Source organism: Oryctolagus cuniculus, chromosome 15 (genome assembly GCF_964237555.1).
Source record: "Oryctolagus cuniculus chromosome 15, mOryCun1.1, whole genome shotgun sequence".
Classification (NCBI taxonomy): Eukaryota; Metazoa; Chordata; class Mammalia; order Lagomorpha; family Leporidae; genus Oryctolagus; species Oryctolagus cuniculus.
In genome coordinates this window covers 41,139,367-41,283,545 of record NC_091446.1, presented here as the reverse complement: position 1 = coordinate 41,283,545, position 144,179 = coordinate 41,139,367, and the positions used below count along the sequence as shown (strand labels likewise).

General features: G+C 43.8%; 4 protein-coding genes, 2 long non-coding RNA genes and 1 pseudogene across 7 annotated transcripts; 5 read left to right on the top strand and 2 right to left on the bottom strand.

The window, feature by feature from the left end:
• The first annotated feature begins 31,584 nt into the window (after positions 1 to 31,584).
• On the top strand, positions 31,585 to 40,187 carry LOC100342069 (interferon-induced protein with tetratricopeptide repeats 1B). The gene is made up of 2 exons (XM_008270167.4): positions 31,585 to 31,822; positions 36,965 to 40,187. Exons 1-2 carry the CDS (start codon positions 31,677 to 31,679, stop codon positions 38,382 to 38,384), a joined length of 1,566 nt encoding a protein of 521 aa, XP_008268389.3. The 5' UTR covers positions 31,585 to 31,676; the 3' UTR covers positions 38,385 to 40,187.
• On the bottom strand, positions 38,404 to 45,800 carry LOC138845348 (uncharacterized). The gene is made up of 2 exons (XR_011382378.1): positions 45,672 to 45,800; positions 38,404 to 43,952 (listed from the first exon to the last, which is right to left on the bottom strand). It is a non-coding gene; the product is annotated as an uncharacterized lncRNA (long non-coding RNA).
• LOC127484271 (interferon-induced protein with tetratricopeptide repeats 1) lies at positions 42,916 to 47,745 on the top strand. The gene is made up of 2 exons (XM_051824378.2): positions 42,916 to 43,050; positions 45,699 to 47,745. The coding sequence occupies exons 1-2, from the start codon at positions 42,956 to 42,958 to the stop codon at positions 47,128 to 47,130; spliced, it is 1,527 nt and encodes a 508-aa protein (XP_051680338.2). The 5' UTR covers positions 42,916 to 42,955; the 3' UTR covers positions 47,131 to 47,745.
• Positions 47,746 to 50,879: 3,134 nt separating this feature from the next.
• LOC108178445 (interferon-induced protein with tetratricopeptide repeats 1B) lies at positions 50,880 to 71,688 on the top strand. 2 transcript variants are annotated; one of them, XM_070057638.1, is made up of 3 exons: positions 50,880 to 50,978; positions 60,989 to 62,417; positions 71,554 to 71,688. In XM_070057638.1, the coding sequence occupies exons 1-2, from the start codon at positions 50,884 to 50,886 to the stop codon at positions 62,388 to 62,390; spliced, it is 1,497 nt and encodes a 498-aa protein (XP_069913739.1). In that variant the 5' UTR covers positions 50,880 to 50,883; the 3' UTR covers positions 62,391 to 62,417; positions 71,554 to 71,688. The 2 variants fall into 2 exon arrangements, with proteins under 2 accessions (XP_069913739.1, XP_051679319.2); XM_051823359.2 differs by lacking the exon at positions 71,554 to 71,688 and having other exon boundaries at positions 60,989 to 63,823.
• A 1,204-nt stretch (positions 71,689 to 72,892) lies between these two features.
• On the top strand, positions 72,893 to 104,841 carry LOC100342321 (interferon-induced protein with tetratricopeptide repeats 1B). Its single transcript, XM_070057640.1, is given in 3 exon segments — positions 72,893 to 73,033; positions 101,998 to 102,614; positions 102,617 to 104,841. Coding segments are annotated over 3 exon segments (1,404 nt in total). The 5' UTR covers positions 72,893 to 73,028; the 3' UTR covers positions 103,399 to 104,841.
• LOC138845349 (uncharacterized) lies at positions 72,950 to 91,368 on the bottom strand. The gene is made up of 2 exons (XR_011382379.1): positions 86,641 to 91,368; positions 72,950 to 84,918 (listed from the first exon to the last, which is right to left on the bottom strand). It is a non-coding gene; the product is annotated as an uncharacterized lncRNA (long non-coding RNA).
• LOC100345918 (interferon-induced protein with tetratricopeptide repeats 1B-like) lies at positions 91,403 to 137,047 on the top strand (annotated as a pseudogene).
• Positions 137,048 to 144,179: the final 7,132 nt, after the last annotated feature.

Genomic DNA, 144,179 nt, shown 5'->3' with positions numbered 1-144,179 from the left:
CTAGAACCTGGTGTGCCGGCGCCGCAAGGCGGAGGATTAGCCTAGTGAGCCGCGGCGCCGGCCCTTTTTTTTTTTTTTTTTTTTTGACAGGCAGAGTGGATAGTGAGAGAGAGAGACAGAGAGAAAGGTCTTCCTTTTGCCATTGGTTCACCCTCCAATGGCCGCCATGGCTGGTGCACTGCAGCCTGCGCACCGCGTTGATCTGAAGGCAGGAGCCAGGTGCTTCTTCTGGTCTCCCATGGGGTGCAGGGCCCAAGCACTTGGGCCATCCTCCACTGCCTTCCCTGGCCACAGCAGAGAGCTGGCCTGGAAGAGGAGCAACCTGGAAAGAATCCGGCGCCCCGACTGGGACTAGAACCCAGTGTGCAGGTGCCGCTAGGTGGAGGATTAGCCTATTGAGCCGCGGCGCCGGCCAGTGTTCTGATATTTCTTCAATTTCTTGTTCTATGTAGGATGTTACTTTTTCTCATTCTCTGTGCCCACATAAATTTTTCCCAATAATTGGCTTCTCTTTACTTTGGGGGGAGTTCTTGCTGAATCATGCCATGGGCATTTAGCTGTCATGAAATGGGAAGCTCCCAGGGAACCCATGGGAGTTCAAGACTTGATCCATCAGAAAGAAAGTCCTTGATTTGGATCTCAGGGCTCTGTAACTTCTTACTATGATTATGTAATGCAAATAACTATACATCACATTTTTGGTACTCTTAGTTGCCAGAGATCAGAGAAACCATGGTATTTGTCTTTTTGGGGGACTGCTTATTTTACTAGGTACAATGGTTTCCAGTTACATCCATTTTCTTATAAAAGATAGGATTTGATTCTTTTTTTACAGCTGGATAATATCCCGTAGTGTTTATATACCACATTTTCTCTATCCAGTCATCAGTTAATGGTCATCTGACTTGATTCCATCTCTTATCCACTGTGAATTGAACTTCAATAAACATGGGTATATACCAAGGGAAATATAATCAGTAAACAAAAGAGCTATCTGCACCTCTATGTTTATTGCAGCTCAATGCATAACAGCTAAGACATGGAATTGACCTAAATGACCATCAACCGAAGACTGGATAAAGATGTTATAAAATATGTGCACTATGGTATACTACACATCAGTAAAAAAAATGAAATCCGGTCATTTGCAACAAAATGGACCAATCTGGAAAACTTGATACTTGGTGGAATAAACCAATCCAAAGGGACAAATACCATATGGTCTTCCTTATCTGTGAGAATTAATAGCGTACCTAAAATGAAAGCTGTAGAAGTGAAATTGACACTTAGAAAAACAATGACTTGAACAGCCCTTTCTTGACTGTCAAGGAACAGTTTGTTCATTTTTTTATTTAAATACTATATGTTGAATTCCTTACTTAACATAGAGTTAATCATATATATATCATATATATAATATATATATTCATATATAATCATATATATATATAAAGTCAAATGAAAATAGATCTCAGTAAAAAATAAGAGGGAGAATAAGAGAGGAGGAAGTTTCAAACTATAAAGCTGTAAAATGTCATCTTAATTGTTAAAGTGATCATATTAAGTGTTAAAGTGAACCTATAGATAGGATCAAGTGTTAAAGGGACCAAATGAATAGCGTCAAGTGCCTGGTAATAACAATAGACAGAATTAAAAAGGAAGGAATGTCCAACACAGGAAGCAGTCCACACAGCAGACTCATAAAGCAATTGTTTTAAGTAACACTCTGACCTCAGAATTGGCCCTTAAGGCATTCAGATGTGGCTGAAAAGCCCATGAGAGCAATGCAGGCATGGAAAGCCAAGACACTATGGCAAAAATTTCCTACATGAAGGATCTCTGTGGATGAGACCCCAGTGGAAAGAAGGGGCCATCAATGAAGAATGTACTTTGCTCTGAAGGGAGGTGGGAACTTCCACTTTGCTTATGGCCTTTTCTAAATATCGATGACGTTTCTGGTCACAAAAAGCTTCCATAGCATTGGCAGCTCATGGTAAGAGCTTCTGGTGATCACTGAGGTCATACATAAGAGTGTTAATTTTTAAATTAACAACAGAAGTCATTGTGCACTTGTTCCCCTGTGGGACCTCTGCCTTTATTGAGTTGTACTATCAGAATTAATTGCAAAACTTGTTCTCAAACAGTACTTTTTACATGGTGTGTATGTATGTGCGCAAACTGTTGAAATATTTACTTAGCATAGAGTTGGTTTTCTGTATATAAAAGTAATTAAAAATGAATCTTATAGAATAATGGGATGGGAGAGGGAGTAGGAGGTGGGATGGGAGTGGAGGAGAGGGGATGGGTATGGAGGGGAAACCCCAAATCAATCTTTTATATGCTGGTTTCATTTAATTTAGGTAAATTCCTAGGAATGGCATAACTGGGTCATATGACAAGTCTATTTTCAGATTTCTAAGGAATCTCCATTCTGTCTTCCAAAATGACTATACTAGTATATGTTCTACCAACAGTGGATTAAGGTACATTTTCCCCCCACATCCTCACTGGCATTTATTATTTGTTTGTTTCTGTATGAAAGGCATTCTAACTTGGGTGAGGTGAAACATCATTGTGGTTTTCATTTGCATTTCCCTGATGGCTAGTGATCCTATGCATTTTCATGTCTGTTGGCCATTTGAAATTCTTCTTTTGAAAAATGCCTGTTCAAGTCCTTTGCCTATTTCTTAACTGGATTGTTAACATAAAAAACTGATTGTTTCTTATGTTGTTGAGCTTCTTGAGCTCTTTATAGATTCTGGATATTGATTGTTTTTCAGATTCATAGTTTGCAAATATGTTTTTCTCATGCTGCAGGTGGCCTCTTCACTTTGCTGATCATTCTCTTTGCAGTGCAGGAGCGTCTTAGCTTGGTATAATTCTAATTGTCTATTTTGGCTTTGATTGCTTGTGTTTCTGGGGTCTTTTCCAAGAAGTCTTTTCCTATGCTAATGTCTAGCAGAGTTTCCCCAGTATTCTCTACTATTTTGATGACACTGGGTTTAGATTTAGGTCCTTGATCCATTTTGAATGGGTTTTTGTGTAAGTTGGGGTCTTATTGAATACTTCTGTCTGTGGCAATCAAATTTTCCCAGAACCATTTGTTGAAGAGTCTGTCCTTTCTCCAGGGGATGATTTTTTTACCTCCTTCCTTTGTCAAAGTCTACCTGTCTATCTTTGTGCCAGTACCAGGCTGTTATGCTTATAACTGTCCTGTACTATGTCTGGTATTGGGATGTCTCTGGCTTGAGTCACCTTTAACCCTGATGTTTATAACAGCTCAATTCATAATACTTAAGATATGGGATCAACCCAGATGTCTATTAGCTCATGACTTGATAAATAAAATGTATATATGCATGATGGAATAATACTAGCCATAAAAAGAATTAATTCTTGGGGCTGGCACTGTGGTACAGCAGGTTAAAGCCCCAGCCTGCAGTGCTGGCCTCCCATGTGGGAATCAGTTTGAGTCCCAGCTTGTATACTTCTTATCTAGCTCCCTGCTAATGTACCTGGGAAAGCAATGGAAGATGGTCCTGATCCTTGAGCCCCTGTGCCCACATGGGAGATGCGGAAGAAGCTCCTGGATTCAGGCTTTGGATTGGCTCAGTTCCAGCTGTTGTTGCCATTTGGGGAGTGAACCTCCCTCTGTAACTGTCTTTCAAATACCATTTAAAAAAAAATCTTTTGCAACAAAATGGATGCAACTGGGGACCATTATGCTTAGTGAAATAAGCCAGACCCTAAAAGATAAATCTTGGATTTTCTCCATTATGTGGTAGCTAATATACAGAGTACAGAAAACCCACAACATATAGAAATGAAATTGACACTTTGGGATTTGATTGTTTATAGCCCGTATCTATACTCTTGCAGGACAGTGGTATTCCTACTTGGTTCTTATGAATTCTTATACTTATTGGAGATTTAAACCAGTTAATATAAAGAAGATTGGAGGTATATTGTCCCAAAAACTAAGATGGAGGGGTGGAGGGAAGTATCATTATGTCCTTGCAATCTTACCTATGAAGTATATGAAATCTATACCCTTCATATAAATAATAACATTAAAAAGGCAGCATTACAGAAAGGAGCAAGAGAACGATGTCTGGTATGTTGGATTACTACCCAAATGCTGCATGACCAGGGCTGGGCCAGGCAGAAGCTGGGAGCTTGGAACTCCATCTGGGTCTCCTATGTGGATGTCAGGGACCCAAATACTTGGGTCACCTTCTGCTTTCCCAGGTACATTGTCAGGGATCTCATGTCTATAGGGGATGCCAGTGTTGCAAGTGGCGGCTTAACCCACTGTACCACAATACTGGCCACATTCTTTACTTTTTGAGCAACCTACTGTTTTCCTCAATGAGTGTGCTAACTTAGGTACCCACCAGCAGTGTACAAGGGTCCTTTTTCTCCATCTTTACCAACATTTATCTTTTTTTTTTTTTAATAATGGCCATTCTAACAAGGTGAAATGGTATCTAATTGTGTTTTTAACTTCCATTCCCAGGATGAGTTTTTGACTTAATGCTTACATCTCCTATCAGAGTGCTTGGGTTTGAATCTTGGCTCTACTTAGATATCACCTTCCTGTTAATGTGCTCCCAGGGAAGCAACCGGTGATGCTCAAGTAGTTGGGTCCCTGCCACCCATGTGGGAGACCCAGATTACTGGCTTCTGGCTTTGGCCTGGCCCAGCCCTGGCTGTTGTGGACATTTGTGGAGTGGACTAACAGATGGGAGCTCTCTCTCTGTATGTCTCTAATATAAATTTTTTAAAATGTGTGTTTCCATGACTAGAGATGTGGGGCATTTTATCATATACTTGGCGGTCATTTGTATGTCTTTTAATAAATGTTCAGGTGTTTTACCCAGTTTTTAATCTGATGATATGTTTTCTTGTAGAGTTGTTTGAGTTCCTTACATATTTTGGCTATTAGTCTCATAGATGTGTGGTTTGCAAATATTTCATCTCATCTCCTAGATTCTTTTTACTCTGTTGGTTGTTTCCTGTGTTTTGTAGGAATGTTTTAATTTGATGGAGTCTCATTCATCTATTTTTGCTTTTGTTGCCTGTGTATCAGCATCCATTCCAAGACATCTTTGGCCAATCAGTGTCATGGAACTTTCTTCCTATATTAATAGTTTCAGTTTCTGGATTTTGGTTTGTATCTTTTTAAAAGAGGTTTTATCTTCTGTCTGCTGATTCACTCCCCAAATGGCTTTCTCTGCTGGGTTGGCCAGGCTGAGGCCAGGAGTCTGGAACTCCATCTGCATCTCCCATGCGGATGCCAGGGCCCAACGACTTGAGCCATCTCCCGTTGCTTTCTCTGGTACATATGTAGGGAGCTGGATTGGAAGCAGAGCAGCCAGGACTCCAATCCACACTCTGAGATGGGATGTTGGCCTCACAGGCGTTGGCTTAACTCCCTGGTGCCACTGCCTACTGCACTGGCCCCAGGTTTATGTCCTTGACCCATTTTTTGAATAAATTTGTGTATATGGTATGAGAATAACAGTCTACTTTCATTCTTCTACAGGGGACTATTAAGTTTCCCCAACACCATTCATGGGAGAGACGGTCTTTTCTTTACTGAAGTCTCGGGATAATTTGTAGAAAAATGACTGCAAATACATGAATTTCTCTGGGTTCCCTGTTCTGTTCCATTGGTCTGTGTGTCTGCTTTTATGCAGTACCATGCTGTTTTGATTATCACAGCTTTGTATTATGTTTTGGAGTAAATTGGTGGGTTACTTTACACTTTGTTCTTTTTCATCAAATTACTTTGGCTAATTGGGGCTGGATTTTTGGTAGCTCCATACAAATTTGAGGATTGCTTTTGAATTTTCATGGAAAACATCACTGGAATTTTCAGAGATCACATTGAAATTGTAGATCTCTATGGACAGAATATGTTAAAATTTTTAATTTGAAAGTCAGAAAGATGCATCTCCCATCTATGCATTCAGAGCTCAAATGGGCCTTGGCCAGCAGAAGACAAGAGCCCAGAACTCAATCCAGGTCTCCCATGTGGGTCGCAGGGACTCATGTACTTGGGCTACCACCACTGCTTCCCAGGGTGGGTATTAGCAGGGAACCGGAGTTTAAAGCACAGCTAAGACATGAACCCAGTCACCCAAAGCAGAGCCTTAACAGCTGTACCAAATACCCACCTCCTTTATTGATGTTTCATTGATTTTTATGTCCTGCAACTTTCTGAATTCATTTTAGTCCAAACAGTTTTTAGGTGGCATCTTTAGCATTTCCTGTGTGATATATGTGTGTGTGTGTGTGTGTGTAGTCATCTACAAAAGGGACAATTCAGTTTCTTCCTTTCCAAATTGGATGACTTTTATTTCTCTTCTAATTTCTTTGGCTTGAACTTCTAATACTGTGTTGAATAGAAGTGGCAAGGTGGGTGTTTGGAGTCTCTTTATGAAGAGTAGGCAGTAAGGATAGGGTGACTAGTTTAAATTTCCATATTCTGCATCTGGCTATCCAGTTTCCCCAGTATCATTTACTGAAGAGGCTACCTTAAGAGTCTGTCTGTGGGGGCCAACACTGAGCATAGCAGTTTGTAAAGCTGCTGCCTGTGATGCCAGTACCCCATTTAGGAATGTGTGTAGGTCCCAGTTGCTCCACATCTGATCCAGCTCCCTGCTAATGCACCTGGGAAAGCAGTGAAAGATGGCACAATAGCTTGGTCCCCTACACCCATGTGGGTGGACCCAAAAGAGGCTCCTGGCTCCTGGCTCCTGGCTTCGGATTGGCCTGGCTCCAGCCATTATGGCCATTAGGGAGTGAACCAGTGGATGAAAAATATATCTTTCTGTGTAACTCTTCCTTTCACATAAATAAATCTTTAAAAAAGAAACCCTCCTGGGGCTAGCGCTCTGATGTAGGTGAACTCTTGCCCTTCAAATAATTTTAAATGGACCCCCTGTGAGGCTCATGCATGAGTGGTGTTAAAAACTCCCTAGTGGATTATATTACACAGCCAAGGTTGAAACCACTGTGGTGGGGGCCTGTGCTGTGACTTAGCAGGCAAATCTGCTACCTGCAGTGCCAGCATCCCATATGGGTGCTGGTTCAAGCCCTGGTTGCTCCACTTCTGATCCAGCTCTTTGCTATGGCCTGGGAAGGCAATACAAGATGGCCCAAGTCCTTGGGCCCCTGCATCTGTGTGGGAGACCTTAGGAGAATCTCCTGGCTTCAGATCGGTGCAACTCTGGCCATTGCGGCCATCAGGGAGTGAACCAGCAGATGGAAGACCTCTTTCTCTCTCTGCCTCAGCCTCTCTGTAACTCTGCCTTTCAAATAAAATAAATGAAAGATGGTCATTTAAAAAAAAGAGTTATCTTATAGATGGTTTCAGGTTGGTTTGTGAGGAATCAGTTGGTAGTACACATGTGGACTCATTTGGGGGATCATCGTTTTATTCCATCAGTCTGTGTGTCTGTTATGCCAGTACCATACTGTTTTGGTAACAAGAGCTTCATAGTCTGTCTTGAAATCGGGTATAGTGATGCCTTCAAGTTGATTCTTTCTGTTTAAGATTGTTCTGGCTCTGTGGGGTCTTTTGTGCTTCCATATTACTGTGGTTTGAATGTGATTTGGGTTCCAAAAATCGCAAGATGTTAAACACCAGAGCCCTAAGTTAATAGTATTAAGTGGGTGGAAACAATCCAGTTTTGGGACTTAGGAGGTGGGCTGAGTAGGAGACCTTAGGCCGTAGGGCACATCCTCAGTGCTTCTCAGGAGTGTTGCTTATAAAAGCCCAAGACAGGCCCAGTCTCTCTCTGAGCTTCCTGATGACCACGCTATTCTTCTCAGCACACACTCGGCCGGCGCTATGCTGGGCCCTCAGGAGAGGCCAAACCACGGGGCCTGTCCAGTAAGGGACTGTCAACTGTGAGCCGAAATAATTCTCTGCTTTGTAAGCAGCTTGCCTGTAGTGTTTCATTGGAACAAAAAGCTCAACGATATGTAAGAATTTTAAGTTTGGATTTGCTGCTCACATGAAGGATGTCATGTGGATTTTGAGGGGATTCCATGGAATCTGTAAGTTGTATCGGTGAGTATGGATAGTTTAATATTCTGTCGAGGACCACGATGGGCTTTTGCTTTTTTGTGCATATGTATCTTCTACTTCCTTCATTAGTGTCTTGCAATTATCATTGAAGAGATCTTTAACATTCTGGGTCACATTTATTCCAAAGTGTTTATATAGTGAGATTGCCCTTTAACTTTCTTGTTGAGTTTGTTATTGGTATGTGAGAATGCTACTGATCTTCTAAATTTCTATTTGTGATACACAGTGAGAAAGAGTGAGGCCAATATCCCATTAACTGATTGACTTCCCAAATGTCTGTGATGACTACAGATTGACAGAGACTGAAACTGGGAACCAGGAACGCATGCCAAGTTCCCCGCTGTGTGTTGCAGAAACTCAGTTACTTAGCATCATTACTGCCATCTAGGGTCTGTATTAGCAGGAAACTGGGGTCAGATGCCAGAAATGGGTACCAACTTGGGCACTCCGATATGGGACACTGATAGATGTCTTAGCTGGCATCTTAACTGCTAAACCAAACACCTGCCCACTACTGATTGTGGGTGTGTGTGTATGTGTGTGTGAACTGATTTTTATTTTCTACAATCTTAATGAATTTATTAGTTCAAAATAGGCATTTGATAGAATCTTTAGGTTTTCTATATAGCATAACATCATATACAACCAGAGATAGATTAACTTCATCCATTCCTATTTCTATGTCTTTTATTTATTTCTCTTTCCTAATTTCTCTAGCTAAAACTTCCAGCACTGTGTTGAATAAGAGGATTAAGAGAGCACATCCTATCTGGCTCCAGATCTTAAAGGAAATACTTCCAGCTTTTTTTCCCATTCCATATGATGTTGGCTGTGGGTTTGACATATATAGTCTTTTTTTCTTAAAGCTTTTATTTAATGAATACAAATTTCATAGGTACAGCTTTAGGAACATAGTGGTTCTTCTCCCCATACCTGCCTTCCCATCCCCACTCCCGCCCCACCTCCTACTCCCTCTCCCACCTCATTCTTCATTAAGATTCATTTTTAATTATCATTATATACAGAAGACCAATGCTATATAAGTAAAAATTTTAACAGTTTGCACACACACACACACACACACAAAGTATAAAGTACTGTTTGAGAACAAGTTTTACGGTTGATTCTCATAGTACAACTCATTAAGGACAGAGGCCCTACATGAGGAGTAAGTGCACAGTGACTCCTGTTGTTGATTTAACAAATAACACTCTTATTCATGATGTCAGTGATCACCTGAGGCTCTTGACATGAGCTGCCAAGGCTATGGAAGCCTTTTGAGTCCATGAACTCAATCAGTATTTAGACAGGGTCGTAAGCAAAGTGGAAGTTCTCTCCTTCCTTCAGAGAATAATAATTCCTTCTTTGATGGTCCCTTCTTTACCCTGGAGTCTCAGTAACAGAGATCCTTCATGTAGCACTTTTTCTTGCCATAGTGTCTTGGTTTTCCATGCCTGAAATGCTCTCATGGGCTTTTCAGCCAGATCTGAAAGCCTTAAGGGATGCAGAGTGCTGTTTAGATCATTTGTCATTCTATTAGTCTGTTGTGTGGATTGCTTCCCATGTTGGAACATTCTCTCATTTTTAATTTTGTCTATTATTATTATCAGACACTTAGTCTTATTTATGTAATCTCTTTGACACTTAATCCTAACTATATGGTCAATTACACACTTAATATGATCACTTTAACAGGTAAGGCGAGCTTGATGGAATTTGGAGTCCCATGGCAAGTTTTTAGCTTTACCCTTAGGGATAAGTCCATGGAAATATGTGTATAACTGCACAACTCTTCCCTCTCTTATTCCCATTCTTATTTTTTACTGGGATCTATTTTCAATTGACTCCATACACCTGTGATTAATTTTATGTTAAGTAAAGAGTTCGACCAATGGTATTAAGTAGAAACAAAATAATAAAAAAAAATAACAAACTGTTCCTCGACAGTCAATACAAGGGCTGTTCAAGTCATTGCTTCTCATAGTGTCAATTTGACTTCTACATATTTCCTTTTAGTTGCTCTGTCAGTTATCACAGATCACATATGGTATTTGTCCCTTTGGACTGGCTTATTTCACTAAGTATGCCTTTCTTCAGATTCATCCATTTTGTTGCAAATTACCGGATTTGATTTTTTTTAACCACTGTGTAGTATTCCGTACAGTACATATCTTATAATCTCTTTATCCAGTCTTCTGTTGATGGGCATTTAGGTTGATTCTATGTCTTAGCTATTGTGACTTGAGTTGCAATAAACATAGAGGTGCAGATAACTCTTTTATTTGCTGATTTCATTTCCCTTTGTAAATTCCCAGGCGTGGGATGGCTGGGTTGTATGGTAGGACTATATTCAGATTTCTGAATTACTCCAAACTGTCTTCCATAGTTGTTTTATCAGTTTCCACTCCCAACAACAGTGGATTAGGTTACATTTTCCCCCCACATCCTTGTCCTAACCAGCATTTGTTGTTTGTTGATTTCTGTATGAAAGCCATTCTAACTGGAGTGAGGTGAAACCTCATTGCGGTTTTGATTTGCATTTCCCTGACAGCTAGTGATCCTGAGCATTTTTTCGTGTCTGGCCATTTGGATTTCTTCTTTAGAAAAATGTCTGTTAAAGTCCTTTGCCCATTTCTTGACTAGGTTGTTTGTTTTTTTGGTTGTAGATGCTTGGATTGATTTCTGGTGTTTCTATTCTGTTCCATTGGTCTATCCATCTGTGTTTTTTACTAGTGCTAGGCTGTTTTGATTATAACTGCCTTGAAGGTCTTGAAATCTAGTATTGTGATGCCCCTGGCTTTATTTTTGTTGTATACAATTTGTTTAGCTATTTGATGTTTCCTGTATTTCGAAATGAATATCAGCATCATTTTTTTCTAGATCTGAGAAGGATGTCTTTGGTATTTTGATTGATATTGCGTTGAATCTGTAAATTATTTTCAGAATAATGGACATTTTGATGATATTCTTCCAGTCCATAAATGTGGAAATTTCTTCCATTTTTTGGTGTCTTCTATTATTTCTTTAAAGTTTAATTTTCATCATAGAGCTCTTTGACATCCTTGGTTATTTTTATTCCAAAGTATTGATTTTTTTTTGTAGCTACTGTAAATGGGATTGATCTTAGAAGTTCTTTCAAGCTGTGCCATTGTCTGTGTATACAAAGGCTATTTTTTGTGTGTTGGTTTTTATATCCTGCTATTTTACCAAACTCTTCTATGAGTTTCAGTAGCCTCTTTGTGGAGTCTTTTGGGTCCCCTATATATAGAATCATATCATCTGCAAATAGGGATAGTTTGACTTCATCTTTATTGATTTGAATCCCTTTGATTTCTTTTTCTTGCCTAATGGCTCTGGCTAAAACTTCTAAGACTATATTGAATAGCAATAGTGGGCATCCTTGTCTGGTTCTGGATCTCATGGGGAATGCTTCCAACTTTTCAGTAGGATGCTGGCCATGGGATTGTCATAAATTGCCTTGATTGTGTTGAGGAATGTTCCTTCTAAACCCAGTTTTCTTAGAGTTTTCATCATGAAAGGGTGTTGTATTTTGTCAAATGCTTTTTCTGCATCTATTTAGATAATCATATGGTTTTTGTTCAATTTGTTAATGTGACGTATCACATTAACTTGCAAATGTTGAACCATCACTGCATACCACGTATAAATCCCCCTTGGTTCAGGTGAACGATCTTTCTGATGTATTGTTGGATTCGATTGGGCAGAATTTTGTTGAGGATTTTTGCATCTATGTTCATCAGGGAAATTGGTCTATAGTTCTCTCTCTGTTGCATCTTTTCCAGGTTTAGGAATTAAGCTGATGCTGGCTTCATAGAAAGAATTTGGGAGGATTATTTCCCTTTCAATTATTTTGAATAACCTGAGAAGAATTGGAGTAATTAGTTCTTTAAATGTCTGGTAGAATTCAGCAATGAAGCTGTCCAGTCCTGGGCTTTTCTTTGTTGGGAGGGTCTTTATTACTGATTCAGTTTCTGTCTTGGTTATGGGACTATTTAGGTTTTCCATGTCTTCATGACTCAATTTGGTAGGTTGTATATGTCTAGGAATCTATCCATTTCTTCCAGGTTTCCCCTTTTGTTGGCGTACAGCTCTTTGCAGTAATTCTGATGATTCTTTTATTTCTGTGGTGTCTGTTATATTTCCTTTTTCATCTCTAATTTTATTGATTTTGGTCTTCTCTCTCATTTTTTTGGTTAGTTGGGGCAATGGTGTGTCAATTTTGTTTATTTTTTCAAAAATACAGCTTTTTGTTTTGCTGATCTTTTTCATTGTTTTTTGGTTTCAATTTTGTTGATTTCTTCTCTAATTTTAATTCTTTTTTTCTCCTACTGGTTTTGGGTTTGGTTTTCTGTTTTTCTAGATCCTTGAGGTACATAGATATTTCATTTATTTGGTGCCTTTCCAGTTTCTTGATGTAGGCACCAATTGCTATAAATTTTCCTGTTAACACTGCTTTTGTTGTATCCCACAAGTTTTGGTATGTTGTATTGTCTTCATTTGTTTTCAGAAATTTTTTTATTTCTCTTTTGATTTCTTATATGACCCACTGTTCATTCATGAATATGTTTTTCATTCTCTATGTATTTGTATGATGTATGTATTTGTATTTGTATGATGTAGGGATTCCTGAGTTTTGATTTCCAGCTTCATTATTATATTGCATCATGGTCCAAGAAGATGAATGGTATGATTTCAATTTTTTTTTTTTTTTTACTTTGCTGAGACTTGTTTTATGACCTAGCATGTGGTCAATCCTAGAGAAAGTTCCATGTACTGGAGAGAAAAATGTGTACTCTGTGGCTGTAGGGTGGAAGGCTCTGTAGATATCTGTTAGGTCTATTTGTTCTATGGTGTCAATTAACTCTGTTGTTTCCTGGTTCATTTTCTGTCTCATTGATTTGTCCATTGCTGAAAGTGGGTATTGAAGTCTCCCATTTGTATTGTATTTGAGTCTATATCTCCCTTTAAATCCCTTAACAATGACCTCTCTCTCCCATAGTAACCCATCTTTCTGTGAACCTGTCCCCTATCTCTCACTCTGTGGCACTCGCCTATCTCTCTCTTCAGTCTCACTGTAACCTTGTCCCCTATTTCTCTCTCCTTCTGTGACCTGTGTACTCTCCCCTTGTCTCCCTGTCCCCTAGCCTCATTTCTCTCTGTGTCTCTGTCTTTCCATCTAATCCTTATCTCTCTCTGTCCCCTCTCTCTCTGTCCCATTGCTTCCTATCTTTCTCTCCCTCTGTGGCCTGAAATCCTCACCTGTCCACTGTCTCTGTCCCCATCTCCTATCTCTCTGTTCTCAGGCCCCCTGTTGTTCTCCATTTCTGTATCTCTATGTCCCCTGTCCTCACTATGTCACCCTGTCCACCCCCTCTGTACCCCTATCCCCTGTCTTGGTCTTACTCTGTGGCCTGTCTCTTTCTCATTTGTCTGCTGTCTCTCTGACTTCCTGTCTCTATCTCACTATTTGCCCTGATGCAGTCTCCCTGTGGCCTGGTTCAGATGGGGCCTCTCTCTCCCGGCTTCCCTGTCTCTTTTGCCCCACGCCCACCCCCAGTCTCTATTCCCAGTCTCCTGTGTCTCTCTACCTCTGTGGCCTCCCTTGCCCTCTGTCCCCAGTCTATATGCTCCACTGTGTCTGCTTCTATGTCCTATCTCCCTTTTCTCCCCCAATGTCCTCCTCCCTGTCTTCTCCATCTTCTGTCTCTCCCTGCTTGTCCCTGTCTGTCTCCCCACCAGCCAACTGTCTTTGTCCCACGGCTCCATCTTTCACTGAACCCTGTCTCGCTATTCCTCTGTCCCTGACTCTCTTCTCCCCTTCATGGCTATCTCGCTGTCCCCCTCTATCTTTTCTATGTATCTCTGTGGTCTATCTCTCTCCACCCATCCCCTATCTCTTGCTGTATGGCCTGTCTCTCCCCTTGCTCCCTGTCTTTGTCACTCTCTCCATTATCTCTTTGGCTTCCTCCCTCCAGTCTCTGTCACATTGTCCCCTGACTCTCTCCCTCAATTGCCTGTCTCTTCTACTATCAGTTTCTCTCTCTTGTTCTGTGGCCTGTTTGTTTCTCTTCTTCCCAGTTTGTCCCCTATCCCCATCTCTCTGTTGCTGGGCTGTCTCTTCCTAGATCCCCTGTTTCTCTATCCAGCTGCCCCCCACCTTGGACTCTGCTCTGTCACCCTCTCCTCCTCTGCTGTTTGTCTCCTGCTGTCCCTTATCTTTGTATGACCAGCCTCTCCAACTATCCCTTGTATCTCTGTGCCTCTGTGCACTGTTACTGTCTCCCTCTGTGGTCTGACCTCCATTCACACTATGCCCTGCCTCTCCCTCCCCTCTGCCCTGCATCTGTGTGCCATTGTCCTTGGTGTCTGTTTTACCATGTGTCTTGTCTCTATCTCCCCTTCCCTTGTCTTTCTCTGCCCCTGTTCTCTGTCAGCCTGTCCCCTGTATCTCTCCCTCTGTGACCTGTACCTCTCCCAACCTGTCTCTTTCTCAATGCCCCCTGTTTTCTGTTACCCTGCACTCTATGGCCTCTCTCTCCCACTGTCCCCTGTACCTTAGTCCAGCTATCCCTGATATCTCTTTACACCTGTTGCCTGTCTCTCTCATCCCCTTTCCTGTCTCTTTATGCTTTTGTGGTCTGTCTCTCTGCCACTATCTCATGTCTCTGTCCCCCTGTCTAATGTGTGTCTGTCCCCTCTCTGTTTCTCTCTCTTACTGTCACCTTTCTCTTGTCTCTATGGCTGTCTCTCTGTTCCGCTTTCACTTTTCTCTCTGATTTTCTCTGGCCTCTCTCTCCTACTATTCCTTGTCTTCTGTCACTTGTTCCATGCCACTCCTTCCCTCTGTGGCCTGTCTGTCCTCCTGTCCCTAGTCTATCCCACTTTGTGGCCTCTCACTCCGAGTATCCCCTGTCTCTTTCCCTCTATGGCCTGACTGACTTGCCCTGTCCCCTGTTTCTCTCTCCCTGGCCCCTATCTCTGTTTCCTCTCTGCTATCTGTCACCCTCTCTCATGCATTTCTCCCTATCTGTAGCCTCTCACCCTGTGCCCTGTTAATCTTTCCCATGTCCCATTTCACACTCTCTCTCTGGCTTGTCTCTATCTCCCTGTCTCCCCCATCCCTATGTCCCACTGTTCCTTGTCTGTCCCACTGTCTCTTGTGTCTCTCTCTGGCCTGTCTCTGTCTCTCTCTCCCCATCTTCTTTCTCTCCAGGTCACCCCTGTCTATCTATTACATTGTTCCCTGTTTTTCCCTGTGGCTTTCTAACCATATGGCTGTCTCTCCCCCACTTCAGCCTGTCTTTCTGTAACCCTGCCCCCTCTCTCTGTCTTCGATCTGTGCCCTGTGTATCTTTTTTCGTCTCCTCTCTGTCTATCCCCTATGTAGCAACCTGTTTCCTGTCTGTCCCACAGAATTCATCTCTATATGTCCCCTGCCTCTCCGTCTACCTGACACTGACTGTCTCCTGTGGCATTTGTCCCCTTTACCTGTCTCTATATCCCTCATCTCCTGCTGCTCTCATCCTCTGTTGCTTGTCTCTGTATGTCCAGTGTCTGTCTCTAAATATGTCCCCTGACTGAATCTTGTGTGGATTGTCTCTCTCTCCTGTCCTCTCAACCCTGTCTCCCCCTGTGTGGCTTCTTTCTCTCCCCCATCCCCTGTCTTTAGTACAACTCTCAGTTCTCTCGTGTTCTGTGGACTGTCTCCCCTCTCCTGTGCCCTGGTCTCTCTATCACCTATGCATTCCTGTCTCCGTGGCCTCTCTGTAACCTGTGCGATGTCTCTCTCTGTTGCCTGTCTCTCTGATGTTGCACCATCCCCTCTGTCTCCGTCTGTTGTGTGTCTCCTGCCCTTCCCCCTGCCTGGGTGTCCTCTGTCCCCTGTCTCCTTCTCTGCATTTGATCCATCTCTGTCCACTGTAACCTGACTCTGTCCCCCATCCCTTTATCTCTTTCTTCTATGGCTTCTTCCTCCTCTCTCCTGTACCCCAGTCTGCTGTCTGTCTCCTGTCTGTTGCCTCTCACTCTCTCTTTGGCCTCTCCCTCTATTTTCCTGTCCCCCTGTCTCAAGTCTATCTGTCTCTCCCCCCACAACCCCCTCATTCCCTTATCTGTCTGTCTTGCTCTATGGTCTGTCTCTCACCCTCCCCTGCCACCCCATACCCTTATCTGTCCCTTGTCTGTATCTCACTCTAAAGCCAGACCCCCTTCTCCTCTCCACCCCCCCATCCTCCTCTCCCTGTCTACCCCCAGTATCACTATGTCCCTCTCTGCTGTCTGTCTCTTCTCTTGTGGTCAGTCTCTCTCCCACTGTCCCCTGTGTCTCTGTATATCTGTCACCTGTTTTTCCTGGTGTCTGTGGCCTATGTTTCTCCCCTGAACCTCTCTCTCTGTACGCCTCTCCCCTGTCTCTCTCTCTCTCCCTGTGGCCTGTTTCTCTGTCCCGCTTCTCTATCTCTCTGTCCCCATCTCCTGTCTGTCCTGTGGCCAGTCTTACTCTTCCGCTCTGCCCTTTTGCTCTGTCTCACTCTCCCCAGTCTCCCCAATCTCTTCTTCTGTGGTTTGTGTATCTTTTATTTTATTTTATTTATTTATTTATTTTTTGACAGGCAGAGTGGACAGTGAGAGAGAGAAACAGAGAGAAAGGTCTTCCTTTTGCCGTTGGTTCACCCTCCAATGGCCGCCGCGGCTGGCGCGCTGCAGCCGGCACACCGTGCTGATCCGATGGCAGGAGCCAGGTGCTTCTCCTGGTCTCCCACATGGGTGCAGGACCCAAGGACTTAGGCCATCCTCCACTGCACTCCCTGGCCACAGCAGAGAGCTGGCCTGGAAGAGGGGCAACCGGGACAGAATCCGGCGCCCCGACCGGGACTAGAACCTGGTGTGCCGGCGCCGCAAGGCGGAGGATTAGCCTAGTGGGCCGCGACGCCGGCATGTATCTTTTCCTATCCCCTGTATCTCTGTCTCCCTGTCTCTGGGTCCCCTTTTCCCACATCTCTAATTCTATTGCCTGTCTCTCTCTCCCTTGTCTACAGCCTCTGTTCACCAAATTTGGCTGTCTCTCTCTGTGATCTGTTGCTCTCTCTCCTTGACCTATTTCTCTCTGTCCTCTGTCGCCCACTCTGTGGCCCGTCTCTCTCCTTGTCCCCAGTTTCTCTGTCACCAAGTGCCCTATATTTCTATCCCCATTGCCTCTACCTCTCTCCCTTTGTTGCCCCTCTCTCCCTGTCCCCTTTCTCTCTCTCTACATGGCCCCCGATTCTCTCTTACACCGTGTGGCCTCTCTTCCTGTGGTCTGTCTGTCTCGCCTCCTGTGACTGTCTTGCTGTCCTTTGTCTCTCACTCTGTGGCCACTTTCTCTTTCCTTGTCCCCTATCTGTTACACCATTTGCTGGCTTTCCTTCCCATGTCCTGTCTCTTCCCTGTAGCCTGTCACTGTCCCCCATGACCTATCTCTTTCTAAATCTATGGCCGGTCTCTCTATTCTTCCTGGTCTGTCTGTCCCACTGTCCCCTTTCTCTGTGTCCCCCTGTTTACAGTCTGTTTCAAAATTGACCTCTCCCTTTTTTTTAAAGATCAATTTATTTTATTTGAAAGTCAGAGTTAGAGAGAGAGAGAGAGAGAGAGAGAGAGAGATCTTCCATCGCTGGTTCACTCCCCAGTTGGCCGCAATGGCTGGAGCTGTGCCAATCTGGAGCCAGAAGCTTCTTCCAGGTCTCCCACATGGGTGCAGGGGTGCACTGCCTTCCCAGACCATAGCAGAGAGCTGGATCAGAAATGCAGCAACCAGGTCTTGAAACAATGCCAATATAGGATGCTGGCACTGCAGGCGGTGGCTTTACCCATGAAGCCACAGCACTGGCCCTGACCTGTCCCCAATTTCTGTTCCCCTCTCCTGTCACTCTGTCTGTAGCCTTTCTCTCCCTCTGTCCTGGTACTGTATGCTATTATAGCCTGTTTCTCTCTTCCCTGAACCTGTGTCCCCCATTCCATTTTTTTATCTCCCCCTGTGCCCTGAATCTCTATCAGCTCTACCTACCACTGACTCCCTGTCCTCTTTCCTTTTCCCGTTTCTGTGGCCTGTCACTCTCTCCAACTTCTCTGTTCCCCTCCCTCATCTCTTGACCCCTGCCAGCTGTCCCTCTCTCCCTCCATGGCCAGTCTGTTCCTGAAGTCCACCATCTATGCCCTGCCCAGTCTCTCTCTTCACCTGTCCTTCTCTGTCTCACTGTCCATTTTATTCTCTGTCAGTGACTTCTCTTCCACTGTCCCCGTCACTCTTTCAACTTCCCTGTGTCTCTCTCCACCACTTTAGCCTCTTTCTCTCTCCTGTTGCCCTTTTTCCTCTGCCCCTTTGTCCTTTACCTGTTTCACACAGTGGTATGTCTCTCTCTAAATGTCCCCTCTCTTTTGTACCTTTGCCCATTGTCTCTATTTCTCAGTGCCCTGTTTCTTGGTCACCCTCTGGCCTATTGCTCTCCTGCTGTAACCTGTCTCTCTCCCAGTCCGTCCCCCTCAGTCTCTGTCGCCTTGTCCACTGTCTGTCTATTCCATAGTTTCATGTTTCTCTCTCCCTCTGTGGTCTCTGTATCCATCTCACTGTTGTCTTTCTATCCCTCTGTATATCTTCTCTGTCTGTGGCCTATCGCTTGCTCCAAATGTCCCCTGTCTCTCTCCCTCTGTGGTATTTCTCTCCCATTCAGCACTCTCTCTCTGTCCCTTGCATCTCCCACTCTTTGCGGTCTGTTTCTCTCTGCAACTGTCCCTTGTCTGCCCTCTCTCTCCTGCTGTGGCCTCTCATTCCACTGTCCACTGTCTGTTTCTACTGCTGTCTGTCCAACTGTCCAAAGTCTATCTGTCCTCTGTCTCTGGTGTCCCCTGACACCATGTCCCCTGTCCCGTTATGTGGCTCATCTCTCCATTTATCTCCTGTCCCTCTGTCCCCCTGTCCTGTCTCTCTACCTGCAACCTGTTGTCCCTCCCCTAAGTGTTGTTTGTCAGCCTTTGTCCCCTGACTTTGTCTTGCCATGTGTGCTCTCTTCCCCCACTGTGGCCAGTCACCTTCTTCTCTTGTGGCTTTTTCTTTTGCCACCCATGGCCTGTCTGTCTCTACCTCTGACTGTCTCTCTCACTCCTGTCCCTTTCTCTCTCTCCCCTGTTTTCTGTATATCTGGCCCCTGCCTGCTGTCTATCTGTTAGCTTCCTCATTCTCTTTGTCCCAGTGATCATTTCTACCCCTCATTCAGTGGCTAGCCAACTCCCCCTGTCCCCTGTCACTCTGTCCCCTACCCTGTGTCTCTTCCCCTGTGGCCTGCCTCTCATCCTCACCCCTGTCTCTTGGCCCCCTGTCCCTTCTCTCTCCCACTGTGGGCTATAGATATAGACTCTACACTGCCCCCTGTCTCCCTGTCCTGTGCTGCTCTCTCCATCTATAGTGTAACTCTCTTTCCCTCATCACCTGGTTTTTGTCCCCCCTCTCCATTTCACTCTCCCATGGTGGACTGTCTGTCTCTCCCCTAACCCCAGCCTTGCTGGCACCTGCCTTTAAGTGGTCTGTCTCTCTCCACCTCTCCCGTTTCCTGTGCTCTTTCTCCATCTGCCTCTGTAGCCTATCTTTTCATCCATCTCTTCCCATCTCCATCTCCCACTGTGGCCTTCTCTCTCTCTCTCTCCCCCACCATGTTTCTGTCTCCTGTGTCCTGTCCCTCTGAAGCCTGTCTCTCCCCTTCCCCATACCCTTCTCTCTCTGTCTTCCCCAGTCTATTCTCTTTGCCCCCCCCCATCACTTGGTGGCCTCTTTCCCCTGCCCCCAGCTCTGTCACCCTGTCCCAATGTCTCTCCTTCTGTCCGCCTGTCCCCATCTGTGTCTTCCTGTTGTCTTTCTCTCCAGTTCATCTCTCTCTGTCCCCTGTACCTTCCTTTCTACCTCTCTGACCTGTCTCACTCTTCAGTTGCCCCCTGTCTGTCCATACCTGCTCCCCTCTCTCCTGCTCTCCTGTCTGTGTCCCATTGTCACCTGCCTGTCTCTCTGTCCCTGTCTCCCTGTGCCTTATCCCTCCACATGTCCTTCGTCCCCATCACTTGTTTTTCTTGCCCTCTATGTGGTCTGTGTCTTCCCCTGTCCCCAGGCTCTGTGTCCCTTGCCTCTCCACCTGTCCATAGTTATCTCTCACACTATGTCAGGCTCTCCTGTCCTGTCTTTCTCTCCCCCAGTACCCTGTCTCTCTGTGCTCTGACGTCTGTTCTGTCACCATGTCTCCTGCCTCTCCCTCTCTGTCTCTCTCCACCAGTCCCTTGAGTCTTTTCCCTTATTCCCCATCCCTCTGTCCACCTCTCTCTGTTTATCTGTTAGGCTTCTCTCTCTCTCCCTCTTGCCCCAGCCTCTGTTCCCCGTCACTTGTCTGTGTGTTCACTTGGCCCCTGACCCTTATGTGGCCCGTCTCTCTCTCCCTCTCCCACTGTGGCTTCTTTCTGTCTTTCCCAGTGGCTGTTTCACCATTTGTGGCTTTTTTTTCTGTCTTTGGCTGGCTGTCTCATTCCCTTTAGTATCCTGTCCCTGTCTCTTTGTGCACCATTCTCCTGTCTCTCTTTGTGTTGCCTGTCTCTCTCCCCTTTGTTGCTATCTCTCTGTCTACTTGTCTGAATTTTGTGTGGCCTGTCCCTTAATTGTCCACTATGACTCTGCCCCTTGTCCCTCTCTCCTCCTGCCCTGTCTCTGGGTCCCACTGTCACCTGTCTATCCAAATGAGGCCTGTCTCTCCCTACCCCTACTCAGCCTCACTTGCTCTATCCCAGGTCTGTTGCCCTGTCCCTTGTCTCACTGTCTGCCTGTTAATGTGTCTCCTGTCTGTCTTCCCAACTGTTCCCTGTTCGTTCTCTTGTAACCTGTCTGTCCCCCACCCCCTGTCCCATCCCCTGCTGCCTATCTGTTGTCGCCCCAATCCTGTTTGTCAGTGTGCCCCTCCTTTCTCTGTGGCCTCTCTCCACACTTGTCCTCTGTTCCCTAGTCACCTCTCTGTCCCCTGTAACTGCTGCTATGCCCCTTTGTCTCTCCCTGTGCCCAGTCTGTCACCCTTTACACTGTTGGTCTTTGCCCATGTAGTTTCCATCTCTTCCCCTGTCCCCTGACTCTCTGTCCCACTATCCCTTGTCTCTTTCTCTTGCCTGTGGCCTATTGCTTTCACCCTATAGCCTCTCTCTCCAGTCCACTTGTTCTCTCACTCCATGGCCTGTTTTTCCCCCTGTCTTTTGTCTGTCTCCCTCTGTGCCTGTCTTTCTCTCCACTTGTCCACAGTCTGAGTCTCTTTCCCTCTGACCTGTCTTTCCACTGACCCCTGTCTCTGAGACACTATCACATGAACCCCTGTTTCTCCCCTCACTGGTATTTGTCTGTCCCACTGCCCCTTTTCACTCTTTGATCTGCTCCCCGCTCCAAGCATCTGCTGTCTGTCTGTCCCTGCCCCTGACTCTGTGCCACTGTCCTCTCTCTCTCTCTGGCCTGTCTCTCATTCCCCTGTCTTTGTATTACACTGTCACCTGTCTCCCCTGTCCCCTGCCTCTGTCATCATGTCCCCCTTTTTTCTCTCTGGGCTGTCTCCCTCTGTTACTTGCCCCTTGGGCCCCTGTTCTTTGTGTCCCCCATCCTAACTCTCTCCCCGTCCCTAGTCTGTCTCCCTCTCCCCATTCTCTGCCTCCCTGTGTTGTCTTTCTCTCCGCTCTGTCACTGTATCTCTGTCCCCTGCCTTTTCTCCATTTCCTGTTTCTCTCCCACTGTCCCAGTCACTCTGCTCACTGACCTGTGTCTTTCGCCGCTCTAATGCCTGCTTCTCTCTCCCATTGCCCTACCTCTCAGCCTCCCTTTCCCATTTCTCTCTCACACCATGGCTCTTGTTTTTCCCCAGCTGTCCCCTGTCCTTCTGTACCCCTGTCCACACTCTCACTCTCTCCCTGTCCCTGAGTGTCCCCTTCTGTGGCCTCTCTGCCCCTGTCATGTAGCTCTTTTCCCTGGACTCCCTCTCGCTGTCTGGGCTGTCTCTCTCTGTGGCTTGTCCATCCCTTGCCCGATAGGGGTTTATCTTGCCACTTGATGCTTGTCTCTGTCTCTATCTTTGTCTATTTGGCTCTCTGTGACCTTTCACTCTCCCCACCTCTTCCCTGTCTGTCTCTCCCCATCCCCTGTCTCTCTGTGTGCCTGTGTCCTGTCTCCCCAAGTTGTAGGACTCTTGCCTCCATTGCCATCTCTGTTCCCCTTTCCATTTTATGTGACCTATCTCACCTTCCCATTGTCCTCTGTCACTTTTGTCCCCATCCTGTGTCTCTCTTGCACTCTGGCCTGTCTCTCCAACTGTCCTCTCTCTCTTTCTGTGGCCAGTCTCTTACTCCCCATCCACTGCCTCTGTGTCCCACTCTCCCATGCTATCTCTTTCCCTGTGAGCTATTTCTCTTGCTTGTAATTTCTCTGTCCCCTGTCTCTCTCATTCTGGCCTCTCATTCCTTGTCCACTGTCAGTTGGTCACCCTATACCCTGTTTCTGCCCCCCATCCACAATCTCTCCTTCTGATCCCCATCTATCTCACCCTGACCCCAGTTTGTATGCCCCATGTCTCTGTCTGCCTGTCTGCTATCTCTATGCCCTGTCCCAGTCTGTGTTCCCCATCTCTACTCTGGCCTATCTCCATCTCCCCACTTGTCCCTTGTCTTTGTCTCCCAGTCCCTAGTCTGTCACCCCATCCAGTGTCTCCCACTCCCTCATTGGCCTCTCTCTTCCCACCGTCCTCTCTGTCCCTGTGGGAAGAGCTCCTCTGTGCTCCTGCCCCCTTTTCTCTCTCTCTCCTGGGGTTTCCTGTGTATCTCTCCCCTTTGTCACTATCTCTCTGTGCCTCCATCACTTTTTTCTTTCTGTGACTTGTCTCTCTGCCTGTCCCTTGTGATTCTGTTTCTGTCCTGTGTCTCTCCCCACTGTGGCCTGTCTGCATTACCCTGTTAGTGTGTTGCCCTTATCTCACTCTGTGAACTGTTTCCAAATGTCCCCTCTCTGTACCAATGCCCACTGTCTCTGTCCCACTGTGGGCTGTCCATCATTGACCCTGTCCCCTCTCTGTCTCTTTTTCATCCCCTGCCTCTGTGTCCCACTTTATCCTGTCTCTCTTGCTGTGGCCTATTTCTCTTCCCCAAAACTGGTCTCTCAGTGCCCCTTCAACCCTCTCCTTCCCAACTTTTCTATGCCCTGCCTCCTCTCTGTCCCCTGTGGCTTTGCTCCCTCTCCTGCTGTGCCATCTCTCTTCACCTGTCCCCTGTCTCTCTCTCCTTTTTTGGCCTGTCAGAGTCCCTGTGTCCATCTGTCCCCTGTTTCTCCTCCTGTGGCCTGTCTGTTCTATCCCCAGCCTCTGTGTCCCCAGTCTCTTGTCCCTGAGTTGCTTATCTCATTGTCATACACTGTCTCCTGCCCCTGTGTCCCATATTCCCTTGTCTCTCCTCAGTGGCCTAGATCTCTCCCCATATAGCCCGTCTTTGTCCCCAGTCTCTTTCCGTCTATGGCCTGTCTTCTGTCACTTGTCTGTCCGCTTGTATCCTGTGTCTCAGATCTCTGTCCACTGTCTCAATCTCTTTACCATGTCTCTCCCTGACTCCATGACCTGTCTCTTACTTCCCTGTGCCCTGTGTCTGTCACACATTCTGCTGTCTCTGTCTTCCTCTGCAATCGGAGTCTCCACCTCGCCCCTATCTCACTGTCCCCCTGTCCCTAATCTCTGGGGCCTGTCTCTCCTTCTGTGGCCTGCTTCCCTGTATCCCTTGTTTGTCCCTCCCCCCGTCCCTTGTCTCTCCTCCAGTTCCCTGCCTCTGTGTCCTATTGTCCCCTTCTCCCTCTCCTCTATGGGTTGTCTACATCCTCCCCCCCCCGCCACCTTCCTCTGTGTCCTGTCACTCTTCCCCATCCCACCTCTGTCCCCATTCTCTTTTGCCCTCTATGGGCTGTCTAACCCTGGGCCTGGTCTCTCACTCTGTCCCATCTAATCCCCTATGGGCTGTCTCTACCCCTTTAACCAGATACCTGTTCCCTGTCTCTCCCATGGCCTCTCTCTCCTCCTGTCTCCTGTCTTTGTAGCATGTCTCTTTTCCATCTGCCTCAGTCTCTCTATATCCCTGTCTGCTGTCTCTCCCTCTGTGGCCTGTCTCTCTTCAACTGTCCCATCTCTGTGTGTCCTGTCCCTCTTTCTCTGTCCCTGTTTTCTTTCTCCATTGTGGCATGCATATACCTCCAACTCTTACCTATCTGTCCACCTGCCCTCTGTCTCTTTCCCTCACCTCCCCTTGTACCCCCCTCCCTCATCCCCCCTCTCCCTCTTCCCCCCTCTCCCTTGTCCCCTCTCTCCCTCGTACCCCCTCTCCCTCTTCCCCCCTCTCCCTTGTCCCCCCTCCCTCATCCTTCCTCTCCCTCATCCCCCATTGCTTGCACTCATTCTTTCACTCTCGTCCCCCATCGCTCATGCTCGTTCTCTCCCACTCTCTCCCTCTCTCCCTTTCTCTCTCCCTCTCTCACCCTCTCTCCCTATGGCCTGCTCTGTCCCCCTCTGTCCTCCTCTCTCCCCTCCTCTGCCCCTTCTCCCCCGTCTTGCTCCCCATCCTATTTTTATACACCTGTTGCCTATCCCTGTCTCCGTCTCTGCTGTGTGTCTCATTTTCCTGTCCGCTGTCCATCTCTCCCCCTTCCCTGTTTCTCTGTGTCCCAATCCCCTACCTCTGTCTTCTCTAGCTTGTCCTTTTCTCCCCCTGTATCGTCTCTGTCCCTCTCCTCTGTTTCAGGTTCTGTGTCCTGTCTCTGTCTTCACTGGTCCACTGACTCTCTCTCACTACGTATGCAGTCTCTCTGTCCCTGTCTGCTCTCCTGTCTCCTGTTCTGGTGTGTCTCCACCTCCCCCTGTCCGCTGTCTGTGCCCCTGGTCCTCTGTCCCTCTATAGGATGTCTTCCTCTCTACCCATCCCTGCCTTCCTTTTCTCTGTCACAAATCCCCCCGCCTCTCCTCTGTTGTAGCCTATCTGTCCCCTTTATCTCTCCATCCCCCTCTCCTCTGTCTCTCTCCCTTTGTGGCCTTTCTCTCCCTGTCCCCAGTCTGTCTCCTTCTAACCTCTCTGTCCTCAAGATCCCTCTAAGGCCTCTTTGCCTTGTACCCTCTCTGTATAATCACAAGTCCCCTGAGTCTCTCACTGTGCTCTGTCGCTGTGCCACTCTCTTCTGTATCTCTCAGCCTCTGTGTACTGCCTTTCTCTTCCCCATCTCTTCTCTCTCTACCTGAGGCTGTGTCACTCACACCCCGAAGTTTGTCCCTCTCTCCTACTGTCTGTTTCCCCCATCCCCTAACCTATCCACACTTGTCCCTTGGCCCTGCTCACCACGTGCCTGTCTCCCTCCCCACTGTCCCCTGCTTCTCTCCACTTGTTTCCCGACTGACTCTGTGACTGTGTGGCCTCTCTGACTTCTGTTCCCTGTCTCTCTCTCCCTGTAGCTCATCTCTATCTTGCTCTGTACTATGTTTCTGTGTCTCATTGTCCCCAGCCTTGCTCTCTCCCTCTGTGGCCTTCTGTCTCCCACACTGTCTTGCTGTTGTGCTGTCCCCTGTGTCTCTCTCCTCTTGTCTTCTGACACTTTCTCTCACCCTGTAGCATGTCTCACTCTTCCCCAGTTGTCACTCTGACCCCTGTGGCTTGTCTCTAACTCCATCCCTTGTCTCTCTCACCATCTGTGGACTTGGTCATCTCCACCTGCCCCCTGTCTTCTTCCATGACCTGTCTCCCTCCCCTCCCATCCTGTCTCTGTATCTCTCTCCCTTTTCTCCCACTTCCTCTGTGACATCTCTCCCCTTGATCCTCTGTCTTTCTATCCCCATCTCTCCTTCTGTCCTGTCTTTATTCTCCCTCTTTCCTGTCTCTCTCTCTCACTGTCCCCTGTCTCCCCTCCCCCCATCTTTACCTATCCTCCTGTCTTCTTGTCTCTATGGCCTCTCTCTCCCATTGCCCTCTGTCCCTGTCATCCTGTCCCTGCCTCTCTTCCTCTCTTCCCCATCGCTGTCCCTACCTGTCTCTGGTCTCTATGTCCTATCACCTATCTCCCCACCTGTACCTTGACTCTCTCCCACTCTGAGGCCTGTCTCTCCCTAGTCCCTAGTTTCACTGTTAGCCATCTCCTGTCTGTTTCCTTTGACCCTGGGCCCTATCACTGTCCCCTCTGCAGACTGTCTTTCTCCCCTCCTTTACTCTGTCTCTCAATCCACCTGGCCCCTGTCTCTCTCTCCCTCTATGGAATGCTTCCCTCTCCCACTGTCCTCTGTCCCACGGTCTCCATGTGCCTTGTCTCTACCTCTGTGTGCTGTTTCTCCCCTGGCCCCAGTCTTTCCCCCCATTCCCCAACTTTCTCACTCTCTCCACTGTGTCTCTAGCCCTCTCTGACCCATCTCTCTCACAATGAGTCCCCTGTTTCTGTCCCAATGTCCCCTGTCTCCCTCTAGATTCGTTGTCTGTGACCCATCTCTCTGCTCTGTTGTTCTCTCCCTGACTGGCCTGCCCCTCTCTCCCCCTCCCCACCCTGGTTCCCTGTGTGTCTCATCTCTGGCCTATTTCTCTCCCTCAACTCCAGTTTATCTGTCGCCCTTTCCCCGTCTCTCTGTTCCCATCCGTGGTCGCGCTCTCACTCTGACCTGTATCTCTCACACCATGTCCCCTCTCTGTTCCCCTAACCCTGTCTCTCCCCATCACCCCTGTCTTCTCACTCTGTGTCCTATCTCTCCCCCGACCTGTCCCCTGTACCTTGGTCCCCATGTCCCCTGTCTCTGTTCCCTGTACTCAGTCTCTCTCCTCTTCTTTCTTCTGTCACTCCCTCTGTGACCTGTCTTGTTCTCCAGTCCTGTCTCTCTCTTGTTCTCTTAGATCCTGTGGCCAGTGTCTCCCTCCTACCTTGGTTGCCTCCCTCGCCCTCTATGGCCTGTCTCTCCCTCTGTCCCCTGTCTTTCTGTTGCCATGTCATCTTTCTCTCTTTCCATCTTTCTCCCGACCATCTGTCCCCTGCAGCTATCTCCCTCTGGCCTCTCTCAATCTTCCCCTGATGGCTGTCTCTCTCAACCTTGGTCTTCTGTCTGTCTGTCCCCCTGTTCCCAGTTTCTCTGTCCCCTTGTCAGCTGTGTCTCTGTGACTGCATGGCCTGTCTCCCCCTCTGTGCCCTGTCTCTCCCTCTGAGGCCTGACATTCTATGCCCTGTTCCTTGTCTCTCTCTGTCCTCCTGTTCCCTGTCTCTTACGCCCTCTGTCCTAATTCTGTAGCCTGTCCTCTGTCTCTATCACTTGTCACTCTCCCTTTGTGGCCTTTCTCCTCCCTTTCACCAGTCTCTGTTCCAGTGTCCACTGTTTTGTCTCGTTGTGGCTTGTGTCTCTCTGCCCCTTGCTACTCTCTCTCCCTGTCCTTTTCTCTCTCTTTCTATAGGCTATCTCTCTCTCCTTCTCCCCAACTATCTCCTGTCTCTTCCATCTCTCTGTCCTCTCCCATCTCCTATTTTTTCTCCCTCTGTAGCCTGCCTCTCCCTCTCTTCCCTGTCTCTCTCCTGCCCCCCTCTCTCTCTCCCCACTTCCCTGTCTCTCTCCCATCCCTTGTCTGCCTGTCTCTCCCCCACCTCTTGTCTCTCTCTCTCTCTCTCTCTCTCTCTCTCTCTCTCTCTCCTTGTCTCTCTGCCCCATTGTACCCTGTCTTTCATTTGTAGAATTTCTCTTCTATGGCCTCTCTCTCATTGTCCCCAGTCTTTCACTCCATCCTCAATCTCTCTGTCCCTTGATTTTTCTCCCCCTCTGAGGCCTGTCACTTTCATGCCCCCATCTGTGTGTCTCTTTTCTGTCCCCAGTGCCCTCCCTCTGTGTCTCCCTGTTTCCTGTCTCTCTGAACCAGTGGCCTATCTTTCTCTCCCCCAATCCTGTCTCTGTTTCTCCTGTCCCTTACCTCTTACCTCTGTGGCCTGTCTCTGTCACATGTCCCCAGTCTCTCAGTCCGCCCCTCCTGTGTCTCTGTTGCTCCTGTCCCCTATAGCTCTCTTGCTGTGTGGTCTGTATCTCCTCATTGCTGGCTCCTTGTCCCCCTGTCCTTTTGCCCTTTTTGTGGCCCCTCTCTCTTTTGCTGACTGGCTCTTGTCTTTTTATGCTGTATCTGTTGTCTCTTCACGTTGTCACCTGCTATGCCACAGTGTTGGCTCCTTAAGAAAGCTTAAAGATGTGGCAAAGGCAGACAAGCTTGTTGGAATTGAAAATCTATACCCCTCTTAAAGGAGAGACAAAAACAAGTTCAAGGATCCCCTATACCCAAGAGGCCTCCTTCAGCCTTTTTCTTGTTATGTTCTGAGTATCGTCCAAAAATCAAAGGAGAACATGCTGGCCTATCCGTTGGCGATGTTGTGAAGAAACTGAGAGAGATGTGGAAGAACACTGCCACAGATGACAAGCAGGCTGATGGAACATGACTGCTAAGCTGAAGGAAAAATATGAAAAGGATATTGCCACATACTCAGCAAGGGAAAGCCCAATACAGCAAAAAAGGGGGTTGTCAAGGTGAAAAGAGCAAGAAAAAGAAGATTATGGAAGACGAACGACAAAGATGAGGATGAAGATGAAGAAGATGATGATAAAAAATAACGCCAGGGGCCAGTGCCGTGGCATAGTAGGCTAAGGCTCTGCATGCAATGCCGGCGTCCTTTATGTGGACTGGTTCGAGTCCCAGCTGCTCCTCCTCAGATCCAGCTCTCTGCTTATGGCCTGGGAAAGCAGCAGAGGATGGCCCAAGTGCTTGGACCCATGTACCTGCATGGAAGACCTGGAAGAAGCTCCTGGGTCTTGGCTTTGGCCGTGGTGACCATTTACAGAGTGAACCAGTGAATGGAAGATTTTTGTAACTCTGTCTCTCAGATAAATAAATAGAATTGTTTATAATCTTCACTGTTTGTGTGTGTGTATGTGTGTGTGTTAGCACATTACTGAATGTGTCTTTAAAATCCCTGTCCTGGTGGTATTTTTAATAGCCATTAACCTTTAATACCCATTAACCTTGCCTGGTAAGAGTATAGAAATTGTAAAGTAGCATGGAAATTAAAAGTAGCTTCTTGTTGGTGCACAGCACAAATTAGGGATCTGTGGCATGGTGTTTTTTTCATCTTCAGTTATCTCTGATGCAGCTCAAACAAAATAATGTTGTTAACTGAATTCCACTGTACAATTGCAAAAAAAAAAGTCACAGCTGTTTTGTTGCCATTTTGAATGCTTCTAAGTAAATACATGTGTTTGTTAAAAAAGAGTTCCAGAGAATTTTCTAATTTGCAAGCAAAGTTGTAAACCACTGTTTAAGGCCAACCATTTTATCCAGTAGATGAGGCAGAGTTTCAGTGAAATCAAGTTCACCCAGCTTGTCAGTCAAACATAGAGCTGATCCTGGAATCCTGATAGCAGGCTCATAATTCTCAGCTTAAATTTCATTTCTACTAGTGGGAGTCCTATTGGAAATGAGTTTCCCTCACAAGTTTCTACATTGCTCTTTCCTGTGTGTACACACACACACACACACACACTGTTGGCTGTTTCCTCTCCTTAATGCTGCTCCATCCTGTGTAGTTTAATGAGCTTGTTTATACCAAGGACATAGCAGGCAAGTCTGAATACCTAATCAGCTGAGCCAGAGATGCACAGAACCAGGCTTGCTGCCAAATTCAGTGTGACCATGTGATAGACACCTGCTGTTTCCCTGATACGCTGTTAGTAAGCATATATTTTATGCACAAAAATTCCACTCTCAGCATAAGCAGCAGCTCTCCTAACATTCATTTTGGCATTTACTTATGTTTCCATCCCATTTTTCAAAACAGATTATGGCTAATGCCCTGCAGAAAATGTTTATACCTGAAAACTCAGCTTACTATGAACCTCCCATCTGACTCAAAACTGGAGGGAGAGAACTGAGCGAAAACAATCCCTCTTTGATCTTTTCCTCTCCTCTACCATGAAGGGGCTGGATGCCAGCTGCACATGAGCTGGGGCCAGGCTCTGCACTTGGGCATGACCAGGGATCCCTGACCTGAGCTCTAAGATGGGAATATCTAGATTGCCCTGGCCTGCAACTCAGAACAAAAAGCCCTTCTCTTTGGAGCTGCATGGTTGGAGACATACCATGAGACACATCTCCCTTCGTGGGGAAGGACTCTGGCTGATGGTCAACCCAGAACACAGGGGTGAAGGGATTTGTTCTCCATTGTTAAAGCAACACTTGCAATTAAACTCTTAAATGAGACATGCTTTCCAGGTAGTACCCCATTTCATCTCACCTAAGAGGATTTTATAAGTAAGTACATGTAGCTTAGAATGCCATCCAGGTCTCCCATGTGGGTGGCAGGAACCTAACTGTGTGGGTCATGACCATCATCTCCCTGGGTCTACAGTGGCAGGAAATTGAAGTCAGGAGCTGGAGCTGGAAATCAAATCCAGGCACTCTAGGGTGGGACATAGGGATCTTAGCCCAATGCTAAATGCCTGCTCTGTTGACTCCACCATCTTTAATATGCTGCTTTCAGATATTCCCACAAAAGGGGAAAAACATGGAAGGCCCTGAATGACTATTTTTATGGGTTAGGTTTGGAAGTGACACGGTAACATTTGCTCAGTTTCCATTAAACTTGAGTACATGATCAAATCTTACCCCCAAGTGAGCCTGGGAAATACGATCCTGATGCAACAGCACAGTCAAGCCACAGCGTCACTTGACAATTAAGAGTAGGCTATAATGAAACTGATAATCCTGTCTTAAACACACTCAAAGGAAAATTGCTCTCAGCTTTTGCCCCCTTTCACTTATCTTGGTGCATTGCCCCCCTTATAACCAGGATACAGAGACTGAAAAGATCATTCAGTAACACTTCACAAGAGTTCCATTCTCTGGCTCTGCACACGTTTTTCTCCCAATCAGTTCAATCATGTTTGTTCTGAATTACTCATGAGGATCAGTAAAGATCATCAAAACAACCAACAGGCTTGACAGTAATATAAATGCTGCTAAAGGTTGTAAACAACACAAGACTTTTATTTCAGACCAACATCTCAAAACCTAGAAGGAGTCATTTTGCAGAACACACAGCCTCATGGAAGATGTAACCATTTGCGACCTTATTTTTCTACAAGTGGGCAATAGCTTTTTACAGAATTCCTCTAGGCATAAACTTCTGACCCAGGTCCAAAGAGCTATCCCACTGTCCCTGGAAACACCTGGCTAGGTACAAGTAACAGTAACAAATTTGACAGCTGAGTCTGACATTTTCTATAAAGATACACATCCCTGTCCTCCACTGGGTTGCCTTTCTGCAACACTGAATGTCCTCAGAAGATTCAGTTACTCTCTTATCTCCAAGGCCACCTTGACACCCACAGAGATTCTACACATCAAAACTGCTTCATTCACACATCATCTAGGGTGCCAAAACAGAGTTATTTCTCTCAAGGTTTCATTTTCACCAATATGGAAACTGCCAATTTCATTGGGCCTTGAGAGCATGCAAAGTTGCTTGGAGACACCTTCCATATATAAGCACCATGGTTGTCTGAGAAGCCCTAGACCTCTGTGGACAAACCTTGGAGGAGCAGCCTCCCAGACTGACTTAAGCCCTGAAAAGCACCTGTTGCCTTGCAGCACCATGAGGTAAAGATTTTCTCCTTATTTCTGTGCACTTTGATATTTCAAATCTCTCCTTAGGAATCAGTTCTTGGGTAGGTCTCCACCTAAGGGAGCTGTTGTATTCATGGTTCTAATGCTGACAGGCCTCCTCATCCTGGTAACTTGGGAAATTTAAGGAGGCTATTTAAGATTATGTGGACAAGGTTCAGGGAAACCAGCAGGAGGAAGTGCTGGAAGATGATGGTGACCAACAATGGGAGTAATGTGGCAGGCCTAGCATTACAGGGGCAAGAGGAGGGAGCAGTCACCAGACCTAGGGAGACTCTGAGCTGTAGCTGTAGGGAACAGCCTCAGCAAGAGGCCTTTTTGTGGACAACTCAACACCTGACAACCTAAGCCAAGCACAGTACATTCCTTACACACTCTAATTTGACTGCTGCCTCCCAGTGGCCAAACAGAAGAGAAAGTAAAAAATCAAACAGGTGCAGTTGAAGTCAACTTCTCCAAGCAGATGGCATGGTAAAGAATGGAGGTAAGTAAGTCCAGATGGGGCAAGATGAGAATGTGTGTACAGAGGTTTCCTAACTGTCCCATTACACAGCTTAGCCAGTAAGAGCAGCAGAGGTCTTCAGGGAGTTAATGAGGTAGCCTTCTAAATTCCAAGGGAGATGGCATTTGGGTAGAAGTTTTCAATGAAGCAACACTTTCCCAGGGGACGTATACAGACTTCAAGGGAGAACAGAGGTCTGAGCCTGGAAGAGAGACAGGCAAGGGACCAGTTCAGGCAAGAACATTGAGATCCTTTTGAGCATCCAGCTGAGCAAGAGAGGAAGCTATTTTTCATCTGATAATTTGTTTAAAGCCAGGTGGGGAGAAGAAACTATTTTCAAAGATGTCTACTTTTTTATTGATACCAAGTTAAAGTTTTGTGAATGCCATGAAACTAGATATTGTGATAACCGTGGAATTTTCTGTTCACTAAATCACCTCTTCTTGAAGTGTGCTCCCCTGACTAGCAGCATTATCATGACCTGGGAACTTGTTAGAAACACAGATTCTCAGGCTGCACCTCAGTCTGCTGACTCAGAAACTCCGGGGTGGGCCCATCTGTCTCTAGGTTTGGAGTCTTCCAGCTGTTCATGTCACAGGTTAACATTTGAAAGACTAGATGTTAGAAAATAAGAACTCTTACAGGAGTTGTGATGTATTTATTCCAGGAAAAAGATAGTCCTTGATTTACAGGTTTGTTTAGTACTAAATTGCAGGAAAATATTTTCTGCTCAAAAGCAGTCTGATGTGTTCCCACACATGATGTTGCAGACAGTAGGGGACAAACAGCTTATACTAAACAGGTCCCTCCTCCAGGATCCTTTTCCAGAAAACATCTATACCTGTCTCTTTTTTTCTATTTCTTTTTAAACTGACATGTAGTATGTGCACATCTTAATGAGGAACAGGGTTATAATATGTAGTGATCAAATCAGGCTAATTAACATTTCAATTTCCTCAAATATTGTCATTTCTATGTGTTGGGAATCTTTGAAATGTATAATTGTTGTAGACTCTCCAATTACCCTACTGGCTATACAACACTAGAACTGCTTCCATTCAACTGTATTTGAATATCTGTCCTGAGAAGAAATTGAACTTGAATGATTGTAAAGGAATTCACCACAAGAGTATACTAGACAAGAATTTTTTGATTTAGTTTGTTTCTTAGAAAGACAGAGAGGTGGACAGAGCCCCCACAGCTGGTTCACTCCCAAATGTCCATGTCATCCTGGGCTGGACCAGGCCAAATCCAGGAACTAGGAACCCTATCTAGTCTCCCACGAACTCTTGATCCAATGCCGTCTGCCTCCCAGGGTGCATTAGCAAGCAGCTAGAATGGGAAGCAGAGCTGGGTCTGCATCTGTGAATTGACAGAAAACAAGCCCTCTCTCTCCCCCCCAGTCCTGGAGGTTAGCCTAAGTGAGAGGTTTTGTAATGACCTATTGCTTATGTTTCTGGAACCCCTGCTGTGAGATGGTCAAATGGGGCTCTGGACTATCCTAGACTGGATAAAGACTACATCAAAATATTCCTGATCCTAGTGGTACTGGCACAGAGAAGCAAATTGAGTGCCTCCCTACATTCAAGTTCACTGATGAAAATACCCTAAGGAGAAAAAATCCAGGTGCCAGGTGAATTCTAGACAACTTGTGATGACAAATTCCCATCTTCCACATGCACAGAGAAATTAGGTCACCACCCAGGAACATATTCGCAATGTGATACTACTATAGATACTACCAATAACAGTATTCTCAGTGTACTCACTGAGTAACAGGCAGCCTTTAGGTTCTTAGCATTCCTATTTTAGAAATTGAGAACATCTCCACGCTGATATATTTTACACTATGGTCTTTCCAGAGCCCAGGCCCAGAAGAAAAAATTATACTTATCTACAAATAACTTCCCATAAGAAAGAACCCTAATTTCTTAAAGCTCTTCAAGTTGTCCTAGTTGCATACTAGTTCTGCAATCTTGGTGAGGGCTGAAACCTGCATACTTTCCACTTATCAATGCAGGCCACTCTGGACCTGATTACATCACTCAGAAAAATAAGTCTATTTCTACTCACAAACAAGCTAGCTGAGCCAGCAGCCAAGGTGCATGAGATTAGGGTACATGCTTAGAGAGCAGGAAATGACTCATCCCCAATTATATATTCCAGACAACAAGAGTAAAGGCAGTCTGCGTGAAGGATTGTCCCTGGATTTTCCTCATCACACCAAGGACTACAGTGGGCAAAAATGGAGCATTTGGGTCAAAAGCTCCTCCAGGTTCCATCTCCCTTAGGAGAGGTGACTATTTTCAGTGCATTCTTGGGTCAATATCGACCTTACTCTCTTCTAATCTCCCCCATGACCCCAACACCACCAGCAACACACACACGTACACAGGTTTCAGTGACTGATATTTCTTGCCCATGCTTGGTTGGTAAAGAGCCAAGTTTCTGAAGCTTCTCCCCTCAGCAGTTGTTACACAGGCCTGTCATAAAGCAGGAACAGACTCTGTGTCACTTATGTCATCTTTCATAGACGCATGTCTACCGTTGAGGCTGTGGCTTGGCAGTGGGGCAAAAATTCACTCAAGGAAAAAAAATCTATGCATTGTGGGTAGCTTTTGAAGTGGAGACGTTGTGGTTGAAATGAGAAAGCCACATAGAGCTACCAGCTGTACTTGCAGAGGCAAGAGCAAACCTGAATATTGGCTGCCTACCTGGGTAATGTAATACATCATTTGTGAATGAGTACTTCATAGTCTAGTTTTTTGGAATTAGATTATGGTTAGATATTAAGAATGATGATGGTGAGGCCAGCGCTGCGGCTCAGTAGGCTAATCCTCTGCCTGCGGCGCTGGCACACCGGGTTCTAGTCCCGGTCGGGGCGCCGGATTCTGTCCCGGTTACCCCTCTTCCAGGCCAGCTCTCTGCTGTGGCCAGGGAGTGCAGCGGAGGATGGCCCAAGTCCTTGGGCCCTGCACCCCATAGGAGACCAGGATAAGCACCTGGCTCCTGCCATCGGATCAGCGCAGTGCGCCAGCTGCAGCTCGCCGGCCGCAGCGGCCATTGGAGGGTGAACCAATGGCAAAGGAAGACCTTTCTCTCTGTCTCTCTCTCTCACTGTTCACTCTGCCTGTCAAAAAAAAAAAAAAGAGTGATGACAGTGGGGCTTATATGAAAATGGTGGTTTTTGCTAAATATTGCCAAACATAGGCTTAAAAGAAAATTTAAAAAGGGTTCCTTCTGAGATCTTTTTTTGGACCTAAAGGGTAGAAAATGTGTCAAGTATAAGATGTAAGATAATTAGTTCAGAACAGAGAGCCAAACACACTTATGTAGAACACAAGGATCACTTTTTCAACTATTAGAAACAAATTTCTTTTTCTTCCTTCAAGTTGTAGGGGGAATGGGACTTCATGTTCACTTCATAGGAGGGAGAAATATTGGAAAGAAAACTTCTAGTCCCATTGACCTCTTATTATTCACTCTTCCCTTTGAGTAGCCAATGGATTTCTCTAATTTTAGAGATTTGGGATATATATCCTTCACTGGGCTATATGATTACATGGCATCACTGTTCCCAATTTACAGAAGTGGGACTTACATATGACTTTATGCAATGTTCTCTCATCCACTGAACCCATATGGTAAGTCTGACATTGTGAAATGATTCCACCAATTTCTCAACCTCTCAATAACTTTTTCTGAAGATTGGATAACTTTATACTGCCCAATAAGGCAGAATACCCTACCATATTCTCTAACCTAACTTAAGTGTTTGTAAAATCAATGATTGGAAACCACAGTTGGCTCTCATGTATATTCATAACCCTTCCTAGGAGGAGACAGAACAAAGACATGTGTAGGTGTTGGAAACATGGGGGCAAATGAGTTTGGAATCCACCCTTCTGTGCCTCTTCTCTCTATGTTTGTTCTGGAAGTCTTAGAGCAGACCACAATGTTGTAGAGAGGCAGAAGATGGAGAACGGTTTTGTTCTCCAGTATTGATGGTGACCTTGAAATTGATCTGATGCTGGCAGAATTAGTCTCTTTTGGGTTGACTTTCACACTACACATAACCCACCTGTTGGCACTATAAAATCATTAGAGATTCCTGAGGCTTTCTTAAAGATTTATTTATTTATTTGAATGGCAGAGTTGCAGAGAGAAGGATAGAGACAGACATAGACAGAGAGAGATCTTCCATCCACTGGTTCACTCCCTCAAATGGCCACAATGGCAAGGGCGGGGTCGAGCGGAAGCCAGGGGATTCTTCCAGTTTTCCCACATGGGTGACAGCGCTGCAACCACTTTGGCCATCTTTTGCTGCTTTCCCAGGCCTGTTGCAGGGAGCTGGATCAGAAGTGGAGCAGCCAGGACATGAACTGAACCCATAAGAGATGCAGACATGACAAGTGGTGATTTAACCTGCTACATCACAACATCTACCCCCATTTTGAGGTTTTCTATGTCAACCTCCACAGAATATAGAGAAAACACATAATGTAGGCAGGTGTACTAGTTAGGGGTTTGTTGTTGGGACTATTCAGGTGAAGTGCTAGCTTCATTTCCAGTAGAGTAAATACCCCTAACATTTTTTGAACTATTTTTTTTTTCAGTGAGAAATCCCATGGATATCAGATTAATGATAGACTGGTTCAGGTGAGATGCCATTTTACATGGGAGTTGTTAATTGAAGACATTGAAATGCCGGATTTAGAAAACAGGATCTGGGAAGAGATTCAATTTCTAGACACTGAACACAAGGTAGGATACAACCTGCTGGCCTATGTGAAACACCTGCAAGGCAAGCATGAGGATGCCCTGGAGAACCTGAAAGAAGCAGAAGAGGTGGTTCAGGGAGACCAGGCTGACCACTCAGATGTGAGGAGTCTGGTGACCTGGGGCAACTACGCCTGGGTGTACTACCACATGGGCAGGCTGGCAGATGCGCAGACGTACCTGGACAAGGTGGAGAACACGTGCCAGAAGTCTGCAGACCCCTCCCGCTATAGAATGGAGTGTCCTGAGATGGACTGTGAGGAAGGCTGGGCTTTGCTGAAGTGTGGAAGAAAAAATTATGAGCGGGCCAAGGCCTGCTTTGAGAAGGCTCTGGAAGCAGACCCTGAGAACCCCGAATTCAACACAGGGTATGCAATCACTGTCTACCGCCTGGATTACCCTGCCAAAAGACCATACGATGTCAGTGATGCGTTTTCTCTGCAGCCCTTAAGGAAGGCCATCAGGCTCAATCCACAAGATGCATACCTTAAAGCTCTGCTAGCTCTGAAGCTGCAGGATTTAGGAGAGGAGGCCGAAGGAAGAGAGTGCATGGAGGAAGCTCTGGCTCACACGTCCTCCCAGACCTATGTCTTTCGATACGCAGCCAAGTTTTTCCGCAGACAAGGCCGTGTGGATGAAGCTCTGGAGTACCTAAAAAGGGCCTTGAAGGCAACACCCAGATCTGTCTTTCTTCATCACCAGATAGGCCTCTGCTACAGGGAACAAATGATCCAAATAAAGAATGCTACCCACATGCCGCCTAGAGGACGGGATAGGGAGAATGTGGACAGATTGCTTCAATTAGCCATAAATGAATTTCAAAAGGCTTCAGTTCTAAAGCCCACATTTGAATTGGCTCATGTTCACCTGGCTGAGATGTATGCAGAAATACGCCAGTACAAAGAGGCTGAGGAACATTTTCAGAAAGCATTATGCATCCCGAACAGTGATGATCACATCCAACAGGAAATTCATTACAGCTACGGTAATTTCTTAGCATATCACTGGAAATCTGAAGACAAAGCCATCACTCAGTATCTAAAAGGTCTAAAAATAGAAAAAATATCCCATGCCAGGGAAAAACTGCTCAAGGCTTTAGAGAGATTGGCAGAAAGACGTGTGAACCGGAATGTCCAAGTTGTGGAAAGTACCGCCCTCCTTGGGCTCATCCACAAATTGAGAGGGGAAGTGAGCAAAGCCCTGCTGTGTTATGAGAAGGCTCTAAGGCTGGCTGCTGACCTCAACTCCATGTTCTGAAATGGAGATCACCGTTATCCAAGTAAGGTACTCAAAACGAAATATAACATCATCTTTCCCAAGCACTACCTTCAAACATATAAAACCTGTGAGGATACAAATCAATTTCCGTTGCCTGCCCTGCTGTTTTCACTTTTCCCCTTCCCTCCAAATGCCTATGACAAGAACATCCATTCTTCTACATCACATCCCTATACACATACACCACAGATGCTTAATACCATTTGGGGCAAGCAGGGCATGCTGGGCCAAGCAGATTCATTTTGCTTCTGATTTTGCCTTTGGAAGAAACAGTTTCAATCGTCAGACTAGCTGTTGTCCCAAACAGAGGAGACTTCTTCATGCAACCAGGGCTTTGACCTGGCACAAAATAACAGTAAAACAAGTGAGCAATGATGAGACTTACCATGAAAGAGAAGACTTTAGTAGTCACTCCAGCATTCCATACCTAGATTTCCATCTCCCAAGGCCCTCCTGAAACCAAAAACATGGGGTCCATGAGCCAAGCCTTATAATAAACTCGGGCTTCTGTTTGTATCAGTCTAGCTACTAGCAATCAAAAGGATGGACATGATCCAAACACATTGTTGGACTTTATGTCACAGCTAAGAATATTACCTATGCTTCGGGAAACTCTTTTTGGAGTGCCCAAGCTGAAAATGACATGGCTCATAGCTTAGTGCAGTTTTTAAGTACTACAAACATGTAGTGTAGAGGCAGCATAGGAACACTGTAGACAGATTGGTTCAATTAGCCATATTTAATTGTGAATATGCTGTGAAACTACTACCCACATTTGAGATTGCTTATGTACAATGATTGGCATGTATGTAATTGCAGGTGATCAGAAAAAAAAAAAAACTGACATTTCCCAAAGAAAGGAGATCATCCAACAAAACATACTAAGATACACATCCCTACTTTGATCGCATAAAGCAATTTCAAAAAAAACTGAAGATGATGCATTTTGCCATCATTTAAAGGCAGTTAAAATAGGAAAGGACTCATACGCCAGGGGTAAAAGTATCAATGCCTTGGAAAATTGGCTTCAAGGAAACTAAAGAGAAACCAATTAGACCTGGAAAGCTTGAGCCTCACGAGATTGGGCCAAAGCTGAAAGGAGAATTCAATGAAGCCCTGGAGTGCTCTGAGCAGCCCCTGAGACTAGTTGCTGACGAGGGAACCAGGTGGGGAGTAACCACTAGGTGCTCAAGTACCAACCACTTTCAATTGCATTTGATTTAGGTTAACAAGTGGTAAACTTCTCTCCTACTTGCTGGCTTTAGAAAGATTTTGCATAATTCATGATAATGATGCAGTTTTTAAAACGGATAAAATTAGCTGCAATAAGCAAATAGGATAAATAGCTGCAAGCATGGCCTACTGCCTTGATTGTCAGGATACCCACATCCAACCTTGAAGTTCCCTGGGGTTTGACTCTCATTCCAGCTTCTGCTCCAGCTCCCTGCAATGTGGTCTCTGGGAGGCAGCAGTGGTGGTTCAAGAAGTTGGGTTCCTGTCATCCATTTGGGAGACCTGGATTGTGCCTCCAGAACCCAGCTTGGGCCCTCAGCATTGTATGGGCAACTGAGGAGTGAAACAGCAGGGGGAGCACCTGCCTCTGTTCCTTCATCCCCCTTGACCTCTGCCTCTGGAAGAAAGAAGAAACTTGTGAAACAGCCCGTGTGTGTGTGTGTGTGTGTGTGTATAAAGAGAAAACATCTGTGTCTATGACATAAGGTAGAAAAACAGTTTGTCAACTAGCCTTATCACAAATAAACTGTGGTTGTATTCACACGGAAACATTTTATTCATTTATTTTACTAACAAACAGCTTGCAGAGATAGATACCTAAACTACCATGATGAGCAATGTCTCCCGAACATTGCATAGAAACAAGCTACTGAGAGAGGCAGACAAAAGTGGGTACAAAGTCAGTTAAAGGTCAGCTTCCACAGTGAGGATGTTTGCATTTTCATTCACTGTTGGCTTGTTCCATGGAGACTGAGAGGTTCATTGCCCATTGTGTACATGGGGTATACGGCACAGAGTTATAAAGACCCTGGAACCTGCAATCCAAGGAAAGGTATCCAGGGAAGAAGTCCCAGACAGCTTATCAGAGGATTTCAGACGTGCAGAAGACAGCAGACACCACCATGTGCCGAGGTCCAGCCCAGCCGTCCATGCAGAGGCCTGTCCTTGGGATGCAGAGACTGCATGTGCATCTGGCCTTGGGCAGCTTGGCCTGGGATGCAGTCTAGTTGGTACTGTGTTTAGAACTTCCCTGGAGGATTCTAAAGTGCAGGGAGGACTGGGATCCGCTAATCCATACAAAATCTCTTGTTTTATCATCTGAATAAACTTGAGATTGCCTGTCACAACCGAGAACCCCAACATGCCAGAAACCGGAAAGCTGACAGCAAACGTGGTCTGGCAAAAATTGCACCCCAGGGATACTAGATGGCAGGCCCCGCCCCACCCACCAGGATCACACAGCAAAGCATGGTCTTGCAGTCACTGCACCAGAGGCAGGGAGGGCGTGGCAACACCAAGCCCCACCTGACAGGAACCAGACAAAGAAATGAAGTCTTGCAGAGACTGCAGCCCAGCCAAGCAGAGGTAGACTAGAGATGGGTAGCCGACCGTTGGATCCAACATGGCGTCCAGAGACGCTGTTACCTGACCTTCAGCCTCGTTGCATCCATTGCAATATATTAGCACAGTGCACATATCACTCCTTCTCTTGTTGTGATAACTTCCAATTGTCATGACCAATTGTAATGTGTCCTGTAGAAGTCACCGTTTTTGGACAGAAGAGAGGAGGACTCCTGGTTCCTGGGAATTACAACTTTACAAACCAAAGGGAATATGCAGCCCACATATTAACACATATTTATCAATGCACACACAGCTGCCTCCACTTTGCTTAATGGCACTCTTTCCTGTGTCACTCTGGGTCCATTTATTTCCAGCAAATACTAGGCAGGATTCTGAATAATGAATCCGCCTGAGTGACACACCTAGAACTAGGAGTGCTGTGTAATTCAGAGCAATGGCTGGATAAACGTATTGTTCCCTTCTCTACATGATACCTGATGCACTGGGAAATGGAAACCCAACTGATCATCGAGAAGCATCCAAAGGAACTGTGCTCTCAGAAAACAGACCATTTCTAATACTTTTTTTCTTTGCCTGCTAAACGTTTTATTCAAACGTTAAGCCTTTTTCCTTTAACATAAATTTAAACTATTTTATCTCAAAAATGAGAAAAAGAAAGGGTGAGGAAGGCTGGGAGTGAGAGAAGGGGAGAAATGGAGTTGGGGGGAGGAGGAGTATCAATATAGTCTTAGACTTGTATCTATGAACTACATTGAATCTGTTGAAAACTAATTAAACACTCTAAAAGAATAAACTGTATTTCAATTAAAAAAAAGAGCCAACCTCTACCCAGGATCCAAAGCTCAACAAGGCTCTTTCCAACCTCTAATGGCCGAAGAAAGTAACAGGTGGCTGGTAGGGTAGATCCAATCTAGGGTGCCAGAGCACCAGGGGACTGGACATAGCTATGACAGTCCTGCAGAGCCACGATACTCGTATCTGGGAGTTAGATCAACTTACACAGCTACACAAAGCTCTACTCAATGAGAATGAGAAATGCATTTTCTTAAGGCCAAAATTGTTCTGATTGAAGACTCAACATGCTGACACAGACATGCACCCTGTTCCTATAACTAATAAGGAGTAAAATCACTGTTAGCAGGGTATGCATAGTTATAGTAGAATCAATAATATGTCATCTCTCAGAATGGCAGCAAATGAGAGTTAAGACTTCCATTTAGGAGCCAGCACTGTGGTGTAGCTTGGGAAGCCACTGCCAGCAGTGCCGGCATCCCATTTTGGCACCTGCACGAATCCTGGCTGCTCCAGTTCCAATCCAGCTCTCTGCTATGGCCTGGGAAAACAGTAGAAGGTGGCCCAAAACCTGGGGTCCCTGACCCGCATGAGAGAACTGGAAGAAACGCCTTGTTCCTGGTTTCAGTTCAGCGCAGCTCCAGACATTGCTGACATCTTGGGTGTCAATTAGCGCATGGAAGATCCCTCTCTCTCTTGCTCTGCTCTCAATAACTCTGTCTTCAAAATACATAAAAAAAATCACAAAAAACTTCCATTGAGAATTTTGTGAACTCTTGTGCTGTGAAATGAGAACTGCTTGCTTCCAGTAAGCAAACAGGTACACAGATTGGGGGCAGCTTTCCCAAGGTCACCCCATGGTTATCACGGTCCCCTGCTCTAGGCTCCCAGGCCTCTGCCCTAACCTGCATCTGCCAGCTCCAGTTCTCTGCAAGGACAGGAAAGAGGCAATGGTACACGAGTACAACGTTCTCATCAGTCTCCTCTCAGTTTTCAAAAGAGGACAGAGAAAGCACTCAACATTTAAGTTTCTTTTTCAGAAACAGGAAATCGACCTGTTGCAGTTTCATTTCTGTTCTCAGTTCCAATGTTGATTGGTAAGGATACGCCTACAGCTAAAACATTTTCTGCTGATACACCCCTTTTGCAGTGCTCAGTTTATGTGGAATCCACAACGCACACGGGCCAGGTCTCAGAGGGCACAGTCCGGCTCAGGAAACCTGCAGACTTCTGCCTCCTTCTCAGCAACCATGAGGTAAGGAGTTCTCAGCCTCTCTGCGCTATGCCTATAGAGATTTTGAGCAGATGTTCGTCACCACTGTCTCAACAGGTGTGGACACGTTTGCTCATGACTCTATTTGAGTGGCTGTGTATGGACTGGAGTGTGTTGGAAAGTGGACATGTGCCTGTGCGTGTAGAAGACTGTGGAGATGCATATTCATAACCACACACAGAAAGGATTTTCCACCCATGTGTTTTTGTTTCTTTTCGTTAATCAAAGGAACCTTTTCAAATACTCTACCCGCAGAGTGGAGGGAAGAGAGACAGAGTTTTTCAGGAAGGGAGAAATGACTCCGATCTCCAGAGTCTCTTCTACCAGCTGCACTTGTCCAGTCTGGGCAGGGCTGGGCAGCTTGTTCATGCAGACAGCGTTTTCTGCAGGCTGCTCACCACGGAGGACGTGCAGGGCCGAGAGGCTGTGTCAGCTGCAGTCCCGAGGCCTCGCATTTGCTTTGTGGGTCATGTTGTGGGGATGTGGCATGAGAAGTTCATGGCTTTGCCCTGCAGTCTTCTGCTCTCGCTCTCTGTCCAGCCGGGCTCCTGTGTCAGTTGGACTGCATCTTAGATTAGCAGTTACTTCTTCCTGGGGGAACGCAGGCCATCCGCAGATCATTGTCGTCCTCCTGGCCGTGAGTCTTGGCCTGAGTCCCTGCTTGGGAACATGCACGCAAACATGTACATACGCTTGACCCTAAGAATGTCTATACGTTGCCAACTGAATCTTCATCACTAGAACTCATATTATTACTTTGATTTCCTGTTTCAATATTTCTTAGTATACTAATTAGCTATTACATTGGGAGTCATCACAAGGAGTGCTCACGAGGAGCAGATTGTCTGGCACCTTCATCTGTGATTTCTCTTCTCTCCATAATTCTAAAAAAAGACATTGTTAAACCAGTCAGTCTGTGGAATTTTGTTATTTTTCTAGGGCTCACAAATAAAACTCTATAATCAAGGGTTGATTTCTAGGCTCCCTGTTCTAGTCCCTGGTTTATACCTTCTGTCTTTATACCAAGAACATGATATTTTGATTCCTGCAGGAAAACAGGAAGTATGGGATATCAAATGTGTATTCCATCTTCAAGATACTTTTGGCTTTGGCATTTCACAGATAGAATTAGAATGAGTTTTCCAATTCTGAGAAAATAGTGTTGGGGTTTTGATGGGACATTAATGAAATCTGTAGACTGCTTTGGATAGTAAAGATAGCTTAACAATATTAAATTTTCCTACTGGATCAAGGGATGTCCTCCCAATTGTTTTTGTCTCTAATTCTTTCAGCATACAATTATCTTGCCTCTTTTTAAGTTTATTCCTTAATATTTTATTCTTTTTCATAAGATTATAAGTGATTTTCTTGTATTTTTTCAGGTTGTTCATTGCTAGTGTGTACAGTGATTTTTGAATGTTGGTTTTATATTCTGAAGCTCGGTTAAATTTTTAAAATTAGTTCTAACAGTTTATGCATGGAATCATCAAAATATGCTACATGTAAGGTCTATATTCAATAGAAGTGGTGGAAGAGGCATCCTTCCCTGTGTTCCTGACCTTAGAAGATGATTTCAACCTTCTAGCATTGAATAGGATGCTAGCTGTGGGATTTTCCATATGTGGCCTTGATTGTGTTGAGGTAGCTTCCTTCTATTACCTGTGCGTTGAGTATTTGTATCATGGGAGAATGTTAAGTTTTGTCAAATGCCTTTTCTGCATTAAGAGAGTCATGGTTTTCTGATACATCCTGTTTTGTGATGTCTTACACTGATTGCTATTTGCATGCTCCACGACATTCTGCCTTCAAAGAATGTTCCTGAAATAGCAGTATTAGAGAGATGAAAGTCAAAGAGTAGTTCCAAAAGACCAGGGGTGCTTGGGAGTATGGTGAAGCAATCACAGGTTGATTCTAAAGGGTTATCCTAAGGGGACTGTTGCAGTGATGGGATGCCTTTCTGTGTTACTTGAGGTGGTGACTCCACAGTTTATTCACATGAGAAAAACCACGGAACAACATACCTACACTGTTGTGCCAGTGTCAATTCCTGATCCTGCTATTGGATGTTAACTGCTTAAGATAGGATCATTGAGAGAAACAGAGTGGAAGAAACACAGGATCACTGCACTGCCTTAGTCATTTCATGAGAATCTATACTTATTTCAAGTAAGCAGTGAAAAAAAACTGGGTAAATAGAACTTCTTTTTCTTGGTCTATATTTGTTGCCATATATGGAGACTAAGATACTAAAATCAATAACAGTTCCTGGGATTTTGCAATTCTGATGGGTCTCAGTCCAAAATATATTAGCAAAATAGGCAAGTTTCATATAGCATGTGCCTACTCTAGACTTATTAATCCTCCTCAAGCCCAGTGTGAGAAGTGCTATTGTAGTCCACCTTTATAAAAAAGGACCCAGAATCAAACAATGGTTGTTTAACTGAAACGTACTGGAACCCCTAGACAGACAACTGTGTGACATTCACAGTCATGAGTGTCTTAAAAATACAGGCACTCGAAAGGAAGTCTAAGTGTGAGGCCTCAAAACTAGACTAAAATGGCTCAAGGTGCTACAGTTCTCTGTTTGCTGTTAGAGTCCTCACCTAACAAACTCTGCTGTTGTTTCACAGTGAGTGTGCTGAGGAGCATCCGCTGAAGGACAGGCTGCAGAAGCTGAGATGTCACTTCACATGGGGGCTGCTCATCGAAGACACTGGGTTGCCTGACCTAGAAGACAGAATCCTGGAAGAGATTCAATTTCTAGACACTGAAAACAAGGTAGGATACAACCTGCTGGCCTATGTGAAACACCTGCAAGGCAAGCATGAGGATGCCCTAGAGAACCTGAAAGAAGCAGAAGAGGTGGTTCAGGGAGACCAGGCTGACCACTCAGATGTGAGGAGTCTGGTGACCTGGGGCAACTACGCCTGGGTGTACTATCATATGGGCAGGCTGGCAGATGCACAGACATACCTGGACAAGGTGGAGAATACGTGCCAGAAGTCTGCAGACCCCACCCGTTATAGTACGCAGTGTCCTGAGATGGACTGTGAGGAAGGCTGGGCTTTGCTGAAGTGTGGAGGAAAGAACTATGAGCGGGCCAAGGCCTGCTTTGAGAAGGCTCTGGAAGCAGACCCTGAGAACCCCGAATTCAACACAGGGTATGCAATCACTGTCTATCGCCTGGATTACCCTGCCAAAAGACCATGCGATGTCAGTGATGCGTTTTCTCTGCAGCCCCTAAGGAAGGCCATCAGGCTCAATCCACAAGATGCATACCTTAAAGCTCTGCTTGCTCTGAAGCTGCAGGATGTAGGACAGGAGGCCGAAGGAAGAGAGTGCTTGGAGGAAGCTCTGGCTCACACGTCCTCCCAGACCTATGTCTTTCGATACGCAGCCAAGTTTTTCCGCAGACAAGGCCGTGTGGATGAAGCTCTGAAGTACTTAAAAATGGCCTTGAAGGCAACACCCAGCTCTGCCTTTCTTCACCAGCAGATAGGCCTCTGCTACAAGAAAAAAACAAACCAAATAATGAATGCTACCCACATGCAGCCTACAAGGCAGGATAGGGAGAATGTGGACAGATTGATTCAATTAGCCATATTTCACTTTGAATATGCTGTCAAACAAAAGCCCACGTTTGAAGTGGCTTATGTGGACCTGGCCCGCATGTACGTAACCGCAGGCGATCATGAAAAAGCTGAAGACACTTTCCAAAAAGTGCTGTGCATGACACCACTCCAGGAACACATACAGCAAAATATACATTTCTCCTATGGTCAATTTCAACAATTTCAAAAAAAATCTGAAGTTGATGCCATTACCCATTATTTACAGGCAGTTACAATAAGAAAGGACTCATATGCCAGGGATAAAAGTATCAAATCCTTGGAGCAACTGGTTTCAAGGAAACTAAAGAGAAACCCATTGGACCAGGAGGCCTTGAGCCTCCGGGAGGTGCTCCACAGGTTGGTAGGAGGAAGGGATGAAGCCCTGGAGTGCTCTGAGCAGGACCTCAGACTAGCTGCTGACAGTGGGAACTGGGTGGGGAGTAGCCTCTAGGTGCTCAAGTATCAACCGTGTTCATATTGCATTTGATTTAGGTTAACAGGTAGTAAATGTCTCTCCTACTTGCTGGCTTTAGAAACATATTACATGATTCATGATGATGATGCAATTTTTAAAACGGATAAAATTAACTGCAATAAGCAAATAGGATAAATAGCTGCAAGCATGGCCTACTGCCTTGATTGTCAGGATACCCACATCCAACCTTGAAGTTCCCTGGGGTTTGACTCTCATTCCAGCTTCTGCTCCAGCTCCCTGCAATGTGGTCTCTGGGAGGCAGCAGTGGTGGTTCAAGAAGTTGGGTTCCTGTCATCCATTTGGGAGACCTGGATTGTGCCTCCAGAACCCAGCTTGGGCCCTCAGCATTGTATGGGCAACTGAGGAGTGAAACAGCAGGGGGAGCACCTGCCTCTGTTCCTTCATCCCCCTTGACCTCTGCCTCTGGAAGAAAGAAGAAACTTGTGAAATAGCCCGTGTGTGTGTGTGTGTGTGTGTGTCTGTGTGTGTGTGGGTATAATGAGAAAACATCTGTGTCTATGACATAAGGTAGAAAAACAGTTTGTCAACTAGCCTTATCACAAATAAACTGTGGTTGTATTCACACGGAAACATTTTATTCATTTATTTTACTAACAAACAGCTTGCAGAGATAGATACCTAAACTACCATGATGAGCAATGTCTCCCGAACATTGCATAGAAACAAGCTACTGAGAGAGGCAGACAAAAGTGGGTACAAAGTCAGTTAAAGGTCAGCTTCCACAGTGAGGATGTTTGCATTTTCATTCACTGTTGGCTTGTTCCATGGAGACTGAGAGGTTCATTGCCCATTGTGTACATGGGGTACACGGCACAGAGTTATAAAGACCCTGGAACCTGCAATCCAAGGAAAGGTGTCCAGGGAAGAAGTCCCAGACAGCTTATCACAGGATTTCAGATGTGCAGAAGACAGCAGACACCACCCTGTGCCGAGGTCCAGCCCAGCCGTCCATGCAGAGGCCTGTCCTTGGGATGCAGAGACTGCATGTGCATCTGGCCTTGGGCAGCTTGGCCTGGGATGCAGTCTAGTTGGTACTGTGTTTAGAACTTCCCTGGAGGATTCTAAAGTGCAGGGAGGACTGGGATCCGCTAATCCATACAAAATCTCTTGTTTTATCATCTGAATAAACTTGAGATTGCCTGTCACAACCGAGAACCCCAACATGCCAGAAACCGGAAAGCTGACAGCAAACGTGGTCTGGCAAAAATTGCACCCCAGGGATACTAGATGGCAGGCCCCGCCCCACCCACCAGGATCACACAGCAAAGCATGGTCTTGCAGTCACTGCACCAGAGGCAGGGAGGGCGTGGCAACACCAAGCCCCACCTGACAGGAACCAGACAAAGAAATGAAGTCTTGCAGAGACTGCAGCCCAGCCAAGCAGAGGTAGACTAGAGATGGGTAGCCGACCATTGGATCCAGCATGGCGTCCCCAGTCACTGTTACCTGACCTTCAGCCTTGTTGTATCCATTGCAATATATTAGCACAGTGCACATATCACTCCTTCTCTTGTTGTGATAACTTCCAATTGTCATGACACCTGCAGAAGTAACCATCTACAGATTGAAGAGAGCTGGACTCCTGGTCTCCGGGAATCACAGTCCCTTTTGGGGAAATACAGGGAATATGTAGCCCACATATTAACATATATTTATCAATGCACAGGAAAGAGGAATTGAAATAACCCATAGGGCCATGGCAGGAGTCACCTGATCTGATCACATTAACAAAAGTCTCTTGCTTTCACAGTGCTGGTTTGGGACATTTTCTGACTTCCGCTGAAGCCAAGAGTCCACACTGAGGCTAAGATGTCCCCACGAGACACTATGGTGTCCTGTATCATCCTCGGCTCAGCAGGGAACCGAGCTCACAGAGGTGAGAGGCTCAGCCACTCAAAGAGTTGTTTCTAGACTCCTAGGATGGGACCCAGAGTCCAGGGCTGATTCTCTTCCTTAGATTCGATTTCTCTAAATCCAATTTCTTCCCCATCCGTGAACCCTAATGTGTGTGTCGCATGTCGCATGCAAACACACACCCACACACACACACACACACAGCTGCCTCCACTTTGCTTAATGGCACTCTTTCCTGTGTCACTCTGGGTCCATTTATTTCCAGCAAATACTAGGCAGGATTCTGAATGATGAATCCGCCTGTGCGACACACCTAGAACTAGGAGTGCTGTGTAATTCAGAGCAATGACTGGATAAATGTATTGTTCCCTTCTCTACGTGATACCTGATGCACTGGGAAATGGAAACCCAACTGATCATCGAGAAGCATCCAAAGGCATTGTGCTCTCAGGAAACAGAGCTTTTCTATTTCTTTTTGTTTCTTGCCTGCTAAACGTTTTATTCAGTGAAACATTAAGCCTTTTTCCTGTAACATAAATTTAAAATATTTTATCTCAAAAAATGAGAAAAAGAAAGGGTAGGGAGGCTGAGAATGAGAGAAGGGCAGGAGTGGAGGGAGTGAGGAAGGGAGTTATTATATTCTTAGTCTTGTATTTATGAACTACATTGAATCTGTTGAAAACTCATTAAGCACTCTAAAAGAATGAAGTATATTTCACGGGAAAAAAAGAACCAACCTCTACCCAGGATCCCATTCTCAGCACAGCCTCTTTTCAACCTCTTATGGCCACAGGAGGTGACAGGTGCCTGGTAGAGGTAGACCCAGCTAGGGTACTGGGGCCCCAAGGACTGAGCACAGCTATGGTAGTCATGCAGATAGAGTTACATCAACCTACACAGCTACACGAAGCTCTACTCAATGAGAATGAGAAATGCATTTTCTTAAGGCCAAAATTGTTCTGATTGAAGACTCAACATTGCTGACACAGACATGCACTCTGTTCCTATGACTAATAAGGAGTAAAATCACTGTTAGCAGGGTATGCATAGTTATAGTAGACTCAATAATATGTCATCTCTCAGAATGGCAGCAAATGAGAGTTAAGACTTCCATTTAGGAGCCAGCACTGTGGTGTAGCTTGGGAAGCCACTGCCAGCAGTGCCGGCATCCCATTTTGGCACCTGTACGAATCCTGGCTGCTCCAGTTCCAATCCAGCTCTCTGCTATGGCCTGGGAAAACAGTAGAAGGTGGCCCAAAACCTGGGGTCCCTGACCCGCGTGAGAGAACTGGGAGAAACGCCTTGTTCCTGGTTTCAGTTCAGCGCAGCTCCAGACATTGCTGACATCTTGGGTGTCAATTAGCGCATGGAAGATCCCTCTTCTCTGCCTCTGTCTCTCAGTAACTCTATCTTCAAAACACACAAAAAATTATTAAAAACAAAAAGACTTCATGAGAATTTTGTGAACTCTTGTGCTGTGAAATGAGAACTGCTTGCTTCCAGTAAGCAAACAGGTACACAGATTGGGGGCAGCTTTCCCAAGGTCACCCCATGGTTATCACGGTCCCCTGCTCTAGGCTCCCAGGCCTCTGCCCTAACCTGCATCTGCCAGCTCCAGTTCTCTGCAAGGACAGGAAAGAGGCAATGGTACACGAGTACAACGTTCTCATCAGTCTCCTCTCAGTTTTCAAAAGAGGACAGAGAAAGCACTCAACATTTAAGTTTCTTTTTCAGAAACAGGAAATCGACCTGTTGCAGTTTCATTTCTGTTCTCAGTTCCAATGTTGATTGGTAAGGATACGCCTACAGCTAAAACATTTTCTGCTGATACACCCCTTTTGCAGTGCTCAGTTTATGTGGAATCCACAACGCACACGGGCCAGGTCTCAGAGGGCACAGTCCGGCTCAGGAAACCTGCAGACTTCTGCCTCCTTCTCAGCAACCATGAGGTAAGGAGTTCTCAGCCTCTCTGCGCTATGCCTATAGAGATTTTGAGCAGATGTTCGTCACCACTGTCTCAACAGGTGTGGACACGTTTGCTCATGACTCTATTTGAGTGGCTGTGTATGGACTGGAGTGTGTTGGAAAGTGGACATGTGCCTGTGCGTGTAGAAGACTGTGGAGATGCATATTCATAACCACACACAGAAAGGATTTTCCACCCATGTGTTTTTGTTTCTTTTCGTTAATCAAAGGAACCTTTTCAAATACTCTACCCGCAGAGTGGAGGGAAGAGAGACAGAGTTTTTCAGGAAGGGAGAAATGACTCCGATCTCCAGAGTCTCTTCTACCAGCTGCACTTGTCCAGTCTGGGCAGGGCTGGGCAGCTTGTTCATGCAGACAGCGTTTTCTGCAGGCTGCTCACCACGGAGGACGTGCAGGGCCGAGGGGCTGTGTCAGCTGCAGTCCCGAGGCCTCGCATTTGCTTTGTGGGTCATGTTGTGGGGATGTGGCATGAGAAGCTCATGGCCTTGCCCTGCAGTCTTCTGCTGTCACTCTTTGCCCAGCCGGGCTCCTGTGTCAGTCGGACTGCATCTTAGATTAGCAGTTACTTCTTCCTGGGGGAACGCAGGCCATCCGCAGATCATTGTCGTCCTCCTGGCCGTGAGTCTTGGCTGGAGTCCCTGCTTGGGAACATGCATGCAAACATGTACATACGCTTGACCCTAAGAATGTCTATACGTTGCCAACTGAATCTTCATCACTAGAACTCATATTATTACTTTGATTTCTTGTTTCAATATTTCTTAGTAAACTAATTAGCTTGTTTGAATGATCTTTACGTTTATTTCAACCTATACTGGATAATAAAACTATACAAAAAGTAACTCTGGTGTCTACAGAATTAAAGATTTTTAGTGACTTACATGATTCCCATTACTTCAATGGGAAAATCTTGGAACAAATGTTCCAGAAAATGCACAATTACTGAATTATCTTCAACCCTTATCCGTAAATAGGGTTGTCAGTGATAATTCTAGCAATTAAATACAAAATAATGTTATAAAAATAACGATCAGCGACTGAATGCTTGTAACTTGCCAGTCTGACTTCTTCAAGTATTATTCACATTAATACAATTAATCCTCAGGGTAAACATGTGAGTAGCTTCTTAAACTATCTTAATTTTGCAATGAGAAACCTTCAACTTTGACATGGTAAAATCACACAGGGAAGAATTGTATAGCTGACATATGAAGAAAATCTAAATTCAATAACAGTTTATTAGATACGTAAAACAATGTTTATTGGGATCGGTGCTCTGGTATAGTAGGTTAAGCCTCCACCTGCAGCACCAGCGTTCCTCATGGGTCCCAGTTTAATACCTGGCAGCCCCACTTCTGATCCAGCTATCTGCTAATGTCATGGGAAAGCAGTGGAAGATGGCCTAAGTGCTTAGGACCTTGCACCCATGTGAGAGAACCAGAATAAGCTACTGGCTATGCATTGGCCTAGCTCTGTCCATTGTGGCCATTTTGGGAGTGAAATAGCAGACAGATAATATTCTCTACACTTCTCTGCATCTCTGTCGTTAACTCTGACTCTGAAATAAATAAATAAATCTTTAAAAAAAAAGAAACCCACACACACAATGATTGTCAAGATATTCTCCTCAGGACCAGGAGATCATTTCAGTTGGGAGAGATTTCAAGATGGCCGATTAGAGAACAATGTGCTGGGCTAAGCTAGGGATAAACAGTAAAACACACACACACACAAACACACACACACAACCTGTGGAATTAAACAGAAAGCCACATGGGAAATCCAGAAAAGGAACACTGTGGACCTGTGCAGGAGGTGGGTGCAGAAGTGCAGCACAAACATGGGCACAACATGTGTCTGCAGCAGCCAAGAGCAGAGAGGGCAGCAGCTGGGAGACGAGGGTGACAGCAAACTGCAGCAACCAGTGGTGAAGCAACTGGAGGGAGAGCCTGGCGTGTGCCAGACTGGACCCCTTGGGACCAGATAATACGGATGGTTAACTGCTAGCCCAGTGGAAGTAAAAGGGGGCACATTTATCTCACCTAATCTTCCCCACAATGGCAGCCACTGCCCAGCTGAGAATGGGCAGCCATCAATTTGGGCCTGGGCAGCAGCTGCAGAAGCCTTTGTGGGCACGCACAGCGACTGGCTGAGACAGGACACCATCTTCTCAGCAGTACTAATGGCGGTGACAGGGAGCAGGGTATATCTGGCCAGTGGTTCTTGTATATGTGTGTGATCCAGACATTCTAGCAGAGGGAAATATCTGAAGTCCCTACTGCCTTTGAGCTTGGCTGGCAGGATTGACAGGTGGCTGGGCACTCACATAGGACTGTGAGGCATCCCTAGTCTCCACACATATCAGAGCTCAAGCTGCCAAAGTGGAACTTGCTCAGGGAATATCTACCTCTCTGTTGATTGGACAGGCTAGCTGGATAGAGCCGAGCCTCTGCTTACAGTGACGGTGGGAGCCTTTTGTGCTGAGACCGTGGGGACTAGGTGGCTATGTGAGAGGGTGCAGGATGTAGCTGGGCATGTGAGCAATCATTGGGTGTGAATCCACATGCTCAGGGCTCCTTCGTTGCCTGGGGCAGGTCTTGCAGCTGGAACTGTGGTCAAGGTGAGGACTCTGAAGATCATTTAATCCATTCATATGGCATCCTGGATGAGTGTTGAAGCAACTGGGGCTAACACCAGGCATTCCTCAGCTTGGAGGAGAGGAGATGAGGAAGTGATCACACCAACAGAGGGAACCATTCCCACTTCTTTGTGTTAACAAGAGGAGACCTACCAAGCCCAACTTGGGTTTTACCCTGGATACTTGCCCCACCCTAATGCACTGACCAGAGGTCCCTGGCCACACCCAGCACACACCTCTTGGTATTCACTCAAAGTGCAGACATTTCACTAAGGCACAGAGGCAAAGGTCAAAGATAATGGCTATCAGAGGAAAAGACCAACAAGTAACTAACTCCAAGTTAGTTAACAAGTAACTAAAAATAAACACAGAAATTCAAGACACGGGAATAAGGAAGACACCATGACCCAACTCCAAAGGAACACAACAACATTTCAATATTAGAATGTGAAGAGGAAGAGACTGATGAAATGCCAGAAAAGGAGTTCATAAAATTGATCATAGGATTACTAAAAGGAAATCAGAAGCAAATCCACGAACTAAAGAAAACCATGTGACATGAGTGAAAATTTCTCTCATGAAATTGAGAATATAAAGAGAAATCAAAATGAAATATTAGAAATAAAGAATGCAATAGATCAAATAAAGATGTGGTTGAAAGCCTTAACAACACACTTAATGGGGAAGAAGAAAGAATATTCGAGCTAGAAGACAAAACTGTGGAAATCAATCAATCAGTCAGGCGAAGAAGAAGAAGAAGAAGAGGAGGAGGAGGGAGAGGAGGAAGAAGAGGAAGAAGAGGAAAAGGGGGAAGAGGAAGAGGAGGAAGAGAAAAAGAAGAAGAGGAAGAGAAGGAAGAGGAAGAGCAAATTGGTAAACATAAAACAGTATTGCAGATATAAAAGGATAATTTCAAATGACCCACCATACTGGTCTTAGGAGTTCCTGAAGGTGTGGAAAGAGAGAATGGATTAGAAGGCCTAATTAGTGAAATAATTCTAGAAAACTTTCCCAATTTAGATAAAGAAAGGGACATCCAAATACAGAAAGCACATAGAACTCCTAATAGACATGACCAGAAAAGATATTCACCATAACACATTGTAGTCAAACTACTACAGTAAAGCACAATGAATAAATTCTACATTGTACATGAGAGAAATGCCAAATTACTTTGAGAGGATCTCCAATTAGACTCAGAGCTGACTTCTCATCAGAAACACTACAGGCTAGAAGGGAATGGCAAGACATAGTCCAAGTCTTAAGAGAAAAAAAAACTGTCCACCCAGAATACTTTACCCTGAAAAGATTTCATTTCTGAATGAAAATGAAATAAAGACCTTGGGCACCTACAGCTATTTGGGAAACCAGTAAGAAGCTGCTAGCTCCTGGCATTGGATTGGCACAGCTCTGACCATTATGGCCATTTGAGAAGTGAACCAGCAGAAGGGAGACATTGCAGATTTTACGTTATATAGTGTGCTGATTTTTAGCACAGTCATTATGTTGTGCAACCTGTTACTAATGCAAGAACCAGTAGAGAGAGAAAGCCTATACCCATTGTCACTCCCTACTCACCCTTCACCCCAGGCCCCAAAAACCATTTATCTGCTTTCTGTCTCATGGATTGGCCTCATACAGACTTTTCATGTAAACAGACACACACACCATGTCGCTATACCAAGTTCTTAACATTCTATCTTGCCTCAGAATCCCTTTTCAAGGTAGCTGGACTTCCTCACACCACCAGCAGAGCTACCTCAGGCTTGACATTGTCTACAGCTCTCAGATTCCTCCCAATTCCTCAGTGTGCTTCATTCAAATCTGCTTCATGCAGTCACTTCCTGGGAACCACCTGGCCTATGGACAGCTGGACACAAAATTTCCTTGATTCAGCTGAAAGACCCCCCAACAGCCTGCAGGGTCTGGGAACTTAGGCCAAAGTGACAATATCTTAGTGAGATCATGACCACATAAAACTTACAACCATTTGCTCCAAAGCCAGCACTTAGAACACTATAGGAAACCCAACTGGGTAATGCTGTGATTCCTAATCCTAATAGGAATAGATTAGACAAGATCAAACAAGGGCCACAGTGATGTCTGCATTTAAACAAGTGTTTATACCATGAGAAGGACACTGGGTCATGGGTGAGATATAGGCATTAGGCCATGCACCAGGATAAAGAGGTATATATAAGGGAAGACCCATGTAACCATCCAGACCAAATGTATTTGAGCAGGGCTAGACGTCTGGCAGGGCTAGTCTTCATAGTCATGCTCAAGACAGAGACCTCAAGACCACATTAGCAGATAACACCGCCATTTTGTAATGACTTCTTTTTGGGGTGTTGTAGCATCTATAGGTACTTCATTCTTTTTCATAAATGTGTAATATTCCCCATTACAGACATTCTGCATTGTGCTTATCATTGGATCATTGATGTACATCTTTTGGCTGCTGAGAATTGTGCTGCAATGAACATCCGTGCACACATTTTTCATGAACACCTACTTTTACTTAATTGCAGCATGCCCTCACATGTGGAATATGCCCAGAAGTAGATTAAACAATACCTCTATAGATAACTATTAAGAGTCCAAATAGCTTATTTTCCACAGCAGCTGTACACCATTTGTCATTCCCACCAGCAATGTCAGCATTTCAATTGATTCAATCAATTGCTAATACTTATTCATTTATTACCTCGTTCTTTTTCCTTTTCATTATATCTGGGTTAGTTATATGCTAGTTTTCCCATTCTGAGAAGCTATATCTGAGTGTGATTTTGATTCACACTTTGCTAATGACTAATGGTGTTAAATACATTTTCTGGTGCTTGCTGGTCCTCTGGGATTCTTTTTTGGAGAAATGTCTACTCCAGGCCTTTGCACATCTGTAAATTGAGTGCTATGTCCTTTTGTTGCTGCCTTGTAAGAGATCTTTGTATCCACTGAACAATAATCTCTTATCAGATACCTGCTTCCCAAATATTTTCTCTTGTTTCTTGAGTTGTTTTTTCACTTGTTGCTAGTATCCTCTGATGCACAAAGGTTTCTAATTTCCCGGAAGTCCAACTTATCCATTTTGACTGTTTTGCCCAAGATTTTAGTATCACCACCAAGATTACACAGTCAAAGCCAATTCCTGAGGTTTTGATTTCTGTTTTTCATCTTCCTTTCCTTTCCTCTCCTCTCCTCTCCCCTCCTCTCTTCTCCTCCCCTAACCCTCCCCTCCCCTCCCCTTTCCTCTCCTCTCCTCTCCTTTCCTTTCCTCTTTTCTTTCTTCCTTTCTAAGTCTTATAGCCTTGGGTCATACATTTAGGTAATTAATCTATTGTAAGTTAATATTTGTATGTGGAATCCCATAAGGGTCTATCTTTATTCTCTTGAGTCTGGTTATCTAGGTTTCTCATGCCTTTTCTTGAAAAGAATCTTTTTCCGGGGCCAGTGCTGTGGTGCAGCGGGCTGATGCACTGGCCTGAGGCGTTGTCATCCCATGTGGGCGCCGGTTTGGGGCCTGGCTGCTCCACTTCTGATCCAGCTCTCTGCTAAAACAGTGGAAGATGGCCCAGGTCCTTGGGTCCCTGCATCCACATGGGAGACCCAATCAGCTTCGGATCCACAGCCAGTTGGGGAGTGAACCATCGGATGGAAGACCTCTTTCTCTCTCTCTCTCTCTCTCTCTCTCTCTGCCTCTCCTTCTCTCTCTGTGTGACACTGACTTTCACATGAATAGATAAATCTTTAAAAAAAAAGAATCTTTTTCCAAAATAAATGGCTTTAACATTCATATCAAAAGCTGTTTTACAGTAAATATACACAGTATTGTGTACTGCCACTCATGCAAAAATATATGGTGACTCTTTAAGTACTATTTGGCAGTATTTGGAGCTGGGTTCTAACAGGAAGGATAAAGGTGAAGTCTAAGTGCAAGACTTTAACCTGGCAAGGCTGGTGTTTTCTTACTGAAAGAGGAAGGGACAGCAGTTTTCTTTCTCCTTGTGGGCCAATGCAGACAGGCCATGTGGGGAGGCAGCAAGGAGGCAGCCACCACAAACCCAGAGGAGTTCTCACCAGCAACAGGACTGTCTGGCACCTTCATCTGAGATTTCTCTTTTCCATAACTATAAGAAAACACATTTTTAAGCCATTCAGTCTGTGGTATTTTGTTATGTCAGCCTGGGCTGACTAATAAAACTCTGTAATCGGGCATTGGTTTATATCTTCTGTTTTTATGCCAAGAACATAATATTTTGATTCCTGTAGCTTTGCAATATGTTTTTAAAACAGGAAGTGTGGATGTCAAATTGGTAGTCCCTTTTCAAGGTTCTTTTGGCTATCTGGAACTTCACAAATATGAATTAGAATTAGTTTTCCCATTCTGAGAAAATATTGTTCGGGTTTTGATAAGAGATGAATTAAATCTGTAGATTGCTGTGGAGAGTATTGGCATCTTAACAATATTAGGTTTTCCCACTGGATCAAGGGATGTCTTCCCATTGTGTCTCTTTTTAATTCTTTAAGCATACAATTATCTTGCCTCTTTTTAAAGTTTATTCCTTAATATTCTTCTTCATAATAGTATATAAGTGATTTTTTCTTTACTTTTTTTCAGACTGTTTATTGCTAGTGTATACAAACAGTGATTTTTTTGCACGTTGGTTTTATATCCAGAAGTTTGTTGAATTTTTAAAATTAGTTCTAACACTTTATGCATGGAATCATCAGAATATTCTACATGTAAGGTCTATGTTGAATAGAAGTAGCGGGAGAGGCATCCTTGCTTGTGTTCCTGATCTTAGAGGACAATTTCAACCTTCTAGCATGGATTAGTATGCTAGCTGTGGGATTTTCCATATGTGGCCTTTATTGTGTTGAAGTAGTTTCCTTCTATTACATGTGGGTTGAGTATTTGTATCATGAGAGAAGGCTAAATTTTGTCAAAAGTTTTTTCTGCATTGATGAGTCATGATTTTCCAACACATTCTCTTAATGTGTTATATTCCATTGATGGATGTTACTATACTGTAGGACCATCTCCATTTGTAGGACATTCTTGAAATAGTAGTATCAGAGAGATGAAAGTCAAATTAGTAGTTCCAAAAGCAGGGATGCTTGGGAGTATAGGTAAAGAATCACATGTTGGGGGGCCGGCGCTGTGGTGCAGCAGGTTAACACCCAGACCCGAAGTGCTGGCATCCCAAATGGGTGCCAGTTCTAGTCTTGGCTGCTCCTCTTCTGATCCAGCTCTCTGCTATGGCCTGGGATAGCAGTAGAAGATGGCCCAAGTGCTTGAGCCCCTGCTTCCATGTGGGAGACCTGGGAGAAGCTCGCAGCTCCTGCCTTTGGATCAGCGTGGCTCTGGCTGTTGCAGCCATCTGGAGAGTGAACCAGTGGATGGAAGACCTCTCTCTCTGTCTCTACCTCTCTCTGTAACTCTGTCTTTCAAATAAATAAAATAAATCTTAAACAAAAAAGTCACATGTTGAAATGAACACGAGAAACGGTGACTTGATCAGCCCTCACCCTGACTGTTGATGAGCAACTTAATATGTTATCCCTCTTAGTATTTTTGTTTGTTTGTTCTACTTAATACTTTTGGTTGAATACTGTAATCAATACACAATTCTTCTTAAGTGCTGAAACTTAACTGAAAAGTGATCACTGTTAAATATAAGAGTGGGAATAAGAGAGGGAAGAGATGTGCAATTCGGGACATGCTCAAGCTGACTTACCTCAAACGGTAGAGTTAGAAACATACCACGGGATTCCAATTCAATCCCATCAAGGTGGCATGTACCAATGCCATCTCACTAGTCCCAGTGATCAATTTCTGTTCACAACTGATCATAATTATAGGACTAAGAGCGAAAGGGATCATATAAACAAGAATAGTGTCTGCAAATACTAGCTGATAGAATAAAAAAGGGAAAGAACGATCCAACATGGGAAGTGAGATACACAGCAGACCCATAGAATGGCAGATGTCCTAAACAGCGCTCTGGCCTCAGAATCAGCCCTTAAGGCATGCGGATCCGGCTGAAATGCCCATGAGAGTATTTCAGGCATGGAAAGCCAAGACACTCTGGGGGAAAAAAAAAAAACCTAAATGAAAGATCTCTGCAAGTGAGAGTCCAGTGGAAAGAACGGGTCATCAAAGAAGGAGGTACCTTTCTCTGAAGGGAGGAGAGAACTTCCACTTTGACCATGGCCTTGTCTAAATATGATCAGAGTCAGTGAACTCAGGGGGCTTCCATAGCCTTGGCAGCTCATGACAAGAGCCTAGGGTGATTCCTGATGCCATAAACAAGAGTGTCAATTTGTAAAGTCAACAACAGGAGTCACTGTGCACTTACTCCTCATGTAGGATCTCTGTCCTTAATGTGCTGTACATTGAGGCTTAATGCTATAACGAGTACTCAAACAGTATATTTCACTTTGTGTTTCTATGGGGGTGCAAACTGTTGAAATCTTTACTTAATGTATACTAAACTGATCTTCTGTTAAAAAAAAAAAAGAAGAAATTAGCAATTCCCAACTTGACTCTCACTGGGATTAAACATGACAATAGGTCTGATCTGATTTCATCATCAGTTAAAAAATCATCTATTATTTTTCACTTTATATTTCTGTGTGAGAGCAAACTGTTGAAATCTTTACTTAATGTATGCTAAACTGATCTTCTGTATATAAAGAGAAGTGAAAATGAATCCTCATGTGAATGGAAGGGGAGAGGGAATGGGAAAGGGGAGGGTTGCGGGTGGGAGGGACGTTATGGGGGGGAAGCCATTGTAATCCATAAGCCGTACTTTGGAAATGTATATTCATTAAATAAAAGTTAAAAAAAATAAATATGATCCGAGTCAGTGAACTCAGGGGGCTTCCATAGCCTTGGCAGCTCATGACAAGAGCCTAGGGTGATTCCTGATGTCATAAACAAGAGTGTCAATTTGTTAAGTCAACAACAGGAGTCACTGTGCACTTACTCCTCATGTAGGATCTTTGTCCTTAGTGTGCTGTACATTGAGATTTAATGCTATAACTAGTACTCAAACAGTATTTTTCACTTTATGTTTCTGTGTGGGAGCAAACTGTTGAAATCTTTACTTAATGTATGCTAAACCGATCTTCAGTATATAAAGAGAATTGAAAATGAATCTTGATGTGAATGGAAGGGGAGAGGGAGTGGTAAAGGGGAGGGTAGCGGGTGGGAGGGACACTATGGGGGGAAGCCATTGTAATCCATAAGCTGCACTTTGGAAATTTATATTCATTAAATAAAAAAAGTTAGTTCTCCCTCAACTACAAGTACATTCTGCTGTTGTTTCACAGTGAGTGTGCTGAGGAGCATCCGCTGAAGGACAGGCTGCAGAAGCTGAGATGTCACTTCACATGGGGGCTGCTCATCGAAGACACTGGGTTGCCTGACCTAGAAGACAGAATCCTGGAAGAGATTCAATTTCTAGACACTGAACACAAGGTAGGAATATACAACCTGCTGGCCTATGTGAAACACCTGCAAGGCAAGCATGAGGATGCCCTGGAGAACCTGAAAGAAGCAGAAGAGGTGGTTCAGGGAGACCAGGCTGACCACTCAGATGTGAGGAGTCTGGTGACCTGGGGCAACTACGCCTGGGTGTACTACCACATGGGCAGGCTGGCAGATGCACAGACATACCTGGACAAGGTGGAGAACACGTGCCAGAAGTCTGCAGACCCCTCCCGCTATAGAATGGAGTGTCCTGAGATGGACTGTGAGGAAGGCTGGGCTTTACTGAAGTGTGGAAGAAAGAACTATGAGCGGGCCAAGGCCTGCTTTGAGAAGGCTCTGGAAGCAGACCCTGAGAACCCTGAATTCAACACAGGGTATGCAATCACTGTCTATCGCCTGGATTACTCTAGCAGAACACCCAATGATAATAGAAAGGTGTGTTCTCTGCAGCCCCTAAGGAAGGCCGTCAGGCTCAATCCACAAGATGCATACCTTAAAGCTTTGCTTGCTCTGAAGCTGCAGGATGTAGGACAGGAGGCCGAAGGAAGAGAGTGCTTGGAGGAAGCTCTGGCCCAACAGTCCTCCCAGACCTACGTCTTTCGATACGCAGCCAAGTTTTTCCGCAGACAAGGCCATATATATAAAGATCTGAAGTACTTGAAAATGGCCTTGGAGGCAACGCCCACATCGGCCTTCCTGCATCACCAGCTGGGACTTTGCTACCGGGCACAAATGAGGAAAGTTAGAAGGCAAGATAGAGAAAATGTGGACAGACTGATACAATTGGCTATAGGTGAGTTTCAAGAAACTTTGAAATTAAAGCCCACATTTGAATTGGCTCATGTGAACCTAGCAGAAATGTATGTGGAAAAAGAGCAGTACAGGGAGGCTGAGGAACATTTTCAGGAAGCATTACGCATCGAGGACATTGACGATCACATCCAGCAAGAAATTCATTACCGCTTTGGCCAATTCTATGAGCTTCGTGGACGTTCTGAAGAAGACAAAGCCATCACTCAGTATCTAAAAGGTCTAAAAATAGAAAAAGTGTCCCATGCCAGGGAAAAACTGCTCAAGGCTTTAGAGATTTTGTCAAAAAGACGTGTGAACCAGAATGTCCGAGATGTGGAAAGTACTGCCCTCCTTGGGCTCATCCATAAATTGAGAGGGGAAGTGAGCGAAGCCCTGCTGTGTTATGAGAAGGCTCTAAGGCTGGCTGCTGACCTAAACTCCATGTTCTGAAATGGAGATCGCCGTTATCCAAGTAAGGTACTCAAAACGAAATATAACATCATCTTTCCCCAAGCACTAACTTGAAAAGAGTAACTAGGAGGGGCGTTTGCTATAGCACTTTAAATGGCCCTTAGGATGCCTGCATGCTATATCAGGTCTGTGTTTGAATCCCAGCTCCACGCTTGATACCAGCTTCTTGCTAAGCACAGCCTGAGAGCCAGAGCTGATACTGCAAGTACTTGCATCTCCGCCGCCTGAATTTAATTCCTTGCTTCTGGCTTCAGCCTGGCCCAGTCCTGGCTGTTGCAGGCATTTGTGGCATGAAGCAGTGGAGATAATTCTCTCTCTCTCTCCCTCTCTCCTCTACTTCTACCTCACCCTCTCCTTCTCCCTCCTAAGTAATGCTTTTAAAAAAATGTGTACTTCCTGCAGAGATTGCTCTTTACAGCATCCATGCACTTCTTGTTGACAAAACAAACAAACAAACAATCCCTAATGCTAATTGGGGCACCAATCATCTGTAGGGCCAATGAGAACATGCTCTGCCTGATTCTGCCCTTGGAATGAAGAGCTTCCACCCTCACATTAGCTGATAACCCACACAGAGAAGACTTAAAGAAGCAATGTTTCTTTTTCACGTGACCTGGAACATTGATCTGCAACAGGGTCAGTGCAAAGGGTAAAACCATTGAGCAAAGGTTAAAGGTACAGACAAGGAGAGGATTCTGGAGTCCGCTACAGCACCTTAGCCTAGAGTTCCACTTCCCAAGGACCCACTGAAGCTACCACCTGCGGATCAGTGAGTCAGTCAAGCCAATAACATTACCCTTTGTCAGTTCAGCTACTGGCAGTCACAAGGGTTCTTCACGATCCAAATATGTTCCTGAGCATTTACTCACATCTCTGTTTCTCCAGTTTAATGAGGGAAACATGTAATGGAAAACCTTCTGGATGTGTAAGCTGAAGACGATATTCACAACTGGATGCATGTTTCCAGTGCTGCTGGGTGGTGTGAGATAGAATCTGTTTTGCACCTACACAAAAATATTCAGCAAAATTTCCTAAGATCACAAATTTCTTGAGTGATTCCTTTGTCAATGAGATTTAAAAAAAAAAATGTGTACTCTATGTTTTTGTGGAAATAGCAAAATCAAAATCATCAACATACGCAGTGCTAGAAGGCCTGAAACAGAGCAATCCTTGGGATTATAAAGCATGGCTAGAATTTTAAAAAATACTTGGAAAGTAATTATTTCTACAGGCCTTGGAAGATTGACTCTTGTCACCTTGATCCCTGAGAGCTGGAATTGACCAATGGTGGGGAACAGAGTAGGGACAGAGTGCATCATTCAGACCATCCCTGGGGAACATACAAGAACCACTCCGTTCAATTCTATTGATACTAAAGGAAAAGAGTTAATAAATTTGATCAGAGAGAAATACTAAGGTAATAATATTCCTTTTTCCTGGGAAAAATGTGTGATTTGGCTTTACCTGCCTCTCCTTGAATACCTTCTATATCCCTATAGAAGAGCCCACTGTGGAGAAATATTTGCCACCGTTCATGGTAGAAATGAGAAATTTGAAGACACATCTCTTCTGCTTGGAAAACACACAACATTCTTCCAGTCCTCACACCCCACAGCTCTAAGCTTTCAATTTGGCTCAGTACTGTAACTGTTGCTAAAATGAAAGCTATTGCTATTTAGCCAGAGATCAGCCTTGGCAAAAACAATTATTGGAAGATTCATAAAACTCCTGACTGAATTCAGGACAAATATTAGAAAGTCACTGACATAAGCACTAAATTGTCAGAAAGTTTGGGTTCATTGCAACAAAAGATTCATTAATATTAAAACATTTCTAGTACTTCAGGTACTAGAATCAAAATATGCTTTTCTCCTATCAGATCTACTTCATAGAGTGTGTGACCTTCTGTGAGGATGTGTGTGTGTGTGTGTGCATGTGTCTCCATGTGTGAGTCTATATCTGTGAGTGAGTGTAAAGTAAGTTCTAAACAAGTAATTTTAACAACATCAACTCCCTTCACCCTGGAAACTCAAGGACTGAAGTCACCCAAACTGGCTGGTGAATGTACTTATCCTTTCGGTACCAAATGGACCACAAAGGAACAGAGGGAAAGCAGAAGGTACATAAAAATACGTATTTATCTATTCAGTTTAAAATGACAACAATGGAAAGATAAATGAAAGATTCTAATGCTAGCTTCTGGGAAATGATGGGGCAAAGGGAGGGAAAGCCACAGAAGCTGGATCCTCCTTATTTGTATTTGGCACCATGTAAGTATTTTACCTAACTCTAAAGCCAAACATGACACCATATGCATCCTATAAAGTGTTGGCTGTTTTATGTAATGATTAAAAAAAATTAATTGGAGGCAGTGCAGTGGCATAGCGGGTAAGGCCACCACCTGCAGTGCCAGCATCCCATATAGGCGCCAGTTCGGGTCCTGGCTGCTCCACTTCCAATCCAGCTCTCTGCCATGGCCTTGGAAAGTAGTAGAGGATGGCACAAGTCCTTGGACCCCTGCACCCGTGTGGCAGACCCGGAGGAGGTTCCTGGCTCCTAGCTTCAGACCAGCACAGTTCCGGCCATTGCGGGCAATTGGGGAGTGAACCAGTGGATGGAAGACCTCTCTCTCTCTCTCTCTCTGCCTCTCCTTCTCTCTGTGTGTAATAAATAAATAAAAAATCTTTAACAATTTTTAAAAAATAAATTGATGGATGGATACAAAACAAAATGGAAGGGCCAACACTGTGCCATAGTAGGCTAATCCTCTGCCTGCAGCACCAATTTGAGTTGCCACTGCTCCACTTTTGATCCTGTCCTTAGTAATGTGCCTGGGAAAGTGGAAGATGACCCAAGTGCTTGGGCCCCTGCACCCATGTGGGAGACCTGGAAGAAGCTCCTGGCTTCGGACTGGCCTAGCTCTGGCTGTTGCTGCCATTTGGGGAGTAAATCAGCAGATGGATGATCTCTCCCTCTGTCTCGACCTCTCTCTGTAACTCTACCTCTCAAATAAAGAAACCTGAAAAAAGGAAAAGAAAAGGAAACTGAATGGATGAATGGATAGATACGTGGTTGAGTGCATATAGTGAAATGTGAACTACAGGACCTGCATACATGAGTATTCTTGTAAAGTTCTCCCATCTGTCCTCTCTGGAAATACACATCAGAAATTAGATACTTAAAAGAGAAAATAGAAACATTTTAAAAAACTAATGCAAACTGGACAAAATGGGATATTGTATTCATGGGATGGAAGATGAAAGCACATAGAGAACACAAATTTCAGGACTTTTGAATACACTAACTGGATCCTACATTTTTGGTAGGACACATTGCAAAAGGTAAAGGGAAAACATTCATGAAATCTACTCAGCAAACATTCTGGAGTTGTCCTGTTGCACTCTCATTACTCTGAGACCGTTGTAGTGTAATTTAGGAAACACCTCATAATAACCAACTGGTATTACTTTAGAAAGAAGAGGTTCAGTTTGGAAGCCAACATATATATATATATATATATTTAAGTTTGATTCATATATATATATATATATATTTAAGTTTGATTCACCTAAATCAATCACATGCAGCTGAATTAATAAGATGCACTTATGACATCTTATCCACAAAATTCACAGAGTAATAATTTCATTTTAAAGCTTTTTACAATTATACTAGTGTGATATGAGATGTTACCAATGGGGAATTCAGGTGAAAGGTACACAGGACCCTTACCACAGCTTCCTATGAGTCTATAATTGTTTCAAAGTAATTCTGAAATGTAAAAACATGAAATCATGAAAATGCTTTCATACCTGAATATGTTGCAGTAAACTAAAGTGTGAGTCAATGGGGGCAGAGTGGTCCCTGGAAGACCCAGGAGAAGGTGTTAAAATCATCAAACCATTTGCACAATGGGGTTCTGGTAGCTGAGCCCTTTCTCGGTAGATCTGATTGGAAGTCCTATAATCTCAAAAGCCAAGACCACAGTTTTCATACAGTGGTCAAAGCACTGAGAATTACAATCTTGAAATAGGCTGTTACCGAGCACAACTTTATGATTGAGTAAATTAGGAAATAATATAATGTGTAATGAACAGAGAGATGGTCTCACCATTTCATGGGAGATTATAAGGAGAAATACTCATCAACTTGACTTTTATAATGACTTGAAACCTCTAAGGAAACCAGTGTCCATGGATAGACGACTTCCGTCCAACCATTGCTTTTTAAGAGGAGAGCATCCTGTACATCTGCCCCCCGTAACTTCAATGCTCTCATTTAGCTGTGATTACCAACCAAAACATCCTAACAATCTCCCCAGTACATTCTCATGGGAGGAGGATACTGGGAAGATAGAAATGCCAGACTGTGGAAAGTAGCGCCATCTATGGGCTGAATTTGTTTCTAACAAGAAACCAGTTCGTCAATAGACCTTATTCCATATGGCCTGTAGCAAATTGTGAACTGGTTGAGACTACACACAACAGCCATGGAAAAGAGGGCAATCCTGTATGGCACACATTCCTTTAAAAACTGTGAATGGATACCTGAGAAACTTCAGTAGAAATGGCTTAATCTCCTACAGTTGGAATCACAAAAAAAAAAAAAAGAGCAAACTAGAATTCTTTCCTATGACATCCTGTGACTCTAGAATAGACTGAGAAGTTCATTGTCCATGGTGTACATGATGCTGCAAGGCACAGAGAGATGCAGACCCTAAAAGTGGGCCTCAAAGAAATACACCCAAGGATTAAGTCCCAGACTCTCTATCAGAGGATTTCAGACATGTAGAGGATAGCAGGCACCATCAAGGCCCTGGGTCCAGCCTGACATACATCCAGATACTCTTCCTTGCGATGTTGAGGCTGGGTGCCCACTCCTGGACACGAGTGGATTGGTCAGAGATGGGGTCTAGTTGGTATTTTGTTTAAAAATTCCCTCGTTGATTTTAATGTGCAGTGAGGATTAAGACCTGCTAATTCTTCTAAAATCTCTACTTTATCATGTAATGAAATTTGAGATTACATGTCACAGCCACCAGTCCTGACCTGCCAGGAACCAGACAACAAGCAAGGTCTTGCAAAAATGTACCACCAGGATATAGTACGTGGAAGGCCCTGCAAGAATCAGAGACAAAGAATGTCCTACAAAGAGTGCAGAATGGCAGAGGCAGACCAGAGCCTGGTTTAAGCTGGTTAGATCCAACATGCTGTGCAGATGAATACCCAACCGCCAGCCTCATTACAGTCACACTGTAACGAATTAGCATAGTAAAAATCATTCCCCCTCATACCATAACAGTTTACATTTGCTATGACAACCTGCAGAGGTAACTCTATAAGGAACAAAGGGAGGTGGATCCCTGTTTCTTGGGAAACAGAGTCCTTTACCAGAAATAGGAGGAATATTCAGCCCAAATAACATAAAATTTTTCAAAACCCATAAAATTGAACTGAAACAGCCTGCAGGGGCTGTCCTTTCTAGGAAGTGGATGGCCCTTTGCTGCTTTCATTAATAAAACTCTCTTGCTTTCACTTTGCTAATTCATGACTCACTTCTACCCACCTTGAAGCTGAGGTGAGCCACATAAGACTCCCACGTGTCCTATATCACCTGCTATCCAGCATTGAACTGACTTCACAGAGGTGAAGTGGCTTTTCAAAACTGGCCAGTCATGCAAAGAGTTGTTCCTGTACTCCTAGGATTGGACCCAGAGTCCAGGGATGAAATTTGCTTTCCCAGATTTTTTCTAGTTTTCAATTTCTTCCCCATCTGTGAACACTTGCACATGAGCGTGCGCACCTGTGTGCACGTGCGCACATGCACACACACACACACACACACACTTGTTAGATATTTCTACTTTTCACTTTCTTTAATGTCACTTATTCCTGTGTCACTCTGGATCTGTTAGATCCAAGAGACATTAGACAGGATTCTGAATGACGAATCAGCCCAAGCCAAACCCAGAGAATCAGGCTTGCTGGCTAATTCAGAACAAAGACCGGATAAACACATTGTTCCCTTCTCTACAAGGTATCGGATGCATTGGGAAATGGAAAGCCCAGTTGTTTTTCCACATGTATTCCAAAGACATTGTGCTCTCAGAAAACAGAACTTCTCTAATTCATTTGTCTCAGCATTGGCTTGTAGACTGACTATTCATCTGAAAATGTAACAAAACCCGTCTTACTAACTCTGAAGCTGCTCTTTGTGCAGAACTTTCTGAAGAGCTCAGAATTTCTCGGTGGAAGCTTACGGCTTTGGTTCGGGCTAAGGGGAGAGAGGGGCTGGGCAGAGGGTTAAAAGGACCTGTGTAGGCCTGGCAATATGATCAATTAACTGTTTCTAAGTGGAAAATATTCTTGCAGATGCTCCTCTTCTGTTTTGCATTTGTAGGGACAAAGTGAGCTGTGTTTTTTACAAGCAGGCATCACACTGAAGTTGCAACCTGCTTCTACATGCCATGGGGGCTATTCTTAACCATGACACCTCTTGCCACAGTGCTCAGGGCATGGAGGGCTATTTTGGCGTTTCACTTCTTGCCTTTATAGAAAAGCTTTGAATGTTCATTTTTCCCTCTGGATTTTTAGTATAATTTAGTATATGAAATAAACTGAAAACAGACTAACTGGGAAAAATATAGGCTGATTAAGGTGCTGAAACATGGGAAACACAGCTAACTGTACCGGTCTCAAAGAAAGGCCACAGAGGTACAATTTGAATAATCTCTTTAAAAGGGAGGAGGAAGCAGAAGGGAGAGTTGCACAGGGTCTCAGAGGGATAAGAAGTGATTACCAGGGTGAATCAACGGAGCTGCTACACAGAAACTAGCCTTGGAGTGATGCCCTGTGGTCCCTGAATGAGGAGAGGGACAGACACGATGTGTGTGATCACAGGCATGATGTTGAGGTCCTTACTCATCTTTTTTCTTTTTTTTTTTTTCATTTTCGATTCTCTTTATTTACAGAAGATCAGTTTAGCATACATTAAGTAAAGATTTCAACAGTTTGCTCCCACACAGAAACATAAAGTGAAAAATACTGTTTGAGTACTAGTTATAGCATTAAATCTCAATGTACAGCACATTAAGGACAGAGATCCTACATGAGGAGTAAGTGCACAGTGACTCCTGTTGTTGACTTAACAAATTGACACTCTTGTTTATGGCATCAGGAATCACCCGAGGCTCTTGTCATGAGCTGCCAAGGCTATGGAAGCCCCCTGGGTTCACTGACTCTGATCATTTTTAGACAAGGCCATGGTCAAAGTGGAAGTTCTCTCCTCCCTTCAGAGAAAGGTACCTCCTTCTTTGACGTCCCATTCTTTCCACTGGGATCTCACTCGTGGAGAGCTTTTAGGTTTTTTTTTCCCCCAGAGTGTCTTGGCTTTCCATGCCTGAAATACTCTCATGGGCATTTCAGCCGGATCCGCATGCCTTAAGGGCTGATTCTGAGGCCAGAGCGCTGTTTAGGACATCTGCCATTCTATGGGTCTGCTGTGTATCTCACTTCCCATGTTGGATCGTTCTCTCCCTTTTTTATTCTATCAGCTAGTATTTGCAGACACTGTTCTTGTTTATGTGATCCCTTTGGTTCTTAGTCCTATCATATCATGATGATCAATTGTGAACAGAAATTGATCACTGGGACTAGTGAGATGGCATTGGTACATGCCACTTTGATGGGATTGAATTCGAATCCCCTGGTATGTTTCTAACTCTACTGTTTGAGGTAAGTCAGCTTGAACATGTCCCGAATTGCACATCTCTTCCCTCTCTTATTCCCACTCTTATATTTAACAGTGATCACTTTTCAGTTAAGTTTCAGCACTTAAGAAGAATTGTGTATTGATTACAGTATTCAACCAAAAGTATTCTGTAGAACAAACAAAAAAAAAATACTAAGAGGGATAACATATTAAGCTGCTCATCAACAGTCAGGGTGAGGGCTCATCAAGTCACCGTTTCTCATAGTGTTCATTTCACTTTGGCAGGTTTCCTTTTTGGTGCTCAGTTAGTTGTCACCTATCAAGGAGAACAAGTGGTGTTTGTCCCTTTGGGATTGGCTTATTTCACTCAACATAATGTTTTCCAAATTCCTAACAGGGATCACTTTTCAGTTAAAATTTAAACACCTAAGAATAATTGTGTGTTAATTACAGAGTTCAACCAATGGTACTAGAACAAAAAAAAATACTAAAATGGATAAAGTATTACATTGTACATCAACCGTCAGGACAAGAGCTGATCAAGTCACTGTTTCTCACAGTGTCCATTTCACTTCAACAAGTTTCCTCTTTGGTGCTCAGTTAGTTGTCGCCAATCAGGGAGAACATATGATATTTGTCCCTTTGGGACTGGCTTAATTCACTCAGCATGATGTTTTCCAAATTCCTCCATCTTGTTGCAAATGATAATGGGTGAGATGGAAGGCTACTGGCTTCACTTTTTTAGGCCTGGCCTTGATGCAAGGAGGGGATCCCAGAGAGAGACCTCTTCCCAGCATTTGTGTAAGACAAACAAGGCAAGGTTGAGGCAGCCAATAAAGCTCTTAGCAGGTCAAAGTGCCAATTCTGGGATTACCCTTTTCTGTGACCCAACACCCTCTTTCCTAAACCAGGTTGATGGTTTATTTCTGTCAAGCTGAAACCAATAGTAACACCTAAAATCCTTGTTATTTAATTCAGAGTAGATATTTATATATTATAGCAGATTCCTTCTGCATATAAAAAGCCAAGAGAAAATAAGACTGATTCCTTCATGACCCCCTCTTCTGTAGCCATCCAGAATCCAGCCACTGTCTTCTGGGGAAGGCAACAATGGGCTAATGCCCCTTTTCAGAGTAGGAGGTACATATGGTTCCAAATGCAGGATGCTCCCTGGGATTCTGCAGCACTAGCCACACCTATGGCCCCAGGCCCACAGCCAGTGATGATCTTGGTTTGCACTGCTCAGCCCACACCTGAAAACCCCACATGACCCTGCACGTGGCCTTGGCCTTTGACTTGATGAACAGCTGTGGAGAAAAGGCACTTGCACAGCTTTGTAGCTTCTATCTCTGTCTGGTTCTCTATTTCTCTCCACTCAAGTATATGAGAACCTTTTTTGTGAATTAACTTTTATTGATTTTCTTAACTTCAGGCCACAGAGAAAAACCTCTTGGACAATGGCATCAAATATGGATGTGATGGGATCAACAGCTCCAGATACAGCTTTCTAGGGAAACAAGTCTGGGCATCTCCTCCCCATCAAGGGCTTTCCCATGACTAATTCACTGTCCTTCAGGTAAGTTTGCTCTGAATAAACAGCTGCAGGATCATCACATTGCCACATGTATCATGACAGGGGGTAGTTTCTAGCACCAACAAGAGAAAAGTGGAGCTCTGGTAGACACCACCAATAAGAAGCAAACCTCTACCCCGAATCCGAATCTCAGCACAGGCTTATTCTTCCCAGTCTATTATGAACACAGAAGATGATGTGGGGCAAGTTGTTGTAGGCCACGCCAGCATGTCAGGGCCCCCAGAGGACTGGGCACAGCTATTGTAACCATACATACCCAAGATACTTATCTCTGGGGAATCAGATCAGCTTACACAGCTCCAAGGGCCTTTATTCACCAAGAATGAGAAATAGATTGTCATTAAAGCCTAGTATGCTTTGACTAAAGACTCAGTATGCTGACACATACATACACTCTGTTTCTATGACTTCTAAGACCTAAAAACACCTATTGCAAAGTAATGCAACATTCCAGTATAATCAATATTACTTGGTATCTCAGAGAATGGCGGTAAATGTAGGCTAAGGCTTCCATTTAGAGATGTGCAGACTCTTGTACCATGAAAAGAAAAATTCTTTATTCCAGTAAGCAAACAGAGGTGCAGGCAAGGGCAGACTTCTGCAGGTTCACACAGCCACATGCCTGGGCTTCCCTGCCGGCCTGCTCCACAGCCTCCTTACTAAGCTCCATCTGCCAGTGCCAATTCTGTCCAAGGATGGAAACAGAAAATGACACATCAGCACAACTGTTTTCCCCAGTCTCTTATCAACCGGTTTTCTTTATTTTCTGTTGTTGACTATTTCCATAGTTTACTTCATATGTCAAGATATCCCATTGTCGTATTTTAATTAAAGCTATTTTTAATGAATGCATATTTCATAGGTACAACTTTAGGAATATAGTGGTTCTTTGCCCCATACCCCCCCTACCACCCCCACTCCTGTCCCACCTTCTACTCCCTCTCCCATCCCATTCTTCATTATTATGTTCATTTTTAGTTCAACTTTATATACAGAAGACCAACTCTATGCTAAGAACAGATTTCAAGAGTTTGCACCCACCCCTACACACAACATCTAAAGTACAGTTTGAGAAAGAGAGCAAAGCAGTCTCTAGGTTTCCTTTTCCAGGGAAAAGTTTCAGTTTCATTTTCCACTTTCGGTTTCCAGCTTTCAAATGCAGGGATACACCCTCAACTGACAACATTTCCTGCTGTTACCTCCCTTATATATTCCGAGGTATCTGAAAATCTACAAGGCAGACTGGCCAGATCACCAAGGACCCCATCCAGCTAAAGGAAACCCTACAGAACTTTGGACTCCTCACAGCCACCATGAGGTAAGAGGCTCTCAGCTTCTTTGCACTGTGTCTGTAGAGATTCTGAGAAACTTTTCATCAATATTATTTCAACAGGTTTGGTCTCAGTAAGGTCAAGTTTCCCAATGACTCTATGTAACTAGCTGTATTTGGACTAGTATGTTGGAGTGTCAGTGTGTGTGCATGTATGTTTGTGTGTGTCCAAGACTATGGGGATACACATTCCTAAACACAGGTAAAGGACTTCTTTCATGCAGGCATTTTTAGTTTTGTTAACTTTGACCTAAGCAATATTTCCTCATATTATATTCTAAAGAGGAGAGGGAAAATGGAAAAGAGTTTTGCAGGAAGGGAGAAATTGATCCAAATCTCAAGAGTCTGTTCTACCAAATGCACTTGTCCTGTGTGTGGAGGACTGGGCAGCTTATTCATGCAGACGGCATTTTTTTGCTGACTCCTCACCAGGGAGGAAACACAGGGTCCATGGGGCTGGGTCAGCTGCAGTCAGGAGGCCTCTGAGACGCTCTGCTGAAAATATTGTGGGGAAGTGGCAAGAGCAGCTCATGGCCCTACCCTGCAGGCTTCTGCTTTGACTTTCTGCCCAGCGGGGCTCCTGTGTCAGTCTGGCTGCATTTTAGAGCAGCAGATACTTCTTCCCAGGGGAACTCCGGCCGTCCACAGAACCCTGATACCTGCCTTGCCGTGAGTCTTGGCTGGAGTTCTGTGCTTGGAAGCAGGAATATCTCCCTTGCCTACAGGGCCTTGTCTGAGAATTTCTGTATGGCCTCAACTGAATCTTGATTCAAAGAACTCTTATTAGTTTGCTTTCATGCTTTACTGCATGACCCCAGTCATTTCTTCCAAACCTGCCAATTCGAACACTGCAGGAAACCCATGTAGATAATGCTCTGGACGCTAATAAAGACTTGGGCCCACAGGTACATCTCTCTTCTCCCCACCCTGTGGTAGAACATGCATGTTCCCAGTGGTTCTCCCATTCCCATCAGCCCTGCATGGTGCTTGCACTCTTCTCTCTGGGACCTGTAAAGATTTAGCTGCTCTGTTAGTTGATGTGTTTCTTTGAGTTGTCTCCTCTTTAGCTCACCTGATCCTAACTTCCTTTCAGGTCAGGGCTCTCCCAGAGAGGGCCTATCCTGACAGCAATGGCTTGGACAATGTCAGACCAGGGCCACAGTGGTGATTGCCAGTAGGAACGAGTGTCCTATGAGAGGGACACCTGATTAGGGACCAGACATTTAGCATCAGGCCATGAACCAAAATAAAGAGGTAGCCATTGAGAGACACATGTAAACACCCTGGGTTGGGGCTAGTCTTCATAGTCACTCTCATGACTGACACCTCAAATCAAATGGGGAGAAAAATAACTGACCTTTGGAATTGGCTTCTTATAATAAGCATGTGCAGCTGCCTTATTTGTTTCTACGTTTGAATAATACTACCTTTCTAGCTATTCTATGTTGTGCTTATCTGTTCATCAGGTAATGAGCATTTGGATTGTTTCCATTCTTGGGCTGTTGAGAGTATTGCTGCAGTGAACAACTGTGTACAAATGTTCCTTATTTCCTTCTAATTATTTTGAGCATACACGGAGGTTTGGGATATAGCCAGGAATATATACCCTGGAGTGGGCTCTATGCTAATCTACGAATTACTTGTTGAGAGTCAAATAGCTACTTTCCACAGCAACTGTACCATTTTTCATTCCTGCCAGCAATGTCTGAGGATTTCTATTTTCCCACATCATTGCTGATGCTTCCTCACTGTTTTTTTCTTTTCCAATTTAGCTGACTTAGTGAGAAGTGATTTGGATTTACATTTTGCTAATGACTAATGATGTTGACTATGCTTTCATGTGCTTGCTGGTCTTCTGTGACTTTTTTGGAGAAATGTCTACTCAAGTCCTTTGCACATCTGTAAAGAGTTCTTCGTCCTTTTGTTGCTGATTTGTAGGAGATTTTGGTATACACGGGATAGTAATCTCTTACCAGATGCATGCTTTCAAAGTATTTTCTCTTGTTCTGCAAGTTTTCTTATCACTTGTTGCTAGTGTCCTTTGATATACACAAATTTTTAATGTCCATGAAGTCCAATTTATCCATTTTGTCTGTTTTTCCCTAGGGTTTTAGTATCACGATCAAAAAACCACTGTCAAATCATGTCCTGAGGGTTTTTTTTTTTTAATGTTTCCTTCTAAGAGTTGTATAGCTTTAGGTTATACATTTTTTTTATTCTCTTTTAAGTTAATATTTTTATGTGGAATAACATGAGACTAGCTTTATTCTTTTGTGTGGTTATTCAAAAGACTCTTTTTCCCAAAGTAAAACACTTTTGTCAAAAACTATTTCACCATAAGAATGAACTTCAGGGCCGACACTGTGGCACAGTGTGTAAAGCCACTGCCTGCAGTGCCAGCATCCCATATGGGTGCCTGTTTGAGTCCTAGCTGTTCCACTTCCAATTCAGCTTTCTGCTATGGCCTGGGATAGCAGTGAAAGATAGCCCAAGTCCCTGGGCCCCTGCACCTGCGTGCACATGGCTCCTGGCTTCCAATAGGTGCGGCTTGGGCTGTTGTGGCCATCCAGGGAGTGAACCAGCAGATAGATCTCTTTCTCTTTCTCTCTTTCTCCTTTCTCTTTCTCACTTTCGCTATCTCTCTCTGCCTCTGCCTTTCTATAATTCTCCCTTTCATATGAATAAATAAATCTTAAAAAAAAAAAAAGAATGAACTTCATTGTGTACCGCCACACAAACTTGTTATTGAATCTCTAAGTCCTATTGAGACTCTATCTGGAGATAGTGTTGAATAGGAAGGAATAACGGTGAGGTCATAGTGCAGGACTTTAATCTGGTAAGGCTGGTATCCTCATAAAAAGATGAAGAGACCCAAGTGTGTTTTCTCCTCGTGGACCAATGCAGACAGGCCATGTGAGGAGGCAGCAAGAAGGCAGCCACTGCAAATCCAGAGGAGTCCTCAGCAGGATCCAGATTTTTTGGTACCTTCATCTGGGATTTCTAGCTTCCAGAACTCCTGAAAAAAAAATCTTTTAAGCCATCCAGTCTGTGATATTTTGTTATTTTAGCCTGAGCTGATGAATACAACCCTTATTCAACAGTTTATTTCTGGGCTCTCTATTGTACTCCATTCGTCTATATAGTTTGTTTTTATGCCAGGAACACAGTATTTTGATCCTTTTTTTAGTATGTTTTAAAATATGACATGTGAGCTGTCCAACTTTGTAATATTTCTCAAGATTGTAATGGCTAATCGGGATCTTTTGAGATCCTAAATATAATTAGGATGAGAATTCTAATTCTGAAAAAGAAAAAGCTGTTGGGATTTTGACAGGGGATGAATTAAATCTGTATATTTCTTTGAGTAGTGTTGTCTTCTTTACAATATTAAGTCTTCTGATCCATGAACACAGGATGTCTTTCCACTTATTTGTGTCTTTCTTCAATTCATTCAGCAATGTTTTACAGATTTAGATATACAAATCTTTTACCTTTTGGTTAAGTTTATTCCTAAGTATATCATTGTCATGGTATTAAATATGAGATTTGTGCTTTCTTAATTTCCTTTTTAGATTGTTCATAGTATACAGAAACACAAGGGATTTTTTCGTGTTGATTTTTTTATCCTGCAACTTTGCTGAATTTATTTATTAGTTGAAACAGTTTCTGCATGGAATCATCAAGATTTTCTATATATAAGATCTATATTTTTAGATTTTTTCTATATATGATTCTATGCTAAATAGAATTTGTGGAAGCAAGCATCCTTGTCTGTTCCTGATCTTGAAAGATGAGATTTCATCTTCTAGCATTGAGTGTGATGCTCACTGTGGGTTTTTTATATGTGGCTTTTATTGTGTTGGGGGTAGTTTCCTTCTATTACTTGTTCATTGAGTGTTTGTATCTGTTAGCATGTTAATTTTGCCAAATGCTTTTTCTGTGGTGAGAGTCATTATTTTTCCCCTTAATTCTATTAATTTGGTATATTACATTGGTTGCTATTTGCATAGTGTATAACATTCTCCATTTATAGCACATATTTTTAAATGAAAACATCAGAGATGAAAATCAAATTAGTAACTCCAAAAGGCCAGGATGTTTGGGAGGCTAGGTCAAGAAGGGACATGTTGATTATAAAGGGTTATCCTAAGAGAAATGTTTCAGTGATGGGATAGTTTTGAATATTAATTGAGGTGGTAGTTCCAAGTTCATTAATGGGAAGAAAAAAATCACAGAACTACATACATACATTATTGTACCAATGTCAATGCCTGATGTTGATATTGGATTATAATTACATAAGATGTGATCACTGAGAAAAGTGAATGAAGGAAACCCTGAATCTCTGCTCTACCTTTGTGTGAAATTAGAGGTATGTTGAGTGGAGGGAAAAAACCCTTGGTAAAACAGTATGTCTTTTGGTTGCTCTGAATATCTTGCATTATATGGAGACTAAGATATTCAAATGCATAACATTTAATAAGCATCTGTATTACTAACTGGTCTGTGTCCCAATTATATTAGCAGCAAAATAAAAAACCTTTGATATAGCTTATAATATATCTAAGTGCTATAGATCTCTAGGCTTATTAAGCTTCCCTAAGCCCAGTATGAGAAGTTTTATTGTTATCCTCACTTACAAAAACGATCCTAAGAGTAGTTGGTTAGCCAGAAAGTACTAGAGCCAGAAGATAGTCGACTGAAAGACATTCACAGCCCATATCTTAAAAATATGGTGCTCTGTAAGAAATACAAGCGGTACACTTTTAAGAAGAGAGACTAAAATTGGACATGTGGTTTCTTGGGTCTTTTTGCTTTGGCATTCCTTCATCAGCTACATGAATTCTGCTGTTGTTTCACAGTGAGTGTGCTGAGGAGCATCCGCTGAAGGACAGGCTGCAGAAGCTGAGATGTCACTTCACATGGGGGCTGCTCATCGAAGACACTGAAGTTTCTGACTTACAAGATAGGATTTTGGAAGAGATTCAATGTCTAGACACTGAACACAAGGTAGGATACAACCTGCTGGCCTATGTGAAACACCTGCAAGGCAAGCATGAGGATGCCCTGGAGAACCTGAAAGAAGCAGAAGAGGTGGTTCAGGGAGACCAGGCTGACCACTCAGATGTGAGGAGTCTGGTGACCTGGGGCAACTATGCCTGGGTGTACTACCACATGGGCAGGCTGGCAGATGCACAGACGTACCTGGACAAGGTGGAGAACACGTGCCAGAAGTCTGCAGACCCCTCCCGTTATAGTACGCAGTGTCCTGAGATGGACTGTGAGGAAGGCTGGGCTTTGCTGAAGTGTGGAGGAAAGAACTATGAGCGGGCCAAGGCCTGCTTTGAGAAGGCTCTGGAAGCAGACCCTGAGAACCCTGAATTCAACACAGGGTATGCAATCACTGTCTATCGCCTGGATTACCCAGCCAAAAGACCATGCAATGTCAGTGATGCGTTTTCTCTGCAGCCCTTAAGGAAGGCCATCAGGCTCAATCCACAAGATGCATACCTTAAAGCTCTGCTTGCTCTGAAGCTGCAGGATGTAGGACAGGAGGCCGAAGGAAGAGAGTGCATGGAGGAAGCTCTGGCTCACACGTCCTCCCAGACCTATGTCTTTCGATACGCAGCCAAATTTTTCCGAAGACAAGGCCGTGTGGATGAAGCTCTGGAGTACCTAAAAAGGGCCTTGAAGGCAACACCCAGATCTGTCTTTCTTCATCACCAGATAGGCCTCTGCTACAGGGAACAAATGATCCAAATAAAGAATGCTACCCACATGCAGCCTAGAGGACGGGATAGGGAGAATGTGGACAGATTGGTTCAATTAGCCATAAATGAATTTCAAAGGGCTTCAGTTCTAAAGCCGACATTTGAATTGGCTCATGTTCACCTGGCTGAGATGTATGCAGAAATACGCCAGTACAAAGAGGCTGAGGAACATTTTCAGAAAGCATTATGCATCCCGAACAGTGATGATCACATCCAACAAGAAATTCATTACAGCTACGGTAATTTCTTAGCATATCACTGGAAATCTGAAGACAAAGCCATCACTCAGTATCTAAAAGGTCTAAAAATAGAAAAAGTGTCTTATGCCAGGGAAAAACTGCTCAAGGCTTTAGAGAGATTGGCAGAAAGACGTGTGAACCGGAATGTCCAAGTTGTGGAAAGTACCGCCCTCCTTGGGCTCATCCACAAATTGAGAGGGGAAGTGAGCAAAGCCCTGCTGTGTTATGAGAAGGCTCTAAGGCTGGCTGCTGACCTCAACTCCATGTTCTGAAATGGAGATCACCGTTATCCAAGTAAGGTACTCAAAACGAAATATAACATCATCTTTCCCAAGCACTACCTTCAAACATATAAAACCTGTGAGGATACAAATCAATTTCCGTTGCCTGCCCTGCTGTTTTCACTTTTCCCCTTCCCTCCAAATGCCTATGACAAGAACATCCATTCTTCTACATCACATCCCTATACACATACACCACAGATGCTTAATACCATTTGGGGCAAGCAGGGCATGCTGGGCCAAGCAGATTCATTTTGCTTCTGATTTTGCCTTTGGAAGAAACAGTTTCAATCGTCAGACTAGCTGTTGTCCCAAACAGAGGAGACTTCTTCATGCAACCAGGGCTTTGACCTGGCACAAAATAACAGTAAAACAAGTGAGCAATGATGAGACTTACCATGAAAGAGAAGACTTTAGTAGTCACTCCAGCATTCCATACCTAGATTTCCATCTCCCAAGGCCCTCCTGAAACCAAAAACATGGGGTCCATGAGCCAAGCCTTATAATAAACTCGGGCTTCTGTTTGTATCAGTCTAGCTACTAGCAATCAAAAGGATGGACATGATCCAAACACATTGTTGGACTTTATGTCACAGCTAAGAATATTACCTATGCTTCGGGAAACTCTTTTTGGAGTGCCCAAGCTGAAAATGACATGGCTCATAGCTTAGTGCAGTTTTTAAGTACTACAAACATGTAGTGTAGAGGCAGCATAGGAACACTGTAGACAGATTGGTTCAATTAGCCATATTTGATTGTGAATATGCTGTGAAACTACTACCCACATTTGAGATTGCTTATGTACAATGATTGGCATGTATGTAATTGCAGGTGATCAGAAAAAAAAAAAACCTGACATTTCCCAAAGAAAGGAGATCATCCAACAAAACATACTAAGATACAAATCCCTACTTTGATCGCATAAAGCAATTTCAAAAAAAAACTGAAGATGATGCATTTTGCCATCATTTAAAGGCAGTTAAAATAGGAAAGGACTCATATGCCAGGGATAAAAGTATCAATGCCTTGGAAAATTGGCTTCAAGGAAACTAAAGAGAAACCAATTAGACCTGGAAAGCTTGAGCCTCACGAGATTGGGCCAAAGCTGAAAGGAGAATTCAATGAAGCCCTGGAGTGCTCTGAGCAGCCCCTGAGACTAGTTGCTGACGAGGGAACCAGGTGGGGAGTAACCACTAGGTGCTCAAGTACCAACCACTTTCAATTGCATTTGATTTAGGTTAACAAGTGGTAAACTTCTCTCCTACTTGCTGGCTTTAGAAAGATTTTGCATAATTCATGATAATGATGCAGTTTTTAAAACGGATAAAATTAACTGCAATAAGCAAATAGGATAAATAGCTGCAAGCATGGCCTACTGCCTTGATTGTCAGGATACCCACATCCAACCTTGAAGTTCCCTGGGGTTTGACTCTCATTCCAGCTTCTGCTCCAGCTCCCTGCAATGTGGTCTCTGGGAGGCAGCAGTGGTGGTTCAAGAAGTTGGGTTCCTGTCATCCATTTGGGAGACCTGGATTGTGCCTCCAGAACCCAGCTTGGGCCCTCAGCATTGTATGGGCAACTGAGGAGTGAAACAGCAGGGGGAGCACCTGCCTCTGTTCCTTCATCCCCCTTGACCTCTGCCTCTGGAAGAAAGAAGAAACTTGTGAAACAGCCCATGTGCATGTGTGTGTGTGTGTCTGTGTGTGTATAAAGAGAAAACATCTGTGTCTATAACATAAGGTAGAAGAAAAGTTTGTCAACTAGCCTATAACAAATAAACTGTGGTTGTATTCACACGGAAACATTTTATTCATTTATTTTACTAACAAACAGCTTGCAGAGATAGATACCTAAACTACCATGATGAGCAGGCACACATGTGTCCCAAACATTGCATAGAAACAAGCTACTGAGAGAGGCAGACAAAAGTGGGTACAAAGTCAGTTAAAGGTCAGCTTCCACAGTGAGGATGTTTGCATTTTCATTCACTGTTGGCTTGTTCCATGGAGACTGAGAGGTTCATTGCCCATTGTGTACATGGGGTATACGGCACAGAGTTATAAAGACCCTGGAACCTGCAATCCAAGGAAAGGTATCCAGGGAAGAAGTCCCAGACAGCTTATCACAGGATTTCAGACGTGCAGAAGACAGCAGACACCACCATGTGCCGAGGTCCAGCCCAGCCGTCCATGCAGAGGCCTGTCCTTGGGATGCAGAGACTGCATGTGCATCTGGCCTTGGGCAGCTTGGCCTGGGATGCAGTCTAGTTAGTACTGTGTTTAGAACTTCCCTGGAGGATTCTAAAGTGCAGGGAGGACTGGGATCCGCTAATCCATACAAAATCTCTTGTTTTATCATCTGAATAAACTTGAGATTGCCTGTCACAACCGAGAACCCCAACATGCCAGAAACCGGAAAGCTGACAGCAAACGTGGTCTGGCAAAAATTGCACCCCAGGGATACTAGATGGCAGGCCCCGCCCCACCCACCAGGATCACACAGCAAAGCATGGTCTTGCAGTCACTGCACCAGAGGCAGGGAGGGCGTGGCAACACCAAGCCCCACCTGACAGGAACCAGACAAAGAAATGAAGTCTTGCAGAGACTGCAGCCCAGCCAAGCAGAGGTAGACTAGAGATGGGTAGCCGACCGTTGGATCCAACATGGCGTCCAGAGTCGCTGTTACCTGACCTTCAGCCTCGTTGCATCCATTGCAATATATTAGCACAGTGCACATATCACTCCTTCTCTTGTTGTGATAACTTCCAATTGTCATGACCAATTGTCATGTGTCCTGTAGAAGTCACCGTTTTTGGACAGAAGAGAGGAGGACTCCTGGTTCCTGGGAATTACAACTTTACAAACCAAAGGAAATATGCAGCCCACATATTAACACATATTTATCAATGCACACACAGCTGCCTCCACTTTGCTTAATGGCACTCTTTCCTGTGTCACTCTGGGTCCATTTATTTCCAGCAAATACTAGGCAGGATTCTGAATGATGAATCCGCCTGAGTGACACACCTAGAACTAGGAGTGCTGTCTAATTCAGAGCAATGGCTGGATAAATGTATTGTTCCCTTCTCTACATGATACCTGATGCACTGGGAAATGGAAACCCAACTGATCATCGAGAAGCATCCCAAGGCATTGTGCTCTCAGAAAACAGACCATTTCTAATACTTTTTTTTTTCCTTGCCTGCTAAACGTTTTATTCAAACGTTAAGCCTTTTTCCTGTAACATAAATTTAAAATATTTTATCTCAAAAATGACAAAAAGAAAGGGTGAGGAAGGCTGGGAGTGAGAGAAGGGGAGAAATGGAGTGGGGGGAGAAGGGGAGTATCAATATAGCCTTACACTTGTGTCTATGAACTACATTGAATCTGTTGAAAACTAATTAAACACTCTAAAAGAATAAACTGTATTTCAATCAAAAAAAGAGCCAACCTCTACCCAGGATCCAAACCTCAGCAAGGCTCTTTCCAACCTCTAATGGCCAAAGAAAGTAACAGGTGGCTGGTAGGGTAGATCCAAGCTAGTGTGCTGGAGCCCCCAGAGGACTGGACACAGCTATGACAGTCATGCAGAGCCACGATACTCGTATCTGGGAGTTAGATCAACCTACACAGCTACACGAAGCTCTACTCAATGAGAATGAGAAATGCATTTTCTTAAGGCCAAAATTGTTCTGATTGAAGACTCAACATGCTGACACAGACATGCACCCTGTTCCTATGACTAAGAAGGAGTAAAATCACTGTTAGCAGGGTATGCATAGTTATAGTAGAATCAATAATATGTCATCTCTCAGAATGGCAGCAAATGAGAGTTAAGACTTCCATTTAGGAGCCAGCACTGTGGTGTAGCTTGGGAAGCCACTGCCAGCAGTGCCGGCATCCCATTTTGGCACCTGTACGAATCCTGGCTGCTCCAGTTCCAATCCAGCTCTCTGCTATGGCCTGGGAAAACAGTAGAAGGTGGCCCAAAACCTGGGGTCCCTGACCTGCGTGAGAGAACTGGAAGAAACGCTTTATTCCTTCCTGGCTTCAGTTCAGCGCAGCTCTGGACATTGTTGACATCTTGGGTGTCAATTAGCACATGGAAGATCCCTCTTTCTCTGCCTCTGTCTCTCAGTAACTCTGTCTTCAAAATACATAAAAAAAATCATAAAAATCTTCCATTTAGAATTTTGTGAACTCTTGTTCTGTGAAATGAGAATTGCTTGCTTCCAGTAAGCAAACAGGTACACAGATTGGGGGCAGCTTTCCCAAGTTCACCCCGTGGTTATCATGGTCCCCTGCTCTAGGCTCCCAGGCCTCTGCCCTAACCTGCATCTGCCAGCTCCAGTTCTCTGCAAGGACAGGAAAGAGGCAATGGTACATGAGTACAACGTTCTCATCAGTCTCCTCTCAGTTTTCAAAAGAGGACAGAGAAAGCACTCAACATTTAAGTTTCTTTTTCAGAAACAGGAAATCGACTTGTTGCAGTTTCATTTCTGCTCTCAGTTGCAACATATTTGGCAAGGAGACACCTACAACTAAAACATCTTCTGCTGATACACCCCTTTTGCAGTGCTCAGTTTATGTGGAATCCACAACGCACACGGGCCAGGTCTCAGAGGGCACAGTCCGGCTCAGGAAACCTGCAGACTTCTGCCTCCTTCTCAGCAACCATGAGGTAAGGAGTTCTCAGCCTCTCTGCGCTATGCCTATAGAGATTTTGAGCAGATGTTCGTCACCACTGTCTCAACAGGTGTGGACACGTTTGCTCATGACTCTATTTGAGTGGCTGTGTATGGACTGGAGTGTGTTGGAAAGTGGACATGTGCCTGTGCGTGTAGAAGACTGTGGAGATGCATAGTCATAACCACACACAGAAAGGATTTTCCACCCATGTGTTTTTGTTTCTTTTCGTTAATCAAAGGAACCTTTTCAAATACTCTACCCGCAGAATGGAGGGAAGAGAGACAGAGTTTTTCAGGAAGGGAGAAATGACTCCGATCTCCAGAGTCTCTTCTACCAGCTGCACTTGTCCAGTCTGGGCAGGGCTGGGCAGCTTGTTCATGCAGACAGCGTTTTCTGCAGGCTGCTCACCACGGAGGACGTGCAGGGCCGAGGGGCTGTGTCAGCTGCAGTCCCGAGGCCTCGCATTTGCTTTGTGGGTCATGTTGTGGGGATGTGGCATGAGAAGTTTATGGCTTTGCCCTGCAGTCTTCTGCTCTCGCTCTCTGCCCAGCCGGGCTCCTGTGTCAGTTGGACTGCATCTTAGATTAGCAGTTACTTCTTCCTGGGGGAACGCAGGCCATCCGCAGATCATTGTCGTCCTCCTGGCCGTGAGTCTTGGCCTGAGTCCCTGCTTGGGAACATGCACGCAAACATGTACATACGCTTGACCCTAAGAATGTCTATACGTTGCCAACTGAATCTTCATCACTAGAACTCATATTATTACTCTGATTTCTTGTTTCAATATTTCTTAGTATACTAATTAGCTATTACATTGGGAGTCATCACAAGGAGTGCTCACGAGGAGCAGATTGTCTGGCACCTTCATCTGTGATTTCTCTTCTCTCCATAATTCTAAAAAAAGACATTGTTAAACCAGTCAGTCTGTGGAATTTTGTTATTTTTCTAGGGCTCACAAATAAAACTCTATAATCAAGGGTTGATTTCTAGGCTCCCTGTTCTAGTCCCTGGTTTATACCTTCTGTCTTTATACCAAGAACATGATATTTTGATTCCTGCAGGAAAACAGGAAGTATGGGATATCAAATGTGTATTCCATCTTCAAGATACTTTTGGCTTTGGCATTTCACAGATAGAATTAGAATGAGTTTTCCAATTCTGAGAAAATAGTGTTGGGGTTTTGATGGGACATTAATGAAATCTGTAGACTGCTTTGGATAGTAAAGATAGCTTAACAATATTAAATTTTCCTACTGGATCAAGGGATGTCCTCCCAATTGTTTTTGTCTCTAATTCTTTCAGCATACAATTATCTTGCCTCTTTTTAAAGTTTATTCCTTAATATTTTATTCTTTTTCATAAGATTATAAGTGATTTTCTTGTATTTTTTCAGGTTGTTCATTGCTAGTGTGTACAGTGATTTTTGAATGTTGGTTTTATATTCTGAAGCTCGGTTAAATTTTTAAAATTAGTTCTAACAGTTTATGCATGGAATCATCAAAATATGCTACATGTAAGGTCTATATTCAATAGAAGTGGTGGAAGAGGCATCCTTCCCTGTGTTCCTGACCTTAGAAGATGATTTCAACCTTCTAGCATTGAATAGGATGCTAGCTGTGGGATTTTCCATATGTGGCCTTGATTGTGTTGAGGTAGCTTCCTTCTATTACCTGTGCGTTGAGTATTTGTATCATGGGAGAATGTTAAGTTTTGTCAAATGTCTTTTCTGCATTAAGAGAGTCATGGTTTTCTGATACATCCTGTTTTGTGATGTCTTACACTGATTGCTATTTGCATGCTCCACAACATTCTGCCTTCATAGAATGTTCCTGAAATAGCAGTATTAGAGAGATGAAAGTCAAAGTAGTAGTTCCAAAAGACCAGGGGTGCTTGGGAGTATGGTGAAGCAATCACAGGTTGATTCTAAAGGGTTATCCTAAGGGGACTGCTGCAGTGATGGGATGCCTTTCTGTGTTACTTGAGGTGGTGACTCCACAGTTTATTCACATGAGAAAAACCACGGAACAACATACCTACACTGTTGTGCCAGTGTCAATTCCTGATCCTGCTATTGGATGTTAACTGCTTGAGATAGGATCATTGAGAGAAACAGAGTGGAAGAAACACAGGATCACTGCACTGCCTTAGTCATTTCATGAGAATGTATACTTATTTCAAGTAAGCAGTGAAAAAAAACTGGGTAAATAGAACTTCTTTTTCTTGGTCTATATTTGTTGCCATATATGGAAACTAAGATACTAAAATCAATAACAGTTCCTGGGATTTTGCAATTCTGATGGGTCTCAGTCCAAAATATATTAGCAAAATAGGCAAGTTTCATATAGCATGTGCCTACTCTAGACTTATTAATCCTCCTCAAGCCCAGTGTGAGAAGTGCTATTGTAGTCCACCTTTATAAAAAAAGGACCCAGAATCAAACAATGGTTGTTTAACTGAAACGTACTGGAACCCCTAGACAGACAACTGTGTGACATTCACAGTCATGAGTGTCTTAAAAATACAGGCACTCGAAAGGAAGTCTAAGTGTGAGGCCTCAAAACTAGACTAAAATGGCTCAAGGTGCTACAGTTCTCTGTTTGCTGTTAGAGTCCTCACCTAACAAACTCTGCTGTTGTTTCACAGTGAGTGTGCTGAGGAGCATCCGCTGAAGGACAGGCTGCAGAAGCTGAGATGTCACTTCACATGGGGGCTGCTCATCGAAGACACTGGGTTGCCTGACCTAGAAGACAGAATCCTGGAAGAGATTCAATTTCTAGACACTGAACACAAGGTAGGAATATACAACCTGCTGGCCTATGTGAAACACCTGCAAGGCAAGCATGAGGATGCCCTGGAGAACCTGAAAGAAGCAGAAGAGGTGGTTCAGGGAGACCAGGCTGACCACTCAGATGTGAGGAGTCTGGTGACCTGGGGCAACTACGCCTGGGTGTACTACCACATGGGCAGGCTGGCAGATGCACAGACATACCTGGACAAGGTGGAGAACACGTGCCAGAAGTCTGCAGACCCCTCCCGCTATAGAATGGAGTGCCCTGAGATGGACTGTGAGGAAGGCTGGGCTTTGCTGAAGTGTGGAGGAAAGAACTATGAGCGGGCCAAGGCCTGCTTTGAGAAGGCTCTGGAAGCAGACCCTGAGAACCCCGAATTCAACACAGGGTATGCAATCACTGTCTATCGCCTGGATTACCCTGCCAAAAGACCATGCGATGTCAGTGATGCGTTTTCTCTGCAGCCCCTAAGGAAGGCCATCAGGCTCAATCCACAAGATGCATACCTTAAAGCTCTGCTTGCTCTGAAGCTGCAGGATGTAGGACAAGATGCCGAAGGAAGAGAGTGCTTGGAGGAAGCTCTGGCTCACACATCCTCCCAGACCTATGTCTTTCGATACGCAGCCAAGTTTTTCCGCAGACAAGGCCATCTGGATGAAGCTCTGGAGTACCTAAAAATGGCCTTGGAGGCAACACCCAGGTCTGCCTTTCTTCACCAGCAGATAGGCCTCTGCTACAAGAAAAAAAGAAACCAAATAAAGAAAACTACCCACATGCAGCCTAGAGGACGGGACAGGGAGAATGTGGACAGATTGATTCCATTAGCCATATTTCACTTTGAATATGCTGTCAAACAAAAGCCCACGTTTGACGTGGCTTATGTGGACCTGGCACGCATGTATATAACCGCAGGCGATCATGAAAAAGCTGAAGACACTTTCCAAAAAGTGCTGTGCATGACACCACTCCAGGAACACATACAGCAAAATATACATTTCTACTATGGTCAGTTTCTAGAATTTCAAAAAAAATCTGAAGTTGATGCCATTACCCATTATTTAAAGGCAGTTACAATAAGAAAGGACTCATATGCCAGGGATAAAAGTATCAAAGCCTTGGAGCAACTGGTTTCATGGAAACTAGAGAGAAACCCATTGGACCAGGAGGCCTTGAGCCTCCGGGAGGTGCTCCACAGGTTGGTAGGAGGAAGGGATGAAGCCCTAGAGTGCTCTGAGCAGGACCTCAGACTAGCTGCTGACGGTGGGAACTGGGTGGGGAGTAGCCTCTAGGTGCTCAAGTATCGACCGCGTTCATATTGCATTTGATTTAGGTTAACAGGTAGTAAATGTCTCTCCTACTTGCTGGCTTTAGAAACATATTACATGATTCATGATAATGATGCAATTTTTAAAACGGATAAAATTAACTGCAAAGAAAGATAGGATAAATAGCTGCAAGCATGGCCTACTGCCTTGTGTCGCTTCCCGTCTTCGTGGAGGAACGACACAGGACCCTGTGCTGTTCTTTTGTCTGCTCGGCCCTCCCCAGGTTTGCTGCTGGTTCTTCCCGAGTTGGCTACCGACCCTTCCACCTCCGTAGAAGGGCGGTTCCCCCTGCCACTTTCCCCACTTCCGCGGGGGAGCGGCACGCCGGCCGGCTCTCGGGGGCTGCTCAGGTGTTCCTTCAGATAGATGTTCCCCTTAGATGTTCCTGGTGCATGTTGTCTCTCTCCTCCTTTATAGTCCTCTTCCACCAATCCCAACTCGGCTGCCCACACGCTGAGTATGCTGCTCTCCTCCAATCAGGAGCAGGTCCTGCTGTTTATTGGTTGAACTGGAGGCAGCTGTGTAGAAGCTGTTTCCTCCTCTCCCAGCGCCATATTGTGGGAGAGCAGATGCATAGAATAAGTCTTAATTCCAGTAACAGTCTAGTCCGAGTTGCTCCCCACAGCCTTGATTGTCAGGATACCCACATCCAACCTTGAAGTTCCCTGGGGTTTGACTGTCATTCCAGCTTCTGCTCCAGCTCCCTGCAATGTGGTCTCTGGGAGGCAGCAGTGGTGGTTCAAGAAGTTGGGTTCCTGTCATCCATTTGGGAGACCTGGATTGTGCCTCCAGAACCCAGCTTGGGCCCTCAGCATTGTATGGGCAACTGAGGAGTGAAACAGCAGGGGGAGCACCTGCCTCTGTTCCTTCATCCCCCTTGACCTCTGCCTCTGGAAGAAAGAAGAAACTTGTGAAACAGCTCATGTGCATGTGTGTGTGTGTGTGTGTGTGTGTCTGTGTGTGTGTGGGTATAATGAGAAAACATCTGTGTCTATGACATAAGGTAGAAAAACAGTTTGTCAACTAGCCTTATCACAAATAAACTGTGGTTGTATTCACACGGAAACATTTTATTCGTTTATTTTACTAACAAACAGCTTGCAGAGATAGATACCTAAACTACCATGATGAGCAATGTCTCCCAAACATTGCATAGAAACAAGCTACTGAGAGAGGCAGACGAAAGTGGGTACAAAGTCAGTTAAAGGTCAGCTTCCACAGTGAGGATATTTGCATTTTCATTCACTGTTGGCTTGTTCCATGGAGACTGAGAGGTTCATTGCCCATTGTGTACATGGGGTACACGGCACAGAGTTATAAAGACCCTGGAACCTGCAATCCAAGGAAAGGTGTCCAGGGAAGAAGTCTCAGATAGCTTATCACAGGATTTCAGACGTGCAGAAGACAGCAGACACCACCCTGTGCCGAGGTCCAGCCCAGCCGTCCATGCAGAGGCCTGTCCTTGGGATGCAGAGACTACATGTGCATCTGGCCTTGGGCAGCTTGGCCTGGGATGCAGTCTAGTTGGTACTGTGTTTAGAACTTCCCTGGAGGATTCTATAGTGCAGTGAGTACTGGGATCCACTAATTCATGCAAAATCTCTTGTTTTATCATCTGAATAAACTTGAGATTGCCTGTCACAACCGAGAACCCCAACATGCCAGAAACCGGAAAGCAGACAGCAAACGTGGTCTGGCAAAAATTGCACCCCAGGGATACTAGATGGCAGGCCCCGCCCCACCCACCAGGATCACACAGCAAAGCATGGTCTTGCAGTCACTGCACCAGAGGCAGGGAGGGCGTGGCAACACCAAGCCCCACCTGACAGGAACCAGACAAAGAAATGAAGTCTTGCAGAGACTGCAGCCCAGCCAAGCAGAGGTAGACTAGAGATGGGTAACCGACCGTTGGATCCAACATGGTGTCAGGAGTCGCTGTTACCTGACCTTCAGCCTCGTTGTATCCATTGCAATATATTAGCACAGTGCACATATCACTCCTTCTCTTGTTGTGATAACTTCCAATTGTCATGACACCTGCAGAAGTAACCATCTACAGATTGAAGAGAGTTGGACTCCTGGTCTCCGGGAATCACAGTCCCTTTTGGGGAAACACAGGGAATATGCAGCCCACATATTAACACATATTTATCAATGCACAGGAAAGAGGAATTGAAATAACACATGGGGGCCATGGCAGGAGTCACCTGATATGATCACATTAACAAAAGTCTCTTGCTTTCACAGTGCTGGTTTGGGACATTTTCTGCCTTCCGCTGAAGCCAAGAGTCCACACTGAGGCTAAGGTGTCCCCACGAGACACCATGGTGTCCTGTATCATCCTCGGCCCAGCAGGGAACCGAGCTCACAGAGGTGAATGGCCCTCACAATGGCTCAGCCACCCAGAGAGTTGTTTCTAGACTCCTAGGATGGGACCCAGAGTCTGTTCCTATGACTAATAAGGAGTAAAATCATTGTTAGCAGGGTATGCATAGTTATAGTAGAATCAATAATATGTCATCTCTTAGAATGGCAGCAAATGAGAGTTAAGACTTCCATTTAGGAGTCAGCACTGTGGTGTAGCTTGGGAAGCCACTGCCAGCAGTGCCGGCATCCCATTTTGGCACCTGCACGAATCCTGGCTGCTCCAGTTCCAATCCAGCTCTCTGCTATGGCCTGGGAAAACAGTAGAAGGTGGCCCAAAACCTGGGGTCCCTGACCCGCATGAGAGAACTGGAAGAAACGCCTTGTTCCTGGCTTCAGTTCAGCGCAGCTCCGGACATTGCTGACATCTTGGGTGTCAATTAGCACATGGAAGATCCCTCTTTCTCTGCCTCTGTCTCTCAGTAACTCTATCTTCAAAACACATAAAAAAAATCATTAAAAAAAAGACTTCATTGAGAATTTTGTGAACTCTTGCACTATGAAATGAAAACTGCTTGCTTATAGTAAGCAAACAGGTACACAGATTGGGGGCAGCTTTCCCAAGTTCACCCCGTGGTTATCATGGTCCCCTGCTCTAGGCTCCCAGGCCTCTGCCCTAACCTGCATCTGCCAGCTCCAGTTCTCTGCAAGGACAGGAAAGAGGCAATGGTACATGAGTACAACGTTCTCATCAGTCTCCTCTCAGTTTTCAAAAGAGGACAGAGAAAGCACTCAACATTTAAGTTTCTTTTTCAGGAACAAGAAATCGACCTGTTGCAGTTTCATTTCTGTTCTCAGTTCCAATGCTGATTGGTAAGGATACGCCTACAGTTTACAACACCTGCTGCTTATATGTACCTGTTGCAGTGCTCAGTTTATGTGGAATCCACAACGCACACGGGCCAGGTCTCAGAGGGCACAGTCCGGCTCAGGAAACCTGCAGACTTCTGCCTCCTTCTCAGCAACCATGAGGTAAGGAGTTCTCAGCCTCTCTGCGCTATGCCTATAGAGATTTTGAGCAGATGTTCGTCACCATGTCTCAACAGGTGTGGACACGTTTGCTCATGACTCTATTTGAGTGGCTGTGTATGGACTGGAGTGTGTTGGAAAGTGGACATGTGCCTGTGCGTGTAGAAGACTGTGGAGATGCATATTCATAACCACACACAGAAAGGATTTTCCACCCATGTGTTTTTGTTTCTTTTCGTTAATCAAAGGAACCTTTTCAAATACTCTACCCGCAGAGTGGAGGGAAGAGAGACAGAGTTTTTCAGGAAGGGAGAAATGACTCCGATCTCCAGAGTCTCTTCTACCAGCTGCACTTGTCCAGTCTGGGCAGGGCTGGGCAGCTTGTTCATGCAGACAGCGTTTTCTGCAGGCTGCTCACCACGGAGGACGTGCAGGGCCGAGGGGCTGTGTCAGCTGCAGTCCCGAGGCCTCGCATTTGCTTTGTGGGTCATGTTGTGGGGATGTGGCATGAGAAGCTCATGGCCTTGCCCTGCAGTCTTCTGCTCTTGCTCTCTGCCCAGCTGGGCTCCTGTGTCAGTTGGACTGCATCTTAGATTAGCAGTTACTTCATCCTGGGGAACGCAGGCCATCCGCAGATCATTGTCGTCCTCCTGGCCGTGAGTCTTGGCCTGAGTCCCTGCTTGGGAACATGCACGCAAACATGTACATACGCTTGACCCTAAGAATGTCTATACGTTGCCAACTGAATCTTCATCACTAGAACTGATATTATTACTCTGATTTCTTGTTTCAATATTTCTTAGTATACTAATTAGCTTGTTTGAATGATCTTTACATTTATTTCAACCTATACTGGATAATAAAACTATACAAAAAGTAACTTTAGCAGCTTGGAGACGGGGGTGACAGCAAACTGCAGCAACCAGTGGTGAAGCAACTGGAGGGAGAGCCTGGCGTGTGCCAGACTGGACCCCTTGGGACCAGATAATACGGATGGTTAACTGCTAGCCCAGTGGAAGTAAAAGGGGGCACATTTATCTCACCTAATCTTCCCCACAATGGCAGCCACTGCCCAGCTGAGAATGGGCAGCCATCAATTTGGGCCTGGGCAGCAGCTGCAGAAGCCTTTGTGGGCACGCACAGCAACTGGCTGAGACAGGACACCATCTTCTCAGCAGTACTAATGGCGGTGACAGGGAGCAGGGTATATCTGGCCAGTGGTTCTTGTATATGTGTGTGATCCAGATATTCTAGCAGAGGGAAAAATCTGAAGTCCCTACTGCCTTTGAGCTTGGCTGGCAGGATTGACAGGTGGCTGGGCACTCACATAGGACTGTGAGGCATCCCTAGTCTCCACACATACCAGAGCTCAAGCTGCCAAAGTGGAACTTGCTCAGGGAATATCTACCTCTCTGTTGATTGGACAGGCTAGCAGGATAGAGCCGAGCCTCTGCTTACAGTGACTGTGGGAGCCTTTTGTGCTGAGACCGTGGGGACTAGGTGGCTATGTGAGAGGGTGCAGGATGTAGCTGGGCATGTGAGCAATCATTGGGTGTGAATCCACATGCTCAGGGCTCCTTCGTTGCCTGGGGCAGGTCTTGCAGCTGGAACTGTGGTCAAGGTGAGGACTCTGAAGATCATTTAATCCATTCATATGGCATCCTGGATGAGTGTTGAAGCAACTGGGGCTAACACCAGGCATTCCTCAGCTTGGAGGAGAGGAGATGAGGAAGTGATCACACCAACAGAGGGAACCATTCCCACTTCTTTGTGTTAACAAGAGGAGACCTACCAAGCCCAACTTGGGTTTTACCCTGGATACTTGCCCCACCCTAATGCACTGACCAGAGGTCCCTGGCCATACCCAGTACACACCTCTTGGTATTCACTCAAAGTGCAGACATTTCACTAAGGCACAGAGGCAAAGGTCAAAGATAATGGCTATCAGAGGAAAAGACCAACAAGTAACTAACTCCAAGTTAGTTAACAAGTAACTAAAAATAAACACAGAAATTCAAGACACGGGAATAAGGAAGACACCATGACCCAACTCCAAAGGAACACAACAACATTTCAATATTAGAATGTGAAGAGGAAGAGACTGATGAAATGCCAGAAAAGGAGTTCATAAAATTGATCATAGGATTACTAAAAGGAAATCAGAAGCAAATCCACGAACTAAAGAAAACCATGTGACATGAGTGAAAATTTCTCTCATGAAATTGAGAATATAAAGAGAAATCAAAATGAAATATTAGAAATAAAGAATGCAATAGATCAAATAAAGATGTGGTAGAAAGCCTTAACAACACACTTAATGGGGAAGAAGAAAGAATATTCGAGCTAGAAGACAAAACTGTGGAAATCAATCAATCAATCAGTCAGGCGAAGAAGAAGAAGAAGTGAGGAGGAGGAGGAGGAGGAAGAGGAAGAAGAGGAAGAGGAGGAGGAGTAAGAAGAGGAGGAGGAGGGAGAGGAGGAAGAAGAGGAAGAAGAGGAAAAGGGGGAAGAGGAAGAATAGGAAGAGGAAGAGGAGGAAGAGAAAAAGAAGAAGAGGAAGAGAAGGAAGAGGAAGAGCAAATTGGTAAACATAAAACAGTATTGCAGATATAAAAGGATAATTTCAAATGACCCACCATACTGGTCTTAGGAGTTCCTGAAGGTGTGGAAAGAGAGAATGGATTAGAAGGCCTAATTAGTGAAATAATTCTAGAAAACTTTCCCAATTTAGATAAAGAAAGGGACATCCAAATACAGAAAGCACATAGAACTCCTAATAGACATGACCAGAAAAGATATTCACCATAACACATTGTAGTCAAACTACTACAGTAAAGCACAATGAATAAATTCTACATTGTACATGAGAGAAATGCCAAATTACTTTGAGAGGATCTCCAATTAGACTCAGAGCTGACTTCTCATCAGAAACACTACAGGCTAGAAGGGAATGGCAAGACATAGTCCAAGTCTTAAGAGAAAAAAAAACTGTCCACCCAGAATACTTTACCCTGAAAAGATTTCATTTCTGAATGAAAATGAAATAAAGACCTTGGGCACCTACAGCTATTTGGGAAACCAGTAAGAAGCTGCTAGCTCCTGGTATTGGATTGGCACAGCTCTGACCATTATGGCCATTTGAGAAGTGAACCAGCAGAAGGGAGACATTGCAGATTTTACGTTATATAGTGTGCTGATTTTTAGCACAGTCATTATGTTGTGCAACCTGTTACTAATGCAAGAACCAGTAGAGAGAGAAAGCCTATACCCATTGTCACTCCCTACTCACCCTTCACCCCAGGCCCCAAAAACCATTTATCTGCTTTCTGTCTCCTGGATTGGCCTCATACAGACTTTTCATGTAAACAGACACACACACCATGTCGCTATACCAAGTTCTTAACATTCTATCTTGCCTCAGAATCCCTTTTCAAGGTAGCTGGACTTCCTCACACCACCAGCAGAGCTACCTCAGGCTTGACATTGTCTACAGCTCTCAGATTCCTCCCAATTCCTCAGTGTGCTTGATTCAAATCTGCTTCATGCAGTCACTTCCTGGGAACCACCTGGCCTATGGACAGCTGGACACAAAATTTCCTTGATTCAGCTGAAAGACCCCCCAACAGCCTGCAGGGTCTGGGAACTTAGGCCAAAGTGACAATATCTTAGTGAGATCATGACCACATAAAACTTACAACCATTTGCTCCAAAGCCAGCACTTAGAACACTATAGGAAACCCAACTGGGTAATGCTGTGATTCCTAATCCTAATAGGAATAGATTAGACAAGATCAAACAAGGGCCACAGTGATGTCTGCATTTAAACAAGTGTTTATACCATGAGAAGGACACTGGGTCATGGGTGAGATATAGGCATTAGGCCATGCACCAGGATAAAGAGGTATATATAAGGGAAGACCCATGTAACCATCCAGACCAAATGTATTTGAGCAGGGCTAGACGTCTGGCAGGGCTAGTCTTCATAGTCATGCTCAAGACAGAGACCTCAAGACCACATTAGCAGATAACACCGCCATTTTGTAATGACTTCTTTTTGGGGTGTTGTAGCATCTATAGGTACTTCATTCTTTTTCATAAATGTGTAATATTCCCCATTACAGACATTCTGCATTGTGCTTATCATTGGATCATTGATGTACATCTTTTGGCTGCTGAGAATTGTGCTGCAATGAACATCCGTGCACACATTTTTCATGAACACCTACTTTTACTTAATTGCAGCATGCCCTCACATGTGGAATATGCCCAGAAGTAGATTAAACAATACCTCTATAGATAACTATTAAGAGTCCAAATAGCTTATTTTCCACAGCAGCTGTACACCATTTGTCATTCCCACCAGCAATGTCAGCATTTCAATTGATTCAATCAATTGCTAATACTTATTCATTTATTACCTCGTTCTTTTTCCTTTTCATTATATCTGGGTTAGTTATATGCTAGTTTTCCCATTCTGAGAAGCTATATCTGAGTGTGATTTTGATTCACACTTTGCTAATGACTAATGGTGTTAAATACATTTTCTGGTGCTTGCTGGTCCTCTGGGATTCTTTTTTGGAGAAATGTCTACTCCAGGCCTTTGCACATCTGTAAATTGAGTGCAATGTCCTTCTGTTGCTGCCTTGTAAGAGATCTTTGTATCCACTGAACAATAATCTCTTATCAGATACCTGCTTCCCAAATATTTTCTCTTGTTTCTTGAGTTGTTTTTTCACTTGTTGCTAGTATCCTCTGATGCACAAAGGTTTCTAATTTCCCGGAAGTCCAACTTATCCATTTTGACTGTTTTGCCCAAGATTTTAATATCACCACCAAGATTACACAGTCAAAGCCAATTCCTGAGGTTTTGATTTCTGTTTTTCATCTTCCTTTCCTTTCCTCTCCTCTCCTCTCCTCTCCTCTCTTCTCCTCCCCTAACCCTCCCCTCCCCTCCCCTTTCCTCTCCTCTCCTCTCCTTTCCTTTCCTCTTTTCTTTCTTCCTTTCTAAGTCTTATAGCCTTGGGTCATACATTTAGGTAATTAATCTATTGTAAGTTAATATTTGTATGTGGAATCCCATAAGGGTCTATCTTTATTCTCTTGAGTCTGGTTATCTAGGTTTCTCATGCCTTTTCTTGAAAAGAATCTTTTTCCGGGGCCAGTGCTGTGGTGCAGCGGGTTGAAGCACTGGCCTGAGGCGTTGTCATCCCATGTGGGCGCCGTTTTGGGGCCTGGCTGCTCCACTTCTGATCCAGCTCTCTGCTAAAACAGTGGAAGATGGCCCAGGTCCTTGGGTCCCTGCATCCACATGGGAGACCCAATCAGCTTCGGATCCACAGCCAGTTGGGGAGTGAACCATCGGATGGAAGACCTCTTCTCTCTCTCTCTCTCTCTCTCTCTCTCTGCCTCTCCTTCTCTCTCTGTGTGACACTGACTTTCACATGAATAGATAAATCTTTAAAAAAAAAGAATCTTTTTCCAAAATAAATGGCTTTAACATTCATATCAAAAGCTGTTTTACAGTAAATATACACAGTATTGTGTACTGCCACTCATGCAAAAATATATGGTGACTCTTTAAGTACCATTTGGCAGTATTTGGAGCTGGGTTCTAACAGGAAGGATAAAGGTGAAGTCTAAGTGCAAGACTTTAACCTGGCAAGGCTGGTGTTTTCTTACTGAAAGAGGAAGGGACAGCAGTTTTCTTTCTCCTTGTGGGCCAATGCAGACAGGCCATGTGGGGAGGCAGCAAGGAGGCAGCCACCACAAACCCAGAGGAGTTCTCACCAGCAACAGGACTGTCTGGCACCTTCATCTGAGATTTCTCTTTTCCATAACTATAAGAAAACACATTTTTAAGCCATTCAGTCTGTGGTATTTTGTTATGTCAGCCTGGGCTGACTAATAAAACTCTGTAATTGGGCATTGGTTTATATCTTCTGTTTTTATGCCAAGAACATAATATTTTGATTCCTGTAGCTTTGCAATATGTTTTTAAAACAGGAAGTGTGGATGTCAAATTGGTAGTCCCTTTTCAAGGTTCTTTTGGCTATCTGGAACTTCACAAATATGAATTAGAATTAGTTTTCCCATTCTGAGAAAATATTGTTGGGGTTTTGATAAGAGATGAATTAAATCTGTAGATTGCTGTGGATAGTATTGGCATCTTAACAATATTAGGTTTTCCCACTGGATCAAGGGATGTCTTCCCATTGTGTCTCTTTTTAATTCTTTAAGCATACAATTATCTTGCCTCTTTTTAAAGTTTATTCCTTAATATTTTCTTCTTCATAATAGTATATAAGTGATTTTTTCTTTACTTTTTTTCAGACTGTTTATTGCTAGTGTATACAAACAGTGATTTTTTTGCACGTTGGTTTTATATCCAGAAGTTTGTTGAATTTTTAAAATTAGTTCTAACACTTTATGCATGGAATCATCAGAATATTCTACATGTAAGGTCTATGTTGAATAGAAGTGGCGGGAGAGGCATCCTTGCTTGTGTTCCTGATCTTAGAGGACAATTTCAACCTTCTAGCATGGATTAGTATGCTAGCTGTGGGATTTTCCATATGTGGCCTTTATTGTGTTGAAGTAGTTTCCTTCTATTACATGTGGGTTGAGTATTTGTATCATGAGAGAAGGCTAAATTTTGTCAAAAGTTGTTTCTGCATTGATGAGTCATGATTTTCCAACACATTCTCTTAATGTGTTGTATTCCATTGATGGATGTTACTATACTGTAGGACCATCTCCATTTGTAGGACATTCTTGAAATAGCAGTATCAGAGAGATGAAAGTCAAATTAGTAGTTCCAAAAGCAGGGATGCTTGGGAGTATAGGTAAAGAATCACATGTTGGGGGGCTGGCGCTGTGGTGCAGCAGGTTAACACCCAGACCTGAAGTGCTGGCATCCCAAATGGGTGCCAGTTCTAGTCTTGGCTGCTCCTCTTCTGATCCAGCTCTCTGCTATGGCCTGGGATAGCAGTAGAAGATGGCCCAAGTGCTTGAGCCCCTGCTTCCATGTGGGAGACCTGGGAGAAGCTCACAGCTCCTGCCTTTGGATCAGCGTGGCTCTGGCCGTTGCCACCATCTGGGGAGTGAACCAGTGGATGGAAGACCTCTCTCTCTGTCTCTACCTCTCTCTGTAACTCTGTCTTTCAAATAAATAAAATAAATCTTAAACAAAAAAGTCACATGTTGAAATGAACACTAGGAGAAACGGTGACTTGATCAGCCCTCACCCTGACTGTTGATGAGCAACTTAATATGTTATCCCTCTTAGTATTTTTGTTTGTTTGTTCTACTTAATACTTTTGGTTGAATACTGTAATCAATACACAATTCTTCTTAAGTGCTGAAACTTAACTGAAAAGTGATCACTGTTAAATATAAGAGTGGGAATAAGAGAGGGAAGAGATGTGCAATTCGGGACATGCTCAAGCTGACTTACCCCAAACGGTAGAGTTAGAAACATACCACGGGATTCCAATTCAATCCCATCAAGGTGGCATGTACCAATGCCATCTCACTAGTCCCAGTGATCAATTTCTGTTCACAACTGATCATAATTATAGGACTAAGAGCGAAAGGGATCACATAAACAAGAATAGTGTCTGCAAATACTAGCTGATAGAATAAAAAAGGGAGAGAACGATCCAACATGGGAAGTGAGATACACAGCAGACCCATAGAATGGCAGATGTCCTAAACAGCGCTCTGGCCTCAGAATCAGCCCTTAAGGCATGCGGATCCGGCTGAAATGCCCATGAGAGTATTTCAGGCATGGAAAGCCAAGACACTCTTGGGGAAAAAAAATCTAAATGAAAGATCTCCACAAGTGAGATTCCAGTGGAAAGAACGGGTCATCAAAGAAGGAGGTACCTTTCTCTGAAGGGAGGAGAGAACTTCCACTTTGACCATGGCCTTGTCTAAATATGATCAGAGTCAGTGAACTCAGGGGGCTTCCATAGCCTTGGCAGCTCATGACAAGAGCCTAGGGTGATTCCTGATGCCATAAACAAGAGTGTCAATTTGTTAAGTCAACAACAGGAGTCACTGTGCACTTACTCCTCATGTAGGATCTCTGTCCTTAATGTGCTATGCATTGAGGCTTAATGCTATAACTAGTACTCAAACAGTATTTTTCACTTTATGTTTCTGTGTGGGAGCAAACTGTTGAAATCTTTACTTAATGTATGCTAAACTGATCTTCTGTTATAAAGGAATCGAAAATGAATCATGATGTGAATGGAAGGGGAGAGAGAGTGGGAAAGGGGAGGGTTGCAGGTGTGAGGGACGTTATGGGGGGGAAGCCATTGTAATCCATAAGCTGTACTTTGTAAATTTATATTCATTAAATAAAAGTTAAAAAAAAATAAAAAAGTCACATGTTGATTATAAAGGGTTATCATAATGAGAGTGTTGATATATACATAATACATATATATTACATATATATGTTTCTATCTTCATTGAAGTGGTGATTCCACACTTCAATCACATAAAAAAAATCACAGAACTATATACATACTTTGTTTGTGCCAATGTCAATTCACAATGTTGATATTGGCTGGTAATTGGATAAGATAGGATCATTGAGAGAAACTTAGTAAAGTAACACTGGATCTGGAAAGTACTTTTGCCACACTCAGTGAATCCATAGTTATTTTAGGTACAGAGTGAATTGGCAGAAAGACATGTTAGCCAGAATGTATGAGTTATGGAAAGTATCAGCCTCCTGGGCTCATCCACAAATTGAGAGGGGAAATGAGCAAAGCCCTGCTATGTTCCATTGGTAAATAGAACCTCTTTTTGTTGGTCTGAATTTGTTGCATTATATAGAGACTAGATACTAAAATCAACAATGTTTCCAAGATTCTGCATTTCTAACTGGTCTCAATACCAATCATATTAATAGCACAATAGAAAGGTTTCATATTCCAAGTAATATACTCTAGACTTATTAATCCTCCTCAGCCCAGTGTAGGAAGTACTATTGCAGTCCTCATTTATAGAAAGCTGGTTGTTTGACTGAAAAGTACTAGAGCTTGCAGACAGAACCAACTGCCTTACATTCAGATTCCATGGGAATGCAGGCACTCTAAAGGAATGAAAGTGTGAGATTCAAGAACAGACATTAAAGTTAGTTCTCCCTTAGGCATGCGGATCCGGCTGAAAAGCCCATGAGAGTATTTCAGGCATGGAAAGCCAAGACACTCTGGGGGAAAAAAAAAAAACCTAAATGAAAGATCTCTGCAAGTGAGATCCCAGTGGAAAGAACGGGTCATCAAAGAAGGAGGTACCTTTCTCTGAAGGGAGGAGAGAACTTCCACTTTGACCATGGCCTTGTCTAAATATGATCAGAGTCAGTGAACTCAGGGGGCTTCCATAGCCTTGGCAGCTCATGACAAGAGCCTAGGGTGATTCCTGATGCCATAAACAAGAGTGTCAATTTGTAAAGTCAACAACAGGAGTCACTGTGCACTTACTCCTCATGTAGGATCTCTGTCCTTAATGTGCTGTACATTGAGGCTTAATGCTATAACGAGTACTCAAACAGTATATTTCACTTTGTGTTTCTGTGTGGGAGCAAACTGTTGAAAGCTTTACTTAATGTATACTAAACTGATCATCTGTTGAAAAAAAAAGAACAAATTAGCAATTCCCAACTTGACTCTCACTGGGATTAAACATGACAATAGGTCTGATCTGATTTCATCATCAGTTAAAAAATCATCTATTATTTTTCACTTTATGTTTCTGTGTGGCAGCAAACTGTTGAAATCTTTACTTAATGTATGCTAAACTGATCTTCTGTATATAAAGAGAAGTGAAAATGAATCCTCATGTGAATGGAAGGGGAGAGGGAATGGGAAAGGGGAGGGTTGCGGGTGGGAGGGACGTTATGGGGGAGAAGCCATTGTAATCCATAAGCCGTACTTTGGAAATGTATATTCATTAAATAAAAGTTAAAAAAAATAAATATGATCCGAGTCAGTGAACTCAGGGGGCTTCCATAGCCTTGGCAGCTCATGACAAGAGCCTAGGGTGATTCCTGATGTCATAAACAAGAGTGTCAATTTGTTAAGTCAACAACAGGAGTCACTGTGCACTTACTCCTCATGGAGGATCTCTGTCCTTAGTGTGCTGTACATTGAGATTTAATGCTATAACTAGTACTCAAACAGTATTTTTCACTTTATGTTTCTGTGTGGCAGCAAACTGTTGAAATCTTTACTTAATGTATGCTAAACCGATCTTCAGTATATAAAGAGAATTGAAAATGAATCTTGATGTGAATGGAAGGGGAGAGGGAGTGGGAAAGGGGAGGGTAGCGGGTGGGAGGGACGTTATGGGGGGAAGCCATTGTAATCCATAAGCTGTACTTTGGAAATTTATATTCATTAAATAAAAAAAAGTTAGTTCTCCCTCAACTACAAGTACATTCTGCTGTTGTTTCACAGTGAGCGTGCTGAGGAGCATCCGCTGAAGGACAGGCTGCAGAAGCTGAGATGTCACTTCACATGGGGGCTGCTCATCGAAGACACTGGGTTGCCTGACCTAGAAGACAGAATCCTGGAAGAGATTCAATTTCTAGACACTGAACACAAGGTAGGAATATACAACCTGCTGGCCTATGTGAAACACCTGCAAGGCAAGCATGAGGATGCCCTGGAGAACCTGAAAGAAGCAGAAGAGGTGGTTCAGGGAGACCAGGCTGACCACTCAGATGTGAGGAGTCTGGTGACCTGGAGCAACTATGCCTGGGTGTACTACCACATGGGCAGGCTGGCAGATGCACAGACGTACCTGGACAAGGTGGAGAATATGTGCCAGAAATCTGCAAACCCCTCCCTCTATAGAATGGAGTGCCCTGAGATGGACTGTGAGGAAGGCTGGGCTTTACTGAAGTGTGGAAGAAAGAACTATGAGCAGGCCAAGGCCTGCTTTGAGAAGGCTCTGGAAGCAGACCCTGAGAACCCTGAATTCAACACAGGGTATGCAGTCACTGTCTATCGCCTGGATTACTCTAGCAGAACACCCAATGATAATAGAAAGGTGTGTTCTCTGCAGCCCCTAAGGAGGCCGTCAGGCTCAATCCACAAGATGCATACCTTAAAGCTCTGCTTGCTCTGAAGCTGCAGGATGTAGGACAGAAGGCCGAAGGAAGAGAGTGCTTGGAGGAAGCTCTGGCCCAACAGTCCTCCCAGACCTACGTCTTTCGATACGCAGCCATGTTTTTCCGCAGACAAGGCCGTATAGATAAAGATCTGAAGTACTTGAAAATGGCCTTGGAGGCAACGCCCACATCGGCCTTCCTGCATCACCAGCTGGGACTTTGCTACCAGGCACAAATGAGGAAAGTTAGAAGGCAAGATAGAGAAAATGTGGACAGACTGATACAATTGGCTATAGGTGAGTTTCAAGAAACTTTGAAATTAAAGCCCACATTTGAATTGGCTCATGTGAACCTAGCAGAAATGTATGTGGAAAAAGAGCAGTACAGGGAGGCTGAGGAACATTTTCAGGAAGCATTACGCATCAAGGACATTGACGATCACATCCAGCAAGAAATTCATTACCGCTTTGGCCAATTCTATGAGCTTCGTGGACGTTCTGAAGAAGACAAAGCCATCACTCAGTATCTAAAAGGTCTAAAAATAGAAAAAGTGTCCCATGCCAGGGAAAAACTGCTCAAGGCTTTAGAGATTTTGGCAGAAAGACGTGTGAACCAGAATGTCCGAGATGTGGAAAGTACTGCCCTCCTTGGGCTCATCCACAAATTGAGAGGGGAAGTGAGCGAAGCCCTGCTGTGTTATGAGAAGGCTCTAAGGCTGGCTGCTGACCTAAACTCCATGTTCTGAAATGGAGATCGCCGTTATCCAAGTAAGGTACTCAAAACGAAATATAACATCATCTTTCCCCAAGCACTAACTTGAAAAGAGTAACTAGGAGGGGCGTTTGCTATAGCACTTTAAATGGCCCTTAGGATGCCTGCATGCTATATCAGGTCTGTGTTTGAATCCCAGCTCCACGCTTGATACCAGCTTCTTGCTAAGCACAGCCTGAGAGCCAGAGCTGATACTGCAAGTACTTGCATCTCCGCCGCCTGAATTTAATTCCTTGCTTCTGGCTTCAGCCTGGCCCAGTCCTGGCTGTTGCAGGCATTTGTGGCATGAAGCAGTGGAGATAATTCTCTCTCTCTCTCCCTCTCTCCTCTACTTCTACCTCACCCTCTCCTTCTCCCTCCTAAGTAATGCTTTTAAAAAAAATGTGTACTTCCTGCAGAGATTGCTCTTTACAGCATCCATGCACTTCTTGTTGACAAAACAAACAAACAAACAAAAAAACTCTAATGCTAATTGGGGCACCAATCATCTGTAGGGCCAATGAGAACATGCTCTGCCTGATTCTGCCCTTGGAATGAAGAGCTTCCACCCTCACATTAGCTGATAACCCACACAGAGAAGACTTAAAGAAGCAATGTTTCTTTTTCACGTGACCTGGAACATTGATCTGCAACAGGGTCAGTGCAAAGGGTAAAACCATTGAGCAAAGGTTAAAGGTACAGACAAGGAGAGGATTCTGGAGTCTGCTACAGCACCTTAGCCTAGAGTTCCACTTCCCAAGGACCCACTGAAGCTACCACCTGCGGATCAGTGAGTCAGTCAAGCCAATAACATTACCCTTTGTCAGTTCAGCTACTGGCAGTCACAAGGGTTCTTCACGATCCAAATATGTTCCTGAGCATTTACTCACATCTCTGTTTCTCCAGTTTATTGAGGAAAACATGTAATGGAAAACCTTCTGGATGTGTAAGCTGAAGACGATATTCACAACTGGATGCATGTTTCCAGTGCTGCTGGGTGGTGTGAGATATAATCTGTTTTGCACCTACACAAAAATATTCAGCAAAATTTCCTAAGATCACAAATTTCTTGAGTGATTCCTTTGTCAATGAGATTTAAAAAAAAAAAAAAGATGTGTACTCTATGTTTTTGTGGAAATAGCAAAATCAAAATCATCAACATACGCAGTGCTAGAAGGCCTGAAACAGAGCAATCCTTGGGATTATAAAGCATGGCTAGAATTTTAAAAAATACTTGGAAAGTAATTATTTCTACAGGCCTTGGAAGATTGACTCTTGTCACCTTGATCCCTGAGAGCTGGAATTGACCAATGGTGGGGAACAGAGTAGGGACAGAGTGCATCATTCAGACCATCCCTGGGGAACACACAAGAACCACTCCGTTCAATTCTGTTGATACTAAAGGAAAAGAGTTAATAAATTTGATCAGAGAGAAATACTAAGGTAATAATATTCCTTTTTTCTGGGAAAAATGTGTGATTTGGCTTTACCTGCCTCTCCTTGAATACCTTCTATATCCCTATAGAAGAACCCACTGTGGAGAAATATTTGCCACCGTTCATGGTAGAAATGAGAAATTTGAAGACACATCTCTTCTGCTTGGAAAACACACAACATTCTTCCAGTCCTCACACCCCACAGCTCTAAGCTTTCAATTTGGCTCAGTACTGTAACTGTTGCTAAAATGAAAGCTATTGCTATTTAGCCAGAGATCAGCCTTGGCAAAAACAATTATTGGAAGATTCATAAAACTCCTGACTGAATTCAGGACAAATATTAGAAAGTCACTGACATAAGCACTAAATTGTCAGAAAGTTTGGGTTCATTGCAACAAAAGATTCATTACTATTAAAACATTTCTAGTACTTCAGGTACTAGAATCAAAATATGCTTTTCTCCTATCAGATCTACTTCATAGAGTGTGTGACCTTCTGTGAGGATGTGTGTGTGTGTGTGTGCATGTGTCTCCATGTGTGAGTCTATATCTGTGAGTGAGTGTAAAGTAAGTTCTAAACAAGTAATTTTAACATCAACTCCCTTCACCCTGGAAACTCAAGGACTGAAGTCACCCAAACTGGCTGGTGAATGTACTTATCCTTTCGGTACCAAATGGACCACAAAGGAACAGAGGGAAAGCAGAAGGTACATAAAAATACGTATTTATCTATTCAGTTTAAAATGACAACAATGGAAAGATAAATGAAAGATTCTAATGCTAGCTTCTGGGAAATGATGGGGCAAAGGGAGGGAAAGCCACAGAAGCTGGATCCTCCTTATTTGTATTTGGCACCATGTAAGTATTTTACCTAACTCTAAAGCCAAACATGACACCATATGCATCCTATAAAGTGTTGGCCATTTTATGTAATGATTAAAAAAAATTAATTGGAGGCAGTGCAGTGGCATAGCGGGTAAGGCCACCACCTGCAGTGCCAGCATCCCATATAGGCGCCAGTTCGGGTCCTGGCTGCTCCACTTCCAATCCGGCTCTCTGCCATGGCCTGGGAAAGTAGTAGAGGATGGCACAAGTCCTTGGACCCCTGCACCCGTGTGGCAGACCCGGAGGAGGTTCCTGGCTCCTAGCTTCAGACCAGTACAGTTCCGGCCATTGCGGGCAATTGGGGAGTGAACCAGTGGATGGAAGACCTCTCTCTCTCTCTCTGCCTCTCCTTCTCTCTGTGTGTAATAAATAAATAAAAAATCTTTAACAATTTTTAAAAAATAAATTGATGGATGGATACAAAACAAAATGGAAGGGCCAACACTGTGCCATAGTAGGCTAATCCTCTGCCTGCAGCACCAATTTGAGTTGCCACTGCTCCACTTTTGATCCTGTCCTTAGTAATGTGCCTGGGAAAGTGGAAGATGACCCAAGTGCTTGGGCCCCTGCACCCATGTGGGAGACCTGGAAGAAGCTCCTGGCTTCGGACTGGCCTAGCTCTGGCTGTTGCTGCCATTTGGGGAGTAAATCAGCAGATGGATGATCTCTCCCTCTGTCTTGACCTCTCTCTGTAACTCTACCTCTCAAATAAAGAAACCTGAAAAAAGGAAAAGAAAAGGAAACTGAATGGATGAATGGATAGATACGTGGTTGAGTGCATATAGTGAAATGTGAACTACGGGACCTGCATACATGAGTATTCTTGTAAAGTTCTCCCATCTGTCCTCTCTGGAAATACACATCAGAAATGAGATACTTAAGAGAGAAAATAGAAACATTTTAAAAAACTAATGCAAACTGGACAAAATGGGATATTGTATTCATGGGATGGAAGATGAAAGCACATAGAGAACACAAATTTCAGGACTTTTGAATACACTAACTGGATCCTACATTTTTGGTAGGACACATTGCAAAAGGTACAGGGAAAACATTCATGAAATCTACTCAGCAAACATTCTGGAGTTGTCCTGATGCACTCTCATTACTCAGAGACCGTTGTAGTGTAATTTAGGAAACACCTCATAATAACCAACTGGTATTACTTTAGAAAGAAGAGGTTCAGTTTGGAAGCCAACATATATATATATATTTAAGTTTGATTCACCTAAATCAATCACATGCAGCTGAATTAATAAGATGCACTTATGACATCTTATCCACAAAATTCACAGAGTAATAATTTCATTTTAAAGCTTTTTACAATTATACTAGTGTGATATGAGATGTTACCAATGGGGAATTCAGGTGAAAGGTACACAGGACCCTTACCACAGCTTCCTATGAGTCTATAATTGTTTCAAAGTAATTCTGAAATGTAAAAACATGAAATCATGAAAATGCTTTCATACCTGAATATGTTGCAGTAAACTAAAGTGTGAGTCAATGGGGGCAGAGTGGTCCCTGGAAGACCCAGGAGAAGGTGTTAAAATCATCAAACCATTTGCACAATGGGGTTCTGGTAGCTGAGCCCTTTCTCGGTAGATCTGATTGGAAGTCCTATAATCTCAAAAGCCAAGACCACAGTTTTCATACAGTGGTCAAAGCACTGAGAATTACAATCTTGAAATAGGCTGTTACCGAGCACAACTTTATGATTGAGTAAATTAGGAAATAATATAATGTGTAATGAACAGAGAGATGGTCTCACCGTTTCATGGGAGATTATAAGGAGAAATACTCATCAACTTGACTTTTATAATGACTTGAAACCTCTAAGGAAACCAGTGTCCATGGATAGACGACTTCCGTCCAACCATTGCTTTTTAAGAGTAGAGCATCCTGTACATCTGCCCCCCGTAACTTCAATGCTCTCATTTAGCTGTGATTACCAAACAAAACATCCTAACAATCTCCCCAGTACATTCTCATGGGAGGAGGATACTGGGAAGATAGAAATGCCAGACTGTGGAAAGTAGCGCCATCTATGGGCTGAATTTGTTTCTAACAAGAAACCAGTTCTTCAATAGACCTTATTCCATATGGCCTGTAGCAAATTGTGAACTGGTTGAGACTACACACAACAGCCATGGAAAAGAGGGCAATCCTGTATGGCACACATTCCTTTAAAAACTGTGAATGGATACCTGAGAAACTTCAGTAGAAATGGCTTAATCTCCTACAGTTGGAATCACAAAAAAAAAAAAAGAGCAAACTAGAATTCTTTCCTATGACATCCTGTGACTCTAGAATAGACTGAGAAGTTCATTGTCCATGGTGTACATGATGCTGCAAGGCACAGAGAGATGCAGACCCTAAAAGTGGGCCTCAAAGAAATACACCCAAGGATTAAGTCCCAGACTCTCTATCAGAGGATTTCAGACATGTAGAGGATAGCAGGCACCATCAAGGCCCTGGGTCCAGCCTGACATACATCCAGATACTCTTCCTTGTGATGTTGAGGCTGGGTGCCCACTCCTGGACACGAGTGGATTGGTCAGAGATGGGGTCTAGTTGGTATTTTGTTTAAAAATTCCCTCGTTGATTTTAATGTGCAGTGAGGATTAAGACCTGCTAATTCTTCTAAAATCTCTACTTTATCATGTGATGAAATTTGAGATTACATGTCACAGCCACCAGTCCTGACCTGCCAGGAACCAGACAACAAGCAAGGTCTTGCAAAAATGTACCACCAGGATATAGTACGTGGAAGGCCCTGCAAGAATCAGAGACAAAGAATGTCCTACAAAGAGTGCAGAATGGCAGAGGCAGACCAGAGCCTGGTTTAAGCTGGTTAGATCCAACATGCTGTGCAGATGAATACCCAACCGCCAGCCTCATTACAGTCACACTGTAACGAATTAGCATAGTAAAAATCATTCCCCCTCATACCATAACAGTTTACATTTGCTATGACAACCTGCAGAGGTAACTCTATAAGGAACAAAGGGAGGTGGATCCCTGTTTCTTGGGAAACAGAGTCCTTTACCAGAAATAGGAGGAATATTCAGCCCAAATAACATAAAATTTTTCAAAACCCATAAAATTGAACTGAAACAGCCTGCAGGGGCTGTCCTTTCTAGGAAGTGGATGGCCCTTTGCTGCTTTCATTAATAAAACTCTCTTGCTTTCACTTTGCTAATTCATGACTCACTTCTACCCACCTTGAAGCTGAGGTGAGCCACATAAGACTCCCACGTGTCCTATATCACCTGCTATCCAGCATTGAACTGACTTCACAGAGGTGAAGTGGCTTCTCAAAACTGGCCAGTCATGCAAAGAGTTGTTCCTGTACTCCTAGGATTGGACCCAGAGTCCAGGGATGAAATTTGCTTTCCCAGATTTTTTCTAGTTTTCAATTTCTTCCCCATCTGTGAACACTTGCACATGAGCGTGCGCACCTGTGTGCACGTGCGCACATGCACACACACACACACACACTTGTTAGATATTTCTACTTTTCACTTTCTTTAATGTCACTTATTCCTGTGTCACTCTGGATCTGTTAGATCCAAGAGACATTAGACAGGATTCTGAATGACGAATCAGCCCAAGCCAAACCCAGAGAATCAGGCTTGCTGGCTAATTCAGAACAAAGACCGGATAAACACATTGTTCCCTTCTCTACAAGGTATCGGATGCATTGGGAAATGGAAAGCCCAGTTGTTTTTCCACATGTATTCCAAAGACATTGTGCTCTCAGAAAACAGAACTTCTCTAATTCATTTGTCTCAGCATTGGCTTGTAGACTGACTATTCATCTGAAAATGTAACAAAACCCGTCTTACTAACTCTGAAGCTGCTCTTTGTGCAGAACTTTCTGAAGAGCTCAGAATTTCTCGGTGGAAGCTTACGGCTTTGGTTCGGGCTAAGGGGAGAGAGGGGCTGGGCAGAGGGTTAAAAGGACCTGTGTAGGCCTGGCAATATGATCAATTAACTGTTTCTAAGTGGAAAATATTCTTGCAGATGCTCCTCTTCTGTTTTGCATTTGTAGGGACAAAGTGAGCTGTGTTTTTTACAAGCAGGCATCACACTGAAGTTGCAACCTGCTTCTACATGCCATGGGGGCTATTCTTAACCATGACACCTCTTGCCACAGTGCTCAGGGCATGGAGGGCTATTTTGGCGTTTCACTTCTTGCCTTTATAGAAAAGCTTTGAATGTTCATTTTTCCCTCTGGATTTTTAGTATAATTTAGTATATGAAATAAACTGAAAACAGACTAACTGGGAAAAATATAGGCTGATTAAGGTGCTGAAACATGGGAAACACAGCTAACTGTACCGGTCTCAAAGAAAGGCCACAGAGGTACAATTTGAATAATCTCTTTAAAAGGGAGGAGGAAGCAGAAGGGAGAGTTGCACAGGGTCTCAGAGGGATAAGAAGTGATTACCAGGGTGAATCAACGGAGCTGCTACACAGAAACTAGCCTTGGAGTGATGCCCTGTGGTCCCTGAATGAGGAGAGGGACAGACACGATGTGTGTGATCACAGGCATGATGTTGAGGTCCTTACTCATCTTTTTTCTTTTTTTTTTTTTCATTTTCGATTCTCTTTATTTACAGAAGATCAGTTTAGCATACATTAAGTAAAGATTTCAACAGTTTGCTCCCACACAGAAACATAAAGTGAAAAATACTGTTTGAGTACTAGTTATAGCATTAAATCTCAATGTACAGCACATTAAGGACAGAGATCCTACATGAGGAGTAAGTGCACAGTGACTCCTGTTGTTGACTTAACAAATTGACACTCTTGTTTATGGCATCAGGAATCACCCGAGGCTCTTGTCATGAGCTGCCAAGGCTATGGAAGCCCCCTGGGTTCACTGACTCTGATCATTTTTAGACAAGGCCATGGTCAAAGTGGAAGTTCTCTCCTCCCTTCAGAGAAAGGTACCTCCTTCTTTGACGTCCCATTCTTTCCACTGGGATCTCACTCGTGGAGAGCTTTTAGGTTTTTTTTTCCCCCAGAGTGTCTTGGCTTTCCATGCCTGAAATACTCTCATGGGCATTTCAGCCAGATCCGCATGCCTTAAGGGCTGATTCTGAGGCCAGAGCGCTGTTTAGGACATCTGCCATTCTATGGGTCTGCTGTGTATCTCACTTCCCATGTTGGATCGTTCTCTCCCTTTTTTATTCTATCAGCTAGTATTTGCAGACACTATTCTTGTTTATGTGATCCCTTTGGTTCTTAGTCCTATCATATCATGATGATCAATTGTGAACAGAAATTGATCACTGGGACTAGTGAGATGGCATTGGTACATGCCACTTTGATGGGATTGAATTGGAATCCCCTGGTATGTTTCTAACTCTACTGTTTGAGGTAAGTCAGCTTGAACATGTCCCGAATTGCACATCTCTTCCCTCTCTTATTCCCACTCTTATATTTAACAGTGATCACTTTTCAGTTAAGTTTCAGCACTTAAGAAGAATTGTGTATTGATTACAGTATTCAACCAAAAGTATTCTGTAGAACAAACAAACAAAAATACTAAGAGGGATAACATATTAAGCTGCTCATCAACAGTCAGGGTGAGGGCTCATCAAGTCACCGTTTCTCATAGTGTTCATTTCACTTTGGCAGGTTTCCTTTTTGGTGCTCAGTTAGTTGTCACCTATCAAGGAGAACAAGTGGTGTTTGTCCCTTTGGGATTGGCTTATTTCACTCAACATAATGTTTTCCAAATTCCTAACAGGGATCACTTTTCAGTTAAAATTTAAACACCTAAGAATAATTGTGTGTTAATTACAGAGTTCAACCAATGGTACTAGAACAAAAAAAAAATACTAAAATGGATAAAGTATTACATTGTACATCAACCGTCAGGACAAGAGCTGATCAAGTCACTGTTTCTCACAGTGTCCATTTCACTTCAACAAGTTTCCTCTTTGGTGCTCAGTTAGTTGTCGCCAATCAGGGAGAACATATGATATTTGTCCCTTTGGGACTGGCTTAATTCACTCAGCATGATGTTTTCCAAATTCCTCCATCTTGTTGCAAATGATAATGGGTGAGATGGAAGGCTACTGGCTTCACTTTTTTAGGCCTGGCCTTGATGCAAGGAGGGGATCCCAGAGAGAGACCTCTTCCCAGCATTTGTGTAAGACAAACAAGGCAAGGTTGAGGCAGCCAATAAAGCTCTTAGCAGGTCAAAGTGCCAATTCTGGGATTACCCTTTTCTGTGACCCAACACCCTCTTTCCTAAACCAGGTTGATGGTTTATTTCTGTGAAGCTGAAACCAATAGTAACACCTAAAATCCTTGTTATTTAATTCAGAGTAGATATTTATATATTATAGCAGATTCCTTCTGCATATAAAAAGCCAAGAGAAAATAAGACTGATTCCTTCATGACCCCCTCTTCTGTAGCCATCCAGAATCCAGCCACTGTCTTCTGGGGAAGGCAACAATGGGCTAATGCCCCTTTTCAGAGTAGGAGGTACATATGGTTCCAAATGCAGGATGCTCCCTGGGATTCTGCAGCACTAGCCACACCTATGGCCCCAGGCCCACAGCCAGTGATGATCTTGGTTTGCACTGCTCAGCCCACACCTGAAAACCCCACATGACCCTGCACGTGGCCTTGGCCTTTGACTTGATGAACAGCTGTGGAGAAAAGGCACTTGCACAGCTTTGTAGCTTCTATCTCTGTCTGGTTCTCTATTTCTCTCCACTCAAGTATATGAGAACCTTTTTTGTGAATTAACTTTTATTGATTTTCTTAACTTCAGGCCACAGAGAAAAACCTCTTGGACAATGGCATCAAATATGGATGTGATGGGATCAACAGCTCCAGATGCAGCTTTCTAGGGAAACAAGTCTGGGCATCTCCTCCCCATCAAGGGCTTTCCCATGACTAATTCACTGTCCTGCAGGTAAGTTTGCTCTGAATAAACAGCTGCAGGATCATCACATTGCCACATGTATCATGACAGGGGGTAGTTTCTAGCACCAACAAGAGAAAAGTGGAGCTCTGGTAGACACCACCAATAAGAAGCAAACCTCTACCCCGAATCCGAATCTCAGCACAGGCTTATTCTTCCCAGTCTATTATGAACACAGAAGATGATGTGGGGCAAGTTGTTGTAGGCCACGCCAGCATGTCAGGGCCCCCAGAGGACTGGGCACAGCTATTGTAACCATACATACCCAAGATACTTATCTCTGGGGAATCAGATCAGCTTACACAGCTCCAAGGGCCTTTATTCACCAAGAATGAGAAATAGATTGTCATTAAAGCCTAGTATGCTTTGACTAAAGACTCAGTATGCTGACACATACATACACTCTGTTTCTATGACTTCTAAGACCTAAAAACACCTATTGCAAAGTAATGCAACATTCCAGTATAATCAATATTACTTGGTATCTCAGAGAATGGCGGTAAATGTAGGCTAAGGCTTCCATTTAGAGATGTGCAGACTCTTGTACCATGAAAAGAAAAATTCTTTATTCCAGTAAGCAAACAGAGGTGCAGGCAAGGGCAGACTTCTGCAGGTTCACACAGCCATATACCTGGGCTTCCCTGCCGGCCTGCTCCACAGCCTCCTTACTAAGCTCCATCTGCCAGTGCCAATTCTGTCCAAGGATGGAAACAGAAAATGACACATCAGCACAACTGTTTTCCCCAGTCTCTTATCAACCGGTTTTCTTTATTTTCTGTTGTTGACTATTTCCATAGTTTACTTCATATGTCAAGATATCCCATTGTCGTATTTTAATTAAAGCTATTTTTAATGAATGCATATTTCATAGGTACAACTTTAGGAATATAGTGGTTCTTTGCCCCATACCCCCCCTACCACCCCCACTCCTGTCCCACCTTCTACTCCCTCTCCCATCCCATTCTTCATTATTATGTTCATTTTTAGTTCAACTTTATATACAGAAGACCAACTCTATGCTAAGAACAGATTTCAAGAGTTTGCACCCACCCCTACACACAACATCTAAAGTACAGTTTGAGAAAGAGAGCAAAGCAGTCTCTAGGTTTCCTTTTCCAGGGAAAAGTTTCAGTTTCATTTTCCACTTTCGGTTTCCAGCTTTCAAATGCAGGGATACACCCTCAACTGACAACATTTCCTGCTGTTACCTCCCTTATATATTCCGAGGTATCTGAAAATCTACAAGGCAGACTGGCCAGATCACCAAGGACCCCATCCAGCTAAAGGAAACCCTACAGAACTTTGGACTCCTCACAGCCACCATGAGGTAAGAGGCTCTCAGCTTCTTTGCACTGTGTCTGTAGAGATTCTGAGAAACTTTTCATCAATATTATTTCAACAGGTTTGGTCTCAGTAAGGTCAAGTTTCCCAATGACTCTATGTAACTAGCTGTATTTGGACTAGTATGTTGGAGTGTCAGTGTGTGTGCATGTATGTTTGTGTGTGTCCAAGACTATGGGGATACACATTCCTAAACACAGGTAAAGGACTTCTTTCATGCAGGCATTTTTAGTTTTGTTAACTTTGACCTAAGCAATATTTCCTCATATTATATTCTAAAGAGGAGAGGGAAAATGGAAAAGAGTTTTGCAGGAAGGGAGAAATTGATCCAAATCTCAAGAGTCTGTTCTACCAAATGCACTTGTCCTGTGTGTGGAGGACTGGGCAGCTTATTCATGCAGACGGCATTTTTTGCTGACTCCTCACCAGGGAGGAAACACAGGGTCCATGGGGCTGGGTCAGCTGCATTCAGGAGGCCTCTGAGACGCTCTGCTGAAAATATTGTGGGGAAGTGGCAAGAGCAGCTCATGGCCCTACCCTGCAGGCTTCTGCTTTGACTTTCTGCCCAGCGGGGCTCCTGTGTCAGTCTGGCTGCATTTTAGAGCAGCAGATACTTCTTCCCAGGGGAACTCCGGCCGTCCACAGAACCCTGACACCTGCCTTGCCGTGAGTCTTGGCTGGAGTTCTGTGCTTGGAAGCAGGAATATCTCCCTTGCCTACAGGGCCTTGTCTGAGAATTTCTGTATGGCCTCAACTGAATCTTGATTCAAAGAACTCTTATTAGTTTGCTTTCATGCTTTACTGCATGACCCCAGTCATTTCTTCCAAACCTGCCAATTCGAACACTGCAGGAAACCCATGTAGATAATGCTCTGGACGCTAATAAAGACTTGGGCCCACAGGTACATCTCTCTTCTCCCCACCCCGTGGTAGAACATGCATGTTCCCAGTGGCTCTCCCATTCCCATCAGCCCTGCATGGTGCTTGCACTCTTCTCTCTGGGACCTGTAAAGATTTAGCTGCTCTGTTAGTTGATGTGTTTCTTTGAGTTGTCTCCTCTTTAGCTCACCTGATCCTAACTTCCTTTCAGGTCAGGGCTCTCCCAGAGAGGGCCTATCCTGACAGCAATGGCTTGGACAATGTCAGACCAGGGCCACAGTGGTGATTGCCAGTAGGAACGAGTGTCCTATGAGAGGGACACCTGATTAGGGACCAGACATTTAGCATCAGGCCATGAACCAAAATAAAGAGGTAGCCATTGAGAGACACATGTAAACACCCTGGGTTGGGGCTAGTCTTCATAGTCACTCTCATGACTGACACCTCAAATCAAATGGGGAGAAAAATAACTGACCTTTGGAATTGGCTTCTTATAATAAGCATGTGCAGCTGCCTTATTTGTTTCTACGTTTGAATAATACTACCTTTCTAGCTATTCTATGTTGTGCTTATCTGTTCATCAGGTAATGAGCATTTGGATTGTTTCCATTCTTGGGCTGTTGAGAGTATTGCTGCAGTGAACAACTGTGTACAAATGTTCCTTATTTCCTTCTAATTATTTTGAGCATACACGGAGGTTTGGGATATAGCCAGGAATATATACCCTGGAGTGGGCTCTATGCTAATCTACGAATTACTTGTTGAGAGTCAAATAGCTACTTTCCACAGCAACTGTACCATTTTTCATTCCTGCCAGCAATGTCTGAGGATTTCTATTTTCCCACATCATTGCTGATGCTTCCTCACTGTTTTTTTCTTTTCCAATTTAGCTGACTTAGTGAGAAGTGATTTGGATTTACATTTTGCTAATGACTAATGATGTTGACTATGCTTTCATGTGCTTGCTGGTCTTCTGTGACTTTTTTGGAGAAATGTCTACTCAAGTCCTTTGCACATCTGTAAAGAGTTCTTCGTCCTTTTGTTGCTGATTTGTAGGAGATTTTGGTATACACGGGATAGTAATCTCTTACCAGATGCATGCTTTCAAAGTATTTTCTCTTGTTCTGCAAGTTTTCTTATCACTTGTTGCTAGTGTCCTTTGATATACACAAATTTTTAATGTCCATGAAGTCCAATTTATCCATTTTGTCTGTTTTTCCCTAGGGTTTTAGTATCACGATCAAAAAAACACTGTCAAATCATGTCCTGAGGGTTTTTTTTTTTTTAATGTTTCCTTCTAAGAGTTGTATAGCTTTAGGTTATACATTTTTTTTATTCTCTTTTAAGTTAATATTTTTATGTGGAATAACATGAGACTAGCTTTATTCTTTTGTGTGGTTATTCAAAAGACTCTTTTTCCCAAAGTAAAACACTTTTGTCAAAAACTATTTCACCATAAGAATGAACTTCAGGGCCGACACTGTGGCACAGTGTGTAAAGCCACTGCCTGCAGTGCCAGCATCCCATATGGGTGCCTGTTTGAGTCCTAGCTGTTCCACTTCCAATTCAGCTTTCTGCTATGGCCTGGGATAGCAGTGAAAGATGGCCCAAGTCCCTGGGCCCCTGTACCTGCGTGCACATGGCTCCTGGCTTCCAATTGGTGCGGCTTGGGCTTTTGTGGCCATCCAGGGAGTGAACCAGCAGATAGATCTCTTTCTCTTTCTCTCTCTCTCTCTTTCTCTTTCTCACTTTCGCTATCTCTCTCTGCCTCTGCCTTTCTATAATTCTCCCTTTCATATGAATAAATAAATCTTAAAAAAAAAAAGAATGAACTTCATTGTGTACTGCCACACAAACTTGTTGTTGAATCTCTAAGTCCTATTGAGACTCTATCTGGAGATAGTGTTGAATAGGAAGGAATAACGGTGAGGTCATAGTGCAGGACTTTAATCTGGTAAGGCTGGTATCCTCATAAAAAGATGAAGAGACCCAAGTGTGTTTTCTCCTCGTGGACCAATGCAGACAGGCCATGTGAGGAGGCAGCAAGAAGGCAGCCACTGCAAATCCAGAGGAGTCCTCAGCAGGATCCAGATTTTTTGGTACCTTCATCTGGGACTTCTAGCTTCCAGAACTCCTGAAAAAAAAATCTTTTAAGCCATCCAGTCTGTGATATTTTGTTATTTTAGCCTGAGCTGATGAATACAACCCTTATTCAACAGTTTATTTCTGGGCTCTCTATTGTACTCCATTCGTCTATATAGTTTGTTTTTATGCCAGGAACACAGTATTTTGATCCTTTTTTTAGTATGTTTTAAAATATGACATGTGAGCTGTCCAACTTTGTAATATTTCTCAAGATTGTAATGGCTAATCGGGATCTTTTGAGATCCTAAATATAATTAGGATGAGAATTCTAATTCTGAAAAAGAAAAAGCTGTTGGGATTTTGACAGGGGATGAATTAAATCTGTATATTTCTTTGAGTAGTGTTGTCTTCTTTACAATATTAAGTCTTCTGATCCATGAACACAGGATGTCTTTCCACTTATTTGTGTCTTTCTTCAATTCATTCAGCAATGTTTTACAGATTTAGATATACAAATCTTTTACCTTTTGGTTAAGTTTATTCCTAAGTATATCATTGTCATGGTATTAAATATGAGATTTGTGCTTTCTTAATTTCCTTTTTAGATTGTTCATAGTATACAGAAACACAAGGGATTTTTTCGTGTTGATTTTTTTATCCTGCAACTTTGCTGAATTTATTTATTAGTTGAAACAGTTTCTGCATGGAATCATCAAGATTTTCTATATATAAGATCTATATTTTTAGATTTTTTCTATATATGATTCTATGCTAAATAGAATTTGTGGAAGCAAGCATCCTTGTCTGTTCCTGATCTTGAAAGATGAGATTTCATCTTCTAGCATTGAGTGTGATGCTCACTGTGGGTTTTTTATATGTGGCTTTTATTGTGTTGGGGGTAGTTTCCTTCTATTACTTGTTCATTGAGTGTTTGTATCTGTTAGCATGTTAATTTTGCCAAATGCTTTTTCTGTGGTGAGAGTCATTATTTTTCCCCTTAATTCTATTAATTTGGTATATTACATTGGTTGCTATTTGCATAGTGTATAACATTCTCCATTTATAGCACATATTTTTAAATGAAAACATCAGAGATGAAAATCAAATTAGTAACTCCAAAAGGCCAGGATGTTTGGGAGGCTAGGTCAAGAAGGGACATGTTGATTATAAAGGGTTATCCTAAGAGAAATGTTTCAGTGATGGGATAGTTTTGAATATTAATTGAGGTGGTAGTTCCAAGTTCATTAATGGGAAGAAAAAAATCACAGAACTACATACATACATTATTGTACCAATGTCAATGCCTGATGTTGATATTGGATTATAATTACATAAGATGTGATCACTGAGAAAAGTGAATGAAGGAAACCCTGAATCTCTGCTCTACCTTTGTGTGAAATTAGAGGTATGTTGAGTGGAGGGAAAAAACCCTTGGTAAAACAGTATGTCTTTTGGTTGCTCTGAATATCTTGCATTATATGGAGACTAAGATATTCAAATGCATAACATTTAATAAGCATCTGTATTACTAACTGGTCTGTGTCCCAATTATATTAGCAGCAAAATAAAAAACCTTTGATATAGCTTATAATATATCTAAGTGCTATAGATCTCTAGGCTTATTAAGCTTCCCTAAGCCCAGTATGAGAAGTTTTATTGTTATCCTCACTTACAAAAACGATCCTAAGAGTAGTTGGTTAGCCAGAAAGTACTAGAGCCAGAAGATAGTCGACCGAAAGACATTCACAGCCCATATCTTAAAAATATGGTGCTCTGTAAGAAATACAAGCGGTACACTTTTAAGAAGAGAGACTAAAATTGGACATGTGGTTTCTTGGGTCTTTTTGCTTTGGCATTCCTTCATCAGCTACATGAATTCTGCTGTTGTTTCACAGTGAGTGTGCTGAGGAGCATCCGCTGAAGGACAGGCTGCAGAAGCTGAGATGTCACTTCACATGGGGGCTGCTCATCGAAGACACTGGGTTGCCTGACCTAGAAGACAGAATCCTGGAAGAGATTCAATTTCTAGACACTGAACACAAGGTAGGAATATACAACCTGCTGGCCTATGTGAAACACCTGCAAGGCAAGCATGAGGATGCCCTGGAGAACCTGAAAGAAGCAGAAGAGGTGGTTCAGGGAGACCAGGCTGACCACTCAGATGTGAGGAGTCTGGTGACCTGGGGCAACTACGCCTGGGTGTACTACCACATGGGCAGGCTGGCAGATGCACAGACATACCTGGACAAGGTGGAGAACACGTGCCAGAAGTCTGCAGACCCCTCCCGCTATAGAATGGAGTGCCCTGAGATGGACTGTGAGGAAGGCTGGGCTTTGCTGAAGTGTGGAGGAAAGAACTATGAGCGGGCCAAGGCCTGCTTTGAGAAGGCTCTGGAAGCAGACCCTGAGAACCCCGAATTCAACACAGGGTATGCAATCACTGTCTATCGCCTGGATTACCCTGCCAAAAGACCATGCGATGTCAGTGATGCGTTTTCTCTGCAGCCCCTAAGGAAGGCCATCAGGCTCAATCCACAAGATGCATACCTTAAAGCTCTGCTTGCTCTGAAGCTGCAGGATGTAGGACAAGATGCCGAAGGAAGAGAGTGCTTGGAGGAAGCTCTGGCTCACACATCCTCCCAGACCTATGTCTTTCGATACGCAGCCAAGTTTTTCCGCAGACAAGGCCATCTGGATGAAGCTCTGGAGTACCTAAAAATGGCCTTGGAGGCAACACCCAGGTCTGCCTTTCTTCACCAGCAGATAGGCCTCTGCTACAAGAAAAAAAGAAACCAAATAAAGAAAACTACCCACATGCAGCCTAGAGGACGGGACAGGGAGAATGTGGACAGATTGATTCCATTAGCCATATTTCACTTTGAATATGCTGTCAAACAAAAGCCCACGTTTGACGTGGCTTATGTGGACCTGGCACGCATGTATATAACCGCAGGCGATCATGAAAAAGCTGAAGACACTTTCCAAAAAGTGCTGTGCATGACACCACTCCAGGAACACATACAGCAAAATATACATTTCTACTATGGTCAGTTTCTAGAATTTCAAAAAAAATCTGAAGTTGATGCCATTACCCATTATTTAAAGGCAGTTACAATAAGAAAGGACTCATATGCCAGGGATAAAAGTATCAAAGCCTTGGAGCAACTGGTTTCATGGAAACTAGAGAGAAACCCATTGGACCAGGAGGCCTTGAGCCTCCGGGAGGTGCTCCACAGGTTGGTAGGAGGAAGGGATGAAGCCCTAGAGTGCTCTGAGCAGGACCTCAGACTAGCTGCTGACGGTGGGAACTGGGTGGGGAGTAGCCTCTAGGTGCTCAAGTATCGACCGCGTTCATATTGCATTTGATTTAGGTTAACAGGTAGTAAATGTCTCTCCTACTTGCTGGCTTTAGAAACATATTACATGATTCATGATAATGATGCAATTTTTAAAACGGATAAAATTAACTGCAAAGAAAGATAGGATAAATAGCTGCAAGCATGGCCTACTGCCTTGTGTCGCTTCCCGTCTTCGTGGAGGAACGACACAGGACCCTGTGCTGTTCTTTTGTCTGCTCGGCCCTCCCCAGGTTTGCTGCTGGTTCTTCCCGAGTTGGCTACCGACCCTTCCACCTCCGTAGAAGGGCGGTTCCCCCTGCCACTTTCCCCACTTCCGCGGGGGAGCGGCACGCCGGCCGGCTCTCGGGGGCTGCTCAGGTGTTCCTTCAGATAGATGTTCCCCTTAGATGTTCCTGGTGCATGTTGTCTCTCTCCTCCTTTATAGTCCTCTTCCACCAATCCCAACTCGGCTGCCCACACGCTGAGTATGCTGCTCTCCTCCAATCAGGAGCAGGTCCTGCTGTTTATTGGTTGAACTGGAGGCAGCTGTGTAGAAGCTGTTTCCTCCTCTCCCAGCGCCATATTGTGGGAGAGCAGATGCATAGAATAAGTCTTAATTCCAGTAACAGTCTAGTCCGAGTTGCTCCCCACAGCCTTGATTGTCAGGATACCCACATCCAACCTTGAAGTTCCCTGGGGTTTGACTGTCATTCCAGCTTCTGCTCCAGCTCCCTGCAATGTGGTCTCTGGGAGGCAGCAGTGGTGGTTCAAGAAGTTGGGTTCCTGTCATCCATTTGGGAGACCTGGATTGTGCCTCCAGAACCCAGCTTGGGCCCTCAGCATTGTATGGGCAACTGAGGAGTGAAACAGCAGGGGGAGCACCTGCCTCTGTTCCTTCATCCCCCTTGACCTCTGCCTCTGGAAGAAAGAAGAAACTTGTGAAACAGCTCATGTGCATGTGTGTGTGTGTGTGTGTGTGTGTCTGTGTGTGTGTGGGTATAATGAGAAAACATCTGTGTCTATGACATAAGGTAGAAAAACAGTTTGTCAACTAGCCTTATCACAAATAAACTGTGGTTGTATTCACACGGAAACATTTTATTCGTTTATTTTACTAACAAACAGCTTGCAGAGATAGATACCTAAACTACCATGATGAGCAATGTCTCCCAAACATTGCATAGAAACAAGCTACTGAGAGAGGCAGACGAAAGTGGGTACAAAGTCAGTTAAAGGTCAGCTTCCACAGTGAGGATATTTGCATTTTCATTCACTGTTGGCTTGTTCCATGGAGACTGAGAGGTTCATTGCCCATTGTGTACATGGGGTACACGGCACAGAGTTATAAAGACCCTGGAACCTGCAATCCAAGGAAAGGTGTCCAGGGAAGAAGTCTCAGATAGCTTATCACAGGATTTCAGACGTGCAGAAGACAGCAGACACCACCCTGTGCCGAGGTCCAGCCCAGCCGTCCATGCAGAGGCCTGTCCTTGGGATGCAGAGACTACATGTGCATCTGGCCTTGGGCAGCTTGGCCTGGGATGCAGTCTAGTTGGTACTGTGTTTAGAACTTCCCTGGAGGATTCTATAGTGCAGTGAGTACTGGGATCCACTAATTCATGCAAAATCTCTTGTTTTATCATCTGAATAAACTTGAGATTGCCTGTCACAACCGAGAACCCCAACATGCCAGAAACCGGAAAGCAGACAGCAAACGTGGTCTGGCAAAAATTGCACCCCAGGGATACTAGATGGCAGGCCCCGCCCCACCCACCAGGATCACACAGCAAAGCATGGTCTTGCAGTCACTGCACCAGAGGCAGGGAGGGCGTGGCAACACCAAGCCCCACCTGACAGGAACCAGACAAAGAAATGAAGTCTTGCAGAGACTGCAGCCCAGCCAAGCAGAGGTAGACTAGAGATGGGTAACCGACCGTTGGATCCAACATGGTGTCAGGAGTCGCTGTTACCTGACCTTCAGCCTCGTTGTATCCATTGCAATATATTAGCACAGTGCACATATCACTCCTTCTCTTGTTGTGATAACTTCCAATTGTCATGACACCTGCAGAAGTAACCATCTACAGATTGAAGAGAGTTGGACTCCTGGTCTCCGGGAATCACAGTCCCTTTTGGGGAAACACAGGGAATATGCAGCCCACATATTAACACATATTTATCAATGCACAGGAAAGAGGAATTGAAATAACACATGGGGGCCATGGCAGGAGTCACCTGATATGATCACATTAACAAAAGTCTCTTGCTTTCACAGTGCTGGTTTGGGACATTTTCTGCCTTCCGCTGAAGCCAAGAGTCCACACTGAGGCTAAGGTGTCCCCACGAGACACCATGGTGTCCTGTATCATCCTCGGCCCAGCAGGGAACCGAGCTCACAGAGGTGAATGGCCCTCACAATGGCTCAGCCACCCAGAGAGTTGTTTCTAGACTCCTAGGATGGGACCCAGAGTCTGTTCCTATGACTAATAAGGAGTAAAATCATTGTTAGCAGGGTATGCATAGTTATAGTAGAATCAATAATATGTCATCTCTTAGAATGGCAGCAAATGAGAGTTAAGACTTCCATTTAGGAGTCAGCACTGTGGTGTAGCTTGGGAAGCCACTGCCAGCAGTGCCGGCATCCCATTTTGGCACCTGCACGAATCCTGGCTGCTCCAGTTCCAATCCAGCTCTCTGCTATGGCCTGGGAAAACAGTAGAAGGTGGCCCAAAACCTGGGGTCCCTGACCCGCATGAGAGAACTGGAAGAAACGCCTTGTTCCTGGCTTCAGTTCAGCGCAGCTCCGGACATTGCTGACATCTTGGGTGTCAATTAGCACATGGAAGATCCCTCTTTCTCTGCCTCTGTCTCTCAGTAACTCTATCTTCAAAACACATAAAAAAAATCATTAAAAAAAAGACTTCATTGAGAATTTTGTGAACTCTTGCACTATGAAATGAAAACTGCTTGCTTATAGTAAGCAAACAGGTACACAGATTGGGGGCAGCTTTCCCAAGTTCACCCCGTGGTTATCATGGTCCCCTGCTCTAGGCTCCCAGGCCTCTGCCCTAACCTGCATCTGCCAGCTCCAGTTCTCTGCAAGGACAGGAAAGAGGCAATGGTACATGAGTACAACGTTCTCATCAGTCTCCTCTCAGTTTTCAAAAGAGGACAGAGAAAGCACTCAACATTTAAGTTTCTTTTTCAGGAACAAGAAATCGACCTGTTGCAGTTTCATTTCTGTTCTCAGTTCCAATGCTGATTGGTAAGGATACGCCTACAGTTTACAACACCTGCTGCTTATATGTACCTGTTGCAGTGCTCAGTTTATGTGGAATCCACAACGCACACGGGCCAGGTCTCAGAGGGCACAGTCCGGCTCAGGAAACCTGCAGACTTCTGCCTCCTTCTCAGCAACCATGAGGTAAGGAGTTCTCAGCCTCTCTGCGCTATGCCTATAGAGATTTTGAGCAGATGTTCGTCACCATGTCTCAACAGGTGTGGACACGTTTGCTCATGACTCTATTTGAGTGGCTGTGTATGGACTGGAGTGTGTTGGAAAGTGGACATGTGCCTGTGCGTGTAGAAGACTGTGGAGATGCATATTCATAACCACACACAGAAAGGATTTTCCACCCATGTGTTTTTGTTTCTTTTCGTTAATCAAAGGAACCTTTTCAAATACTCTACCCGCAGAGTGGAGGGAAGAGAGACAGAGTTTTTCAGGAAGGGAGAAATGACTCCGATCTCCAGAGTCTCTTCTACCAGCTGCACTTGTCCAGTCTGGGCAGGGCTGGGCAGCTTGTTCATGCAGACAGCGTTTTCTGCAGGCTGCTCACCACGGAGGACGTGCAGGGCCGAGGGGCTGTGTCAGCTGCAGTCCCGAGGCCTCGCATTTGCTTTGTGGGTCATGTTGTGGGGATGTGGCATGAGAAGCTCATGGCCTTGCCCTGCAGTCTTCTGCTCTTGCTCTCTGCCCAGCTGGGCTCCTGTGTCAGTTGGACTGCATCTTAGATTAGCAGTTACTTCATCCTGGGGAACGCAGGCCATCCGCAGATCATTGTCGTCCTCCTGGCCGTGAGTCTTGGCCTGAGTCCCTGCTTGGGAACATGCACGCAAACATGTACATACGCTTGACCCTAAGAATGTCTATACGTTGCCAACTGAATCTTCATCACTAGAACTGATATTATTACTCTGATTTCTTGTTTCAATATTTCTTAGTATACTAATTAGCTTGTTTGAATGATCTTTACATTTATTTCAACCTATACTGGATAATAAAACTATACAAAAAGTAACTTTAGCAGCTTGGAGACGGGGGTGACAGCAAACTGCAGCAACCAGTGGTGAAGCAACTGGAGGGAGAGCCTGGCGTGTGCCAGACTGGACCCCTTGGGACCAGATAATACGGATGGTTAACTGCTAGCCCAGTGGAAGTAAAAGGGGGCACATTTATCTCACCTAATCTTCCCCACAATGGCAGCCACTGCCCAGCTGAGAATGGGCAGCCATCAATTTGGGCCTGGGCAGCAGCTGCAGAAGCCTTTGTGGGCACGCACAGCAACTGGCTGAGACAGGACACCATCTTCTCAGCAGTACTAATGGCGGTGACAGGGAGCAGGGTATATCTGGCCAGTGGTTCTTGTATATGTGTGTGATCCAGATATTCTAGCAGAGGGAAAAATCTGAAGTCCCTACTGCCTTTGAGCTTGGCTGGCAGGATTGACAGGTGGCTGGGCACTCACATAGGACTGTGAGGCATCCCTAGTCTCCACACATACCAGAGCTCAAGCTGCCAAAGTGGAACTTGCTCAGGGAATATCTACCTCTCTGTTGATTGGACAGGCTAGCAGGATAGAGCCGAGCCTCTGCTTACAGTGACTGTGGGAGCCTTTTGTGCTGAGACCGTGGGGACTAGGTGGCTATGTGAGAGGGTGCAGGATGTAGCTGGGCATGTGAGCAATCATTGGGTGTGAATCCACATGCTCAGGGCTCCTTCGTTGCCTGGGGCAGGTCTTGCAGCTGGAACTGTGGTCAAGGTGAGGACTCTGAAGATCATTTAATCCATTCATATGGCATCCTGGATGAGTGTTGAAGCAACTGGGGCTAACACCAGGCATTCCTCAGCTTGGAGGAGAGGAGATGAGGAAGTGATCACACCAACAGAGGGAACCATTCCCACTTCTTTGTGTTAACAAGAGGAGACCTACCAAGCCCAACTTGGGTTTTACCCTGGATACTTGCCCCACCCTAATGCACTGACCAGAGGTCCCTGGCCATACCCAGTACACACCTCTTGGTATTCACTCAAAGTGCAGACATTTCACTAAGGCACAGAGGCAAAGGTCAAAGATAATGGCTATCAGAGGAAAAGACCAACAAGTAACTAACTCCAAGTTAGTTAACAAGTAACTAAAAATAAACACAGAAATTCAAGACACGGGAATAAGGAAGACACCATGACCCAACTCCAAAGGAACACAACAACATTTCAATATTAGAATGTGAAGAGGAAGAGACTGATGAAATGCCAGAAAAGGAGTTCATAAAATTGATCATAGGATTACTAAAAGGAAATCAGAAGCAAATCCACGAACTAAAGAAAACCATGTGACATGAGTGAAAATTTCTCTCATGAAATTGAGAATATAAAGAGAAATCAAAATGAAATATTAGAAATAAAGAATGCAATAGATCAAATAAAGATGTGGTAGAAAGCCTTAACAACACACTTAATGGGGAAGAAGAAAGAATATTCGAGCTAGAAGACAAAACTGTGGAAATCAATCAATCAATCAGTCAGGCGAAGAAGAAGAAGAAGTGAGGAGGAGGAGGAGGAGGAAGAGGAAGAAGAGGAAGAGGAGGAGGAGTAAGAAGAGGAGGAGGAGGGAGAGGAGGAAGAAGAGGAAGAAGAGGAAAAGGGGGAAGAGGAAGAATAGGAAGAGGAAGAGGAGGAAGAGAAAAAGAAGAAGAGGAAGAGAAGGAAGAGGAAGAGCAAATTGGTAAACATAAAACAGTATTGCAGATATAAAAGGATAATTTCAAATGACCCACCATACTGGTCTTAGGAGTTCCTGAAGGTGTGGAAAGAGAGAATGGATTAGAAGGCCTAATTAGTGAAATAATTCTAGAAAACTTTCCCAATTTAGATAAAGAAAGGGACATCCAAATACAGAAAGCACATAGAACTCCTAATAGACATGACCAGAAAAGATATTCACCATAACACATTGTAGTCAAACTACTACAGTAAAGCACAATGAATAAATTCTACATTGTACATGAGAGAAATGCCAAATTACTTTGAGAGGATCTCCAATTAGACTCAGAGCTGACTTCTCATCAGAAACACTACAGGCTAGAAGGGAATGGCAAGACATAGTCCAAGTCTTAAGAGAAAAAAAAACTGTCCACCCAGAATACTTTACCCTGAAAAGATTTCATTTCTGAATGAAAATGAAATAAAGACCTTGGGCACCTACAGCTATTTGGGAAACCAGTAAGAAGCTGCTAGCTCCTGGTATTGGATTGGCACAGCTCTGACCATTATGGCCATTTGAGAAGTGAACCAGCAGAAGGGAGACATTGCAGATTTTACGTTATATAGTGTGCTGATTTTTAGCACAGTCATTATGTTGTGCAACCTGTTACTAATGCAAGAACCAGTAGAGAGAGAAAGCCTATACCCATTGTCACTCCCTACTCACCCTTCACCCCAGGCCCCAAAAACCATTTATCTGCTTTCTGTCTCCTGGATTGGCCTCATACAGACTTTTCATGTAAACAGACACACACACCATGTCGCTATACCAAGTTCTTAACATTCTATCTTGCCTCAGAATCCCTTTTCAAGGTAGCTGGACTTCCTCACACCACCAGCAGAGCTACCTCAGGCTTGACATTGTCTACAGCTCTCAGATTCCTCCCAATTCCTCAGTGTGCTTGATTCAAATCTGCTTCATGCAGTCACTTCCTGGGAACCACCTGGCCTATGGACAGCTGGACACAAAATTTCCTTGATTCAGCTGAAAGACCCCCCAACAGCCTGCAGGGTCTGGGAACTTAGGCCAAAGTGACAATATCTTAGTGAGATCATGACCACATAAAACTTACAACCATTTGCTCCAAAGCCAGCACTTAGAACACTATAGGAAACCCAACTGGGTAATGCTGTGATTCCTAATCCTAATAGGAATAGATTAGACAAGATCAAACAAGGGCCACAGTGATGTCTGCATTTAAACAAGTGTTTATACCATGAGAAGGACACTGGGTCATGGGTGAGATATAGGCATTAGGCCATGCACCAGGATAAAGAGGTATATATAAGGGAAGACCCATGTAACCATCCAGACCAAATGTATTTGAGCAGGGCTAGACGTCTGGCAGGGCTAGTCTTCATAGTCATGCTCAAGACAGAGACCTCAAGACCACATTAGCAGATAACACCGCCATTTTGTAATGACTTCTTTTTGGGGTGTTGTAGCATCTATAGGTACTTCATTCTTTTTCATAAATGTGTAATATTCCCCATTACAGACATTCTGCATTGTGCTTATCATTGGATCATTGATGTACATCTTTTGGCTGCTGAGAATTGTGCTGCAATGAACATCCGTGCACACATTTTTCATGAACACCTACTTTTACTTAATTGCAGCATGCCCTCACATGTGGAATATGCCCAGAAGTAGATTAAACAATACCTCTATAGATAACTATTAAGAGTCCAAATAGCTTATTTTCCACAGCAGCTGTACACCATTTGTCATTCCCACCAGCAATGTCAGCATTTCAATTGATTCAATCAATTGCTAATACTTATTCATTTATTACCTCGTTCTTTTTCCTTTTCATTATATCTGGGTTAGTTATATGCTAGTTTTCCCATTCTGAGAAGCTATATCTGAGTGTGATTTTGATTCACACTTTGCTAATGACTAATGGTGTTAAATACATTTTCTGGTGCTTGCTGGTCCTCTGGGATTCTTTTTTGGAGAAATGTCTACTCCAGGCCTTTGCACATCTGTAAATTGAGTGCAATGTCCTTCTGTTGCTGCCTTGTAAGAGATCTTTGTATCCACTGAACAATAATCTCTTATCAGATACCTGCTTCCCAAATATTTTCTCTTGTTTCTTGAGTTGTTTTTTCACTTGTTGCTAGTATCCTCTGATGCACAAAGGTTTCTAATTTCCCGGAAGTCCAACTTATCCATTTTGACTGTTTTGCCCAAGATTTTAATATCACCACCAAGATTACACAGTCAAAGCCAATTCCTGAGGTTTTGATTTCTGTTTTTCATCTTCCTTTCCTTTCCTCTCCTCTCCTCTCCTCTCCTCTCTTCTCCTCCCCTAACCCTCCCCTCCCCTCCCCTTTCCTCTCCTCTCCTCTCCTTTCCTTTCCTCTTTTCTTTCTTCCTTTCTAAGTCTTATAGCCTTGGGTCATACATTTAGGTAATTAATCTATTGTAAGTTAATATTTGTATGTGGAATCCCATAAGGGTCTATCTTTATTCTCTTGAGTCTGGTTATCTAGGTTTCTCATGCCTTTTCTTGAAAAGAATCTTTTTCCGGGGCCAGTGCTGTGGTGCAGCGGGTTGAAGCACTGGCCTGAGGCGTTGTCATCCCATGTGGGCGCCGTTTTGGGGCCTGGCTGCTCCACTTCTGATCCAGCTCTCTGCTAAAACAGTGGAAGATGGCCCAGGTCCTTGGGTCCCTGCATCCACATGGGAGACCCAATCAGCTTCGGATCCACAGCCAGTTGGGGAGTGAACCATCGGATGGAAGACCTCTTCTCTCTCTCTCTCTCTCTCTCTCTCTCTGCCTCTCCTTCTCTCTCTGTGTGACACTGACTTTCACATGAATAGATAAATCTTTAAAAAAAAAGAATCTTTTTCCAAAATAAATGGCTTTAACATTCATATCAAAAGCTGTTTTACAGTAAATATACACAGTATTGTGTACTGCCACTCATGCAAAAATATATGGTGACTCTTTAAGTACCATTTGGCAGTATTTGGAGCTGGGTTCTAACAGGAAGGATAAAGGTGAAGTCTAAGTGCAAGACTTTAACCTGGCAAGGCTGGTGTTTTCTTACTGAAAGAGGAAGGGACAGCAGTTTTCTTTCTCCTTGTGGGCCAATGCAGACAGGCCATGTGGGGAGGCAGCAAGGAGGCAGCCACCACAAACCCAGAGGAGTTCTCACCAGCAACAGGACTGTCTGGCACCTTCATCTGAGATTTCTCTTTTCCATAACTATAAGAAAACACATTTTTAAGCCATTCAGTCTGTGGTATTTTGTTATGTCAGCCTGGGCTGACTAATAAAACTCTGTAATTGGGCATTGGTTTATATCTTCTGTTTTTATGCCAAGAACATAATATTTTGATTCCTGTAGCTTTGCAATATGTTTTTAAAACAGGAAGTGTGGATGTCAAATTGGTAGTCCCTTTTCAAGGTTCTTTTGGCTATCTGGAACTTCACAAATATGAATTAGAATTAGTTTTCCCATTCTGAGAAAATATTGTTGGGGTTTTGATAAGAGATGAATTAAATCTGTAGATTGCTGTGGATAGTATTGGCATCTTAACAATATTAGGTTTTCCCACTGGATCAAGGGATGTCTTCCCATTGTGTCTCTTTTTAATTCTTTAAGCATACAATTATCTTGCCTCTTTTTAAAGTTTATTCCTTAATATTTTCTTCTTCATAATAGTATATAAGTGATTTTTTCTTTACTTTTTTTCAGACTGTTTATTGCTAGTGTATACAAACAGTGATTTTTTTGCACGTTGGTTTTATATCCAGAAGTTTGTTGAATTTTTAAAATTAGTTCTAACACTTTATGCATGGAATCATCAGAATATTCTACATGTAAGGTCTATGTTGAATAGAAGTGGCGGGAGAGGCATCCTTGCTTGTGTTCCTGATCTTAGAGGACAATTTCAACCTTCTAGCATGGATTAGTATGCTAGCTGTGGGATTTTCCATATGTGGCCTTTATTGTGTTGAAGTAGTTTCCTTCTATTACATGTGGGTTGAGTATTTGTATCATGAGAGAAGGCTAAATTTTGTCAAAAGTTGTTTCTGCATTGATGAGTCATGATTTTCCAACACATTCTCTTAATGTGTTGTATTCCATTGATGGATGTTACTATACTGTAGGACCATCTCCATTTGTAGGACATTCTTGAAATAGCAGTATCAGAGAGATGAAAGTCAAATTAGTAGTTCCAAAAGCAGGGATGCTTGGGAGTATAGGTAAAGAATCACATGTTGGGGGGCTGGCGCTGTGGTGCAGCAGGTTAACACCCAGACCTGAAGTGCTGGCATCCCAAATGGGTGCCAGTTCTAGTCTTGGCTGCTCCTCTTCTGATCCAGCTCTCTGCTATGGCCTGGGATAGCAGTAGAAGATGGCCCAAGTGCTTGAGCCCCTGCTTCCATGTGGGAGACCTGGGAGAAGCTCACAGCTCCTGCCTTTGGATCAGCGTGGCTCTGGCCGTTGCCACCATCTGGGGAGTGAACCAGTGGATGGAAGACCTCTCTCTCTGTCTCTACCTCTCTCTGTAACTCTGTCTTTCAAATAAATAAAATAAATCTTAAACAAAAAAGTCACATGTTGAAATGAACACTAGGAGAAACGGTGACTTGATCAGCCCTCACCCTGACTGTTGATGAGCAACTTAATATGTTATCCCTCTTAGTATTTTTGTTTGTTTGTTCTACTTAATACTTTTGGTTGAATACTGTAATCAATACACAATTCTTCTTAAGTGCTGAAACTTAACTGAAAAGTGATCACTGTTAAATATAAGAGTGGGAATAAGAGAGGGAAGAGATGTGCAATTCGGGACATGCTCAAGCTGACTTACCCCAAACGGTAGAGTTAGAAACATACCACGGGATTCCAATTCAATCCCATCAAGGTGGCATGTACCAATGCCATCTCACTAGTCCCAGTGATCAATTTCTGTTCACAACTGATCATAATTATAGGACTAAGAGCGAAAGGGATCACATAAACAAGAATAGTGTCTGCAAATACTAGCTGATAGAATAAAAAAGGGAGAGAACGATCCAACATGGGAAGTGAGATACACAGCAGACCCATAGAATGGCAGATGTCCTAAACAGCGCTCTGGCCTCAGAATCAGCCCTTAAGGCATGCGGATCCGGCTGAAATGCCCATGAGAGTATTTCAGGCATGGAAAGCCAAGACACTCTTGGGGAAAAAAAATCTAAATGAAAGATCTCCACAAGTGAGATTCCAGTGGAAAGAACGGGTCATCAAAGAAGGAGGTACCTTTCTCTGAAGGGAGGAGAGAACTTCCACTTTGACCATGGCCTTGTCTAAATATGATCAGAGTCAGTGAACTCAGGGGGCTTCCATAGCCTTGGCAGCTCATGACAAGAGCCTAGGGTGATTCCTGATGCCATAAACAAGAGTGTCAATTTGTTAAGTCAACAACAGGAGTCACTGTGCACTTACTCCTCATGTAGGATCTCTGTCCTTAATGTGCTATGCATTGAGGCTTAATGCTATAACTAGTACTCAAACAGTATTTTTCACTTTATGTTTCTGTGTGGGAGCAAACTGTTGAAATCTTTACTTAATGTATGCTAAACTGATCTTCTGTTATAAAGGAATCGAAAATGAATCATGATGTGAATGGAAGGGGAGAGAGAGTGGGAAAGGGGAGGGTTGCAGGTGTGAGGGACGTTATGGGGGGGAAGCCATTGTAATCCATAAGCTGTACTTTGTAAATTTATATTCATTAAATAAAAGTTAAAAAAAAATAAAAAAGTCACATGTTGATTATAAAGGGTTATCATAATGAGAGTGTTGATATATACATAATACATATATATTACATATATATGTTTCTATCTTCATTGAAGTGGTGATTCCACACTTCAATCACATAAAAAAAATCACAGAACTATATACATACTTTGTTTGTGCCAATGTCAATTCACAATGTTGATATTGGCTGGTAATTGGATAAGATAGGATCATTGAGAGAAACTTAGTAAAGTAACACTGGATCTGGAAAGTACTTTTGCCACACTCAGTGAATCCATAGTTATTTTAGGTACAGAGTGAATTGGCAGAAAGACATGTTAGCCAGAATGTATGAGTTATGGAAAGTATCAGCCTCCTGGGCTCATCCACAAATTGAGAGGGGAAATGAGCAAAGCCCTGCTATGTTCCATTGGTAAATAGAACCTCTTTTTGTTGGTCTGAATTTGTTGCATTATATAGAGACTAGATACTAAAATCAACAATGTTTCCAAGATTCTGCATTTCTAACTGGTCTCAATACCAATCATATTAATAGCACAATAGAAAGGTTTCATATTCCAAGTAATATACTCTAGACTTATTAATCCTCCTCAGCCCAGTGTAGGAAGTACTATTGCAGTCCTCATTTATAGAAAGCTGGTTGTTTGACTGAAAAGTACTAGAGCTTGCAGACAGAACCAACTGCCTTACATTCAGATTCCATGGGAATGCAGGCACTCTAAAGGAATGAAAGTGTGAGATTCAAGAACAGACATTAAAGTTAGTTCTCCCTTAGGCATGCGGATCCGGCTGAAAAGCCCATGAGAGTATTTCAGGCATGGAAAGCCAAGACACTCTGGGGGAAAAAAAAAAAACCTAAATGAAAGATCTCTGCAAGTGAGATCCCAGTGGAAAGAACGGGTCATCAAAGAAGGAGGTACCTTTCTCTGAAGGGAGGAGAGAACTTCCACTTTGACCATGGCCTTGTCTAAATATGATCAGAGTCAGTGAACTCAGGGGGCTTCCATAGCCTTGGCAGCTCATGACAAGAGCCTAGGGTGATTCCTGATGCCATAAACAAGAGTGTCAATTTGTAAAGTCAACAACAGGAGTCACTGTGCACTTACTCCTCATGTAGGATCTCTGTCCTTAATGTGCTGTACATTGAGGCTTAATGCTATAACGAGTACTCAAACAGTATATTTCACTTTGTGTTTCTATGGGGGTGCAAACTGTTGAAAGCTTTACTTAATGTATACTAAACTGATCATCTGTTGAAAAAAAAAGAACAAATTAGCAATTCCCAACTTGACTCTCACTGGGATTAAACATGACAATAGGTCTGATCTGATTTCATCATCAGTTAAAAAATCATCTATTATTTTTCACTTTATGTTTCTGTGTGGCAGCAAACTGTTGAAATCTTTACTTAATGTATGCTAAACTGATCTTCTGTATATAAAGAGAAGTGAAAATGAATCCTCATGTGAATGGAAGGGGAGAGGGAATGGGAAAGGGGAGGGTTGCGGGTGGGAGGGACGTTATGGGGGAGAAGCCATTGTAATCCATAAGCCGTACTTTGGAAATGTATATTCATTAAATAAAAGTTAAAAAAAATAAATATGATCCGAGTCAGTGAACTCAGGGGGCTTCCATAGCCTTGGCAGCTCATGACAAGAGCCTAGGGTGATTCCTGATGTCATAAACAAGAGTGTCAATTTGTTAAGTCAACAACAGGAGTCACTGTGCACTTACTCCTCATGGAGGATCTCTGTCCTTAGTGTGCTGTACATTGAGATTTAATGCTATAACTAGTACTCAAACAGTATTTTTCACTTTATGTTTCTGTGTGGCAGCAAACTGTTGAAATCTTTACTTAATGTATGCTAAACCGATCTTCAGTATATAAAGAGAATTGAAAATGAATCTTGATGTGAATGGAAGGGGAGAGGGAGTGGGAAAGGGGAGGGTAGCGGGTGGGAGGGACGTTATGGGGGGAAGCCATTGTAATCCATAAGCTGTACTTTGGAAATTTATATTCATTAAATAAAAAAAAGTTAGTTCTCCCTCAACTACAAGTACATTCTGCTGTTGTTTCACAGTGAGCGTGCTGAGGAGCATCCGCTGAAGGACAGGCTGCAGAAGCTGAGATGTCACTTCACATGGGGGCTGCTCATCGAAGACACTGGGTTGCCTGACCTAGAAGACAGAATCCTGGAAGAGATTCAATTTCTAGACACTGAACACAAGGTAGGAATATACAACCTGCTGGCCTATGTGAAACACCTGCAAGGCAAGCATGAGGATGCCCTGGAGAACCTGAAAGAAGCAGAAGAGGTGGTTCAGGGAGACCAGGCTGACCACTCAGATGTGAGGAGTCTGGTGACCTGGAGCAACTATGCCTGGGTGTACTACCACATGGGCAGGCTGGCAGATGCACAGACGTACCTGGACAAGGTGGAGAATATGTGCCAGAAATCTGCAAACCCCTCCCTCTATAGAATGGAGTGCCCTGAGATGGACTGTGAGGAAGGCTGGGCTTTACTGAAGTGTGGAAGAAAGAACTATGAGCAGGCCAAGGCCTGCTTTGAGAAGGCTCTGGAAGCAGACCCTGAGAACCCTGAATTCAACACAGGGTATGCAGTCACTGTCTATCGCCTGGATTACTCTAGCAGAACACCCAATGATAATAGAAAGGTGTGTTCTCTGCAGCCCCTAAGGAGGCCGTCAGGCTCAATCCACAAGATGCATACCTTAAAGCTCTGCTTGCTCTGAAGCTGCAGGATGTAGGACAGAAGGCCGAAGGAAGAGAGTGCTTGGAGGAAGCTCTGGCCCAACAGTCCTCCCAGACCTACGTCTTTCGATACGCAGCCATGTTTTTCCGCAGACAAGGCCGTATAGATAAAGATCTGAAGTACTTGAAAATGGCCTTGGAGGCAACGCCCACATCGGCCTTCCTGCATCACCAGCTGGGACTTTGCTACCAGGCACAAATGAGGAAAGTTAGAAGGCAAGATAGAGAAAATGTGGACAGACTGATACAATTGGCTATAGGTGAGTTTCAAGAAACTTTGAAATTAAAGCCCACATTTGAATTGGCTCATGTGAACCTAGCAGAAATGTATGTGGAAAAAGAGCAGTACAGGGAGGCTGAGGAACATTTTCAGGAAGCATTACGCATCAAGGACATTGACGATCACATCCAGCAAGAAATTCATTACCGCTTTGGCCAATTCTATGAGCTTCGTGGACGTTCTGAAGAAGACAAAGCCATCACTCAGTATCTAAAAGGTCTAAAAATAGAAAAAGTGTCCCATGCCAGGGAAAAACTGCTCAAGGCTTTAGAGATTTTGGCAGAAAGACGTGTGAACCAGAATGTCCGAGATGTGGAAAGTACTGCCCTCCTTGGGCTCATCCACAAATTGAGAGGGGAAGTGAGCGAAGCCCTGCTGTGTTATGAGAAGGCTCTAAGGCTGGCTGCTGACCTAAACTCCATGTTCTGAAATGGAGATCGCCGTTATCCAAGTAAGGTACTCAAAACGAAATATAACATCATCTTTCCCCAAGCACTAACTTGAAAAGAGTAACTAGGAGGGGCGTTTGCTATAGCACTTTAAATGGCCCTTAGGATGCCTGCATGCTATATCAGGTCTGTGTTTGAATCCCAGCTCCACGCTTGATACCAGCTTCTTGCTAAGCACAGCCTGAGAGCCAGAGCTGATACTGCAAGTACTTGCATCTCCGCCGCCTGAATTTAATTCCTTGCTTCTGGCTTCAGCCTGGCCCAGTCCTGGCTGTTGCAGGCATTTGTGGCATGAAGCAGTGGAGATAATTCTCTCTCTCTCTCCCTCTCTCCTCTACTTCTACCTCACCCTCTCCTTCTCCCTCCTAAGTAATGCTTTTAAAAAAAATGTGTACTTCCTGCAGAGATTGCTCTTTACAGCATCCATGCACTTCTTGTTGACAAAACAAACAAACAAACAAAAAAACTCTAATGCTAATTGGGGCACCAATCATCTGTAGGGCCAATGAGAACATGCTCTGCCTGATTCTGCCCTTGGAATGAAGAGCTTCCACCCTCACATTAGCTGATAACCCACACAGAGAAGACTTAAAGAAGCAATGTTTCTTTTTCACGTGACCTGGAACATTGATCTGCAACAGGGTCAGTGCAAAGGGTAAAACCATTGAGCAAAGGTTAAAGGTACAGACAAGGAGAGGATTCTGGAGTCTGCTACAGCACCTTAGCCTAGAGTTCCACTTCCCAAGGACCCACTGAAGCTACCACCTGCGGATCAGTGAGTCAGTCAAGCCAATAACATTACCCTTTGTCAGTTCAGCTACTGGCAGTCACAAGGGTTCTTCACGATCCAAATATGTTCCTGAGCATTTACTCACATCTCTGTTTCTCCAGTTTATTGAGGAAAACATGTAATGGAAAACCTTCTGGATGTGTAAGCTGAAGACGATATTCACAACTGGATGCATGTTTCCAGTGCTGCTGGGTGGTGTGAGATATAATCTGTTTTGCACCTACACAAAAATATTCAGCAAAATTTCCTAAGATCACAAATTTCTTGAGTGATTCCTTTGTCAATGAGATTTAAAAAAAAAAAAAAGATGTGTACTCTATGTTTTTGTGGAAATAGCAAAATCAAAATCATCAACATACGCAGTGCTAGAAGGCCTGAAACAGAGCAATCCTTGGGATTATAAAGCATGGCTAGAATTTTAAAAAATACTTGGAAAGTAATTATTTCTACAGGCCTTGGAAGATTGACTCTTGTCACCTTGATCCCTGAGAGCTGGAATTGACCAATGGTGGGGAACAGAGTAGGGACAGAGTGCATCATTCAGACCATCCCTGGGGAACACACAAGAACCACTCCGTTCAATTCTGTTGATACTAAAGGAAAAGAGTTAATAAATTTGATCAGAGAGAAATACTAAGGTAATAATATTCCTTTTTTCTGGGAAAAATGTGTGATTTGGCTTTACCTGCCTCTCCTTGAATACCTTCTATATCCCTATAGAAGAACCCACTGTGGAGAAATATTTGCCACCGTTCATGGTAGAAATGAGAAATTTGAAGACACATCTCTTCTGCTTGGAAAACACACAACATTCTTCCAGTCCTCACACCCCACAGCTCTAAGCTTTCAATTTGGCTCAGTACTGTAACTGTTGCTAAAATGAAAGCTATTGCTATTTAGCCAGAGATCAGCCTTGGCAAAAACAATTATTGGAAGATTCATAAAACTCCTGACTGAATTCAGGACAAATATTAGAAAGTCACTGACATAAGCACTAAATTGTCAGAAAGTTTGGGTTCATTGCAACAAAAGATTCATTACTATTAAAACATTTCTAGTACTTCAGGTACTAGAATCAAAATATGCTTTTCTCCTATCAGATCTACTTCATAGAGTGTGTGACCTTCTGTGAGGATGTGTGTGTGTGTGTGTGCATGTGTCTCCATGTGTGAGTCTATATCTGTGAGTGAGTGTAAAGTAAGTTCTAAACAAGTAATTTTAACATCAACTCCCTTCACCCTGGAAACTCAAGGACTGAAGTCACCCAAACTGGCTGGTGAATGTACTTATCCTTTCGGTACCAAATGGACCACAAAGGAACAGAGGGAAAGCAGAAGGTACATAAAAATACGTATTTATCTATTCAGTTTAAAATGACAACAATGGAAAGATAAATGAAAGATTCTAATGCTAGCTTCTGGGAAATGATGGGGCAAAGGGAGGGAAAGCCACAGAAGCTGGATCCTCCTTATTTGTATTTGGCACCATGTAAGTATTTTACCTAACTCTAAAGCCAAACATGACACCATATGCATCCTATAAAGTGTTGGCCATTTTATGTAATGATTAAAAAAAATTAATTGGAGGCAGTGCAGTGGCATAGCGGGTAAGGCCACCACCTGCAGTGCCAGCATCCCATATAGGCGCCAGTTCGGGTCCTGGCTGCTCCACTTCCAATCCGGCTCTCTGCCATGGCCTGGGAAAGTAGTAGAGGATGGCACAAGTCCTTGGACCCCTGCACCCGTGTGGCAGACCCGGAGGAGGTTCCTGGCTCCTAGCTTCAGACCAGTACAGTTCCGGCCATTGCGGGCAATTGGGGAGTGAACCAGTGGATGGAAGACCTCTCTCTCTCTCTCTGCCTCTCCTTCTCTCTGTGTGTAATAAATAAATAAAAAATCTTTAACAATTTTTAAAAAATAAATTGATGGATGGATACAAAACAAAATGGAAGGGCCAACACTGTGCCATAGTAGGCTAATCCTCTGCCTGCAGCACCAATTTGAGTTGCCACTGCTCCACTTTTGATCCTGTCCTTAGTAATGTGCCTGGGAAAGTGGAAGATGACCCAAGTGCTTGGGCCCCTGCACCCATGTGGGAGACCTGGAAGAAGCTCCTGGCTTCGGACTGGCCTAGCTCTGGCTGTTGCTGCCATTTGGGGAGTAAATCAGCAGATGGATGATCTCTCCCTCTGTCTTGACCTCTCTCTGTAACTCTACCTCTCAAATAAAGAAACCTGAAAAAAGGAAAAGAAAAGGAAACTGAATGGATGAATGGATAGATACGTGGTTGAGTGCATATAGTGAAATGTGAACTACGGGACCTGCATACATGAGTATTCTTGTAAAGTTCTCCCATCTGTCCTCTCTGGAAATACACATCAGAAATGAGATACTTAAGAGAGAAAATAGAAACATTTTAAAAAACTAATGCAAACTGGACAAAATGGGATATTGTATTCATGGGATGGAAGATGAAAGCACATAGAGAACACAAATTTCAGGACTTTTGAATACACTAACTGGATCCTACATTTTTGGTAGGACACATTGCAAAAGGTACAGGGAAAACATTCATGAAATCTACTCAGCAAACATTCTGGAGTTGTCCTGATGCACTCTCATTACTCAGAGACCGTTGTAGTGTAATTTAGGAAACACCTCATAATAACCAACTGGTATTACTTTAGAAAGAAGAGGTTCAGTTTGGAAGCCAACATATATATATATATTTAAGTTTGATTCACCTAAATCAATCACATGCAGCTGAATTAATAAGATGCACTTATGACATCTTATCCACAAAATTCACAGAGTAATAATTTCATTTTAAAGCTTTTTACAATTATACTAGTGTGATATGAGATGTTACCAATGGGGAATTCAGGTGAAAGGTACACAGGACCCTTACCACAGCTTCCTATGAGTCTATAATTGTTTCAAAGTAATTCTGAAATGTAAAAACATGAAATCATGAAAATGCTTTCATACCTGAATATGTTGCAGTAAACTAAAGTGTGAGTCAATGGGGGCAGAGTGGTCCCTGGAAGACCCAGGAGAAGGTGTTAAAATCATCAAACCATTTGCACAATGGGGTTCTGGTAGCTGAGCCCTTTCTCGGTAGATCTGATTGGAAGTCCTATAATCTCAAAAGCCAAGACCACAGTTTTCATACAGTGGTCAAAGCACTGAGAATTACAATCTTGAAATAGGCTGTTACCGAGCACAACTTTATGATTGAGTAAATTAGGAAATAATATAATGTGTAATGAACAGAGAGATGGTCTCACCGTTTCATGGGAGATTATAAGGAGAAATACTCATCAACTTGACTTTTATAATGACTTGAAACCTCTAAGGAAACCAGTGTCCATGGATAGACGACTTCCGTCCAACCATTGCTTTTTAAGAGTAGAGCATCCTGTACATCTGCCCCCCGTAACTTCAATGCTCTCATTTAGCTGTGATTACCAAACAAAACATCCTAACAATCTCCCCAGTACATTCTCATGGGAGGAGGATACTGGGAAGATAGAAATGCCAGACTGTGGAAAGTAGCGCCATCTATGGGCTGAATTTGTTTCTAACAAGAAACCAGTTCTTCAATAGACCTTATTCCATATGGCCTGTAGCAAATTGTGAACTGGTTGAGACTACACACAACAGCCATGGAAAAGAGGGCAATCCTGTATGGCACACATTCCTTTAAAAACTGTGAATGGATACCTGAGAAACTTCAGTAGAAATGGCTTAATCTCCTACAGTTGGAATCACAAAAAAAAAAAAAGAGCAAACTAGAATTCTTTCCTATGACATCCTGTGACTCTAGAATAGACTGAGAAGTTCATTGTCCATGGTGTACATGATGCTGCAAGGCACAGAGAGATGCAGACCCTAAAAGTGGGCCTCAAAGAAATACACCCAAGGATTAAGTCCCAGACTCTCTATCAGAGGATTTCAGACATGTAGAGGATAGCAGGCACCATCAAGGCCCTGGGTCCAGCCTGACATACATCCAGATACTCTTCCTTGTGATGTTGAGGCTGGGTGCCCACTCCTGGACACGAGTGGATTGGTCAGAGATGGGGTCTAGTTGGTATTTTGTTTAAAAATTCCCTCGTTGATTTTAATGTGCAGTGAGGATTAAGACCTGCTAATTCTTCTAAAATCTCTACTTTATCATGTGATGAAATTTGAGATTACATGTCACAGCCACCAGTCCTGACCTGCCAGGAACCAGACAACAAGCAAGGTCTTGCAAAAATGTACCACCAGGATATAGTACGTGGAAGGCCCTGCAAGAATCAGAGACAAAGAATGTCCTACAAAGAGTGCAGAATGGCAGAGGCAGACCAGAGCCTGGTTTAAGCTGGTTAGATCCAACATGCTGTGCAGATGAATACCCAACCGCCAGCCTCATTACAGTCACACTGTAACGAATTAGCATAGTAAAAATCATTCCCCCTCATACCATAACAGTTTACATTTGCTATGACAACCTGCAGAGGTAACTCTATAAGGAACAAAGGGAGGTGGATCCCTGTTTCTTGGGAAACAGAGTCCTTTACCAGAAATAGGAGGAATATTCAGCCCAAATAACATAAAATTTTTCAAAACCCATAAAATTGAACTGAAACAGCCTGCAGGGGCTGTCCTTTCTAGGAAGTGGATGGCCCTTTGCTGCTTTCATTAATAAAACTCTCTTGCTTTCACTTTGCTAATTCATGACTCACTTCTACCCACCTTGAAGCTGAGGTGAGCCACATAAGACTCCCACGTGTCCTATATCACCTGCTATCCAGCATTGAACTGACTTCACAGAGGTGAAGTGGCTTCTCAAAACTGGCCAGTCATGCAAAGAGTTGTTCCTGTACTCCTAGGATTGGACCCAGAGTCCAGGGATGAAATTTGCTTTCCCAGATTTTTTCTAGTTTTCAATTTCTTCCCCATCTGTGAACACTTGCACATGAGCGTGCGCACCTGTGTGCACGTGCGCACATGCACACACACACACACACACTTGTTAGATATTTCTACTTTTCACTTTCTTTAATGTCACTTATTCCTGTGTCACTCTGGATCTGTTAGATCCAAGAGACATTAGACAGGATTCTGAATGACGAATCAGCCCAAGCCAAACCCAGAGAATCAGGCTTGCTGGCTAATTCAGAACAAAGACCGGATAAACACATTGTTCCCTTCTCTACAAGGTATCGGATGCATTGGGAAATGGAAAGCCCAGTTGTTTTTCCACATGTATTCCAAAGACATTGTGCTCTCAGAAAACAGAACTTCTCTAATTCATTTGTCTCAGCATTGGCTTGTAGACTGACTATTCATCTGAAAATGTAACAAAACCCGTCTTACTAACTCTGAAGCTGCTCTTTGTGCAGAACTTTCTGAAGAGCTCAGAATTTCTCGGTGGAAGCTTACGGCTTTGGTTCGGGCTAAGGGGAGAGAGGGGCTGGGCAGAGGGTTAAAAGGACCTGTGTAGGCCTGGCAATATGATCAATTAACTGTTTCTAAGTGGAAAATATTCTTGCAGATGCTCCTCTTCTGTTTTGCATTTGTAGGGACAAAGTGAGCTGTGTTTTTTACAAGCAGGCATCACACTGAAGTTGCAACCTGCTTCTACATGCCATGGGGGCTATTCTTAACCATGACACCTCTTGCCACAGTGCTCAGGGCATGGAGGGCTATTTTGGCGTTTCACTTCTTGCCTTTATAGAAAAGCTTTGAATGTTCATTTTTCCCTCTGGATTTTTAGTATAATTTAGTATATGAAATAAACTGAAAACAGACTAACTGGGAAAAATATAGGCTGATTAAGGTGCTGAAACATGGGAAACACAGCTAACTGTACCGGTCTCAAAGAAAGGCCACAGAGGTACAATTTGAATAATCTCTTTAAAAGGGAGGAGGAAGCAGAAGGGAGAGTTGCACAGGGTCTCAGAGGGATAAGAAGTGATTACCAGGGTGAATCAACGGAGCTGCTACACAGAAACTAGCCTTGGAGTGATGCCCTGTGGTCCCTGAATGAGGAGAGGGACAGACACGATGTGTGTGATCACAGGCATGATGTTGAGGTCCTTACTCATCTTTTTTCTTTTTTTTTTTTTCATTTTCGATTCTCTTTATTTACAGAAGATCAGTTTAGCATACATTAAGTAAAGATTTCAACAGTTTGCTCCCACACAGAAACATAAAGTGAAAAATACTGTTTGAGTACTAGTTATAGCATTAAATCTCAATGTACAGCACATTAAGGACAGAGATCCTACATGAGGAGTAAGTGCACAGTGACTCCTGTTGTTGACTTAACAAATTGACACTCTTGTTTATGGCATCAGGAATCACCCTAGGCTCTTGTCATGAGCTGCCAAGGCTATGGAAGCCCCCTGGGTTCACTGACTCTGATCATTTTTAGACAAGGCCATGGTCAAAGTGGAAGTTCTCTCCTCCCTTCAGAGAAAGGTACCTCCTTCTTTGACGTCCCATTCTTTCCACTGGGATCTCACTCGTGGAGAGCTTTTAGGTTTTTTTTTCCCCCAGAGTGTCTTGGCTTTCCATGCCTGAAATACTCTCATGGGCATTTCAGCCAGATCCGCATGCCTTAAGGGCTGATTCTGAGGCCAGAGCGCTGTTTAGGACATCTGCCATTCTATGGGTCTGCTGTGTATCTCACTTCCCATGTTGGATCGTTCTCTCCCTTTTTTATTCTATCAGCTAGTATTTGCAGACACTATTCTTGTTTATGTGATCCCTTTGGTTCTTAGTCCTATCATATCATGATGATCAATTGTGAACAGAAATTGATCACTGGGACTAGTGAGATGGCATTGGTACATGCCACTTTGATGGGATTGAATTGGAATCCCCTGGTATGTTTCTAACTCTACTGTTTGAGGTAAGTCAGCTTGAACATGTCCCGAATTGCACATCTCTTCCCTCTCTTATTCCCACTCTTATATTTAACAGTGATCACTTTTCAGTTAAGTTTCAGCACTTAAGAAGAATTGTGTATTGATTACAGTATTCAACCAAAAGTATTCTGTAGAACAAACAAACAAAAATACTAAGAGGGATAACATATTAAGCTGCTCATCAACAGTCAGGGTGAGGGCTCATCAAGTCACCGTTTCTCATAGTGTTCATTTCACTTTGGCAGGTTTCCTTTTTGGTGCTCAGTTAGTTGTCACCTATCAAGGAGAACAAGTGGTGTTTGTCCCTTTGGGATTGGCTTATTTCACTCAACATAATGTTTTCCAAATTCCTAACAGGGATCACTTTTCAGTTAAAATTTAAACACCTAAGAATAATTGTGTGTTAATTACAGAGTTCAACCAATGGTACTAGAACAAAAAAAAAATACTAAAATGGATAAAGTATTACATTGTACATCAACCGTCAGGACAAGAGCTGATCAAGTCACTGTTTCTCACAGTGTCCATTTCACTTCAACAAGTTTCCTCTTTGGTGCTCAGTTAGTTGTCGCCAATCAGGGAGAACATATGATATTTGTCCCTTTGGGACTGGCTTAATTCACTCAGCATGATGTTTTCCAAATTCCTCCATCTTGTTGCAAATGATAATGGGTGAGATGGAAGGCTACTGGCTTCACTTTTTTAGGCCTGGCCTTGATGCAAGGAGGGGATCCCAGAGAGAGACCTCTTCCCAGCATTTGTGTAAGACAAACAAGGCAAGGTTGAGGCAGCCAATAAAGCTCTTAGCAGGTCAAAGTGCCAATTCTGGGATTACCCTTTTCTGTG

Coding starts and splice junctions, on each gene's coding strand:
- LOC100342069 (XM_008270167.4), top strand. CDS start 31,677: ATGCAAAGTTGCTTGGAGACACCTTCCATATATAAGCACCATGGTTGT. Junction 31,823..36,964: donor TTGCCTTGCAGCACCATGAG/GTAAAGATTTTC, acceptor TTTTTTTTTCAG/TGAGAAATCCCATGGATATC.
- LOC127484271 (XM_051824378.2), top strand. CDS start 42,956: ATGTGGAATCCACAACGCACACGGGCCAGGTCTCAGAGGGCACAGTCC. Junction 43,051..45,698: donor TCCTTCTCAGCAACCATGAG/GTAAGGAGTTCT, acceptor GTTGTTTCACAG/TGAGTGTGCTGAGGAGCATC.
- LOC108178445 (XM_070057638.1), top strand. CDS start 50,884: ATGTGGAATCCACAACGCACACGGGCCAGGTCTCAGAGGGCACAGTCC. Junction 50,979..60,988: donor TCCTTCTCAGCAACCATGAG/GTAAGGAGTTCT, acceptor GTTGTTTCACAG/TGAGTGTGCTGAGGAGCATC.